Here is a 144,179-nt window from a genome sequence, read left to right on the forward strand (position 1 = left end):
TTCTGGCCCAGAAAGAGAATCAGCACTTCTGAAAGGTCAGCAGTGTTTGATGGAATGTGCTCGATTCCGGCCACGTTTTCCTCCCAGTGGTCGGGTCAGGAGATTTCCAGTCTTGCTGCTGTCGGGAAGGAAATGAACCTCTCGCACCCCTCTAGGCGCTTTAGAGTAAGGTGAATCCGTAACTACACTTGCAATGTGCCAGGGGGGAGGGGCTGTGCTAAGAGACTGTGCACGGATACAATATTAGGTGAAATGTAGATGCTTAGACTTAGTGCGCACATATAAGTAGGCACCATTTTTGTAGCTGTGGTATAAACATGAGGCCCTGCATAGCTGCGAAGTAAACACAGACCCAACAGAGCAACCCAGGCCCATGCACTGATGATAGAGACCCGCGCTGCCAGCTGCCATAGAAACCCTCCTCTGGCGCTGCCAGCTGCCATAGAAACCCTCCTCTGGCATTGCCAGCTGCCATAGAAACCCTCCTCTGGTGCTGCCAGCTGCCATAGAAACCCTCCTCTGGCATTGCCAGCTGCCATAGAAACCCTCCTCTGGCGCTGCCAGCTGCCATAGAAACTCTCCTCTGGCGCTGCCATAGAAACTCTCCTCTGGCGCTGCCAGCTGCCATAGAAACTCTCCTCTGGCACTGCCAGCTGCCATAGAAACTCTCCTCTGTTCTACAAGTGTTGCCAATACGTGTTATCCCGAGAAGGAATGTGCCATGCAAGGCTACGAGAAAGTGCCAGGCGCCTCACAGTGCACATTTATCTCAGCCAGGCCAAAAGCAGACCTCTAACCGCCACCCAGCCCACCATGAGTTATGGCACCCACAACTGCCCCAGTCCAAAACCCCTGAATTCCAGGATAGTAAGTGGCCCCAGACCACCAACCATAAACCCAGTGGCGATAAAAGATCTATGAGAACACCACCATCCCACCTTATTTTATAAATAGCAAGATTTGTAATAATAGAGTAGCATTGTCCCACACAGTAACTAATTGCAAACTCGACCTTGGTTCGCTGGAGATGCTTGTTAGGGAGAATTCTCATCTATGACTAATTTCCCACATCTAGTGAGTCCCCCAGCAGCTTTGCTGGACTTCTGGAGTTTATTTATTTTCCACTTGGTAAGAGTGTGAGCTTTTCCCCACTCTTACCTGTCTTACCTGTGTTTTGCCATGTGTATTTTTCTGTTTTTGTGATTGTGGACTCTGAAGTACACACTTCAGTAGCCCCTTTCTTTTGTGTGTCACACAGCACCTTCCGTGCAGTAACACAGGGTTGTCTTTGATACTTCCCCCGACTCCATTTCTGAGGCTGACTACAGTCCCCCACAGAAGGGTAAGGTTGCCATTAACTTTACTTAGTCAATCTACCACAGATCCAGTACACCCCATCTTCCATGGAGTATGCAAAGGGTTAATTCGTATCCCTTTTTATCTGTACCTCCTAGAGCACTGTTTCGCTCTTTTAACATTTAGACTTGGCTGGTGGCAGTGGTATCTACCCTAACTTTTCTACCGCGATTATATTAGATAAACGTGGTACTGTTCTTGGCTATTATATTAGCCTCGAACATAAACCCGCTTGACCAAATTGTCTTTCTTTTGACTCCGGTTGGGTTTATTCGCCATTTCTTTTTGTTAAAGTCCTTCTTGTGTTTTACTTTGCGCGGCAAACCAGGTTTGCCTTCTTTGTTCACCGTCTTTTGGCGGGCTTCTGCTCAGAAGCCCTCCACCAGTTGCTTGGGTGTCTAGGTGGGCTGAATGTGAGGGAGGGGTGTAGTCACCCCCTGCACAGGGTATCCTAGGAAACCCAAGTCGCACTTTGCCATGATTGGCTAAGGTGGTTGCCCAGGCTGAACAACCCCCCTGCTGGGTGATTGACAGCCAGGCTGTGAATGGAGGTTTTGCGCATAAAAGGCAGGTCTCTTGGGCTAGAAGTCGCCACTGGAACTACAAGGAACCGAAGAGAAGCGGAGAGAACGACGACTGCTGCAACTACCCCGTCCCGGCGAAGCCCTGCTGCAGTCCTGAGCTATCTACCCTTCAACGACTTAGAGAAGATCCAGTTCGGAGTCTTCTTCCCTTGAGCTTGGTGGGGATAACCAGCTCATCTTCTACAGCCAGAGGATCCTCTTCCTTGGTAGAAATTGCTGCACACTGCTGTAGTGGTCCGGATAGCCATTTGAAGAGCCTCTCCTGTTTTTAAGGAGCGCACCTTTTATTCATTGTCGCTGCTGCCGGCTTCATCCCTGTGTGGTGCAGACCCCTCCAGATGTCCTCCTTCACAACGAAGCTCCAGGAATCGTGGGTCTGCAGGAAACCAACAGGAACAACTGCCAGGGCACCAGCTGCACCATTGGAATAAGGTGCTGTGTTCTACTTGAGGAAACGGGGTGAACCCCTTTTCTTCATTTTCCAAATCTTGCCCTTGTCTTCCCTCCTTCTTATAACTTTTGCTTCCGAACATTGACAATATTGAAGTACTCTTGGCTACATGGAATCGTGAACTGTCTAACGGTGTGATCTTCGGCAACAGGCCCCCGGTGTCACTTGACCCTGGCTCCGGCCCTTTGACTTTTGAACTCCTGTCTCTGGGTGTTTCTTGATTCTGCCTGCCTAATCAAAATATTGCCTGTGATTTTTGCCTCCAACTCCCTCTGGGTATCTCAGGTGCTAAGTGTGTTTTGCCCCGATAGCTTTTCATGTCACGGATACGCGTTTAATTAGTAGACCGAACTGCCAAAAAGTGATCGCAATCGTATTCGCGGTAACGTGTTCTGTTCGTAACACCGGTTCATCCAAACACAGGGTACTTACCTTGAGACTTACTGTACAAAGTGAATTGGTTAGTTGTAGTATATTTGACGTGTGGTTTGTGTTTAAGTTTAATAGAAGTGTTGTGTTTATAAAAAATGGTTTAAAAATAAATGTACTTATAATTTTCTACCTGAAACCTTGAGTCAGTGTTTGCTTGAATCACAGTAATTGTGGTCCCTTTGTGTAATCTCTGCTACTGCTCATATACTCTTGAGATAAGCCTGGCTGCTCCGCCACTGCTACCACTCTGACATAGTAGTACAAAATTTGTATTGCCACCTGTAGTCTTAATTGTGTGTAGTGGTCCCTAAGGGCACTGCACAGGATTCTGCCTAACAATGATGAGCCCAGCAGACGCCACGTGATGGAAGATGGACGGACAGGGCTGGCACCAACAGCAGCCTGGTATCCCTTCTGCCGTCACTGCCCACAGAGTGTCCTCAGCGGAGGGTACTTGGGCCGCTCTCTGACCCTGTGGACTTGTGGCTTGCGTTATGCACCCAGAAGGGCTGTCAGACATCCACCCCAGGCCCCCCATCACATGACCCATGCTGGGGGCCGAGAGCGCTGCGTGGGACCCGGTCTGTGCCCAGAGCAGGCACTTTCAGCGTGAAGTTCTCTATAAACTTGTGGAGACCTCTTTCAGCATCACTGTTTCTGCCATTGATACCTCTTGCCCTCCCTCAACGACTTTTTCATGACTTCCCACCCTCCTAAGTGCCAATCAAGTAGATCACACGGTGCCATCTTTCCAGTGCCTGAAGCTGGCGCGTTCCATTGACCCCCTACTTTCCCGGCCAAGTCCAGAGTTTGTCTTGTAGACTGTGGCAACTGTAGACCTGCATTTAATCCCGGCTTCAGACATGACCACACTGTGTGCCCTTTGGAAAAGCATTACATTTCCCATTACATCAGTCCCCAGAGCTGCCAAAACTGACCCCCTAACTCCCCACGCCCAAAGAACAGTCCTGGGGGAAAGACGAAGCCCCCGTAAACCAACCAACACCCCCCCACCCCAAACCCCACCCGGGCCCGTTCTCTCCACCCCTGTACGTCTAACAGTTACACACCAGCCAAGACTGCTTCAATGTAAACACTAAGTCTTGGACCCATAACTAGGAGGACAATTCTCTTCACTATCATCACAAAATGATTGGGAGCAGCATACATTCAATGCAATGTGCTAAACCTCCCACCGCAGGATAGTGACCTACTGGTTAGGGGCACTCCCCACAAAATAACCCAGCATTCCAACCCCTCCCCCAAGAACCCCACTGCATGCGTCCCCAAATAAGGTCACTCGAGCCCTGAGACAGGTCCTTTCCCCAGCTGGTCCAAATACTGCATGTGGCGGACCTGCCATCCTCCTTATGTTGTAACCTTCCCCATCATTATGTGGAAGACAGGGCTAGGGTGGGGTGGGGGGGTGTAAGGGAAGTGATGGTTGAAGGCAGGAAGCCTCAGTTTGATAATAAAGGAAGTTGAGACCGCTTGCATCTGTGTGGGCCTACCCTGTTTGCTGCGTGCGGGCGTGCGCAATGACCTGGTCACACCCCGAATCTTGAATGGGACTTAGACTGTTATCTGTAAACTCTTCTGATATATAATAGAATCAAATTGCACCACTTGTTGTACATGTGATGAATACAGACACACAGATGATCACCAGTGTAAAGATGGACATGTTGTTTAAAAAAAAAAAAGAATCATTGTACAAGTGATTGATCCACGAATGTATGAACAATTAAATACTGACCGAATTGTTATATAAGTGATTAATGCAGCAAATGTCCAAAAGGATACTATGTATGGACTGACAATGTGCATTGCGTGAAATTTAGAAGATGTTGATGTAACTGAGATGTTTTATTAGAATCACAGCCAACCCCTGATAGAGGATAAGTTTAGAATCACAGCCAAACCCTGATAGAGGATACGTTTAGAATCACAGCCAAACCCTGATAGAGGATAAGTTTAGAATCACAGCCAAACCCTGATGGAGGATAAGTTTAGAATCACAGCCAAACTCTGATGGAGGATACGTTTAGAATCACAGCCAAACCCTGTTTAGAATCACAGCCAAACCCTGTTTAGAATCACAGCCAAACCCTGATGGAGGATAAGTTTAGAATCACAGCCAAACCCTGATGGAGGATAAGTTTAGAATCACAGCCAAACCCTGATGGAGGATAAGTTTAGAATCACAGCCAAACCCTGATGGAGGATAAGTTTAGAATCACAGCCAAACTCTGATAGAGGATAAGTTTAGAATCACAGCCAAACTCTGATGGAGGATACGTTTAGAATCACAGCCAAACCCTGATGGAGGATACGTTTAGAATCACAGCCAAACCCTGATGGAGGATAAGTTTAGAATCACAGCCAAACTCTGATGGAGGATACGTTTAGAATCACAGCCAAACCCTGTTTAGAATCACAGCCAAACCCTGTTTAGAATCACAGCCAACCCCTGATGGAGGATAAGTTTAGAATCACAGCCAAACCCTGATGGAGGATAAGTTTAGAATCACAGCCAAACCCTGATGGAGGATAAGTTTAGAATCACAGCCAAACCCTGATGGAGGATAAGTTTAGAATCACAGCCAAACCCTGATGGAGGATACGTTTAGAATCACAGCCAAACCCTGATGGAGGATAAGTTTAGAATCACAGCCAAACCCTGATGGAGGATAAGTTTAGAATCACAGCCAAACCCTGATGGAGGATAAGTTTAGAATCACAGCCAAACTCTGATAGAGGATAAGTTTAGAATCACAGCCAAACTCTGATGGAGGATACGTTTAGAATCACAGCCAAACCCTGATGGAGGATACGTTTAGAATCACAGCCAAACCCTGATGGAGGATAAGTTTAGAATCACAGCCAAACTCTGATGGAGGATACGTTTAGAATCACAGCCAAACCCTGTTTAGAATCACAGCCAAACCCTGTTTAGAATCACAGCCAAACCCTGATGGAGGATAAGTTTAGAATCACAGCCAAACCCTGATGGAGGATAAGTTTAGAATCACAGCCAAACCCTGATGGAGGATAAGTTTAGAATCACAGCCAAACCCTGATGGAGGATAAGTTTAGAATCACAGCCAAACCCTGATGGAGGATACGTTTAGAATCACAGCCAAACCCTGATGGAGGATACGTTTAGAATCACAGCCAAACCCTGATGGAGGATAAGTTTAGAATCACAGCCAAACCCTGATGGAGGATAAGTTTAGAATCACAGCCAAACCCTGATAGAGGATAAGCTTAGAATCACAGACAAACTCTGATAGAGGATACGTTTAGAATCACAGCCAAACTCTGATGGAGGATACGTTTAGAATCACAGCCAAACCCTGATGGAGGATAAGTTTAGAATCACAGCCAAACCCTGATGGAGGATAAGTTTAGAATCACAGCCAAACCCTGATGGAGGATAAGTTTAGAATCACAGCCAAACCCTGATGGAGGATAAGTTTAGAATCACAGCCAAACCCTGATGGAGGATACGTTTAGAATCACAGCCAAACCCTGATGGAGGATAAGTTTAGAATCACAGCCAAACCCTGATAGAGGATAAGTTTAGAATCACAGCCAAACTCTGATGGAGGATAAGTTTAGAATCACAGCCAAACCCTGATGGAGGATAAGTTTAGAATCACAGCCAAACCCTGATGGAGGATAAGTTTAGAATCACAGCCAAACCCTGATAGAGGATACGTTTAGAATCACAGCCAAACCCTGATGGAGGATAAGTTTAGAATCACAGCCAAACCCTGATGGAGGATACGTTTAGTAGGACCCACAAATTGCTTGCATTTTTCACGCAAAATGTCATCAAGTAACCAGGACAGAAGCCTCCTAATAGAGATTTACAGCCAAGATGTTTCGTTTAATGATTAGGACTCATCCGAGTTAGTGATAATTATATCCTTAATTTTAGTTAAAATACTAGGCACATTTTACACGATCAAGTGTCTTGTGAATGTACACTCTGTATAGCTATTAACACATCTCTCACGAGTAAAGGACTGGCGCTTTCCCCAATTTGGTTCGCCCAAGATGGCGCCCGAGTTAGCATATATTAGATTCCTACTAGCCTTAGAAGTCATGACACCGACTGGCTGCTAAGCGGCGCGTTCGTCTGCACCGCGGCAGTCGGCATCAGATAGAGCAGCAGAGCCCACCAAAAGAAACGCAGCCTGCGTACCTCTTAAGGTAAGCTCCTTTTAGGTTTAATCGCGATTTCCCCACTTAAACAGCGCTGGTGATGTGACACAGCGCAACATAATATCCATCTCATATCTCTTAGGATCACGAAGGTTCCGACTTGGAAAATAACAGTGACAGCCAGTATGCTACTCCACATGACTGCCAGAAGTGTCCTTACAGAAACCAGTTCAGACTCGTGAAAGACACCGAAAATTTAAACCAGGTAGGGCCACAGTGACATCCATTGCGTGAACCATATGACAAAATAGGAAAACTACGTCGCTCAGCATCTAAAATTATCGTAAAATTTATTTTAAAGGTGTATATCTACTGGTGAGTTTACAGCCTTTCTTGTTCTGTATTCAGTGACAATCACTCAAATTAGATAATTCAGGCGGTGCGCAGTGGGACCCAGCACTTATAACAGGGCCTTTTCCCTCTACCCACCACCGATCTTCCTCAAAAAGGGAACATTCAAGTGACATTTGATTCTATTATTACCCCACAGCAACCAAACCAAGTCTTACCTATATGGACTGAAAGCTTTCACCAGGAGACCCGTTTTAAGGTTAGTTCATTTGAATTGAGACATACTAGGAATACTTTTCACCAATTCTTACATTGAGATTAGTAATTGAGATACACAATTTATGTTTTACAGATAATGAGAACACACATCCAATTTTCTCAAACCTGAAGAAGGGCGAGTCACGCCCGAATCGCGTAGTTTTATGATAGGAGGTCATACTCTCTGCCCATCTCAAGAGAGTAGCAACTAATAACTATCAAGGTTATTGGATTACCACAACTGTGTAATGTATACAGTTTGGAACATATGAATGGATAATGTGAACAAGATCTGTATTGTGAAATTAACACATTTTTACCTTTGAAAAGTGAAATGAAAAATGAACATCTCTGCACTGTGACATTTGTCTTTGACCCTTTTTTGATGTTGAAGTGCTTTATGATATATGCACTTGAAAGACATAAAAAGACACAGATTGAAGATTTTGAAGTTTATTATTATTATTTTTTGCAAATCTAACAAATAATTGAGCAGATACTCTTGAATGTAGTGAACTAATTAGCAATATTATTTTGCCTATTGCTGTGCCCTAGTCTGTTCAACGTGATTTGACGTTTCACCACTTACCTACTCATTTATCTAGTAGAGGTAGCACTCTACTAAATGGGAGAACCTTGAATTGAGACCTTACCTTCATACATTGTCTCATATTGAACCTACAAACGTGTGTGAGAGTGCGCCCCACATACCCAGTGTCTACACCCTGGTGACCGCCAGCAAGTTAGCTGGCAAACCAAAATTGGTGACGAAGGTAGTCAGAACAAGCACGGCCCGCATTGACAGCAGTGCCCAAACCAGGCTGCAGGGATGAGCCGATCTGGGCAGCGGTGGTGATCCAGCCCCACAACGTGACACACGTGTATGCCATCTAGCCTGGGCAGCGGCAGTGATGCGCATGCAAGTTTCCACGCTCGTGGTTCTCTGGAGGCCCCTGAGCCCATGCCAGGCATGGCAGCTTCAGAACTGCCGAGCACAGCGACTCACAGCACACGACCGGGCAGCAATTGCAAGCAGCTGTGCCACACTGCAAAGAGAGGTGAGGAGGGGTACACACGGGATGGAGTGCCCACTAAGTCAGAAGGGAGACATTTTAGAGCCAACATGTCTGATGAAGATATCCCAGCCACACTGCCTGCCCGTCCCTCAGATGGTTTTCACAATGTGCAAGGTGACATCTCACCATGGCAATTACCCCCATCATTTGATCTCACCGACACTGGTAATCTTGAACCCGATGGATTCGATGGGCGAAGAATTTTAAAGTATATGTAGGGGCAATGGGCTTGATGGATGAGGAATGCAAAATGAATATCCTGACCCTGACCCTGGCAGTGGGGGCAGCAGTACGGGACATACTATATGAACTTGTTGATGAAAAAAAGCAACTTTTCAAGAGATCCAGGAGACCCTTACCACATATTTTGCCCCACACACCAATGTGGACTATGAGAGATACATTTTTCATACCACCAGGCAGGAGAGGGGCGAGACTCGCAATCAGTTTCTGTTTTTGCTGTTTCTGTGAAAAACTCCCTTTTTTCCTTCCTGTAACTAGATATTCCTTTCTAGTGAGCAGCTGTGCCGTTCTTGCAGGCGGCTAAAATGTATTGCTCCATGGCCCATTTGAGGCTAGCTTGATGTGTAAAGCCTGTCTTGCAATGACTGTATCACATGTACTCTTCATGCTGCATTTCACTGCTGTATTCTAGTGGGATCTAATGCATTTTCTGCCATATGTGTTGATTTCCCTGTAAATGTATGCTGCATCTATTCCTGCATGGATTTTAATCTGCTCCTAGCAGTGTAATGAGTGCCTTTCTTTTGTATGCTGGAACCTGGCTCCTCCCTATCCTGGTGTCAACACTATGATCTACTTTAATCTAGTTTTAGTTCCTACGCTAATGTCATTTAAGCGTACTATTTCTTTATGGCAGTTCACATGTGCTATTTATTTAAGTGTAAGTCATGGATTCTGCTTTAGGACATGTGTTCTCTTCACTTTTATATTTCTGGAATGGAATAAGGCTGTCTCAGCTTGCATAGTTTTTCACCTGCTTGGTACTGGTGAGTACTGGGGAAGATGATGCTACTTGCGTGCTTATCTCCTCTTGTTTCAGAACATATTTCTACTGCTTTTCTTTAAATATACTTATGGCTCATTACATGTTCCCAGGATTATATGGTAAGAAACTAACACAAACCGTCTTTGATACTTTTGAGGTCAGGAAGCAGACCTAATGGATGCCAGGGAAATGCAGTAAATGCACAAACATTTTATAATTTGGCATATTAGTTTGATAAAACTGGTCTAGTGACGGTTTCAAAGTGCCCCAAGGCGGTATCAAATTGCCCCTTAGCATATATCGGCTTGGGAAATAGTTTGATGAGTAAAAAAGATAACATTAAAACGGTAACTGTCAATGGTTCAAGGCTCTTGTAGTGTCATGATCGGTTGTAATCCCATGAGGAACGGATGGAGATGATGAGCGGCAGATGAATAAAGATCTGCTGGTTATCCCAAATGTCTCAATGTTTTGGCACTGTGATGTGGGAATTGTGGGTTGCACTGTGATGTTACAGTGGTGTGGTAAGGTTTGCAGGACCTAATCATTTCAAGATAATGTATGTCCTTATATAGGGGAATTTGCACGACTTTGCCAATCAGCTTCGCATGTTGAAATATGTTTTGATGCTAATTAGTTTGCATGAGTATAACAGCTTTTGTTGTCGGGGCGTATCTTCGACAGCGCTTTCATGCAGTCTTGCTCATATTCTGTGTGAATTTTTGTTTTACCAGATGTGCCTGAGCCCAGAATAAATTGCATTAGATGTTCACAAAGGTCTGCCTGTACAAAACGCTCCCTGTGCTCGGAAGGGGGTACTGGCCTTTAAAGGAAGGCTACGGGGTCGAGAGGACTTGAAGAATCTCTGAAGAAGGATATGTGAGTGTATCCGTGCAGGTATGCGCAAGGGAGAAGGGTTATTTTTATGGTGTTTAGGAGTTACCATGAAGAGGTGGAGGGCGATTGGCCATAGTAGTCATAGATTTTAGGACCACTCACTCGATAGGGAGTGAGTGGGCGGTGGCACATCTGCATTAGAGCAGAGGGTTGAGAAGTAAGGGGTGGACCTTGTTAGAAAAGGTTGCGCGTAGTGCAAGCAATTGGTATAGTTGTGCATTTTGCATTTACGGTTTAAGAAGCATTGAAGAGAAAGAGAAGGAGAAGAGGCATATGCATTGGTGTTATGTTGAAACAGTGATCGTTTGTTGCAGTGAAGTGAAGTTATTGTTTTTCTGTGCCAGAGCTGAACTAATATGTAAATATTGGAGGAGCTACGTAGCACACGTAGGGGGCACGGTTGAACACAGGGAGGAGCATCAGAGCTGGGGGAGGTGCGGTCAGAGGTTTGAGTGGGCCCAGGTAGGAGGAGAGGAGGGAGTGGTCTGATCAGGAGAGCAGGGTGGCGAGTGGGGAAGAGAGCGAAAGATCTGTGTGGCTAAAGGCATCAAGAGTGTGTCCAGCTGTATGGGTAGGACCAGAGGGGAGAATGGAGCGAGAGAGCAAGATTCAGACGTTATGGAATAGAGTTAGAGTGGAGGCCGTGCTTGAGGAGTCAAGGTGGTGGTTGAAGTCACCCAGTAGAAGGAGTTTCGAGGAAGATGTCAGGAGAGAGGAGGAGAAATAGGCCCATTCAGAGAGGAACAGGGTGATTGAGCCAGGTGGCCCATAGATAGTACCAATGGTCAGGGAAGAGGTAGGAGAGATGAACAGCGTGCAGACCAGGCTCTTCGAAGGAGGAGTATGGCTGGGTGGGTACGAGGGAAGAAGGAACCTGTTAAGTTTTAAGTCTAATGCTTAAGGTGGTTTGTATGTCAATTCCCAATGTGATTGTATGCTCATGTTATTGTGAGAATGTTTGGATGGAATGTTATCAGCTGAGCGTACTGCAAGGTTCTAAAGCATTCAGTTGGGACCTGGGGCTAAAGGAACAGGGGACCGGTGGATGCCTTTCCTACCTATTCACTTAACCTCTTATGTAACTTAACTTACCGTTTTGTGTCAGCATATTAAAGACCCTTTGAACTTCACCCACGACTCGGTGCACCTGTTTTACCCAAAACGTAAAACCTAACACTGGTGACGAGGATTTGTCTAAGGACTGGGTCAACGTTGACACTATTGTGCTGCACCAACGAGGAAACCTCAGTGAAGAGAAAATCTCAAGTACGAGGTGAGCGGTATTGTTAATGGGAAGAGGGCGCCTTTACAAGTAATAGAGCACGACGCTCGGCGATGCTATAGAGTCAGTGCCTTGCCAGGCAGCTGAGGGAGGCATCCACCGGGCCCCCAAAGGCCCACATTGGAACACATAAGCTGCGTTTCTTATAGATTAAGCAAGAAAACCGTTGCGCTTTACAGCTGCCTATGTCTGAAATCGAAACGTACGTGTGTCGCAATGAAGAGAAGAGTGAACAGAAGAGGTTCACGTTATGGGGCGTTATTGAGCAAACTTGGGTTCCGGCCCCTGAAGCCATTAGTGTTTGTGGAGATCTCCACACACAGGACAGGGGGCGGTGCCAGGAGGGAGGAGCTACGAAGTTCACTGGTCGGCCATAAACAAGCTAATGCTGACGTCAGAGGCAGGAGAGGACGGCGGTTGGCTGACGAGGGAAAGGTCGTACACGCGGAGTGTTGTGCGCATGTCAGATGACCTCAAGTTGTTCAGGAGGGAGAATTAAATAAATAATGCCGGTTGTTTCAATGGATGTGTCGAAGGTTTCCAAACAAACCTACGCAGCTGTACGCAGTCTTCATGCAATTACAGCAGCGGCACTAATGAAATGGATGGGGCTGGCTGCTTCAAGGAAACAGTTAGTTCTGAAGGTTCCCCAGCAAAAGTAAACGAGCGCGTGCAGTCGAATTTAAATGACAGCAACGGCAGTGAGGAAAGGAATGACAATGTTGCTGACACTGGTGCTGACACTGGTGAACTTACATCTTATAAAACATTAACATTTACTGCAGCCAAGGTAATAGAGTCAAGGTGCTCAATTGATGAGAATGAGATTGGAGATTACTCCAGCAACGCTGAAAATGATGTGCTATCAATTTGCAGTTCAGATAATAATCCGACACATTTTAAATGTCTGGGAAGATCCAGGCAACCCCGCCGCTTCAACAGTTAGGGTGAGGCATAGAGATGATCTTGTAGCCATCAGGGAGAAGAAAGTCAAAACCACGTCTCAGTTAGAGTGAGGATATCGAGGTCAATGCCTTCAATGATGAGGCAGATATCAGCAGGGTGTTTGATGGCAGAGCGAGCATTAAACGTGGCTAGATGTAGTAGGTTACTGCCATTGAAGGTTTTCCGAGGAGTGGTACGGGGGCGTGGTACAGCAGTCGGTAGAGGGGGAAGAGGGAGAGAGGAGGAAGGAGTGGCAGTCACAGGAAGGAAGTTGATGTGGAATGGCAGGTGCCGGTCAAAGAGGAGAAGGTTGGGTTGAGGACCCTGAGCCATGACAGTGCCATTGCGATAGACGTTAATGAAATACCTGAATGATGAGAAGCCCACCAAGAGTACTTCCCATTTAGTGCCACCATTAATCAGTGAGGATAGGAAAGTCGAGAGAGTAGAGATAAGATGAGAGGTCCAGAGATCTGGGGAGGAGACAGAAAAGAGGATATCAGTGACAATCTGTCTGGAAGTAGCGCTGAGATATTTGTCTGCAATGGGTAGACCAGGGTTAGTGGTCAGGAATTATTTTTTAAACGTTTTCCTTCCAGACCCCGTGAGGGTAGGAGGATAGGTGATAGTAAAGCAGTTAGAATAGATAGTCGAGATAGTGAGTGCCATGGGAGTGGCGGAGAGAGGAGGGAGGATTGAAGCAGAGACTGCATGGCACAATTAAAAAATCACTAGACGGCAGTAGAAATACTTGGTTACAAAACTGGGGGGGTGCAGTTGTTAAAACACACCTGGATTCGAAATTGGCCAAACAATACACAGCTGCAATAAAATAATGGGGGAGGACGGCAGCTGTTAAAACATACCTGGATTTGAATTGCCCAAACAGTACACAAATGCAATACAGAACGGTGGAGGGAGGTGTGCAGTTGTTAAAACACTAGGTTGGCAAAAGGGGGAAAAGACGAGGTTCAGCGCAAGAGCCTGTTAAATTTGGGTGTGGTGAAAGATGCTGCAGGTGGATGCAGGGGGCGGGATTTGCCAAATCTACCGCCAGGTAAGTCGAAAAAATTTTGAGTTTTGCAAGCACACTGCGCAACGACACTAATTAAGACCAAAATGGTATAATGATTTTTAATGAAAGCTGAAGTAGCCTGACACGTGTTTCGGGCACTTGCCCTTCCACTGAGGCTGAAGTCAGGTTGGATTCAATTGAGAAACAGATTATGGTAAGTGATTAGTTAACGATTTCTCACGGGCTCCGCTGTCACTTGCAGTTGCAACAAAATATAAAGTAGCGTTTCCGCATTACAGCAGCGTCTCTGCTGCAGTTCGAACTGGAGACGCTGCTGTAACGCAGAAACGGCTCCAGAGAGTCACAGTTCATGGGGATGCCAGATGCATTTTGGGGGATTGTTCCATGGGGTGGTGGAGCGTGAGGTGCTGCGGGGCTAGAGGGTCCTCAGAGCCTTCACAGGCCCGGACAGGAGCCTTTGTGTAGGTCCTTGGTCCTGGGGACCAGCTTTTATGCCTGGCAGCTCCTGGTAGGCCAAATGCAGCAAGTTTGACCAATCGTGTTCACTGCGACATGGTTGCCACAGCAACCCTTGGAGGCACTCAGAGGCCGAGGAAGAGGGCAGCCATGCTAGAAAACTAATGTAGTCTTTTGTTGGTGCTGCACATGCTTGCTGTGGAAGGTATGATGGCTAGAAAGCAGCCCGTATGGCAGCAAGTTTGAGTTAGTGCTGCAGCAATCATGAGGAAATCATACACACAGATCCACAAAAAATACACTGAAATGTGTTCTCGCCCTGATGGACATAGCTGAATGATGGGCCTCCCCTGCTGGTGATCGTATAATGCTTCTTGATGGGGTGTCAGGGGAGAGGGGATGCAAGCGACCAGCATGCTTGGGGAAGCAGAAGAGAAGGCTGGGCTCATACGGATCCACAAAAAGTACACCACAATGTACATTCTTGCCCTGATGGACTTACCTTAATGATATGTGTAAAATGTTGCCCCAATATCGTGATAAAATATTAAAATATCACTTTCAATGGGTGAATGACAGAGTGGGGAAGTGGGGAAGTGTTATCAGGAATAGCCCGTAGAGAGAACTTTTCAAAAGGATATAATTGACAGTATTTACTCATATCTGTCATCAACATATAAAGGTGCAAAGCTCAAAAAGAGACAGGAAATTTTAGGTGTCTGCAAACTTTACAAAGGAACTAAAGTAGAGAATAACAAAGAAGAAGGGAAGAGGAGAAGGCTAGTGCTCCACTCCCTCCATATGCATTGTACCCATTGTTAACACCTGCTGCAGGATATACAAATCCTAGACGGGCATCTCCAGACAGGGAAAAGACAAAAAAGAATAAAGCAGAGCCAGAATCTGGTGCAGAGGATAAGACAGAGAAAGAGAATAAGAAATATTTAGCAGACATTAAGAGAAGCACACGACAGCAACTGGACTCAATGCTTAGAGAAGCAGAAAAGGTAATGGAGAGGGGGATAGAGAAGAAAGGGAAGGAACAGGAGACAGGACAGGATCAAGAGGGATAGAAGGCAGGACGTATGCAATTTTAAATTGATAACTGGGGACAGGACATGGAAGAAGATGAACAAGACACGACAGAAGAAAATAGTACTGTATCAGACTGGGAGGATAGTAGTGACAATGACAGTAGGGATAATGACTTTGACCCCTGTGATATTACAAATGTGGGCACAAGGAGGATGTGAAAAGAAGGGGAAGAAGAGGGAAGAGAGGAAGTAAGCGGGCAATGGTGATATCGGCTTTGAAGCAGGAAGCCAAGGATGGAAGTAGCAAAACGACTGCATTGAGGGGCTAAGCCCAGAGCACAAACTCAGTTGCCCCTTCTACAGAAGGCAAAAGGTGAAGTACATTATGTACCCTGGCAGGCGATGGATAGGGATCATTTGGTTTACAGTTTACCTTCATTAATGGCATGGGCTAGCAAATGGATATATGTGTTCGAGAAGGAGACAGCAGAGATCTCAGCAGAGATCTCACAGGTCATAGGAGACATCAAGTGTTTACTGGCAGTTTTGGTGGGGGAACAAAGTGGCAGAATATGGCAGCAAGCAGGATATGCAGGGGTAAAATTAAGCAGTAAAATGCATGACGGAGCACCCTTTAACAATTATCGAGCACAGGTGCAGAAAGCTCTGAGGGAGCTGTATCCAAATACGTGAGATATGGGGTCAATATTGGCGCGTAAAATGAAGCCAGATGAGAATACATACGATCAATACAAGAGATGTGGACACAAGAGAATAAACAATCATGGGATGATGAAATACCTTTATTCTATCTCATTCTAGTGAGGGGGCTTCCAACGGATGTGCAGGCTTCCCTAGAAAAAGTAGTAGGGATGGAAGCAAAAGGATGGCCCAAGATATAGGCAACTATCTTACACTATTGTAAAATAAAACAGGAAAAAGACAAGGAGGCGGTAAAAGTGGAAAATAAACTTGTGCAGAAGAAATTGGCCAAAATAAGCATGGAAGGGGCAGTGCTCAGAGGACCAGTTAGCGTTCCGCCTGCCCAACAGAGGGGCTTCCAGTAACAGCAGTAGTACAGCACAGGGAATATACACAAGCACCATATAACCCACAATGGGGAGCACAACAGATGCAGCAGCAGCCTTGACTTATAAATGTGCAGCATCCTGAATTTACACATGCAGGGGGAATAAACCCACACATGGGACAGTAGTTTATTTATTTATTTATCGTACATTTGTAAGGCGCTTAGTACATTGGCCCTCATTACGACCCTGGCGGAAAGTGACTGACCGGAGCGCCACAGCGTAAATAGCGTTTCCGCCATTGCACGAAGGAGCAAAGTGCGGCCCATTCCGACCCATCGGGCACGAGCACCACGCCACGGCGGAAGTGCAAAGTCCGCGATGGCGGAAATGACCCCAAAACGGCCCACACCGCCGCCGTACGGCGCCCTAGGTGCTATACCGCCACCCCTCTTAGCGGTCACCGCAGTGTGCGCCTACCGGAAAGTACGGTGACCGGAAATATACGGAAACGGAAGTAAAAACATGGGCCCGGAACGGGAAACATCCCGCCGTACACCTATAAAACCACTAAAACCACACAACCACTGAAATCACTACCCTGAAACACACCCCAACCCGTCACCCACCCTAGCGAAACCAAGAAAAATGGGAAAAGTAGCGAAGAAAGCGTGCGACCGCAAGCGGCAGGTCCACTTCTCCCGTGAGGAACTCACCGTGCTAACAGAGACCCTCCAGGAGAATGCTGCCGTCGTCTTCTCCACGCAAATGACCAGAACGGCACTTGCAAACAAGAAGACCATATGGGCTCTGGTGGCACAGCGGGTAAGTGCGGTGGGGACCGCACCCCGCACCCCACAGCAATGCCGCAAGCGATGGGACGACCTGCGGATACGCGTCCGCAGCATACTCTCTGCCAACCGCAACATTGCCACAGCCACCGGGGGAGGTCCTGAATCACCCATCAAGTTGACCCCCTGGGAAGAAATCTGTGCCTCCACCATCGGAATGGAGAGCATAGAGGGAGTCGGAGGGATGGAGAAAGGAGTGCAGACATCCGAAGATTCAGGTAGGTGGGCCCGATAAAACAATGCCAAATCCACACAGTCCATCCATGTGAAGTACCATGCGTCCACATAGTGCAACAGAAACACATGTCCAGGAGAACGTCCACACACATCGGCCTGATAGCGCACGTTAAAACCCACAATAAATACATAAATAATTAAAAACCCCTAATACACGCACTACACGTGCAGCAGGCACACCCTAACTGCAGGCTGCCAAACAACTGCACCCTCACTCCACACACAAATTAAAGCACCTCCAAGGCCCCGACCCAAATCACCCTCAGGTACCACCCCAAAGCATGTGATACAATGCCATACCAATTCCCACAGACCCATCAATAACCCTCGCCCTCCTTTACTCCACCACAGGGTCCGATCCAAACGACGAGCTACAGGACACCCCTACCAGCACACCTGCAAAGAGGGCCAAGACCAACGGCCAGAGACCCTCCACCTCAGCTGCACGCATCAAGACACGGCAGCAGCACAAATCAGGTGGCAGCACAGAGGAGGGAACATCAACAGGCACCCCAGCAGCCAGCATGCCCACAACACCACCACCACAGGTCCCCCCAATGGATGCCACAGAAGGCACTGCCTCTGGTGGCAGCAGCACCATAGGTGACACCCCATTGATGGCAGCATGCTCCGACACAGAAGACGGGGATGTCGAAGTCAGATCCATCCATGACCTGTCCCAATCCCCCTGTCTGTCCCATCCCGTACAACATGAGGATACCACGCAGGGGCACCCACAAGACGACGACTGGCCATCCCCCACAAGCCCTGTGGCAAGGCAACATGAGGACAACCGCCCCTCTGTGGCACCCCCGCAAATAGCCATGGCCCAGCAGAGGCAACAGTCCCTCGACCAGTTAATCGTACAACAGCAGCAACTGGCCACACTCCTCAAGGACCATGCCGATGAATGTGGGGGCACTAAGGCAGACATAGAAACATCAACTGAGACACTTAGGGCAGAAATGGAGAGAGGTACAGAGACGCTAAGGGCACAAATTGAGAGTAGCACCGAGAGCCTGAGAGTCCAAATGGAGAGTAGCACCGAGAGCCTGAGAGTCCAAATGGAGAGTAGCACCGAGAGCCTGAGAGTCCAAATGGAGAGAAGCACCGAGAGCCTGAGGGGGGAACTGCATGCGACGTCCAAAGACGTATGTGCCGAACTTGCCGCAGTGCGCCGTGTGCTCACTGAGCTCTCGCAAACCCTTAGGGACATGCATGGACGTGAGCAGGCAGACACATCATCCGTTGCAAGTTCCGTCAAGGGCAGCCCCCAACGTAGATCTGGAAGGAACCTGCGCTCCACAGGCAGGGGTGCCCCTGATACCCGCAGAGGGGGCTTGCAATAGCGACAGCCCACTGACAATGAGCATCTTTGGACACTGGTGTTCGGGGGGGAGGTAGGAGGGTGGAGGGGGTGTGTTGGGCTCACTTGGGTGGCGGGTCGATAGGGTGTTCAACATGACATCACATATGCCATAAAAAGTGCACGATCAACCAATGAGATGTGTGGACATTGATCTTTGTGTACTAGGCCATCATAGGCGTACAGTCCATATTGTGCATGTCCCAGACACACGCAGTGCCACGAGTCCCGTGTCCATGTATCAGCCACCAGGCGTGAGTGCTAGAAGCATACATCAATGAGATGCCGACGAATGTCACGGGCCTCCGGTGCCTCGCAGACTCCATGAGGTGCTGCCACATCCCCACCCACATCATGACCATCATCAGGTGCTTGCAGTTCTGCGTCAGGGGGCATGGGCACATTTCTACGTACGCACATGTTGTGGAGCATGACACATGCCATGACCATCTTTGCAACCTTCTCATGGCGGTACAGGAGTGCCCCGCCAGACCTGCTGAGGCAGCGGAAACGAGTCTTCAGTAGGCCGAATGCCTGTTCAATGACTACACGGGTACGTGAGTGGGCATGGTTGTAGTCCTCCTCATGCTGGTCCCGTGGGTTCCGGACTGGTGTGAGGAGCCATCTCTTCAGTGGATATCCAGCATCACCTGTATGTGGACGAGAAACGTATGATGTGGAATGCCATTGATACGTACGCACACCCCCCCCCCTTCCTGCCAGGTCATTGCCAATCCACATACCCCACATAATCATGCATGTAATGAGACTCACCGAGTAGCCAGGATCTGTTCCCTGCGTGTCGCTCCATGTAGCGTGGTATTGTAGAGTTCCTCAAGACCATAGAATCATGGGTTGATCCAGGGAATCGGGCACAACAATGTGTAATGATCCTGTTGGAGTCACACACCATTTGTACGTTCAGGGAATTAAATTGTTTTCGGTTGCGGTACTGGGCCTCCATGGCATGTGGGACGACCAATTCCACATGGGTGCAGTCGATGGCACCAATGCAACCCGGTATGCCGGCAAGTACATGGAATCCCACTTTTGTGTTGGTAATTTCCTGCTCCGAGTGTGGTAGAGAGATGTAGTCGTCTGCGTGCTGCAGGAGGGCATCGAGCACTTGAAATAGTGTCCGTGAGAACAGTGGCTGAGAAATGCCATGCAACTGTCCGACTGTGTGCTGGTAGGTGCCTGTGGCCAGGAAGTGGAGTACAGACACCACCTTCAGTAGGGGTGGGATGGCGGTTGGGCTATCTATCATGCTGACAAGGTCAGCCTGTGTCATGTCCACAATGGCGGCTATGGTGTCCCGGTCCAGACGGTAGAGGGTGTGGATCTGCTCATCAGTGAGGTTGAACGGATGTGCTCGGAGGCGTGGGATTGCGGGCTGCCTGCGTGGTGGTAGTGGCTGTGCTGGTGGGCCTTGCTGGCCCTGCCTTGCCCTCCTCCTCCTCCTGCGTCTCCTCCGTGCGGCTGGTTGTAGTTGGTGTTCGTCTTCTTCTTGGAGTTGGAGCACTTGCAGTGCTATCAGGTCCCCCAGGGCCAACATCGCGAGTCCTGCCGGTAGCATTTCGGTGTGGTTGTGGGAGGAGACTGGCTGTGCAATTTATGTGTTTTCAGGCTGTATGGCCTCCACCTGTGGTGATTGATTCCACCTGTGCAAACTGCTCCCCCCTTTGGCCGAGCACGTCCCGCGCACAACGCTGCAATTCGGGGAATGGCATCTTGCTATTGCAATCATGTATTTGTACCCGATGGCCGTGTAAGATTGGTTGATATGTTCATTCTGCTGTGGTCCCATTGTTTCACATACTATCTGTGCAGTCGCGAACAGACTTGTGAAGGGTCAGTGGAACGTAGTACTCGAGTAACGGTGGGCCCTCATGCATCACTGTACCGAGTTGCAACGACGGGCGGGGCGTCCCATTTGTGGGTGAAGGCAGTTGCCATTTTCACACACAGCCGCACTCGATGGAATAATTAGTGATTTCAAACGGCCACAGATGCCTTTTCGACGTGATGTTGCAAATGAGGAATTCGAAGGGCGGCGCTTTCGGTTTCCAGCTAGCGGCGAGGAGATGGCCACAGGTCTGACTGCAAATATAACGTTCTATTGTTTAATGTCCTTGAGACAGGGCCCATGGCGAGGAAGCAATGATTGATATGAATAGTTTGGGATGCGCAATAGCTACGTGGGCGATGAGGCCGGCCGTTCCCAAATACATGTTACTTCACAACACTGGAATTACGGGCTGGGGCACTGTGGATTTTGCAGGCTGCATAACGCACAGACTCAATGGATGTTTCTAATGTTATGTGAGTAATTATTCAGGCGTTTTGAACCCGGGATGAGGGAATGATGAATGGATGCATGGGCAGGTGATTTGATACAGAGTTTGCCATGTACAGGGCTTCTTGGGATCTATCCGCCTCCCCTACGCTATGTGATGCAGGGCTGCCATTGTGGGACCATCGTCTATCTCGCCTTGTTGAGCCCTCCCTGTCTCGACGCGCCCTCAGACACTTGTGTCCATGCACGTTAACATTCCCATCTGATGGATTCTGTTTTGACAGACGCATGCACAGGTACACTCGTTTGTGATGGTGTTTGCACCTCGATATAGATGGTTATGAGTCGCAAGTGGTTTTGGGGTGGTGATGATCCTTTGGAGTGGGCTAGCATGCATATGGCTGTGGATTTCGTGTGATCATTGAAGTGAGTTGTTGGAATGTAGTTCTGATGGCCATTCTGTTCTTTTTCTTTTCTTTTGGTTGACAGGTATCTCCTCCCCTTTTGCCACTGCCATCTGTATGCCACTCCTGCAGATGGGTTTTACTCCCGACACCTGCTGCTTCGTGTTAATCAGTGGAGCAGCATTACGATCTTATGGGACGATCGCCAATGGCCCACATGCCCTTACGCAGTACTGGTGGCTCGGAGCAACATTTCGGCCTTTCAGCTGGACTAGTGCCTCCCCATTGGGACGGCCCTGCGGTTCTGTGCGCTTCCATGTTGCCTTTTCGTACGTGAATGTGGCTCTGTGTACCATGGGGGAACAGGGCGACACACAAGTAGTGGCTGGTCATTTCTTGCGGATGCAGCCCACAATGGTGATTAGTGTTTTGGAGTTCATGGCCTGATGGCTGTATGGGCTTGGTGACTTTGATGTGCATAAAATTTCTATTCTGATTTGGCCCGTGTAGCGTTTTTCTTTGCAAGTGATGTGGCATATGCCTATTTGGGGGGCGATGTATTGTGAGGAGATCTGCATTGGGTTCCAGCTTCGGAGTTTAGTTGCGTGGTACTGTACTGGGCGCGTTTGCCTACTAAGCCCGTGAGGTCAGGGATGGGGGCTGCCAATATGACAGTTTGAATGTTGTCATGCTCAGGGGCGGGGGATTGGGTTTTGTGTAACAGATGCCGGTCAGCCAGGTGGACTGGTGGAATGATGTGATTCTCGGAATATTGCTGGTCACAGGTGCCTGTGTTTGCGTGCGTTTCTTGGTAGGGGACTGTGGTCATGTCCATTGGGATGGCTTCTGTATTCGTGCCATCTGTGCCCTGCAGCTCCCATTGGCCCCTCTTGTGTTTCTTTTGTTCGTTGCCATGCATGGGTGACTTGTACATTTCAATGGTTGCATTGTGACTTCATTGCACCTACGGGGAGTTGTACTTTGTGGGCAGGGAGCGGTGTACAGGCACTCAGTGGGGCCGTTTACGGTTGATTCGCGATGCCGTACTTCTCACCATGGCGGAATGGTACATTACGCCATGCCTGATGGCGTTAGGTACATGTCCGCTAGGGTCGGAATTGGCGTACCCTTGCGCCATGGTGGTGTTTGCGGTTTCGCATGGCGCGCGCGCGCGTGCTTGGTGCAGTTAGCGTTGGCGTTCACTACGGTGTCGCTAATGGCTTCGTACTTTGCGGTGACGGGTCATAGTCGCACCGAGCGCTATTCGATGGCGGTATTGCATTTCCGCCATCGTTTTCCGATTTCCGCAAGGGTCGTAATGAGGGCCATTGTGTTTCAAAGCGCCCACAGGGCAACAGGGAGGAAACATGGGAATGAAAATCAATTTAAACAATGAAAGATAGAGGCGGACCTACTAGACCTTGTGAGCATTCAGAATGTGCAAGTGCAGAGAAAGGAGAGGGAGTGCTAGGGGTACCAGGAGGGAAGTGCTAGGTAGTGATCAACTGTCAATAAATAAGTAAGGGCAGGCCTGCGGTGGCATAGGCCAGTGGGTTCCAAGGCAAGTGCTGGGAGCGCTGAAGGCGATTGGGTGTGGGAGGCCAGGGCCCCAAAGGACACATACAGAACCTGGCCATCAATCTCAGCAAATCTGGGATTATCAGAGGAGGGAGGAAGGGAAGGAGGAGGTGTGAAGGAAAGTCTTGGGGAGCTTCTGGAGTTTGAGGAGATCCGGCTCCAGATGAAGGGGAAGGGGGAGTCTGTTCCATAGGAGGGAGCCAGCTGAGGAAAGAAATTGGCCCCCAGCTCTTTGCTTAGTGAAGCGCTTGACACACAGAGAGTTGCTGCCGGAGGTACGTAAAGATCTGGAGGGAGAGTATTTAGTGGGAGCAAGTTGTAGATAGTGATGTCCCTGGCTCCAGACAGCCTTATGGATGATGCAGAGGATTTGAATTATATCTTTGCTGCAACTGGGAGCCATTGGAGAGTTTTTAGGGCTGGAGAGATGCAACTCCTGGGCTTGAGGCCAAGGATAAGTCTTGCAGCCCTACCCTGGATTAGTTGGAAGGGTCGTAGAGAAGAAGAGGGTATATTAAGGAAGAGGTTATTGTAGTAGTCTAGCCTAGAGAGAACCAGAGCTCTAGAAACATTGAGCTACTGGGGGAAAGTGAGGAAAGGGGGAATTCCTTTGAGGAGGTAGAGTTGAAAGTTGGCCTTCTTGGAAAGGTCCTCAACATGAGGGATGAAGGAGAGAGAGGAGGCGTAGATGACTCCAAGGTTTCTGACTTCAGATGAAGAAGAAGGGGGAGAGCTGATAGAGGATGGCCAGAGTGAGGCGAAGAAAGAGGGAGCAGGAGTATCAATAGGAAGGATCTCAGTCTTGCTGGCGTTGAGGCAGAGATCAGTGAAAGTGTACCAGGGCTGGATGGCAGATAGGCAGCCAGAATGATGGAAGAAGTAAGGAGAGGGTCAGAGGGAAGTTTGAAGAAGAGTTGTGTGTCATCTGCGTAACACTGGAAGTATCCAACAGGGAGGGGATATTATCCAAGCGTCAGGGAATTTGGATATAGGGGTCTGGGGCCCTGGTTTGGAGGACAGTGTTTTGTTTGTGGAAGTTATGGCCACTATGGCCGAACATGCCCACTCATTCAACACACAGGACAGCTAAGATTGCAGCCACAGCAGCAATATACATAAACTCCACACAGCCTCAACAGATGCAAATAATACCTCAGCAACAGATGCAATTGCAATCTATACAGACACAGGTCGCATCAGCAGAGGGGGAATGATAGCTGGATCGCAGACTACTGTTAGTGTAGGGCAGGCATCAGCACAGACACACCTACAAGAGAAGTTGACAATATTGGGACCCCAGTACACCAGGGTCACAGTGGTGGGTGAGAATCTATTTGCATCCTTGATAAATACGTTCTCTTAATAGGGGTGCCCATGGGAAGTACAAGTGTGTCTAGTCCTAGCAGTAACTCAAGACCCCAAAGAGGAACCTGAGGTAGCAGTTCAAATAGGACAAAGGAACTTTTCCTTTCCAATAGATACTGGAGCAACTAGGTCCCGAATAAAAGAATGGGGTTCCCATTATCCAACAAGTAATTGGACATGCAAGGCATTACGGGGACCATTCAAGCTGTTCCTCTAACAAAAGATTTACCACTGGCAATAGGGAATCAATACATTGTAGCACCATTATTGTGTTCAAAAGACACACATATCAACATATTAGGAAGATATTAGTTGAGCAAATTGAACGCCACAATTTCATTTTCAGAGAGAGGAAAGGTGTGCACCACACCTGGGATGTACCGAGCCAGGGTAGCAGCGTTGATTCAAAATTACTATGCACATTGCACAGAGAGAGGGATACCCACGCACACAAAGGTGTTCCTATATGGAGTGTAGATACTAGTAGGATGGGTGTCAGGGATACAAGGAAAGGTCTTTTGGTTGTCTAATGAATTTGTATTCAGACCACGGTACCCCTCAACAATCACACCAGGCACGCACACAGTGCTATACATAAAGGAAGTAGTAGTGATCATACTGGTTGCTACAGATGAGTATAACCTGGAGCGGTGGTCAATACCTTGTATGGATCCCACCCTAACACTGACAGGAGAATAAGACACAGAGCTGTTCACTACAAATATGTAGAAGAGGGGGAGGTAGTGTTAGAGTTGAGCATACCCTGTCCGGTACAAATAAAAGAAAGAGCGGTGCCCCAGATGACACAATTGGTGAAAAGAGAGACAAAATACATGCAGGAGTATTTGGAAAATGTTCCAGAGAATCTATGGATCAAAGTATCACATGATGTGGGAATATTGAAGGGGGCAGGAGCAGTGCAGATTAAGATAAAAGAAGGAGCATTGATGCCGTGAGTGAAGCAGTACCCCCTTTCACGAGAAGCGGATGAGGTCCTTATGGCAGCAGGGAATCATGCAGTAATCTACATCACCATGCAACACAGCGATCTATTCAATCAAAAAATCAAAGAGTGGGGTATTGCGATTCAAACAGAACCTCTGCCCTCTTAACCACATCATCAAAGCAGAGTTTCCTCTGGTTCCAAATCCAGCTATCATTCTCTGCAGCATCCCAGCAGAGGCTTGCTACGTCACAGTAGTGGATTTGAAGAAGGCTTTCTTCTCTATTACCCTGCACCCAGACTCCAGGTATCTCACTGAGTTTACGTATCGCGGGACCAGATGTGAACACACGACAATGCCTCAAGCGTACTGTGAGGGATCAAGCATATTTAACAGAGTAATACAAATGGATCTGAGCAATTTGCAAGTATATACGTGGATGACCTTTTAGTGTGCAGCACAACGGAAGAAGAGTGCAGCGAGGACTCTGTGACACTACTAACGTTATTAGCTGACAAGGGGTACAAAGTGGACAGAGAAAAGTTGCGATATTGTCAAACATAAGTGGTTTACTTGGGGCAGAATGCATCAGCAGATGGGAGCAAAATAACACCAGAAAGGGTTGAAGCAATACATGAAACCCAAACTATGAAAGGGAGCGAAATGCAGCAGTTCCTGAGTCTATGCAATTATTGCAGAGCATGGGTCTTTGATTACTCCACGTACACCAGGACACTTAAAGAAACTCAGAAAAATAAGCACAACATAAAATGGACAGCTGAAATGAATTAACATTTTGAGCTAGCACATGCACCAGTCTTGGCCACACCCCATTATAAAGAGAAGTTTCATTTGTTTTCTCACTCAGACTGCAAAGTAATGACAGCAGTACTGACACAGAAGAAGAGACAGCAACATAAGTCACTGACATTTTACAGTGTGTCACTAGACCCAGTGATGCAGGTACACTTTACTTGTGAGCAGGTACTTGCTGCAGCTGCATTCACAGTTGAAAAAGTATCAACCATAATGATGGGATGTCCAGTAATTCTGTACATGAAACATGCATTGTTCGCAGTACTTGAAAGGTCCAAATCAACGTTGACAACTCAGGAAGCATCAGGTAATGAAATGATATGAACAAATCCTGCAATAGAAATTGTAAGATGCAGGACAATGAAAGAGCAGTCCGAGCAGCAAAGGAAGCAGCATATTTACCAGAAGGGAAACATGTGCTGTTCCCTAGCAAGAAGGAGAGAATACCACTTATGGTGTTAATGAAAACAACTAAAGAACAAAAAGCTTTGTCAGAGGGCTTTAATGCAACACTGATAGTACAGATAATAGAACTACAAGGAGATGAGGAGAAGCACCAAATGAAGAAAAAGAGCCGTGGAAGAAAAGGGGGGTGCTCTCTGTCTCTGACGGATTTGATTTGGTGACAAGGCAGCACCAGCAAGGTGGTAATGCCAAGAATATTGTTGAATGTGGCCCTGGAACAGCTTCACTATCCTGCAAAATTATCGAAAGAACATGTGGCGTCAGGGATAAGTGGAGATTGGTTTGTGCCAAATTTACATGAATGTGTGTCTGAATTTGTGAACAATTGTACGATTTGTCAGACATGTCTATCTCTTTACACTTTGCGGGTGTTTCAGGGAACATTACAGCGACCGGAAGGGCCCTTCCGGCATTTGCATATAGACTATGTTGATATGCAAGACAGATGTACAGCTTACTGTTGTGTGTCCATTTTCATGTTGGCTTGATGCTGGTGCCTGTGCCTGTAATGACACCCGCTCAGCTGCAAAATTATTGCTGAGGGAAGTATTTCCAAGATGGGGGATACCAGATGAAATTTAATCTGACAATGGTCAACATTTTGCAAATGATTTGATTAGGGAAATAACTGCCCTTCTGGGATTACAGCACAAGCTATGTATCATTTATCTCCTGCAAGCAAACAGTGTGGCTGAGAGAATGAATGGTCTACTAAAGGAGCTCCTGGCTAAGCTAAATTCGACACTGGGAAAAACAAGGTTGTATTGCTTGCCTCTTGTTCTCTTTGCTTTGCGATATTCACCTGGAGGAGACCATCATCTTACTCCTCACGAAATTGTGACTGGTCAGAGAATGTATGCGCCTATTTCTCTGGCAAGTATAATTTCAGATGCTAATTCTTCATAAAACATCTTGGGGGAGGAATTTCATATGTACCCCACAGAACGTACATAATCGCTTGTCTATGTATCCCAACAGACAAATCCAAGGATATGGACAGGGTCAACAAATGACATAAACAGTGGCAAGCAGGCAAGGGACTTTCCGCAAGCAGCACTTCACTACCCAGGCGATCAAGTACTGATAAGAAACCACATCAGGAAGTGGAAAGAAGAGACGTTTACTGGTCCCCATACTGTGATATATGCGACACCAACTGCTGCTAGATTCGAAGGCCGCAGAGGATGGGTTCACATCACTGACATGCGCAGGGACAAGAGCACCAGCTCCCCCGACGAAGAGGAGCAGAGCGCAACATGATGGGGAGTATAAATCAGCTTGCATTAACTTTTTTTCTCAGCAATAAGATTTTATAGAAGACTAACAAGAGAAGAAGAAGGGGGGGTTTTCAGCACAATGCCATTATAAATAGATAGCAAGAAAATGTCTATTCTATGGAGTGTGATGATATTAACATGCGTTAGTGTAGGATTAGTATTGTTATTATATTTACTGTTTAAAGAAAAGAGTGTTACACATTCAAATATTAGTGTTAAGAGGACAAAAAGAAGTATATTAGACGAAGAAGAGTTCCATCATGACACTGTACAAGGGCAGATTATATCATCTGGAAACCTTTGGTATGATGAAATGTTACATTTGAGAAGAGAATGAGTGAACAGCACATGCTACGTCTGCTCACTCATCCCACACGTAATAGGGGCACCGAAGCTTTTCCCACAGCAGGCTGTATTCTATGAGGAAGCAGAATGCTTAATGCACCTAACCCTCTGCAAATCTAGGGGTCTATTCCAAGGGAAGAGTTTTTCTGCCCAGTGGGTGGATGAAGGGGAGGAGGTATACGCAGATAATTATGTGCAACTTGACAGGATGGTCAAAATGTGAAAAAAAGAAGAATGGCAGTATAATATATAACAGAAGGCTCTAAAAGTTACAGTATGTAAACAAAGAGGGACGTAGCATTTCATGGTTTCATGCAAGACCACTAATGAAAGTAAAAGGAGCAGTGTGGTATGGTGGCCGATGGGGGGAGGGAATAATGCAATGTTGTGCTGAAGAATTGGTGGGATTTGGACAAATTGTGGTGTTCAAAGGAAACAATAACTGCAAGACAGTTTGGGGGAAAAATGTACATACATTGACTTGGCTTGATAAAACTCATCATCCAGTTGATATAAAGTGCTTTACACGATTCCCTCTATGTTTCAGGTCTAGTGGGTCCATCCATTTGGAAACTAACACCGGCTGTGCCAAGGTGATGAAGAGTGCGGCACTGATGCAGGCAACAATAGTGATTATTGATCTGTGGTGGGCATGTGTATTGAAGGGCTAAGCACAGCTTCCTCCTGATTGGAGTGGATGTGTGTGATTGTTAAATTGCACAGCCCTGCCCTGGTGGTGCCCCAAAGCAACAACACCCTGGGGCTTTCGCTAAAGGAACAGTTCTTCGTACTGTAAAGCAAGGAGCAAACAATGTGAGGAGTACTAAACAGAAAAAGAACAGCAAACAATTACTAGTCCGAGAAAAGTGCAGAAAATTTGGCAGCAATCCCTGATGAGTCTTGACTGTTTTCCAAGGCAACCACTTTTTTTGTTTCTTTACCACTGCCAGGAATGCAAACTGCGGCCAATGCTAAGTGGCTGCAGCTGAAAAGATACGAGTTACTGCAACTGGCCAATTCAACAGAAAAAGGCCTAAATGCAGTAAAGGAGGAGCTGGGGGCACTACATTTGTGCTCGTTCTTCCCACTGCCATAGAGGGAGGAGTGTGCACTACGATCAGGAGTAGCTGCTGCACCATAGAGCCTGATGGAGAAGCACCTAATGGAACATTAAGAGCAGCTATCAATGAAATACAGACACTCCATGAGAATATGGTAAATTAAGCTAATGGAGTGCAGTCGAAAAATAACTGGTTGGATACTCTTTTCGCCTGGGTGCCCGCTTGGCTCTCAGGAGTATTTAAAGGGACTGTCCCACGTTGGTCCTCATGCTCGTCACCTTCTGCTTTGGCAATACTATTTTGAGACTCTATATTAACAAAAGGAGAGAAAAGTTTATGTTGCCCCTGAATCGTGATAGGGAAAGTGATCAAAATAAGCCCATTAACAAACTCACAAAAAGGAAAAGGTTGATTGGGTCACAATACAACCCGAAGATATAGAGAACTATGAAGTCTATTGGATTTCATGTGATAAGGATGGACCAGGGTTGTGTTGGTAGATGGACCATTGGAAAATTTGGAAGACGATGGAGGTGACATGAGTAGACTAAAAAGAGTATGGATAACAAAAAAAGAGGAGCAGGTTTGGACTAGGGTGGAAAATTATTAGTTATTGATGGATCAATAAAAGGGAGGGAATAATGTGGTAGAAATGCAAGTTCAGTGTGGCAACAAGGTGATGCTAATGAAACTGGTCTGCCAACGGTTTCAAAGTGCCTCGTGGTGGTTTCAAATTGCCCCTTCGCACATCTCAGCTTGGGAAGTGGTTCAAAGAGTTCCTAAGATGCAAAATTAAAATGGTAACTTGTCAATGGTTCAAGGCTCTTGTAGTGTCATGATTGGTGGTATTCACATGAGAAATGGATGGAGATGATGAGCGGCAGATGAAAGAAGATCTGCTGGTCATCTCAAATGTCTCAATGTTTTGGCGCTGTGATGTGGGCCCTGTGGGCTGGACTGTGATCTCAGAGAGGGGACCAAGGGGGCTGTGGTAAGGTTTGCAGGATCCAATCATTTCAAGATAATGTATGTCCTTCTATAGGGGAATTTGCACGACTTTGCCAATCAGCTTCACATGTTGCAATATGTTTTGATGCTAATTAGTTTGTATGAGTATAAAAGCTTTTGCTGTTGGGGCGTGTCTTCGACAGCGCCTTCATGCAGTCTTGCTCTGCATTCTGTGTGTGTTTTGCTTTCCCAGCTGTGCGTGGGGCCAGAATAAATTGCATTACTTCTTGCTTTGTGGACATTCCTTTTTTGGATGACTTTTGTAATTTCCATTGGTGAGTTTTGTTTGTTAACGGAGGTTGAGCAAGAAAATACACTGTGCGGCATGGTGCAACGGCAGCGACGGAAGAGTCTAACTGCAAGATAGGATTTCCGATATGAAACCCAGGTTCTGAAAGCTGATGACAAAGTGAGCATCTTTTTCTGTTCATATTTACTAGTGCTCATATTTAGAAGTTCTAAAAGATTAGCAGTGTGATGGGCTTCAACAGCCCTTAATCCTTTCCACTGGCCCATTGCGTTGTTTATGCTGAAAGAGGAATTGGAAAAGATGGGCAACAAGACGAACACCACCAGAGGTGCACCTGTGAATCAGGTAAAGGGACACAATAGAAATGTGGGACTGCACATTGGATAAAACCAACTTCTCAGGAAGTAATACCTGACACAGAGTGTCCAAAACTCACTGATCATAATTAACCAATGAATTATAAATTCTGAAAATACAGCCCAGATATTGAGATCTGCCATTGCTGCTTCGAATGCAGCTGTTAGGGAGACCTCTCCAGAATGGCTAACTTCCCTTACCTACTGAGTCCCTCAGCAGCTTTGCTGGGTTTCTAGGGTTTATTTCTTTCACCTGGTAAGAGTGTGAGCCTTTTTACCACTCTTGTCTGTGTTTTGCTGTGTGTTTTTAACATTTTTTTGTGTTCATAGACTGTGGAGCCTCACCTACTCCACAGGCATCATCTTTTTACTGTGTGTTACACAGCACCTTCAGTGCAGTGACACAGGGTTGTCTTTTAGACTTCCGAACTCAGGCTCCATTTTCTGGGATTGACTACCGTCTCTCAGAACACATAAGGTTGCCATTAACTTTATTAGCCTCTGTAAAACCACAGACCCAGTACACCCTATCTTACATAGAGTACTGGAAAGGGTTAATACTTATCCCTTGTTGTCTGTTTCTCTTGGAGCATTGTTTCGCTCCTTTTTCATCAAGACTTGGCTGGTGGCAGTGGTACCTACCCTATTTTTCCTACCGCGGTTATCTTAAATAAGCTTGGTATTGTTTTAGGCTATCTTGGTAGCCTCGAACTTAAAACAGCTAGACCATATATGCTTTATTACAGTTTCGGCTGGGTTTAGTGACCATTTCTTTTTGTAAAAGTCTTTCTCGTGTTTTTCTCTGTGCACCAAACCAGGTTTGATTCCTTTGTTTACAGTCATTTTTCAGGCTTCTACGCAGAAGCCCTCCTTAGGCGCCTGTATGTTGGGGGGACAGGATGTGAGGGAGGGGTTTAGGACTCCCTGCACAGGGTCTCCTTGGAGACCCATGTCGCACTCTGAAATGATTGGCGGTGGTGACTGTCCTGGTGGGACAGCCACCCTGCTGCTTGATTGACAGCCAGGCTGTGTGAATGGGGGAAAACTGCATAAAAAGCAGGTCTCTGGGTCTGGAAAGGCAGAGTCGCCACTGGAACGAAAGAACTTACGAGGAGCTGACAGATGAGGACCCTTACAACGACTGAACCCCCGGTGAAGCTGGTGGGACCAACCAGTTCATCCAAACTGCAAGCCAGGACTCCCTCCTCTGGTCGAACTCACTGTAAGAGCTACAGTGGGCTGGATAGCCAGGAAGGTTGGACCCTGCTTGAGTTTTGAGGATCACACCTTTTATTTGTTGCTTTGCTCTGCTGCTGGTTTCTTCCCTGGGTAGGGCAGGACCCTCCAGTCTTCCTACTTCGTGTCAGTCCGACAGTCACTTCAGGAACCGTGAGCCTGCAGGAACTACCAGGAACGTCCGCCTCAGCTACAGCTTTTTCTCCATTTAAAGGTACTGTGCAAATCCGGTTGCGCGTTTCGTTCAGCCGCGGTGAAGGTGTGTGAAACCTTTCACCAATCCGAGGGCTTGTCCGTCTCTTCTCTTTAAACTAACTTTTCTACCGACCAACTTCGTCTGGAACTCTTGGCAAAGACTTAACTGCAAACTACCCTGAACTGTGTGATCTTGAGCAAAATACTTTTGTCATATTGACTTTGGCCCTAAGCCTTTTTGATTTGATTCCATCACTGTAGTTCCTCTTTCTAGATTGCCCTGCTTACTAACTTGTTGGTGCTGCTCAATTTTAGTCTAATTTTGTTTTTCCATCCCTTTTTAAATTGCTGGAGTGCCATTTTGCTCACACTTCATTTTGAGCCTAACTTGTCCAGAATCTATTTGATGTGGTGTAGTGTATGAGTAATATGATTTTTCAACTGCTTTACTTTAGTGAAATGTTATACAACTGATGTGTAAATAAATGTATATTCTTTTACTCATAAACATTGGGTCAGTGTTTGTTTGATCCATAGTAATTGCTGTCCTTTGTGTAACTATTTGATACTGCTCACTTACCCTTGAGATAAGTCGGCTGCTCAGCCATCGTTACCATTTTACTATGTAGTACAGGCTTGTACCAAAGGTGAATTTGTACTGTCACTTGTAGTCTTAATTGTGTGTGGTGTTCGCCAAAGGGTACTGTATATAATTCTGCCTAACAAGGACCTCTGCGTTGCAGCACAAGACCCGGATCCATCAGAGAGGGCGATTTCAAAAGTATGATCTAGCGATAAAAGGGAAAGATTCACCAATGTCTCAAAGAGTTCAGATGTCATCATTCAGTAATGGGGCTCGAAAAACAAAAAAAGGAACAAAGAAAATGAAGAAAAACTCTAGAATGGTTTTGAGAGATCTACCCCTTAATGAAGATCACTCATTAGGCTGGGGAATTAATTTAGAATCCGATAGAGATGGAAGTAAAGCCGCCAAATGTAGGTAGTGAAATCAATGTCAGCCGGCACGGTAAGCAAGATGCAAGTACTCAAACGAGGATCACTGTGACTAATGCCCAGGAGAAGGTAACTTGTACAAATGGGCGGGATCATTTGTCTGATCAACAACCTCCTGAGACTAAAGTAAATAGTCCTTCGTTCTCTCTGAAGAAAAGAACTAATAATGTAAGAATGAAAGATTGTGCTCAACAAACAGACACCATTGAGGTTGTAACAGCCCGCCCTCCCCTGGTCAACTGTAATGGGGCGATTGACGAATGACATCTGTTCAAATGCTGGTATTACTCGAACAGATGTCTCAAGGCAAGGTGGCCTGGTATCCCTCAACCAGTCATGATGGATCCTCAAAGAAGATGGGAACCAATCTTCTACTGTGGGAATTACGCTCAAAAAGTCTCCACAGGAGGAAAAACAACAAACACTATGGCCCTCATTACAACCTTGGCGGAGGACCATGGTGCTATTAGCACCATGGTCCATGCCGCTAAGGTTACGATTCCACCATGGTGAGTGGGGCGGTAATTCCCCATTCACCATTTGCCCTTCCCCATTCCCATTTTTGCCCCCATAGGGCATAATGGGAATGGGAAAGGTGCTAATTACGGCACCGTAAATTACGGTGCTGTAATTAGCTCCAAAGTCCCTTTGCGGGTTGGATTTTTAACGCCTGCTAAAAGCAGGCGTTAAACACCAACCCGCAAAGGGACACTTGTAATCAGGCGTTAAGGGTTAACGGCGCCGACGGCGCCGTTAAACCCTTAACGCCTGAGTTGTAATGAGGGCCAATGTCTACCCAAATGTAGACTGATACTCCTAATGAGGCTAAAATTCAGAGTTCTGAGCTGGAGAACAAGTCGCTATACAATCCGGCTTCTCTGACACCTGTGATTGATCAGATCCCAGTAATAAAATCTTCAGGAGGGGGCCTTCCAAGGAACGCAGTAGAGAAAAAAATAAGAAGTTATTTGCTGCCCCAAGAGTGCTGATTGAGCAATTATCAACACTAGAAGATCGTAGGATACAAAACAGAAATACAATTCCCAAAATCACTAAAGAGATTCCGTATTTGTCATCATTTTCAACATATGACATAGACTATATTCACTTTCCATTTGATGAATCTACAGACATCGTAGAAGTTGGCCTAAAGTCCAGAGTGGGAGTCAGTGCATTCTTAGATGCTAGTCATCAATTCCGTGACCTGGGCTACGTAATTCTGACTATCAGACCCAATTTCTAACAAATGGTCATGATGGACAGAGAGAAAGAAGTATGGAATACTAATGCTAATTCTACGTCGAATAACTCAAGTGAAAAGATTCCCATGGAAAGTAAAAACAGGGCGGCGGGCCAATCTAACCTGAATTCTGTTTTGCAGGAACCTAAGGCCAAATTGTGGACTCTGCTGCTGGAAAGTCTCTCCCGGGTCTTCCAGAAATTGGGCGACAGTAATATCTCTCTGTCCGATCAGTACATCAATGTACTAAGCTGGAACACGAGGGGGTAAAGGAGCTTTACAAATAATATCACGAAAGCAGACCTGGTTGCAAACTACAACTTAACTTAATTTTACTGCAGGAGACTTGGTTAACGTCAGGCCTTAAAATTGATGATTTTTCTATATTGGAACAGATTGCAACAAATTGCATTGGGGGGTCATCCAACAGGAGGTCTAATTATTGCCTCCAGGAATTAAATAACAAAGAAGCTGGAATTAATTTCGAAAAGCCATCAAGGCACCCAAGTAACTAAACCTCATTATGAAGTTGATGGGGTTGCAATGAGTTGGACAGTAATACACTTCTATTGGAATCCCTTGTGTTCCAGCTTGGAGTCTTTCCTGGAAGGTCTATCTGATGTCCTATTACAGATATCTCTGGGCGTGGGTCTCAAAGACTGATGATGGCAGGAGAACTAAGTTCGTATTGTTTTCCACATAGTACAGTGTTGTCTTACAGTAGTTCAAAGCCCCAGGAGAATGGAAAACAGTGGGTGGCGTAGACGCAGGTGTGGGATCTGCTCATGGCCCATGGCTGTACAGAAGGTTGACGTTCCCCCAGCACCAACGTGGAATAATGGACCATCTTGCTCGACCATAGACTATCTATTTTTCTCCAGGGAAATCTTTGATTGTTGTAAACCTATGGTAATAAGGAGTAATATTAATAGCGACCATTTATGATAACTGCAAAACTCTCTACACCAAGAGCATGAGCCAGTATTGGCCAAATTCAAGGGTTGTCAATCAATCAAGGGGGGCATAGATTATCCAGGTTTCGAGCAGGAAACTTGATGATTGGGTAAATGTGAAGACAGGAGAGCATCTACACCGAGCTTGTGCACCCTCAAATTTCCAAGACTCCATATGGAATTTGGAAAGACCTATACATATGGGTCTTAAGAATAATAAAGTTCATTAACATGCTTTTCACCAGGAAACATGGGTTCGTAAATGGGACCTAAGGAAAAATATTTGTGCCCAAAATATGGCCATCTTTGCATAATTTTAATTCAACAGAAACAAAAGAGGCTTGCCTCAAATGATAAAAATTGCGTAAGGGCCGACCGTTTAAAAAAAAACAAAGATGGGGTGAATTAATGGTGGGCACGTTAATATCTAAAAACGCCTGTATTTTCTGGGCCCCGGTAAATCAAGATGAAGGTCAAAACACAAACTATTTCAGTGGGCCTCTTAACGACCCTGGCGGAAAACCATGGTGCTATTAGCACCATGGTCCATGCCGGTAACTTACCGACTCCGCCATGGAGAAAGGGGGAATTAACACCCCATTACAAAGTTGGCGGGGCGGTAATTCCCCCTTCCTCCATGGCCCTTCCCCATTCCCATTTTTGCCTCCTAGGGGAAGGCGCTAAGTACGGTGCGCAAATTGCGGTACGATACTTAGCACCTAGGTCCCTTAGCGGGTCCCTACTTTAACGGCTGGTGTAGACCAGCCGTTAAGGTCGGGTCCCACAAAGGGACCTCGTAATTAGGCGCTAATAGGTTAACGGCGCTGCAGCCTTTTACAGCGCCGTTAACCCATTAGGCCAGGGTCGTAATGAGGCCCAGTGTCTGAGGTTGTTTGGACCACCCTTTTCGAGGAGCTTTACAGAAACCCGGCAGAGGAGACGGACCCATTGTTTGATCTCACTCCATGGAGGTTAGAACTTTCGAGGGAAAATGTAATCACATTGATAAAGAATGGTCTACATCAAGAGGCGGCAGGACCTAATGGTCAAACAAATGTAATGTTTACATCTAATATAGACCGTTTGAGCGACGTCCTCCTGGCCTTGTACAATGTTGGGGTGTGCACCCATCGATGTCCACCAAGTTGGAGCACAGCTATAAAAATCACTATCTTCAAGAAGAGCGTTGGGGCAGTTCCTGACAACTATCGCCCAATTGAACTCCTTGACAAGGGTAGTAAATTGTTCACTGGAGCGGTCCTGAAAGAATTGGAAAATTGGGCATAGGAAAATGCCATCTTGAATAAAGCCCAAATTGTATTTCGCAAAGGGATGTCACCCACCTTGAATGGCCTGGCTATTAACATCTTGAGAGGAAAGGCCTGGACAAAGGACACGCCCGCGCTCTATGGGTCCCTAATGGATCTATCGAAATCATGTGATACTGTAAATAGAGGGTGTCTATGAACCAAGCTTAGAAATTGGGGGTTGCCCACACATAGGTGTCCACCTACATAATGATTCAATAATTGAAGTCAGGTTGGACGGGCAGGGATGTATGACTGCTCCGATAAGTACCAGTAGAGGTGTGAAGCAGGGGTGCATTTTAGCCCCCTGCCTCTTTAACCCCTACTAGGCACTGAAAGATCAGTCTCTTGCGAGCCCCAAGCTTGGGAAATCAAAGGTAAGCTGGATCTCCTATGGTTATGACATCAAGCTCTTAGACTATACTCCGCGGGACATCCAACGCTGGCGTACGGCATTGGGGACATTTGCTGTAATAAATCATCTCCTCATTAACCCGCCAAAGTCACATACCATTTAGTAACCCCATAAAAAAGCTACTCGTTACAACTGGACTATTCTTGGCCAGGATATTATATGGTGTAACGAGGTCATTTATTTGGGTTTACGGTAACGTCTCATCCCAGGGCTATATTTGTGGAGAGAGGACTTGAGGGGAAAATGGATCCGCTGAGTTGTCAGATGATGACACTGCTGAAGTACTGGGGGTTCACTATTCTCCCTTTGATCAGTTTCTATAAAGGTAAAGTGACCCCGACATTACTTTACAGGACTGATGTGGAGTCTCAAGCCTGGGACATGAATTGAGCAAGGCTAGAAGCTAGACTGCGGAGGAAAGTATTGTTTCACCCAAAGTCTTTCCCGTTAGCCAGCCTGCGATACGAACTGTGGTTGATTTCCTTAAATTCCAATCTCGATTGGAAACTGGTCTCTGTTGTGGGGCCAGTGGAGGTCACGCGGTCGGCCCCATTGGTGCTGGGAGTCCCAGCAGCATGCTGGGATGCCGGGGTCACCCGGACTTAATTCTTGTTGCAGGGCATGGCCCTGGTAGGCTCTGGGGCACAGCCTTGGTGCCGCCCAATCACTGTGGAGGCCTGGAGCATTCAGGATGGTGGGTGCCTGGGCTGGACGCAGGGCACCAAGCTGGTCTGGGGTGCCCAGACCAGCAAGGACCTACAGGGCCGTGGTCACACGGCGTGGGGCCTACAGGCCAGGGCCGCAGGAACATGGACACACGGTGTAGGCCTGTGGGCCCACAATGAGAGACGGACACAGGAGTTCCATAGTTGGAGGTATGCAGTCGTTCTGCTGCACGTGTCTGCAGGGGCTCCTTTTATTAGCTTGGGCCACGACACAGTTGTCGCTGTATGATGACGCTAGATCGACACTTCAGGAGGGCAATAGTCAATTCCTGGGGAAGTTAGAGGGTAGGAGAAAAGTATCCGACTTGATGACCATTCGATCAGTGTCAAAAGGGCCATAATGCGCAGCGATTGGATAACTACAATAGATTGAATGCGCAGTTTTAAGCTACATAACTGTGTTTCCATTCTATACAAACCAAGGGGCGTTTACCAACCTACCCGAGGCACTTCCCGACGCCTAAATGCAGAGCTGAATATTTGAGCTGTCGCTTGAATTTAATGCCCACGGGAGGAATCATGGCAGCACGGCATGGGTGCACGGTGACTGTTTATTATGTGTAGGAAATGTAAGGCAGACGTTGCAGCACGTTCTGATTTGCTGTCCAGCTGTACAAAAAGGAAGGGTGCATCATTTAAAATGCTTTGAGTCTCAGGAGGATAGCTCAGCAGCAACGTGCGCGCGCGTTAGAAGCAAAACGACACGCAGCACCACAGGTTCGATCCTCGGGTCCGCGTGTTATAAATAAGCCATTTTATCAATTGTTGACCAAATTAACTGGTTGTGTTCTGGCAATTTCATCCTCTGGTCATGAAGTATTGTTAACAATTGAAGTCTTGGAACTGCTGAATAGCTCGGGTTTTATCACATTGCACAGGTCTAGAAATGTTATCATGGCCGGGGGATTGGTAAGGAACACGATGTCTATTTCCTTCCTTCCTCCCCTAGCACAAAATGTTGATTTCTTTTTTTTCTTTTTCAATTGTAGATATGTGACCAGTGTGATGTGTGTGAAAAGTCACCATTTTTGACTGCATCACAGTAATAATGAATACATACTAATAATGCTTGCTGCCCTGTACCCTTCAGGAGGAGATCGGGAAGAGGGCTGCCAGCCGAGTGCAGGATGGAAAGCTTATGCCCTCGGCATGGATCCAGCCACTCAAGAGAACCTGACAGCACACGCGTGCACAGAGTCCCTCGTCAACAGTCCTATGTGTAGTAGGGAAGGGCCCCCTTGCCATATCACTCTCTCTTGCATTCATTTGTGTGGAAAGGTTTACTCAAGACCATAGGAAACTGGCGTACCACTCTATGCCAGGACCGGTGTGTGCATGTCACAGTATTGGTGCTTTATAAATCATAACTGTAGAAGGTGTGGGGTGTGTTGTGAGCTGCAGCCATACTGTGCCTTAGGATGTGTTCATGACGCATTCTAGCATAAGCACAGCCCAGTAGACCCGGCTTATGGCCATCCTCACTGGACACTATGCAGACATGCATGGCCTTCAGCCAGGCCCCGGGTACCTCCGAGGCACAGTCGACACTCTGTGTGGGACATGGCCTTCAGCCATGCCCCGGGTACCTCCGAGGCACAGTCGACACTCTGTGTGGGGCATGGCCTTCAGCCGTAGCCAGGCCCCTCCAGGATCCTCAGCTTACCCATCGGGCACAGCCTACACCCATGCCCAGTGGGCAGTTTGCCCTGTGCTTTACCTTCAGCCATTCATGGTGTCCACTGGTCACAGGGCACTGCTTTGAGCAATGCCTTGGGCTCCGGCCAGGTCCCCTATATGGGCACAGTGCCTGGAGCATGGTCTTTGGCTTCGCCCTGGGCACGGCCAAGCCACCCACCTCGCCCATTACTATTAGACACGTTCCCTGCAGAATGTTTGCGTACGTCTTTGTATGATTTTGTTTGTCTTCCCTGTTGTCCAAGTGTTGTGCTGCGGTCCTAAAACGTTTTGTACATTTCCAGAAGAATGTGTGTATTCCTTGTGGCCATTTGGTCTTGTGTGTGTTTCTGTGTGTATGTTTGTGCTTGTATGCCTGTGAAGAATTGGGTAAAATGGCCCACTTTGCGCTCTCACTTCTACAAACCAAAACACAACACAATCATAAAGGTAAAACAGGGACAGTTTACGAGATGTACCTCCAACGCCGTGTGCGGTAATGTGGCCAAGGGAAGGCTGTGCTCTTAAGGGGGGTGTGAAGGTGAACCAGTAGTGACCCCAACAACACAGGACCACAGTCTAAAAAAAGGGAATGTCCAATCATGTTTCTATAACAATATATATACTTTAATCAAACCCACCATCTGCAAGTAGAACGAAAAGAGATCACTGTACAGAAACGCACCTCAGAAGATGCGACAGACTGGAGAAGGTAGCACGCTCAGTGTAGTTCCAGGGTGGCAGGTAAAGTACCAGTCACGCAAAAGATAGATCTTGGATGAAAACAGGAACAATCGTGACCTAAACAGTCTCCAGGCTCCAAGTGGACTATGGGGGCAGTTCAGTGTCGACAGTGCCTGGATTCAGTTCTTGGTGGTATGACGCATCAGGGCCGGTGTCGAACATTGATGCAAGATGGTCTGGCTCAGTTTGGGTACGTAGGAACGTGGAGGCCCAAGCAGCAAGTGGGCATCAAGTAGGGGTGAAGACGGGTGCTCTCTGTGGTAGAAGAATGGCTCTCAAAGATGTGGGTTAGGGCGGCCCAGGAATGCTTCGCAGTTGGCCAGGCCAAGTTGAGCTTTACCCGCCGGGAGGAGTCGATGAATGACACTCCAGCGGTTTGAGTCCGAGCGACAGTCGTCAAAGTGGTGATCTTGGGTGCATCAATGTGTGTTCAAAGAGCCAACAGTTCAGGAGCTAGCTGGGTCAAGCAGTGGTTGTAACCCCTGGTTAGTCAGTGTGTGACTCTGCCATTATTCCGTTCAGGTCAGGGCATTGAGCCATCGCTCCAGGCCTAGCAGGTGATGAGCTTTAGATACAACATGATGCAGTGTTGAGCTGTTCGAAAGTGCAAACAATGTTTGATGTGGTGGACCAGCGCAGTGCCAGCAACTTCCCTCTTGTTCCAGGTGCGGTAGAACAGGGAGCTCCAGCTGGTCTGGTCCTCCAGTTGCTGTGTGGCCCACTCAGGAGGACTCGAGGATAGGATGGTTCTGTTCAGGGTCTGCTGTCCGAGCTCAGGGGATTCTGGTGCAGAGTTGTAGGGCCTGATGCACAGCAGAGGTAGCTTCCGATGTTGCCCTGGGAGTGAGTAGGGAACAGGTCTTCATTCTGTCTTGGATGATTCCTTCTTCACCTCAGGCTCAGGGCTTTTGAAAGTGCAATTTCCCCAAAGGAAGTCCAATGAGATCTTCAGAATGAATCTGCAGCCTTGGAGGATCTCAGAGGAACTGAGCAAATCTACCGAAGGGGGGGAGACCCCTTTTTTTAAAGGCCAAAGTCCTCTGTGGATTGGATTAAGGCTAGCTTGCTTCAGGGTGCAATCCCAGCTCTTGTGTGGAGTGGACACCCAAAGTGCTTTGTTCCAGAGGAAATGGAGGGACAGGAAAGAGAGAGTGAGGGACAGTGAGAATGAAGATGGTGGGAGTCTTCTTCCATCAACCAGAGCCCCCCTGCCTATCATAATCCGGCCCTTCCCCTTGTCACTGAGAACAAAGCCCCATTGGGATGCCGCACCTAGTGTGAGGATACTCCTTTTTAATGGGTGTGCACCCTTCCCTCACAAATAGATCAAAGAGGTGGCCCTGCCCTCCAGGTGCCTCTCCTGCCATTTGGCTAGCTCTACCCGGCTGGCCAGGATACACATGATCTTACACAGCGGAGTTGAGTCACAGGAGCTGACACATGTGCAATATCAATTGGAATCTGGCGGCCATGATCATTAGAAATAACTGTCATGAATCACCAGCGTGGATGGTCTGTTTGGCGCAGATGGCGCTGCATCTACTCTCTACAGTACAGTACCCTTAAGATGGCGCCACAAACCAGGAAACATTCTAGGCATCAGAAGAGGACCCGCGGCTCAGACTCCGCCCGGCTTCTGATTGTGTATATCTGGGGCCATGTCCGGAGCAACAGTGCGTTGCTACTCCGCTTCCTCCCGTGGCTACGCTTTGTAAGTTCGTGCCCATTCTTACTAGTATTCCAAGAGTCTATATTCCAAATTACTTTCCTTACCTTTATTTCTTTCACTCACACAGCGTACCCTTCTCTACCATCACAAGGCTCTCACTCGCAGCTCCAGTTCACGGCAAACTGTTTTCGGCCAAGAGACCACGCCTCCCTCGGTACGTCTCTTTTTCCTTTCGTGTCGGCATTAGCTCTCGAAAAGCATCCAGTGCTAACAGCTCTTTTCCTCATTACCACAGACACACAGTCCGTTGCCTCCGCAGCACCTCAGAGCAAACCTAGTAGATTTCAGAGCTCGCTGTCCCTACTGTTTTCTTCCACGGCAGCCACCCTCCTCTTAGATCAGAACTGTCTCATGCACAGTAGGCTTGCATTATTTACACAGATTTCCCTAACAGTTTCTTACACTCTCAGCAGTCTTCTCTAATCACTTCCTCTAACTGCCTTTACCCAGGTTAACTAGCATTTCCCTCTGGATATTACTGTAAGCTGTTTTCATCACTAGGGCACTTACTTCGTTTACAGGGTAATTCTCAGCTGAGCATTGGTTGACAGTCTGTCCCCCCCCCCAGCTCATTATCTCTGACCTTGTCTTTCCAGTGCCTTCAGAAGGACTCCCAAGACCACTCACCTCTGAGGTTCTTCTCAGCTTCCTGCTCGCTTCTACCAGATCAACAAGAACAGGGTTTTCTTCCCCCTGAGGGTTTCCCTGGAAACCCTATCCAGCCCTGACTATACAGTCTTGGAGCTGGTTAGGGCGACTAGGTAGATTCTCTAATCTTCAAGTCTGCTGTTCCTACTCCAGGTTGGTGCCTTTTTCTTTTTTAAACCTACCAGTTGGTAATAGGGTAGTAAGATACAATACCATGCACTATGCCTAAATTCAGGGATAGCTTTATTTTAGAGATTATCCTGCTCCCATCATGGGGTACTAATGATCATAGTCGTTTGGGGGACCGGGGTGCATGTCTTAAATGCTGCCCCTGCAGAGGGTGTTCTGTCACAGCCGCTGTCACATGGGCACCTGTGACCTCTGGACCTGCCACGGGTAGAGCAGGTGCTGCGTAGCAGGATACTGATGCAGCAGGACACAGGTATACACTGTGCTTTTGGTAGGGAGTTGCTGAAAGGGGAATCTGATCAGCATATCACCCTTTCTGAGATGGAACTACCCGCATCATTTTATTATTCAATACAAATTGAACAAACCAGGACTTTGCACAATTTCCAGATGGCAGTTCCTCACAGTGCCTGTGTCTGACTTTGTGTGTGTGTCTGTGTTTCTGTGTGCGTGTCTTATTTGTGTGTGTGTGTGTGCGTGTGTGCGTGCTACTTGGTATCTGCGTGTCTGTATGTGTATATTGGTGTGTTTGGCTTCTGTTTGCCTGTGTATTTGTTTTCTGTGTGTTAAGTGCATGTCTGAAAATGTTACATATGTTTTCCTATGGCTTTTCCTGTTTTCCACATTGTCTACGCAGTCGGAACATAAGCAATAGCCATGTTTTCAGACCTGTTTTTCTGTTCCCTGTATTTCTGTGTGTGTCTATATTGGTGTCTGTGTGTAGTCCTCTTCTGGGTTTTGTCAGAAGAAATCCCATTGCTGATTCTAGGCCTGGCATCCATCTTTATGCTGGTGTGCGAGTCGGTGTGTTCGTGTGTGTGTGAATGTGTGTGTGCGAGTGGGTGTGTGCAAGTGGATACATGTGTGAATGTATGTATGCGAGTGTGCTATGCTGTAAAGACCCCCTGCATATGGAAACTAAGGCACAATAACCATATACTAGTGACTCGACAGACACGAGGTTTGATTTTCCAAGAAATCTGGTTTATTTCAAAGTATGCTTAGTCAGCCGACTGGGGTCTAATGTCTCACAACGTGTGTCACCCAGACCTCGTGATACGCAAGAGAGCGAGCATCGCTCAAGCAACAACATATATACAAACATGCAATCTTTGAAGGCAAATCAAACCGCCCATAATGTATCTTTTAGGCTAGGGTTCAGTGATTGACAATCATGACAATTATGACACATTATGACAAGTTTCTATTCAGTCTAAATATACTTATTCTAGCAACAGTTGCAGAGACAGTTCTTTGTTATGGAGAACAGAAAGCTCTTGTTAAGCAAGGATATCATGTTCGTAAGAGAGACACATTCCTTAGCATGTTATCTACCCGTTTCTATTAGTGAACCAGGGGTCAGACAGTTCCGAGGCAGATCCGCGAAGGAGGACCACTAAAAGAATATAATTCATGCTTTAACTGCCTATTGCTGCAGCTTTGGTAAAACAGGCCGGCACCTGGGATTAAATGCAGTTTCTGCTCGCCTCCAAGGACTTTGTGAGGGAGGAAAACAATGTATTTCTGTATCATTTGGCATTCCTGTCTGGGTAGATCTTTCAACATGCAGGCTGTGACCTCGCACCGTGTTTGAGCTTGAATCATAGAACACATTTGCAAAGCGGTTTAGACAGAAAAGAATAAAAGCAAATGGCGAACACTTTCACAAAATGGACGCCCTCTGGTTACATTGACGGTTCTGTGTTTGCGATGTTTGTCACACATTTGTCACATGATGCGAATGGTTTCCGGCCAATATAATATACATGCTATACAATCTATAGGGTCGTTAGTGGACTAACAAACCCTCCTTTTGGCCGTAAGCCAAGAGCATCATCCATACATCGCATCTTCATCTGACCACGTGTCTAATTCTGAGCTATGCATACTACTATAATCATCATCAGAAACATTAATGGCCATGAATTCTTTGATTGTTTCACTTTCATGGTGTATACCTTCATTTAATGTTTGAGGGTGTTTCATTTTAATGGCATGTGCACATTCATTTGTAATCTGGGAGCAAAGAATTGGCAGGCATTGTATGCAAAAACAACAGAACATGAGGATTCCTAATATCGTGACCAAAATTCCAATTAGTTTCCATCCCCATGATCGTAATAGTTCCCAAAACCATGAACTTATATTCAGATTCCAACCACCTGTGGGGACACGAATATCAGAATTTAGGACATGCAATTTTTTTATTGCTTCAAATATCGTGGTGGAGGAGTCACTTACGAATCCACGCTGACCCCACGATCTTGCATACCCCCCACGATCAGCCAAAATTATATCAAGGACCATTCTATTTCGAAGTGTCATTAACCTAACTGCTTTCTCTTCTAGCGTCATATTATAGAGTATATCTGTAGTTCTATTTATCATTTTTTCTAACACCCTGGACAATCTCCTTATATTCCATGAATGTATTGCTTGTCCCCAAAATGGTATAAATGACTTTGCTATTTCTCCTGCAATCAGTCCTGCAGTATCATCTCGCCGTGGCCTAGATCTGGATAGTTTTGATATTTCCGAAGTTTTGGAGAGAAATACACCAGGAAAAAGTATTCCTAAATAACAGGTCCCTGTCATGATCTCTGCTTCCAAAAGGTCAGGGTTTTCCCAACTCCCTTGGAAGCAGATCCATAACCCAGGTTCCGAGTGCCAACCAGTCCCAATTGGGACCTTTTGGACCCAGTCCTGGCGCCAGTGGCACCAGGCTCATAAATATGCCCAGTCCCAGCGCTGGAAGCGCCGGGCTCATAATGCTTGGGTGGACTTACCTGCAGCAGACCATGCTGCTTACTTGCCTGCCAGTTGAGCCTCTGATCCTCTTCTGTTTGGAACTACTTTTCCTGTTGGGTGGGGCAGGAGCCACTCCCTAGATTCAGAACACTGGAACTCTTCTGGAAAGCAGGAACTCTTTTCTTACCTAGGCGTGGCTGTGGAAGGAGACACCTAAGCACTACAGGAGGCTATTTAAACCACACCCGATGGATGAATCTTGCTTTGCGTTATTCTGCATCCTCTGCAGCAGAACGCTCATCGTGTCTTCTGCATCTGATCCTGGGCCTAAGGAAAAAGGCTTACCATCCTGAATCCAGTCTTCAGCAACACCTATAAAGACAAGAAAGAACAGGTTAGCATTACGGTCTTCAGTGACAGCTCTTCACTTACCTGGTCCATCGGCTGTCACCAACGCCTCGCGCTGCATTCCGGCATCTGAAAGACAAAGGCTTACCTACTCTTCGTGCGCTCCGGAGGTCTTCACACTGCATTCCGGCATCTGAAAGACAAAAGCTTACCAACTCTTTGCACGCTCCGGAGGCCTTCGGCGCTGCATCCCGCATCTGAAAGACAAAACAAGGTGCGTTTAAAGACATTGGGGAACTTTAATACTCACGTGCCATTACTCCTTTCCACATCTAACCCAGTGGGTATTCCGGCACCCTGCAGCCGCTCCGAACTTGTACCTGCAAAATAAAAAGACAGTTAGAGCGCATCGTGAAGCAGGCAACAAGCGCTTACTTACGTGCTTCCAGGCGCTTCTATTCATCACACGGGCTCCATCTTCAACTCACTTCAGCCCGTCATCCGCCATCGCCGGAACCCTGCAAAACAAGAGACATCATTACTAAAGACTTTAAAGACATTAGAATTACTCGAAACTTACCGTTCGTGCAGTAAACGACGGACAGCAGTCCTCTGAAGTCAAGAGGCCTGCTCCCCTTATCCAGTGAAGAAACTGGTTACAGCACCCTGCCCCGAGGCAGATGGAGAGCACAGCGTTCACTTACCTAAGGTGAGAGCGTTAACCTTTGGGGTTCTACAGGAGAAGAGAAAGGGAAGAAGAGAGAGGCATTCAATAACCCAGTTCCTTAATCCCATATTTTCTATCTGCAGACATCAGACATACAGTGCACAGAGGTCCAGCCCAAAGAGCCAGCCGTGTGTTACACATCACCTTTGAAGATACGGTATACGCCCAGTCAAGACCGGCGCCTCTACGGGAATCAGGTGAGCGTTACAGTCCCTTCCCAATTCCTAGGTAACCATGGATAGGCCTGATCTCCACATACAAAATAAATAGTACCTCCTATATATAATGGCTTTTCTTCTTTCCCAAGTATGGCTGTATTCATACATCTAGTAAATGTTCCGACTGGATAGGAGATAGGAGCCCTTTTTACGTAAGCAAAATGGGACAGACCATGGACTGTGATTAATAGTATAGGAGGGAGGCACAGTGTCTTTGTTTCCTACTGGGGCCATGTTGAAAGTGATTAGGGATTCAAAGGGCATAGAGAGCCTGTCTACTGGATGCGTTGGTACCTTGTTTATTTTACTTACACTTGCTCTTTCAAATATGGAACAACCTACCGGCCTCAATACTACCCTTTCAAATTCATCTATATTTGTTTCATCAAACTGACCAGTATCACTGTCGTTCCACTTTCCATAAAATAACGCTTTTAATGATGCATAACATGCGGTATTCAGTGGCAGAGGCTGTACATACCAACCCATTCCTTTTCCACCATGCTGGGGTAAATGTGAGCAGACCCAACAGTTGGACCTATTCAAAATAGCATGCGTCATATTCATAATCTGAAGCAATGTGTTATTATCAAAACCTTTTCTATGTTTCACTTCTTGTGAGGGGAGAGTATAAGAGAGCACATGTACTGGGCTGCTTGTAGTAGGAATATTGGTAGCGGGCAAAAGAACATTCAACAGATGCATAGTTTCCAGATACCACAATATAGGGACCAGTGTGATCAGAATGCAAAGCGGTATTATCATTATTAGCATATTCTTTCTAGACCAAGTTTTTCTAGAATGATGTTTAGTCTCTATCTCTACAATATCAACAGCGTTGGTGCAGGAGGAGGAGGGGGAAGGAGGGGCGAGTGTAGGCATTGTCTGTAATGCTAATCTCAGGAAAGGTTTTCAATGTTTCGGCGTGGAACGGTTCTCCACAGCAACATCCAGAAAACAGCAAAGCGTCCAAGTAGCAGCAAAGCATTCAGGCCAGTTCAGGATAGCCTGTTTAATAAATGATAGCAAGCTGATGTGATTTTGCACAGAGCTCCAAAAAGGCAGCAGCAAGTATCAATTGTGTCGGTACCATATGCCTTCCCGCTTGTCCGTACGGGCTCGCACTGGTCTTTCACTTTTCAAAGGTAGCACAGGGAAACCGTGTTTCAGAGATTTCAATTTGATGCAGATTGATACAGCTCATACACTCCGTTTCCTTAGGCCTCCATTTCCCACTTCATCCATATGGGGAACAGAGGCAAAACAAACACGCAGAACACTTCCGATTTTGAGAACCTAGATTGTACCTTATGGCTCCAGGTACAGTATGATCGATGAACAATGCACTCTCATTTCCAGATGCAGAATCAGTGCCAGCCTGCGATGCAATGAGTGATGATGCGACAGCAGCCGGACAATGTTGAGGCACCTTTGGCCTTTCGATCTTTGTTGCAATCTCCCCAGGCCCTTTCTCGGGCTTAGCAAGCACCTCTGGCAGAGAACTGGCTATGGTATTGTTGTGATCAAGTGCAGCTGTATTCCTTTCGGCGTCCAGATCAGGCAGCTCTTTCAAAGGAAACAGAATTTTTTTTGTGTGTGTTGCGTGGATCCATGACTTACGATCATCCACTCGGACTGCAGTCTGTGTGGCCAGGAGCACCTGAGAGGGCCCCTTCCATTGCAGTGCAAGCGAAGACTTTCTCTCAAAGTTCTTAACAAGGGTCCAGTCGCCAGGCTGCAGACAATGCCCTGGGCCAGTATATCTGATAGGAAAAGCCTCCTGCACCTGCTGATGAATCAAACGCAAGTTTTGAGTTAACTGTTTACAGTAAGTAATAAGCAAAGGGTGTTCAATGTCTTTTAAACGTTTTGGCTGTGGAGCATTCCAAACATTTGCTGGTCTCCCCATTATTATTTCAGAGGGGGAGAGTCCGCTCTTTGCCTCTACAGAGGTTCACATGCACAACAAAGCTAGCGGCAATGTGTCGGGCCATCTCAACTTACTCCCTTCACATATCTTACTAATCTTGTTTTTCAAAATACCGTTCTGGCGTTCCACTAAACCGGCACTCATCGGGTGCCTGGCCGAATGGAATCGTTTATCAATCTGGAGGCCTGCACAAATTTGTATTATCACGGCTGCAATAAAGTGCGGACCGTTGTCTGTCCATATGACACGTGGCAAGCCAAAATGTGAAAAATACTCTTTTAGCATCACTTTAGCTGTGGACATAGCTGTACAATCTTTTAGGGGATAAGCCTCCACCCATTTGCTAAATGCACAGACCACCACAAGGACATATTTATAGTTTTGGCACCTTTCAATTTCTATAAAATCAAAATGGATTACTTCAAATTGCATAGAGGGGGGAGCAAAACTACCTACTGGAGTCACTGTTCCTTTTCCAATGTTATGTTGCAGACAAGTCATGCAATTTTGAACCAGCCTGTCAGCAGTCTATCTAATGTGCGGATTCTGCCATACTGTGTCTAGATGTTGGACCATTTTCTTAGCACATATGTGTGTTGGACTATGGCCCATAATGACCATTGCCGTTACATAGGCATTTGGCAACATCCATCTTTTATTCTTTTTGTCCACCCAACAACCTTCAATGTCTAATTCTGCTGGACCCTCAGACCATGCTTTTATTTAATCTGCAGTGGCTTCTGTTTGCATTTCTTTAACTGTGGCAATTCCATTATCTACCATGCAAGGTACCTCTTTCAGTTGTCAATGTACATTTTTGTGTGTAAATCAGTGGCAGTTTGTTTTGCAATTCTGTCTGCAAATGCGTTTTCCTTTCCAACGTCACATGTTACTTTTTTTTGCACTTCGAATTTCATTATTGCTAATTGTTTGGGAAGCGCAAGTGCAGACAGCAGTCTCACTATCAAAGGGCCATTATGGATCTTAGTTCCGTGTGATGTCAGAAAACCCCTCTCAGCCCATAGTCGCCAAAATTGTGTACCACCCCAGATGCGTACTGACTGTCAGTATATATGTTTACATTCAGGTTTTCAGAAATTTCAAATGCTCTGGTTAACGCTATTATCTCTGCAGCTTGTGCTGAGTTGTATGGGATTCACTTGCTTTCTACAATACTCTTCAGTGTCGTGATAGCACATGCAGCAGTTGATGTACCATCAGGTAATTTAAAACAAGAACTGTCACAATACAGTTCTCCATCTGGCTCTTTCTGTGGGGTAGTCAATACAATAGGAGTTACGTTGGTGTCTGGGTTCTGTCTCCCCCCAATATATTTTAACACAACATGAGCAGAATCAATTTTATTAAAAATGGTTAAATCTATATCTTGTGTCCTTAGCTCTAACTTAATGTCCCTAAACAGAAAAGGAATCTGTTCCTGGTTTTACCCAGGCAACAGCCAAGGGGGCACTCGCCCTATCCTGGCTCACTACTTTCCTGCAAAAAACTAAAAAGAGGTGCACGCCCTTGGGAGTCAACCAATTTATTTAATTATGTTGATAACCCTCGGTGTGACTTATACATAAAAAACACAGCAATCCTTGGACCACAAAATTATACTTAGTCCAATTCTGGCTATGTGTTAAAAACACACAATGGATAATCTTCCCAAGCTCATATATTGCTTCTGTATGAGTCAAGTGGATCAGGATATCACCCCGGGCCTAAAATCGTCAAACGGTTTCAGCGGGGACAGTTGGTTTGCCGCTTTCTTCAGGACTATAGAGATAATTGTCATGCTCTATACATTCACAAATGGACAGTAATAACTATTTTCTGTCTTGGGATTTCTTTTTCTGGATCCGACGTGTTCCACTTTTAGATAGGACATCTCATCTGAGTAACAGCTCCCTGCAAGGGAAAGATACACATCAGGGGCCTTGAAGTCGATGACTATTATGTTTACTGAACTGTTCTAAAATGTGTTGTTTCTTACTAATATCTGTCGTCTAAATTCACAAAAACATAATACCAATCCCAGGACGCCCAATTGTGTCAGGGATCGGCTCCATACTTGAACCCCTGTCTCAATTTGCAGATTTTTTTCTAAAAGACGAGGTGATGCATATGAAGTCCTATACAAAAGACACCACTGCTGTCCTTAACTATCTAGAAAACCTGGTATACCCAACAACGATATTTACATCGTAACGATGGATATAGAATCTTTATACTCGAAGATACCACAGGGCGAGACATTGAAAGTCATAGAAAAGGTGCTACATGCTAAGAGACCAGAAATACAGATACCAATTGTATTTATCATGCAACTGGCAGAGATGGCTTTGACAAAGAACTATTTCTTGCTGGATAACAGATTCGTTGAACAAATTTCCGGGACAGCCATGGGGGCAACATTTGCTCCAGCCATAGCAAATTTATATGTAGCTGAATTTGAGGAGAAAGTCATTTACCATCAAACTAACCCCTTTCTAAAAACATCTTGAGCTGGAGACGTTATATTGACGACGTCCTGATGCTCTTTGAAGGTAATGAAGCTACTCTGAAAGAGTTTACAGAATGGCTGAATATTCAGAATCCATACTTAAACTTCACGTCCGAATCCAGAAAAGAGACAGCAACCTTTTTAGATTTGAAACTGGTGAGAAGAGGAACAAGAATTGAAACAACAGTATACCAGAAACCTACGGATCGCAATTAGTTATTGGAATTCAGCAGCTTCCATCAGAGATCCTTAAAAGAAAATTTACCCTTTGGACAGTTTTTACGCTTTCGGCACAACTGCTCCACAAGAACGGAGTATGACACCCAAGCAGAAATTTCGGCTAGAAAGTTGCAAGAAAGAAATTATCCCAGCAAGATAAAAAGACATGCCAAGAAAAGGGCATTTAACATCCCAAGAACAACAACATTGGAACAGCATCCGAAGAAAAAAAGAGATGATAACCTGATTACGGCTGTCTTCAGTCATTCCCCCATCATTAATCGAGTAAAGAAAGAAGCAAAGAAACTCTGGCCCATTTTGAACGTGGGAGAAAATACTTTGAACCCTCCAATCTTTGCCATCAAGAGGAGGCGTAATATCAGAGACATCCTGGTACATACATATAAGGAAGAAAATGAAAACCAACAAACGATATGGAATACAACGAAACCGACAGGACACACATCATGTGGAACCTGTGCAGCTTGCCCCTTTACAGACCGATTGACAACAGTGGATATCGGCTGGAACACACCTTGGCAACAAAGGACGCTGACGAATTGCAACACCGCCAATGTAGTGTATCTCATTAAATGCCCCTGTAATAAGATCTACATCGGAATGACAACCCGAAAAATTAAAACAAGAATAGGGGAACATTGATCCAACATAAGGACAAGAAAAACCAATCCACCATTAGTGGAACACTATCTATTGCACAAGCATTCCGAGAATGACATATACTGGACTATCCTTGAAAAAGTTAAAACCCCACGGAGGGGTGGTGATCTAGCAGGCATGCTGCTAAAACGAGAGCAACTCTGGATCTTCAGATTAAAAAGTCATACCACCGGTCTTAATGAAGGTATATGCTGGCAAACACTAGCTGTACAGAAATGAGCCCTTTAAGAAACTGGTCCAAAAGAATGAGTTAATGGAATTCATGTGGCCTCTACCTAATGGTAATCCGGGAATCTGTGACAAGTTCAACAGGCTATAATACTCTAACAAATATGGTATACAACAACTCCACACTGTGATTGAATAGTGAAATGACTGGTAATGAGAAGAGGTACTTAATATACCTGGTACTGTCATATACCTGGTACTGTAACAGGTATATGCAGTTAAGGCAAACACTGGGAACCAGAATCATGACAACTAAGGAAGTTCACTACCAATCACTAATTAATAAAGATAGGACCAGCAATTATAACTAGTGACCAATGTCACATCCAATATGGAATTATATATGTTACTCACCTGACTAAAATAGTGTGACCAATTTGCATTTATAGAGTCCCGTATATGGATGTAAATAACTGGTAATAGTAAACAGAAATATTTATTGCAAATAGTCTAAGACTGTGATCAAACATCTACTTGCAATAAAAATAGGCACCCGATTAGGTACCGTTATGTCAGTTGAACCACATATCAGAGAACACAATATCAAAAAAGGCGCTTCGCTCAAAAACAAATGAAAAAGTGAATTAACATCAAAATAAAGAAAGGACTAGCAGCTATGATCAAGGGTATAAGTATCCCTTCATAAGATGGCGGCCGTGTTGAGAATCAGTGAATGGAACCGGCCCAGAGAGAAACGTGTAGCGCGAGGTAAGAGAACAATCGCCTTTACTAAAGAGAAGCTGGATGTACCGTTTAGCTTATTGTTTGTATATATGGTATATAAACAAGGATGATAACAGTATGCTATCACGTAATACACGCGGCGTGTTTTGCAATCTAGGGAAATGCCGCGTGCAGTACAGATGTAAACAATGGGTGGCTCAGAGAAACACTGCAAATATATATTGCCTGCAACTTAGTCTAAGCAAAGGAGTGAGATGGGACTTTGCGGGACACATATTGCCAACAACCCGGCTCACTCTCTGCTATTCTTCACATTAAGAATAACTATGACTGTCAACAATGGGGCAGGCATACGTTAGTTCACATGTTTTGGAATATGTTACATCATTATGGGCAGTGTATTATATGTAGATCCGAATTATGAGATTGACAGGGAGCAATACTTTGACCATGCCTAGCTGTGTATTATTTTCCAAGGGACACTACACTACACATCGATAATGACACATTATACAGATCCCGTTCCCATTAGAATTGGCAGTATAAAATCTTGAGGGGTATAGTATCTATCCCTCAATTCCAGTTGATCTAACACTAGACAAGCGGGACATTCATAACATCATTCACTTATATCCCGCAGGAATGACAGCTCCGCCACACATAAGAAGAGCGAAGGAACCCGATTTGATGTGAATACCGTGCACTGAAAAAACCAAGTGACGGTAAGTGAGACAATGATTAAAAGATTCACCAGTTTAAGAACCAGATATAGATACAATTGACCACAGGTTTCTCACTTACTCAGTAGTTAAATGCACTTGCATTTAATTTAGCTGCATGTACATTTGTGTAGACCGCTAAGCATTTCGTTTCCTAACGTTGCTGTAGGAAAGCGAGCAGTTTCTAGCAACGCTGCCCTCTGCACGCGTTTTCTTTTGACTAGAACTACAATCAACGCGCCGGCGCGCACGGGCAGGCACAGTCTGCTTCAGTCTGTGCAAGGAGGTGCTGGGAGGTCTTCAGAGGTAAGCGTGTTGGTTACATGTTTCCCCTGCTATTTCCCGCACACCTTAGCATTTCTTGAAGTACCCCTGAATCCTCTTAAAGCAAGCACTGTACCCATTGGGTAGGCCCAAGTAAGACACTCGGGGTGATACTTTCCCTTCACGCCGAGTAGCATGCCAGACAGCACCACTTGTCAGCAACCCTCCCAAACACTATCCCAACCAAACGCTACAGAAAGTATAAAGCATCCTGCAAAACAGCTGGCAAAAAAAACGAAGCAGAGTATGAACCGCTCACCAGTCAACACCAGACTGAAAATAGGTCTGTTAAACACGCGCTCCCTAAACAAACACGCCCAAAACGTCCATGACCTCATTAAACAGAGGGACCTGGACTTCATCTGTCTAACAGAAACCTGGCTGAAGGAGCCTATTGGGCCTGTGGTCTCTACTGCAGTCCCAGAGGGATACATCATATACAACAAAAATAGAGATAAGGGTCAGGGAGGGAGAGTGGCTGTCATAGCAAAAGAAGCATTACACCTATTTAAAGCCAGTTTTGAATGTACGGGCTGTGAGTCCATTCAATTAAAACTGACCTATACACCCAACAATTGTCTGAATATTGTTGTGGTTTATAGGCCCCCAGCGCTAACCTCAGACTTTCAAAATGAGGTAGTCAGTCAAATCAATAAATTAACCTCGGCAAACTCCGCCACCATACTAGTAGGCGACATGAATAGGTGGAGGGGGGACCCGGTGGACAAAGAGGCATTGGCACTAGAAAAAGCCCTGAATAACACAGGTTTCTATGTTGTTAACAATGACCCGACTACACCACAAGGGAACCAGCTGGACTGGGTGTGTACCAATAATGTACAATCAGAACATGTCTCTACTGAGCCATGCATCTGGTCCGATCACAGTCTAGTTACCCTGGAACTAAAATTAGACCCCCCACCCCAAAGACAAGAAAACCCACATATAGGAATTCAGAGTAGAAATTTCAAGAATCTAGGGCCAGAAGTTCTGGCACCGTGCCTACAGCAAGTCCTGAAATCTTTTTCAGAAAATGATAGCTGTGAGACCATGCTAGAGAAATACACCTCCGGCTTGCAAAAATTAGTGGACAAGCACGCCCCACCAACAAATAAGCTAGTCAGGAAAAATAACAATCACGGCAAATGGTACAATGATGAAATAAATAAATTGAAACAAGAGAAACGGGCCAAAGAAAGAACATGGCTGCAGAACCAATCACTAGAGAATAGAATTGACTGGAAACGCAAGGACCTAGAGTACAGAAAGGCAGTCAAAAATGCCAAACTCAATTATTACAACAGAGAAATAGAGTCAGCCGTTAACTCAACGAGTAAACTTTTCGATATCCTTAAGTCATTTGAAAAGCCAAAAGCACTCTCAGTACCACATAATCCATCTAAAGAAGATTGTGAGAAAGTACAAGAAGCCTTTGCAGCTAAAATTCTAAAAGCCAGAACTAATATAATTCAAGCAAGGGAATCCGCTAGTATTGAAATTTGCTCCACAGCAGAGCCTAAACCAGGTAATAGGGACAGTTTCCAGTTCAAAGCCATAACAGAGGAAGATTTCTGCCAGGTACTAGCTAAAATGAAACCTACATCATGTGCTGAGAACATCCTGCCCACAAAAATTATTCTGTATAATAAAGAAATATTTGCACCAACTCTCACTAAAATAATTAACACCTCGTTTTCCGAAGGGAAAATTCCCAACAGCATTAAAAAAGTTACAATAACCCCTCTGGTCAAAAAACCGGGCTTAGATCCGAAAGATCCTAGCAATTTACGGCCAATAACAAACTCCAATTTTGTTTCGAAGATTCTGGACAAAATCGCCACTAATCAGCTACAACAACACGTGGAAGCACAGGTGATGTTACACACACAGCAATCGGGCTTTAGAACAGCCCACAGTACAGAGTCAGCTATGCTTGACCTACAAACCCACATGTTAGAGCTGATAGAACGGGGCAAGTCTGGGATGCTCATGCTACTAGATCTTAGCGCAGCGTTCGACTTAGTGGACCATCAACTACTACAAAAGGCCCTAGATAAAACCATAGGCTGCTCTCCAACAGCACTGGCCTGGATAGTTTCCTTCTTAAGTGACAGGAGGGCACGCATTCATTGGGGAGACACTTTCTCAGAAGCAGCTCTCATCCTATGTGGAGTACCGCAGGGAGCCAGTCTGTTCCCTCTGCTTTTCAACGTCTACATGCGTAGTTTGTGTGAATTATTGGAAAACATTGGTGTGTTTTTCACCAACTATGCCGATGATACGCAGCTGGTCATTGAAATGACGGGAGACTACACACTAGTGCGAAAGTAGAAGAGGTATATAAAACCATCGATATCTGGATGCAGAAGCATTGGATGTGCCTCAACAACAGCAAGACTGAGCTCATGATCTTTGGAGCTCAGCATGCCAGAACCAAATTAGGCGATCAATACAAGGTTTTCAGTATAAAAGATGCCAAAATTTCAGTCCTACCCCAAGTTAAAACACTTGGGATGTTGGTAGAAGCCTCAGTAGGGGCCGAAGCGCAAGTAAACCATTTACACAAAAACAACATTTACTACTTGCGCTTGCTGAGAGCCATAAGACCCTACATAAGTGAAGCAAACGCGGCTAACATCGCAAGAGCGATCATACTATCCCGTCTCGATTATGGCAATGCACTATTGGTGGGGGCCACCAAGAAAGAGCTGCATCGCTGCCAGGTCATGCAAAATGAGGCAGTCCGTATTGTTAAGGAAATTAAATTTGGAAACCACATATCGGCTGCAAGGAAAGATCTTCACTGGCTCAGAATCGAAGAAAGAGTCCATTTTAAGGCCATGACGATCGTGCACAGATGCCTATATGGCATGGTGCCAGGATACCTCAAAGAGAAATTCGCACTTTATACACCTAGAAGAAACCTGAGATCAGCCGACTCAGGCCTCCTGGTTATCCCCAGGGTGAAACGAGCAGCAGGGGGGGGCCGTGCCTTCCCATTCATAGCAGCCAAATTTTGGAACAACCTCCCAGGGATTCTTAGATTAGAAGGTAATTATGGTAACTTCAGGAAACTTCTGAAAACATACCTCTTCCAATAACCTCCAGATATGTCAGGACCTCCCACTAGTATCTAGACGACCACCTGTTCTTTCCCCGAACTGTTTTTTTTCTTATGGCGATCTACAAGACTCTTCTCTCAGATGTTCTCCGCGCCCTGATGCCCGCGGGCTGTCGGCGCGTTACAAACACATAGACATAGACATAGACATAGAGAACAAAGAAACCCCAGAGAGGAACAGAACAATTTGAATCGATGGGCCACTATCCCAGACGACAGATATTGGTAAGAAACAACACGTTTTAGAACAGTTCTGTAAGCATAATAGTCATAGACTTCAAGGCCCCTGATGTGTATATTTCCCTTGCAGGGAGCTGTTACTCAGATGAGATGTCCCATCTAAAAGTGGAACACGCCGGATCCAGAAAAAGAAATCCCAAGACAGAGAATAGTTCTTACTCTCCATTTGTGAATGTATAGAGCATGACAATTATCTCTATAGTCCTGAAGAAAGCAGCAAACCAACTGTCCCCACTGAAACCGGTAGACGATTTTAGGCTTGGGGTGATATCCTGATCCACTTGACTCATACCGAAGCAATATATGAGCTTGGGAAGATTATCCATTGTGTGTTTTTAACACATAGCCAGAATTGGACCATGTATAATTTTTTGGTCCAAGGATTGCTGTGTTTTTTATGTATAAGTCACACCGAGGGTTAGCAACATAATTAAAGAAATTGGTTGACTCCCAAGGGCGTGCACCTCTTTCTGTGGGGTATCTGTCAGATCAATTCTTCCTTTCGTCTCTTGTTCAGTAACCATTAGACAATCATGGGGGAATTCTTTTCCACGCCCTTTTTCATTGGGAGAAGGCATTAACTCGGCCGGATTTAAAGCGCAACACCTCATAATTTGAATATGCGGTGCAAATAGGACTATTTCATACCGTGTTAATCTGGCTGATGTAAGGTGTTGCATCTGCATTCTATTTAAAAGAACGTCCACTGCGTGGGGCACCATGACGGTTAAAGCATGACCTAAAACCATACCCTCGATTTGTTTTACTGATGCGGCAGCTGTAGCAACAGCTTGAAAACAGCACAGCAAAGCACATGCAACAGGATCCAACATGGAAGAAAAGTAACTGCATGGTCTATTTCTCACTCCTTGTTCCTGAGTCAAAACAGCCAAAGCACAACCATTGTTTTCATGCACAAATAACTTAAAGCTCTTGTCATAATTTGGTGTGCCCAAAACTGGATCTGAATACAATGCAGCTTTGAGCAGGTCAAATGCTTCTTGACATTCCATGCTCCATGGCAAAGGCAGGGCAACAACCTTCCTTGTCAATGCCACTATTGGTTTCACAATCATGGAGAAGTTTGCGATCCACTGCCTACAATATGAAGCCATGCCAATTAAAGACCTGACTTCTTTCTGCGTATTTGGAATAGGCATATCAGAGATGCTTTCTACCCTTTCTGGTGTCAATCTTCTTCCCTCCTTCGAAAGGAGGTAGCCCAAGTAGTTTACTTCCTTTCGATAATACTGGAATTTCTTCAACATGCTTTGTGTCCATGCGCTGATAAATGTGTCAATAGTGCAACTGTACTTTCTTTACAAATTTCTTCTGTGTCTGCTGCTATCAGTAAATCGTCTATGTATTGTAACAAAACACAACCTGCTGGTAAATCTAGCATATCTAGTTGTTCCTTAAATGTTCTACTGTAAATACTCGGACTTTCAGTGTAACCCTGCGGAATTCATGTGAATGTAAATGAACATCATCCTAGAGTAAAAGCAAACAAATATCTGCTGTCTGGATGTACTGGAATGCTGAAAAACGCATTCTTCAGATCTACAACACTAAAATGCAATGCAGAAGCTGGAATCATAGTCGAAATTGTAGTCACATCTGGGACTAATGGAAATTGTCGATCAACAACTTTATTCAATCCGCGCAGATCAATTATGAAACGGTATGGTATGTCATTACCTCCTTTCTTGTAAACTGGAAGAATCAGACTATTGCAGGTGCTACCGGAAATTTCTTCAATTACGTTTCTTTTAATCAAATTTGACACAATGCATTTCAATGCCTTTTCCCCATCGGCCAAAATTTTATATTGTGGAATACGCAGCAATGTAATTCCTTCTTTCAAAACAATTTTCATTGGCTCTACTTTTAAACAACCAACATCGTTATCATTCACTGCCCATATACAAGTCGGTACTTTACTCAAATCAGTCGGAAATGGTTTAGATCAAAATTGTGAGACAGGAGTCTTTTGTGGTGATATTGTCAAATACACTACATCATTCAATTTCTTCAGTAAATTTAAACCCAACAAATTTTCCCCGCAATTTTTTGTCAAAAGGAATGGGCAAGACTCGGTGAATGGACCTAGTGTTATAGGTACTGATTGTGACACTGGACTGATTACTGGTGTACCTGAGAACCCTACTGAGACATTATTCTGCCCTGACAGTGGTATTTCTGGAACCAGGTGATGGTCAATTGAACATTTCTGTGCACCTGTGTCCACTAGAAAAATGTGTTCCCTATTCCCAACCTTCATTTCTACGTAGGGCCCTTTCTGGTCCACGGGAATAGATACTGGTTCCAACCCTCGTCTTGGGCTGTCTTAGTAAAACAGTACATCATCAGATGTAAAGTCGCCAGAGTAATATGCATTGGACTGATTATCCAAAACATTTCCATCTCCTGTGCTATTTTGCTGTTGTTGGTTCTGATTCTGATTCCCCTGGTTATTCTGAAATTGTGGTGCTCTTTCGTTCCTATTCTGTCCTTGTGTTCCCGAGCGACCTCTATTCTGTCTTCTCGGGAAAGTCCCATTGCGATTCTGTATCTGCGGGCACTGTGCTCGCCAATGGCCTTCTTGTTTACAATAGGCACATTGATTAATCCCTATTGGACCACATTGCATGTTGGAGAATTGGGTTCTGGATTGTGCATTCCCGTCACCTCTATTATTATTTGCTACTTGCTGTATTAATACTCTTGTTTTCAAATTCGCTTTGTCCCTTATTTCTTTCTCCTTCTCTGCATTTAGTCTGTTCTCATAATATTGGGCCATGTGTAATACTTCACTTTGTGTTTTTGCTTGCCATGCACTTTCAGATGTCATTATTAAATTTTGAATTTTCGGTAACAACCCTAGCACAAACTTATCAACAAACAATCTCTTCCCGTGTTCAGTACTCAAGTCTTGACCACTGAAATCTGCAAATACTTCTTCAAATTGATTACAATAATCAGTCGCTCCTTCATCTTTGCCCTGTAAACAAGCAGTTAATTTATCCCAAACTATTCTCTTCTCGGGTATCAAAGTTTTCAATTTCTGTACTATTCGCGCTGGTAAGGCCAACATGACCGGCAGCGTTTTTTCTCCATCCTTTCTCTCCCCATCAATTCTAGTCAAATTCTCCCATGTATCACCCAATATATCCACATCATTTATATTTCTAACCTGTCTCCATATGTTTACAGGAACAATCACAGGAAACAATAAATCAATATCACTCAATGTAAAAACAGAGGAATTCAAAACAGATTCAATTTCTTTATAGAATTCTGACGGATTTTTCCTAAGATCAGGGATTGTCTGCCCAATGTTAATTACCTCTTGTCTAGAAAAAGGGACATGCACAAACTGCGCTGTATAATGGGCTTCTATCGTGCGCGCTGGATTTCCATCAGTGGCAGCAATTTCTACTTTCGGACAAACGTAGGAGGCACTTCTCTCAATTGCAAACTAGGTGATTCTATATCTGCTTGTTTGCTAAGCAAAAAAGCTAAACCAAGAGAAAAAGCAGTCATTCCAGTTTCAGGCGAAAATGCTCTTTTTTAAATCATCATTAAATCAGTGGGACAACATGTGTTATTCTTCAAATATTCATCTTGCAAATACTCAACCATGACCTGCAATGCTTTTCTCTGCATCTCTAGTGTATACTGACTAAACGCATCATGCACTTGCATTGGGGAAATGGCAGCATCCGTAATCCATCTAAGCGCCTCTCGCGTACAAATTCTCATCTCTTCACTAACAGGTTTTAACGGCGGCAAGAATCATTGCTGAACATATGACACATGGCGTTTATCTTTTTGCATTATTTCTCTATGCAATTGATCAAGCTCGTTCTTAAATACAAATAGTCGGCCTACATGTTCTCGTACTTTCGACGCATTATCCCGCAAACGAGAAAGAACAATTAGATCACGCAGCTCTTGCGGTGCCAATGTGTCAGTGAAATCACTCCACTTTTCCACAAGATAATCCTCCATGAATTCTAACAATACCTGCTGTTCGCCAAGCCCTCTATAGTCAGACATGGAACTCTGCACGGCTCCCTCATCGCCACCTTCAATATATGTTTCTGCCCAAGCTCTCAGCTCCTCTTTCCTGTCTTTGCTAACCGTACTACGAGTTACTCTACTGCTTCCTTGCGCAGGCCCCATCTCTGTAGAGCTGCCTGCCAAAGCGGTTGCTAATTCACGCAACAACGGCAGTGGAGGAAATGATGTCATGGGCACATGGGGAGATGGTGCAGATGGAATAGCGGGAATGGGAGGAGGTAGATAAGGTGGAGGAGCAATTGGGTCATTACTACTTTGAGGACATTCATTTCTTCGCTTGTTCAAGATTTTGTTTATTAGCTCATCTGATGTATGCAAATCTTGTTGTGGATATATTGTCTGTACACCTAATTGGAAAGCCCTGTCCATTCGCCTAAGGTCCTCTGTCTGTTGATGCTCATCACGTTCTAGCGCTTTTTCTGTATTTGATTTATGTATGCGCACGTGTTTCTCTCTACTCAGACAGAGATTAGCTTCCTTCCTCCAGTCTCTCATGACGTCGAACGCCGCTGGTCTGGCTTTCTTGCATAGCAAGACTGATTCTAAGTGTTATATGTGTGTTAATTCCAAGCTCCCATCATTAGGCCACTGCAAGTCTGATACATGTCTGGTCTGCTTATGCCAAATCGCGTTAAACATTATTGCCCTGCTCCATATTTTACATACATTTCAAATGCCGGCGACCCTGCGGCTGGTGCGACCTGGCCAGTTTCCAAAGATTGTCTACCGCAGTGGAAAAATCCCACTAGGCAGAAAGACAATTTCCCAGGCATAATTAATCCTTACCCTTCTCTTACCCTGGGCATTTGATCTTGCAAGAGCAATTCTCAAACAATATCAGGACGTTTAAGAATCGGGGCACAACTCACCTGATCAATCAATTCGTCACTCATAACGCAATTAGTACGTATACAGACGCAACCAAGAATCGTTGTGACTGCGTGTCTGGCTCAATCTGCCTCGTTTCAGGACCCTCGCCTCAATGCTCTCTGGGCGCTGCTTGTCGATCAGGGGCCGCATGTGTACAAATCTGCAAAGGAGTCTCTCATCACTTCTACAGGGGTGCCCTGAATACCTTCTGATCCCGGCTCGACGGATTCGTCCTTGACTCGTTTTTGCCTTCTTCAAACTTAACATATACGATGGAGCAAAAGGGCGAGAGTCCCTATTCGGGCACCATCTTTGCTAGGCTGTAAAGACCCCCCGCAAATGGAAACTAAGGCACAATAACCATATACTAGTGACACGACAGACACAAGATTCAATTTTCCAAGAAATCTGGTTTATTTCAAAGTATGCTCAGTCGTCCGACTGGGGTCTAACATCTCACAACGTGTGTCACCCAGACCTCGTGAGACGCAAGAGAGCGAGCATCGCTCAAGCAACAACATATATACAAACATGCAATCTTTGAAGGCAAATCAAACCGCCCATAATGTATCTTTTAGGCTAGGGTTTGGTGATTGACAATCATGACAATTATGACACATTATGACAAGTTTCTATTCAGTCTAAATATACTTATTCTAGCAACAGTTGCAGAGACAGTTCTTTGTTATGGAGAACATAAAGCTCTTGTTCAGCAAGGATATAATGTTCGTAAGAGAGACACATTCCTTAGCATGTTATCTACATGTTTCTATTCATGAACCAAGGGTCAGACATTTCTGAGGCAGATCCGCGAAGGAGGACCGCTAAAAGAATATAATTCATGCTTTAACTGCCTATTGCTACAGCTTTGGTGCCGGCACCTGGGCCGCTGATTAAAGGCAGTCTCTGCTTGCCTCCAAGGACTTTGTGAGGGAGAAAATCAATGTATTTCTGTATTGGTTGGCATTCCTGTCTGGATTGATCTTTCAACATGCAGGCTGTGGACTCGCACCGTGTATGAGCTTGAATCATAGAATACAATTGCAAAGCGGTTTTGACAGAAAAGAAAAAAGCAAATGACGAATACTTTCACAAAATGGATGCCCTCCGGTTACATTGACGGTTCTGTGTTTGCGATTTTTGTCACACATTTGTCACATGATGCGATTGGTTTCTGGCCAATATAATATACATGCTATACAATATATAGGGTCGTTTCTGGACTAACAAGTGGGTGTGGGTGAGGGGGTGTGAGGGTGGTGCGAGTGGATGTGTGAATGTGTGTGTGAAAGTGGGTGTGTAAAGTGGGTCTGTGTGTGAATGTGGGTGTGTGTGAACGGGTGAGTGGTGCGAGTGGATGTGTGTGTCTGAGTGTATGTGTGTGGGTGCAAGTGGGTGTGTGTGTGTGTGAGTGGTGTGAGGAAGATATGGTATCAAAGTAAGACAGACACAAGTGACCACAGTTCAAGGGTGTTATTGAACTTTATCAAGGGTGAGATAAACGCCTATCTAATCCCAAATCTACAGATGGGAGCAAGCTACGACCATCAAATAATAATAATGCAGTCCTAGTGGAGTTTTGTCCAAAAATAGGGGCATATACTAAAACACCTATTACCAATCCTTACCGCTAATTTACAAATAGTGTGGGATAATGTTCATGAAAAATAAAGAAGGGTTCACAAAATGATAAGTCAGGATTTTCAGGCCGTTGGTCTCTCTTCTCCACGTTTTTAGCATGGGACCAGGCGGTTCACTCGAGCATAGCACACTCTTGGGCTTCTTCGGCACAAGGACACGGTTCCATTACCAAAATCAGGGCCTTCTGTGTCCAAGTCTCTTAAATTATCAAAGTTTCTTGATTCAGTGGGCCTGATGTACCAAAACAAATGAATAGTTCCTTTACAAATACTCAAGTCAGCTGAATCACTCTTCACCCCGTATTCCCCTCAGTCAGGCTCACATCCTTTTTGCTTCAGAATCTTTAGTTTGGCTCCCCCTCTTCCAGGCTCAGAGTCCCTTCTCCAATGCTTATAGAATATCTCTTCTCGGGTGACGCATGGTTCACCCCGGATGCCCCTAAACCGGCACAAATCCCTTTTACACAATAAGTCTCCTTCAGCCGGACTTGGAACAATTGCAGTTCGTATTTAGCTATCGAAGACTTTCGAATGTGCACAGGGTTTAGCTTCAACCGTGCAGGAGCACTTCAATTTCACAGTACACAAATTTACAATCTCAATTGGATACCTAACAGAGACCTCTGAATGAGCACCCACATGGTGCCGGCCCACTCTGTATATGATATCTATCTTGGTTTCAAATGTTCAGTCACTCCTTGGATATTCAATTACATTCATGTCGCTCATCACATACTCCTCACATTCTGTTATTTGCAGATTTCTTCATACAATGTTGCCCCTTGCAACCTTGGTTCTAACACAGACCGGTCTGCTATCATTCTCCCCGACTCACCGGCTGTGCTGACTTTACTGGTGCTGCTTTGTTGTAGGAGCCAAGGACAGTACCACAGCGGCAATCGCTCCTCCCTGCCACGTCTATCAATGCAGGAGAGCCCCGGGTACCTTCGACACAAAATGCACTTTTCTTTAGCTTTAATTCCCGGTTTTATGTTTCTTATCCTCCAGGGATTTTGAAAGTAGCAGTTCTCCTCTGAAAAGGTCAAGGGCGGTTCCTTCCTTGCAACCCTTTCTGGTCTTGCCGTCTTTCTTCTCATATTAAACTGACATCTCGGAACTGCTGCTTGCTCATGTGTTTTGCCTTGCCCAGAGTGTGCTTTCGTGCTCTGCCTTTTATCTATTTGGGGAAGTGTGATGGAAGTCAAGTGTGTGAAATTATCAGTAATTGCATGACTCTGCCTGACCCTTGTATTGGGATATCTCAGGTAAACGGCTCAGGTGTTAGGCTGTTTTCTTTCACAGTGAGCTGTCTGTAAGAAAGTGTTCATGTCGGGAAAGGGGGTGAGGGGGTTGCTAAGTATGCTACCTAGTTTATCGTAGTGTGGAATGATGGTACGTATGTTGTCATTCTATATTAGGTATGTCTTGCTTGGCTGAATAACACTCTCTGCTTGCCATACATGTATGTGCGTTTACATGTGTGTTTTCTATTTCCATGCACGTTGGAGCATTTTTCAGCCCTAATGTGCATCACAAAAATAATTATAAATTATGAGATTTGAATAAAGAAATAACTGACGATCGAAGTTGGCAATGTTTTGATGTCTGTTCTGGAAATTGTTTAGGGGGTCTTTGGGAAATAATAAAACTGAAATGTAGGAGTGATTAACTTTGCTTTCATGGTTCATTGGTGGGGCCCAGGCAGAGACATGTAATCACCAAAACGGGGGTGGGGTATGGCAAGTGATGCCATGTTGTCTTTGACATCGATGACTTCATAGGAGAGGGTATATAACTAAATAATGTACAGTAAGTTGTGAAAAGCACTGTATGAAAGATGCATACACATATATGTGCTGGTCTACCTTTATTCTACTGGCAGCATTTCATACTGTATAAACGGGAAAGAATCCTGGCATCCTGACTTAACCAAACTGTCTTTTCCTGGGCAGATTCATCATTGCATCTTATTTGCCTTAGTGCCCAAATTAATAAAGAGTGGGAGTGTAGTCTATTCAACCAAGTGTGAGTCTTTTCGTTAACTGCAAATCACTTCTTTTTTTTTTTTTTTTTTTATTGTTTTAACCCATTGGTTTTAACAAAAGAAGCTTCACTTATGCTTTATGTTTTATACTTGGGACACCACTTCTGGTGGATCATGCAAGTCCATACCGGGCTTTGCCCCGGCTATAGTTCTCTTGTGCTACATTCCATGGTCGCTGCCGTCTGGAGGGTTGATTTTCTTTAACACTGCCTCCAAAAATTTAGCTGTTGCCCTAGCCCATCTTGGCGAATCTCCTGCGATCAGCCGAAACCATAAGGTCTCTTCATCGATTGTTGTTACGTCTGGTGTGAGTGGTGCCAAGTATACTTGTCTTTCTCCTGCTAAGGCTGAACATGACATGAGAAGATGTCGAATTGTTTCTATTTGTGCAGGATCGGTGCAGAGCCGGCAATGCGCATTGGTTCCTTGACTTCTAATAGCCATAATTTCGTTTGTGCTCAATAAATTCAGCCTGGCTCTCATGAAAATTTTTCTCAGGTTCTTCTCTGGAAATTTCTCACAATATTTCAAAGGGACTTTTAGGCGGTTTGTAGTGGGTGGCAGATGTTTTAGTGATTTGTACCGAAGAATTTTCTCGGTGGTATGTATCCAATCTTGATTTTCCAGTTTTTTCTTTACTTTTCCGGGATTGCTCAAAAGCATTTCTGTTGAACAGGCCACTTCTTCTAATCTTTCGAGAATCTTTCTTTCCCAATCAGATAAGAGTTTACAAGACTTTTTGGCGATTTCAGCTTCCATAATGCGAAATATCAGCAGCGAGCTAGGTAGCAGGATTTTTCTATACAGTTGGACGGCACCTTGCAATATCGCTAAGGCTAGAGAAGGCAAACCCAAGTCTCTCCGTATGGCAGATATGGGGGCAGAATTTGGTAAGGACAACACTGATCTCCATAAGTGTCCTTCCAGCTTCGGCCAAATTTCGGATGGTAGGTTTAGGTTTGACGCCATACCATAAGTTAGAGCTGGAACTACTTTTGATTTGTAATACTGCACTGCCGGTAGCCAGGAGAATTTACCGAATTTATTGTCTACAGCACGGGTTTGGGCTGTGAGTCTTCGAGTTTTTTCCCATAATGTGTGCTGCAAGGCAATGGGCCTCATTACGACCCAGGCGGATTTCGCGGTGCTAAATGCACCGCGAAGCATGGCGGAAAGCCGCCGATAGCGCCATGGGGGTTGGCGGATTTACCGCCCCATTCCGACCTCGGCGGAGCGGTAAATCCCCAATCCCCATTCTGCCCTTCCCCATTCCCATTTTTGCCCCATAGGGTATAATGGGAGTGGGGAAGGAGTTAATTACGCCACCGTAAAATACGGTGGCGTAATTAACAACGAGGTCCCGTAGCGCCATGGTTTTCTCCGGCTGGTAAAACCAGGCGGAGAAAACCTCCATGGCGCTACGGGAACTCGTAGTATGGCGGAGAGGTACGCCATGCACTACGCTGGCGTAATACCCTCTCCGCCAGGGTCCTAATGAGGCCCAATGTCTTTAGTTGAGTTGTCAATCTGCACGCCCAGATATTTAAATTCTTTTACTGCCTCAATTTTTGACTTCTCCAGAAACCAGGAGTGAGATTGTTGAACTCCTCTTGTATGTTTGCAAAATGAAATAATTTTGGTTTTTGTTGTATTTATCTTTAGATTATTGCTCTCCATGTACACTGACAGATTGACTAACTGTCTTTGCAGGCCTATGGCAGTTTGGTCCAACAGGATCAAGTCGTCCACGTACCATAATCTTGAGATTTTAACTTCTCCCAGCTTAGGCGGGAAGGCTCGCACATGCTCCTCGGTGGTTTGGAAATCGCCAATAAAGGCTATGAATAGGGCTGGAGCCAACGGGCAGCCTTGTTTCACTCCTCTCTTGGTTTCTATCTTGTCTGAGAGTGTTCCTTGTTGGCATAATCGAATTCTTAGAGATGTCTTCGTGTGGAGGGACATGATAGGATCCAAGATCTCTTTTGGACATTCCCAGTTTGTTAATTTCGACCAAAGTTTTTGACGATCCACCATGTCAAAAGCCTGAGATAGGTCAATCATGGCCATATGAACATTAGGGGCACCTTCCTTCACCTTTGCTTTGATTGTATTAAGGACCAGAAGATTGATTCCTGTTCCCGCTCCTTTTTGGAAGCCTGTCTGAAGAATGTCAGTGGCCGGCGAGTTCTTAGCCCAGTTCTTAAAAAGGGTGAGTATCAGTGATGCGAAGATTTTTCCAATGATGTCTAATAGAACTATGGGCCTGTAATTAGATGGTATGTTTCTTGGTCCCTTTTTATAAATGGGAACAAGTACAGCCTCTGTCCAGTTTGTCGGTATCTGTTTTTGATGTACACACTGTTCGAACAATTCTTTAATCACCCTCGCCCATGCTTCAGGATGTTGTTTCAGATCTATGTTAGATAAACCATCTGGTCCGGGGGCCCTGGATTGTTTCAAGCTTCTGATTGTCTTTTGAATCTCTTCTAGACTGGTGAGGTTCGCCCAGCACGTGTTTTCCTCCTTTGAAGGTTGGTATTGCGTAGTGAGGAGGGTGCCAGAGGTCGGGAGTGCGTATAATTTCGCAAAATGTGTGATCCACTGTTGTTCTGTAACGTCACACAGAATCTGATTTGGCTTCTGTCCATTAGCGGTTTTAAGTAGAGACCAGAAGTCACGATTGTTCTTAGATACACAGACTTTCAGCATTGCTTCTGCATCGTTCTGATAGAGATTTTGCCGCTCTTGCTTAAGCCATGCTTTATACTTTGCTTTGCCTTCTTGATGTTTAGCCCAGGCTTCTTTGGTGTTGCTTTTTTTTGCTGCTCTTTTCAATTTTGTAAGATCTTTGCGTTTTGCGACCAATGTTGCATTAAACGTATGTTTGTGTATAGGTTGAGTTCTATTCTTTCCCCCAAAACTTACTTTGTGGGGCATCAGTAATGAGACATATTCAGGTTGAGACGCTTCCCTAGCGTTGTTTGTCTCCATGTGTTTTTTGCGAAGCTTGTCCTCCAATATGTTTATATTACCGGAGGTCAACCGAATTCGGTTTTGTTGCGTGTTAACACCAATTTCAAAGGGATAAAATGATCGCTCTTTGGTTTCACCCCTCCACGACAGGAATAAGAGGTTGTGGTCACTTTCTCTGGTTCTTTCCACTTTAAATTCCACAAAGTATGGAATCAGACCTTCAGTAACAAAGATGTAGTCGAGATTTGCTGCGGCCGGCGCTCTCTCCCAGGTTGGCGTCTGCACTTCAAATTCTTGGAGAGAAGCGACGTTGTGAAATTGTCTCGATTTCATCAAGTTCATCCATGCTTGACCTCTTTTATCCCTTTTCCTCGATGCTACTGCCATCGTGTTGACTGTCGATTGTGTTCCACATTTTGCGTTGAGATCCCCACAAATAATTATATTAGGGTTGTCCAAGTTTACTCTGATTTCATCTATTGTTGTTGCAACTTGGTCACAAAATGTTTTCGTAGCTGTTTTTTCGGGATTCCAATAAAGGTTTATTATGACCAGATCAGAGCTCATCTGGACGTTTTTCCCTTGAACCTGGGGATTCCAATTCGTTAGGGTTGCCAACATACCATATCTTTCGCAGATTTTGTTCTTTGGTGAAATTCCTGAGCCTAGTCGGATTGCCGTTAACAAACCTCCAGAGGGTCTTCCTGACACGGGTCTCTGAGCTGGCGAAACTTTTTTGCTGAATCCCTCAAGAGTAGGTTTCTCTGTTAGCCATGTTTCTTGCAGGCAAATTAGGTCAAAGCGGTTCAACTTTACATCACTAGGCTTAGTTAGGTGGATGAATCCTCTAGTATTCCAAGACGCCATCTGAAGTGAGGTCTTTTCCTTAAATTGGTCTGGAACCGTTACCTGGATCTTGTTATTGACGGCGTCATGGATTGACTGCTAGGCCTTCTTCTTACGGCCGAACGTATCTGAAATCCATTTCCATGGTTTAGTTGACGTGGTGGGGGATTGAGCTGGTTTAAGGTCGGTCGCCTGATCCCTCTTTATGTAGGCGTTTCGAGAACTTTCCCTTCGTCGCCTTGGCATGGTAAGTGATACGTGATGGTTTCTGTCCCGTTTCAGGGGGTAGTCTTCCCCTTTACCTCTTTCTATTCTGTCTCGACTGTCGTCCATCTCCTCCTTTCTACTTCTTTTTTTTTTTGTCACGTATTCTGATCTTGTGTCGTTAATAAATTTCGATGGGACGTATCTTTGCGAACCCGCCGTATCTTCGTTTTCCTTTAGTTTTTCTAATTTTAAGCCCAGACAATGTAGCTCTTTTGCCATTTCACGGGGCCATTCTTGCAGGGCTTTCGACCTTATGTGTAGGTATGCTTTGGCTTTATGGTCTTTGTGGTAGGGTTCAACCAAAACCAGGTCCCTTGTTGATAGATGCCGAAGTTTGTCAATTTTTGCTGTGATTTTTAAGACTGTCCTTCTATTAAGGACCATGTATCTATCTTTAGATGAAATTTGTTCTAATTTGAATAAAGATGTCCCTTCGAGTTTTAGGAGTTTTTTTTCTGCCGGTTTTGATCGACCATAGTCTTTTTTATAGGAATTAATCCTATACTTTCTTTGCTCGTGCTCGGGGATCCGGTCTTCACATCGATCTGCCTCTTTTTTAAGGACTAGCTTCTCTTCCACTTTCTTTAGGGTTTGGATGGCCTCTAAACCAGTAGTGGGGCTACTCGAACGGGATCTTCCCTGGTCACTTGGAGCTTCCCCAAGCGTGATACTCCTTACTCCAGACCGCGCCCCAGCCCGTGCCTGCGGAGTAGCTATTCTTGGTTGCTGCGGGCTTAGAATTTCCTCTTCAACGCAGACAAAGTCGTCAGAAGAGTTAGATGAATCGAGGGCGTGGATCAGCGTGGGAGACCTTTGCGTGGTTTCAGGGCGATCCTGTTGAGAGTGATTTCCCAATATGTTCGCCTGGCGCTGTTCTTTGCTGAAAATGGCTCTGACGGATCTGTCGACGAGGGGGTCCACAGAGGAGATGAGAGATGTTTTCACTCGGGTGTCTAGGAGACTCTTAGAAGGGACACACAAGAGGGGGCTCTCCATTGCGTGTTTCGTCACGGTTTTTGTCTTCATGGCTCGTCTATGGTCTGTCACACCTCCTGGTGATTTAGCACGGGCTTTCGTGAAAATCGAAGCCACTTCTGTGACTCTAGCCATCTCTTCCGTTTGAGTACTTTGAGAGGTCGTTACACGTGTCTGCCCGGTTTGTCGATCCATCTTGGGCAAATTATTTTCGAGATTCGTTAATTTAGTTTCAAGACTCATTTGTATGGTATTTGAGTTCCTTTCCACTGCTGTTAAGTACCCTTCTATAAAGGTCAATTTATCCTTTAGTGAGGTAATCATGGACGTGTTGTCCTTTAAGGCCTCATGAATCGCCTCATACAGTTTGCTGAAGGGGTTTAGCGCTATTGAAAAGGCTGACATGATTGATAGAAGGTCAGCCTTTTTTTTCTTTTCTGAGGATGTTTCTCTGTCAAGACCTCCCGGGATATCACTTTGTCTTCTATTTCTGGTTGGCGTGTGAATTTCTTTTTCATTATGGATCAGGTTGAATTTTTCAGAAAATCTTTTATCCCCTCCTGCAATCACGCCTTGTAAACTGGCTGAGGTTTCAGCCCATGATATATTGCTGTTTGCCTGGGTATAAGATCTAGTCCAAGCCGCTTGCTCTTCGACGTAGGCCTGTCTTTCGCTAGGTTTGAGTCTTGTCTGGGTCTCTGAATTAGCCACGGCTACTAATACCTGACCTTCAGGTTGGGCTAAAGTGTCTTTTTCGCTCATTAAACTGTGTGGGCCTTCACTGGCCACATTTAGTGTATCCAACATTTCATGGTCTCTTGACGTTGTTTTTTTTTTGTTGTCTTTTTGTTTTGGATCTCCTAAGTGTGGAGTCTCCCCACTTGGCTCACTGGTGAATTTGTCACTTGTCTTTAGGGTGTTTAATTGTTCTGTATTTTCCTCTGATGTCATAGAATCCTTAGCGATAATTTCTACCGGAGACTTTCCTCTCCCAACTTCAATATCGTGAGTTCTGTTTGGTGAAATACGGGCGTGCCATTTGACTCTTGGTAATGGTTTTTCCTGTGTCTGGTCAATGTTCTGGAATTTACACGGTGAGAGAGGATCTCGGATGGCCGCCAGAATTTCAGCATCTGACATTTCTTGGTCTGTGACCTGTTTTTGCTTTGTTTGTTTTATAAAGTAATCCCTCAAGGAAGCTGAGAGTACCGCTGTTTCTTGTCTTTTCGGAACTTCACCCGTTTTAGTGCCTACTTTCCGGCTTTTCTTTTTAGGTAGGATATCTGTCCTTGCCCTGGCTTTGACTCCGGCCTTCATGGTTTTTTTGAAGATTTTTTTCCTTGTAGTGGTGTCTCTAGGTTGTTTAAGTTCTTCGTCCTGTGATGTAGACTGATCAGGTGATAAGATCATCTCGCAATTAACAATTTGTTCGCTGTGCCCTTTGTTCTCTGTAGTTCTGGCCCTTGACTCTTGTAAGAGATCTTCTTTTTCTTGTTGTACTTTTTCTAATTGATTTCTTTGGGCTTTTATTTCTTCTGCTGATGTGTCTTGGCTGGATATGTTCCCTCCCTCCGACACTGTCTCTATGAAAACGGAGTCATCTGCGTAATCCCCAGGCACTGGCTCCACTCTTTCTTCGTTTTCGTGTGTCTTAAGGAAGGGAAGCCTTTCCAACGACGGTGTGGCCTGCTTTTTTCTATCTTTGTCCAGCACATTTCTGTCTTTGGCCACCACATTTGGGGCCCTTTTTCTGTCGCTGTTATGTACAATGGCCATTACAAGGCCTCTCCCCTCTCGGCTCTGGACTAGGCCGTCCTTTTCACCCGTGCCTACCACGCTCATCCTGATGTCTTCACGCGACGTTGGCGTGGGATGCCGTTGGTGCATGGGTTGACCCATGTCTCCTTCCACCTGGAGAGGCCCGCGCCAGGCAGACCCCAGCCGAGGCCGTCCTCCGACAGCTTCAGGCATGTTGTCACTCGCCAAGGCGGTACGCTGGCGGGGCGTTTGTGTGGAATCAGTGGAAGGGGAAGGGGGAGGGCCTTTTGATCTTCCCATGTTTGAGTTGACTTTCTGTTTATTTACGGTCGCTTCTCGATGGGAGGTCTCGAGTGGCACGTTTAAGTCTATTTGGTCTATTTGGCTCCAGTTTTCAGCCCCATTACAGTAAGTGCTGGATTAACTAGGGCCGCGTTGCTCATATTTTTCCCTCCTGAGGTCACTGGAAAGGTATCTGGAGACTGCCCCTCTTGCGAGGCATTTGACATGCTGCTGTTATGTTCTGGCGTAGCGCTGTTGGACTGTTTGCTGGCCACCCTGGAGCCATGTTCTAACTGTGTTTTGTCACTGCGCATCCACCGCCCAGCCTCCACTTCTGTCGGTGAGGGCGGCGCCATTCCCTTGTTTTTATTTTAAATAGCCGTTCGCTTAAGAATGAAACAACGAACGGGAATTGTGGACGCTCAAGTAAGGCAAAAGTCTTCGAGCAAGGCTGGCGTAGGCTCGAGGTATTTTACAGTATCTTAGATGACTTAATGTCTTGTTCACGGATGCCTTTTTTTTTTTTTTTTTTTTTCCCCCAGTCGGAGCGGGAAGCACGGCGGGAGAGACAGCAAAGGGAGGGTATAAAAGGGACTAGAGGTGGAAGAGGGAAAAGGGAAGCGGAGAAGGGATAAGGGGATAAGGGAATAAGAGAGAGGAAAAAAAGGGGAAAGGAAGAGGGGGGGGAACAGGGGAAAAGGGGAAAAAAGGGGGGGGGAGGAGGGAGAGATTCACTGCTCACCGCTCCTGACTTTCTAGATCCAGTTTTCTCTCTCCGTTCTCCGGTCTTCGGCCACTGGACACTAGACACACTGTGCCACACACCGCGCCGCGCTCCGCGCGTGCGCAGTCGTTTTTGAAGAGAAAGTCTTGTGGTAATAGTAAACGGACTATCGCAAGAAGTCCACAGAAGTCCACAGGAATCACGGAGCGAACTGCACAGAGGTCTGTCCTCAGTCCTCACTAGACACACTGTGCCACTCACTTCTGACAGATCCTAATTAGGGAAATAATGAAAATAGCGCCCAATGATGAATGTGCCCAGGATAACACAGTTCGGTGAGTCCGGAGGCCAGGATTGTTTCCCGGTTCTGCAGTTTGAAATGCAGCCGGTAGAATAAAGCGATGCCATTTTATCTTCAGTCATTGCTTTCTACTCAGTTGTCTTCAAAAGCTAAACTAGTTCTGTGTGTAAAAAAGCCGACTTGCAAAGCGCCAAACCCTGGGGTAAATCAGCCTTTCAAAAATAAAATCTTTATAAAAACATGTTAGGCATAAAAGGGCAAAAGAACACACCGGGAATGCCTGTCTGTACGGTGATTACAAGGCAATCCCAAAAGGTAGTTGGAATAAAAATCCATCTTGGTCGATTTCCGGAAACATATTCTCCAAAACATGTCTTAAAATCCATGAAGTCGCCTGATTTCCGTAACAATCTGAATGTTGACCTTCTAGATTAGTGTGACTTTAGATACAGTAGTTTATCCTATAACATGGAGGACAATGGGCCTCATTATAAGTTTGGCGGTAGCCATACCAGTAAATACTGGCACGGGCGCCATCCGAGTCCATTTTTTACCAGCAATTCCCCTTTGCCGGGTGACGGTAAAAATGACTCCCCATTCCCATTTGATGCAATGAAAGTTGGCAGGGTAAGTCAAACATCTCCGCTTGCACAGTGAATTTAGAATGAGCACCAGGCAGCGTGTGTCCTGTGAGGTGTGGGTACACTGCCAATGCACTACCACGGAGCAATTACAGGAAACAGAGTCTTCACAGACACACTGCGCCAAGAAAGTGCAAAGTGCAAGTATTAACTGCGGTCTGAAATGTATTCAAAGAGGTCGGGACAGCCTGACACGTGTTTCGAGCTCAAACATAGCTCTTTATCTGAGGCTGATATGTTACAAATATATCCGACACAATATTACAACATTGCAATCATACATGTGCCAAATATAGAAAAGAATAACATTAGATCCAAACAGCACACCACAATTAGGTGGCAGTGAGGGGCAACAGTAAAAAATATTAGAACAAATATCAAAGGAAAATATGCATTCAGCACGTAATGTGTAACGATTTAATGCTCATTCAACATGGTCAGTCAATTGGCAAATTAAAACAACATTGGTTAGGTGGAGAAGAAATTAGTGAGAGAGAAAATAGACAAAATAAATAGATAAAATAACCATTAGTCATGAAAATAATATTGCAGCGAGGTCGGAGACAATTCTTGTCAAATAACAAAAAAGGTCGAAAAGGTACCTTGTAGTTGAATTCGGTAATTCAGAACCCTTTAAGGCATAAGATGCCTAAGTTGGTGACAACTAACGTAGGGAGAAAAATTAAAAACCAATAATTCGAGAGCCTAAGCAAAGGAAGTCCAATGGTGCAAATTTGGAGCAAAAAATAGATAAGCTTTACCTGTAATGCTTCGCGGATGCGGTCGTTATCTAGATGTAAAGACATGTACATTCAGAGAAATTAGGACTTAGTGAAACTGATTTGTTAAGAAGTACCCAAAAATATCTCAATAAGAATAATGCAGTTGAGCCTGCAGAGTGCAGGGCTTGATAGATCTAGCTTATCAAATTATAATTGCATAGTTAGTGAAAGGCGTACATTACAATAATATAAGGACCCATCTCAACTAATAGCCCTCAGCTTCACCTGGGGCAATAACTTGGGAGTGGGTAATTGTTCCATGCAGATGCCCCGTCCATCGTTCTGGAAGGCGTAACTTATGACCACTAAAGGCAATGAAGATTTGGAGCTTTTCTATGATGACAACACATCCTGGCAGTGCCCAACTGCAAACGGGTACTTTTCACATCTTCCCGTTGCAATCACCTGTCCTCAGGGTGAAACAGGGGCAAATATCACCTTAGATAGGGTGCAAAATGTGCACTTCCTCAGAGCCATTGGCTAGTGACATTTGACTCCCAGCGTGTATGTATAGAATTGAGGTGGCAAGTGACTTGCGTATGGCTGGCTAGTAGCTTGCACTGGCATGTTTGACTCTTGCCTTAGAGATATAATGATGAGGATGTTTCCCATCAAGCAAAGTGGGGCCGATGTACACCTTGGATTGTTTAGCGACACAATCCTAGTTTGATTGCAAAAGTACATTTTGATGGCCAATATAATGAGAAAAGATGACTAGAATGGCAGGGGATATCTGTATTTCTGCCCCCTATACAGTTGGGGTAGAGGCACAGAGGTACCCCAGCCAAGTTTCTCAAAGGGTAGCAATGGATGAGCAAGCAAGGTTGAGGCTCAAGGGAGGTGATGCAGGCTGGTTCTAAGGCACAGTGAATCCCCAAGCCCCCACAATGGACTGTCCACACACAATGTTATGAGCAAACCTGCTCACCTGTGAAGCTAAGAACCACAGCGTCATCTTCAACTCCACACTCTCCTTTTCTCCTCACATCTCTGACATCTCTAAGAAGTCAAACTACCAACTGCACCTCCTCAGATGTATTCTTCCTTTCCTCTCCTTCCCCCAGAAGCTTACTGTCTCTCGAGCTCTGGTTCTCTCTAGGCTTGACTATTGCAACAGCCTCTTCTAAATCTGCCTGCTTTTACTCTCCGCCCTCTGCAACTCATCCAGAACAGGACTGCGAGACTTGCCCTTGGCCTCAAGCCCTGGGATCATATCTCTCAAGCCCTGAAATCTCTTCATTGGCTCCCAGTGGCTGCAAGGATTAAATTCAAGACCCTTTGCATTGTCCACAAGGCTTTTTGGGGACTGGGTCCAAAATACCTTCAACTATCCCTCCGTAAGTACCTCCCCTCTCGAGCTCTTCGCTCCTTCACCTCCAACTCCCTCAGGGTCAGTCACTTCTCCAAGCAACGAGTTGGGGGTAGATCTCTTTCCTCGACTGGGGCCTCCCTTTGGAACAGCCTCTCTGCCGCTGTAAAACTTGAGGAGAACCACCTGCGGTGCCGTAAGCACCTCAAGACCTTCCTCTTTGCTTCTGCCTTCGCTCTTCCTCTCCCTGCTGATCTATCTTCCTCGGTACCCTGCACACGGCAACCCTCTGACCTCGGGCCCAGGTCCCGGCCGACCCATCCACTTACCCGCACTGCCTCCTGGCAAGCCTTAGTCTGTATCTGTAACTCTACAGCCCCCTTACCTGCACATATCAGACACCCTTTGTCTCTGTGTTAACCTTGCACTTGCCACCCTGCTGGCTGCACTACCAGTTGTTGTTGTATCCCTTGCTTAACACTTTCCACTTCTCCTCTCCCCCCTGCACTTTCCCACTTCCCTCTTCCCTGCACTTGGGCGTTCTCAATGTCACTGGGCCTAGTAAGATCGTTGTTTTGTCCTCCCTTGTTTCCCTCCCTTGCCTCGTCACGCTCTGAAACACTTGTGTATGAACGTGATACAAATAAAATATCAATATCAAAAACGCAGTTCCTTTATTAAATAAAGAGAGGTCTAGGAGGATCTATAGATATAAAGAACTAATTTTGCATTCTGGATTCTCTATTCTACTAATACACTCAAAATATACAATGCTTTGTGGTACCACAGTTATACTTGGCTGAGTGATAATCCACCAACTGATAGATGCTATAAAGTGCATTACAATTACTAAACCCTGTTGAACCTCAAAACCACAGATATAGAAAATCAGGCATTTAGGTTAGAACCTTGGCAGAATACTTTTTAGTGTAAAAATGCAATTCTGTTTGGAGATCCCCCCACTTGGACAACCTGCAATAAAAAGTGTGTTTCATATTGTTTTTATATTAAGGCCCAGTCCATAAATGTTCATAGATTGTCTGTTCTTATTTCTATAGATCCCACCACCCCGAAGGTACCTGGGAAGCAGCAGGAGAGTTGAGTTCAAGACGAATATGGGGCCCTTTTGTAATCCCTGCAGGAGGAAGGCCATCTTCCTCGGCACAGTACCTTGGGTTCCGTGGAAGGAGAAGTGTTGGAATCTCTCAGCTTTACTTGACGGTGTCCCTCAAGGATGAACCCCCCCCAGAAGAAAGAGCCACTGGGATGTCGGTGTCGAGCAGGACACGGGAACCAAGCAGTGTCAGAAAGGCAGCAGGGAAGTTCTGTTGCGGTAGCCTCCTTTGACAGATGGTTACACTCGTTGTGGATGTCCCACAGAGATGAAACTTGCTGTGGTCTTCAACAAGGCTTGTGAGGCAAAGATAAGTTCTTTGGTGTCCATGGATGACCTTCGGGGGTAGCGGTTGCAGCGGCAGAAGTAGGTGACGGGTTTCTTCAGTTTGCCTTTTGTCGCCCTTCAGTACTTCGGTGCAGCAGGTGCAACACGGATGACAGATTTGTTTCTGGTGAATTGGACCCATGCACTAGACTGCTCTGCAGACCTCCACCAAGTCCGGACTCTCAGGACTTGATCTTCATTTCGGAATGGTAGGAAACCCGCCGGCGGGCACTTCTCTGCAGGCAGCAACACTGGAATTCTCCAGCCATGTAAAAGTGGACAGATGCTGTGGTTTCAGTGTCCTTTGAAGATTTCTTTGGTTGGTTGGAACTTCGCAAGCTCCAGGCATCGGGCAGAACTATTCCAGTGTACCCCATCTTCAGGGCTATACACAACAGTCTGGCTTTCTTCTGGTCCCAGACAGCCACTGGGCACATGACAACACTGGTGGACTTCTTAGACTCGAGATGTCCAGATACTCTTCTTCTGGAACCACGAAGATATCTCTGCAGTATGGCTGGCACTCAGGACTGGCTTCCAGGACACTTTGGGTGAGGAGCAGCAGTTGCACGATGTCCCGTTGTAGCTACGGGAAGAGGTTGCCTCACCAGGTCCTCTCTTGATCAGTTCTTGAATCAGCACGGCAGCCTTCGGATGTCTTGAAGAGTTGCAGCAGCAGAACTTCTTCCACCAGCTGGATTCAGGATGTAGATTTCCAGGAACACTCAAAGCTTTAGACTTCAGGTTTCAGCTTCTGACTCTGACCCAGCGTTAAGTAACTGGTCTCATGATATATACAACTCTCCATTCACGCAGGCTGAGCTAGGCACAGGCAAGGTGGATCTGTCTCTTCATCTCTGAGACCTTTCAACCCTGTTACATTTAATCAGAGACAGAGAGGGGCTGGCTTCAATTTATTGGGACAGGCATTTGTTGCCAACTTGCTTCATTAGAAGACGGAATTGTGCAGGTTGCTATAGCACCTACGTACGATTCATTTGATCTGCGGGACTTTGGGCCTATTAAGACGAGGTAGCAATACTCACAGATGGATGGGGATGCAGAACTTACTCGTATATCAATAATCAAACCGACTCAGGAAGTTGGCAAAACTCAGTACTGTTTTATTTGTAATTATCTAAAACAGGGAGTTACAACAGACATCAAAGGATGTCGCACAGTATGATCTCAATGCATTTAATAAAAAACAACATTCTTATACTAAAAATGTGTCACTACTGATGTCACACTACATGTCAAACTACAAAAACCTACTTGGGGATGTGATAGGTTTACAGGGAACATCTAGGTATACGTTCCATAGTGATGGGGGTTGTGATTGGATCTCTACTATCAGGTGGACAACTAAGCCCTCCTCTAGTGCAAGCCATCTTCATTGCCCCAAAATACACAACGATTCATTGGTTATACAAACTATAGGGCTCTCTGTTACGTGGCCCTCTACAATTGGTTGGCACACATGTCCCCTTCTGGAATATTCCACTTGCTAGCAGCACGCAAGCTGGTTACCTCAGGTGCTGGGAGGGTCGGCCTGGTCATCCCTCCCCACCCAATTAGCCCAACATCTATAATCACTCCTGCGGTCTGTCATTCAATTAGGCTTTGAACTTGGCCTTGTAGACGCTCACTGTGCCTGAGAATAAAAGGGAGTGTGGCATGGTCTTATCTTATGGTTTAGATGTAGCTCGACCCAAAGTCTGTTTTGAACTGATCATGTGACTGAAGACCTTGTTTTTGAGCTCTTTTTTGCATAAAATAGTATTAAATGGTGAACTCTTGACTCCTTCAGTGTTTTTTCATCCCACCTCAAACAGAAGTTTGTTTCTTTCTCACGTTCATGTAGCTACTTGACAGACAACCAGGCTCACGGTGGCCTCAGCTCTTGGTGCTGGGGCAACCAAGCCTTTCCTGAATTCTCCTTCGCCATCAGCTATTTTCCAACTGTGCCACACTCAAGCTCTTTCCATTCACGGGGTTCACGTTTGCTAAAGTACATTGTGGAACATCCAGATTCTATATATTCCTATGTATGTGCATTGGTGCATCGCCGCAATCTATTCACTACGTAGCCAGCCTCCGGATACCTTTGTCTACTTGTTACAGCATCTTTACAGTTGTAAAATGACTTTGCATTTTCTTCAGTGTTTGTTCGCATGAGCATCTTCATTTCGATCCCGAAATGTTGCTTAACTTTGACACCTCCCCCTCAGATCTTAAAGAATGCTTAGGTTCCTCTTTCATTTTGGGCCTCATTACGAGTCAGCCAGTCTGGAAAGAACGGTGGTGGTAAATCCGCCACCACCTTTCTTTCGGAACGGCTGATTCCGAGTCCTGCAGGTGGGAGGTGCCACTCCCGCCAGGTCTGACCTGGCGAGTTTAACACCATCCGCCTTCAGGCGGACGTGGAAACACCGGCACCATTACGGCATGGTGCCAGTGTTTCCACTTCCCCATTGGAATGGGGATTTACCGAATTCCGCCTCTGGATATACCGGGTCACCAGGGTTGTAATGCCCCGGTGATTCCGGAAATCACTGAGGTGGAATGGTAATACGAGTCTGGCGGTAACCTGCCGGACTCGTAATGAGGCCCTTTGACTTTTTCTAGGCACGTCAGTTCTGCTTTTCATGACGTCACCACTCCTCTTTCTCATCCATTTTCATACTTCTTCCGGGACTCTGTCCAGAAGACCATCATTTCTTAGATAATGCATATAAGGTTTTCTCAGTCGATACCTTGTTTCAAGAATTCTCTGCGATACAGGCATCCTCACTGGTACTGCACATGTCGCATTTTCCGGATCCCAACATATAGGCAACAAGGGGGCGGAGCTTCTGGTAGGGGGATTTGGCTCTTCCTCTACACTTTGATGTGTGTGGGGTGCCAAGTAACACAAGAGCTCAGAATAGAATGACTTTACCCACGATCTGAAAGCTCGGTTGCCATGCCATGCAGAGCCTTCCTGGCTGGGATCACTCGCCACTCTGGGGCACAACATGCCCTGGCAAGGCGGGGAGTCATGTCAATGATGTGTAAACACTCAAAGTCACGAGGACCCTAAAGTGAAGAGAAACATGTCTTTTGCTCTTTACACTTTTAAATCTTCAGGCCTCACCTTTGATATCCAGAGCCCAAGAGAAAGGGGGGCATTTGCATAGTTTGTCGTGAGTTTAACTTGTAGGGCTTGCCAGTGTGTAGGGGGATGGGTAGGGCCTCAGAGCCACTTCTGGGAATTCAGGGACTGTGCCGGTTTGGAAGCTTGCCTTCCTCCAATCCCGAAAAGGTGCACGACAACTTCCCACACTGCTTCAGTGCCTGCTGAGTGAGTGAGTGGCTTTCCGCTCCTGGCGCTTCTGACCAGGTGAAAGGAAGTGCAGGGCAACATCCCAAGACATTCCCGTGACAGGAAGCTCAAGCAGAAGGGCTGACTTTTTTCCATGTGTTTTTATTCAATCGAAAATAAACTGTGCAGTGCATGGGGCATAGCGCACGTCTTATCACGCAACTGCATGAACCCATGTACACTCCATGCTGTTAGTATGACATTGACACACAAGGGAAGGAGACAGGAGCAACATGCAGTTGGACACTATTCTATATCCTCTCGCGTAGACGAGGAGTAGTCCTAGTCTTCCCGAAAGACAGACACAGGTTTCTTCTTCGCGTGGCACAGACTCAATGGTCCACCAGTGATTTGCTTGTGGGTTTCCAAAGCTTTAATAATTCACCTTTTGCTTCTCTAAGTGCTTCATGTCACCCAGAGAGGGGCTGGATGCCCTCACATGTAGAAATAGTGAAGTCAAGAGAGAACAACTAGCAAACGACACAAGATACACTAATTCCCCTCCATCCCATCCGCTGGTGCAGGAGCCCCAAGACATGAGGATAGAGGTACCCACAACTCTTGCACAGTTGAAGAACAGTCCTGGATAACTAGGATAAGACTGATGACCCACAGGGCCTGTAGACTGTCCTTTGTTGTGTGCTGGCCAATTTTACAGGTCGATTCTCTGATGCAAATTCTAACCTATTGCACCCCCCACACCCCACTATATACGCCCAAATATGAAGGGATACCATGTCACCCATAGCTTTCCAGAATAATCTCCAGCTGTGCTAGTGATTAAGAACTGGATTCTATATATCATGTATTATATACTTTCCATCATTATTTTTTTTAAATGAGCATTGACCTGTTTTGCTGCATGTGTTTGCATCTGTCTCTTTCTCGAAGACTTTGACCTGGACGTCCTTGCTCTTACAGAGACATGGTTCAATGCCAGCTCAGGCACTTCTCTTGACACTCTCCTTCCTGAGGGCTACAAAATCCGCTCCAAGACCAGACCCAACAGATCTGGAGGTGGAGTGGCCTTGATCTCCCCTGAGTGGGTCATTGCTTCCATCATTCCTACTCAATCTTACTCCTCTTTTGAATGCCTCGTCTGTAGGCTTGGGGTCTTGCCTAATCTCTCTCACCCTCGCCACTATCTACAGACCCCCTGGCCCTATCACTCTCTTCCTCTCTGAATGGGCCAACCTTGCCTCATCTCTTTCAACCTCTTCTTCCATACTCCTCCTTGGTGACTTGAACATTCACTTCGACTCTCCTGAATCATCCACCTCTCAGTTCCTGGTCCTCTGGGACTCCCTCTCTCTCACTTTTCTTCCTTCTGGCCCGACTCACACTGTCGGCCACACTCTTGATGCCCTCATCTCTGGCGACATCCCTATCTCTAATCCGGTCACCACCACCCTCTCCTGGTCTGACCACTCTTTCTTTTCCTCCCACTTGGGTCCCTTGGCCCTCTATCTGAGCCACCTCCTGCACTGCCAGCCTCCTTCACCGTCATTCGACGGATGAAGCCTGTGTCTGTTGCTGCTTATGCCTCCACTTTCATCCCCCTCCCACCCGCACTCCTGACTCTCGCTCTGACTCGTGTGCTTGCTAACCTGCACCTTGCCATCTCAAAGACCCTGTCATGGGGATCCACCTTAAACCTCCCTCCAAGAACAACAGCTGCTCTGACTCTGATCTAGCATCTCTGAAATGCAAGTGCAGAGCTGCTGAACCGAAGAGGCAGAGCTTAGGTTTACCCTCTGACAAACTGGCCTGCCACCTGCTCCAAAGGCAATATCACTTCTCTATCCGCTCCAAGAAGTGGGCCCACATCCAAGTCTGCATCTCCGGAGCCACTAACAACATGACCAAACTTTACAAAATCTGCAAGGTTCTCGCCAATCCACTTGCAGTCTCCACCTCTCCCCTTCCTTCCCAGGCTCTCTGCACTGCCTTAGCCTCCCACTTCACATCCAACACTCAGGACATCCTGTCCTCACTCTCCTCCACCCCCATCTCCTCTCCCATGCCTGCTCCACTGCCTCCCTTGGCCCCCTTCCTCCCACCCCCCACACTCTCCTCCCTCCTGCCCATAGAACCAGACAAGGTCTTTAAATTGGTCCGCTCTATGAAGGCCTCCTCTAAACAGGTGCTCCCCTACTCCCCCAGAACCATCAAGGACACCATTGTCACTCTTGCCCCAGCTCTTGCTGACTTCTGTAACCACTCCCTTGCGCACACTCTCTTAAAAAAGCTGTCTGCTGACCCCTCCTGCCAGGCTAGTGGCTATCTATTGCCCTATCTCTTCCACCCACTTCCTGGGGAAACTCTAGGAGAGGTTGGTCCTCCCCTAACTGAACCCCACACTGATTTTGTTGGCTGCCTTCATAACCACCAATCTGGATTCCAGGCATCCAGAGGCACGGAAGATGCTCTCCTGAACACCTGTGAAACCATGCTCACAGATCTCAACTCCAACTCTCCTGCTGTTCTCATTCTCCTCGATCTCTCCTCTGTCTTTGACATTGTCAACCATTCCATCCTCATAAAACGACTCTGTGACACCCTCGGCATCACTGACCGGACACTGGATTGGGTCACCTCTTTCCTCGCTAACCGCCCTTGCAAGCTGCAGCGGGCCGTTTCTCCTCCTCCACCACCCTCTCCACCTGTGGTGTCCCTCAGGGCTCTATCCTATCACCTGTGTCTAATGATAGATGCCAGTATTCTGCCAATTGTTCTAACCAACTGCTTTCCTCCTAAGTCTATTGTTGGTTCCCTTTATTAATTGATTTGTGTGACATTTTAACCAGAGTACAGTTGATGCACTTTAATGAAATCTGATCATAATTGTGGTACCACTTAGAACTGTATATATTTGCCATTGTAGATTTACTGAGCACAAAGTGACTTATTGTGATTGTGTATGTAACCTTGAACCTTAATTAGATAAAGACTGTGTTTTAACTAATACAGTGTGTTAAGATTCCTTTGTGGGGGCTTGGGGACTACACTGTACTTAAAAACCTGCCTGCATCACCTCCTGAGAAACTAGTCCCGGATTGCTCGTTCATTGCTACCAACAATAGAGAATCTTGGCTGGGGTCCACTGTGCCGCTCCTCTACCATATAGAGAGCGGATGTACAGACCCCCCTCCAGTCTTTACAATCAGCGTACAAGTTTATCCTCTCCAGCCCACATATCCACATTGTGATATGTAAAACAGTGAACCCTGCCATGTTCTTAACAGAACTGTGCACAGACGAAGACTTACAGCACCATGACTGTGCCACTTATGAGGGAAGGAGGATGATATCCCCAAAGCCAAAGACAGTCCTTTGGAGGAGGGCTAGGTACTTTTCATTGATGGATCAGCGACAATCGACCAGGACACAGGGCAGAGACATGTTGGGGCTGCAATGATGCGCTTAGAAGCAGAGGAATATAAGACACTAGTAATGAAAAGGTTACCCATGCATTACTCAGCACAAGAAACAGAACTCATAGCACTCATTGAGGCACTTTGGGCATCAAAGGGATGTTATGCCACAATTTATGCAGACTCTGCATATGTCACCACTACGGTGCATGCAGGTCTCTCACGCTGGAAAAGGAGGGGCTTTAGACGGGCAGACGGATCACCAGTGCAACATGCAGAGTTACTCAATACTCAATAGGTCTGCCTCTGCTGAACCAGCACATGTCCCATGTGGAGTCCCACAAGGTTCTTGTGTCTCTCCCACATTGTACAATGTGTTTACAAAGCCACTCTTTGACGCACTTGACTATCTGGGTGTCTCCTACACCAATTATGCTGATGATACCCAGATACTCATCCCCATCACAGGTGACTATGCTTCTGATTCTAAAGCACTCAATGAAATCTACACAGTCATCCAGGCTTGAATGGTACCATCACAGCCTTTGCCCTAATGATGAAAAAACAGAGTTGCTTGTCCTCGGCTCGCACTTCAAACTGACCAAGCTAGACCCTGCCTACAATTCATGTACCATTGATGGAAACATCATTAAAGTGTCCAACAACACAAAAACACTGGGGATTTAACTAGACTTGACACTATCTCTCACCAGACAAACGAATGCGGTGGTATCTGCATCGGCCTACACCTGCAAACTTATCACAGCCTGCAGACCTTTCCTGATGACCGATAATTGCATTATTCTCGCTAGAACTCTAATCATGGCAAAACTGTACTACTGTAACGCCCTATATTTAGGGACTGGCCAAAGAAACATTGACAAGTTACCCATAATAATGCCATCAGGATCAGGGTTGCCCTTAACCTCCCGAGGAGATCACACATCTCTGATACAAGACGCAACTTACATTGGCTCCCCGTTGTGCACCGAATATCGCTCAAAACTCTTACCTTAACTTACAGGGCCCAGAACAATCTGGCACCCGCTTATCTGGCCAACCGCTTCATGCGGCACACAGCCAACAGACCCCTGAGGTCAGCCCATGTCCACACACTGACTATACCTAGCTTCAAAGTCCAGACAGCCAGGCGAGTAAGCTTCCCAGTCCTTGCGACCAAACTCTGGAACACAATACCTACCACATTCAGACCGGAACCGACCTTCCATTCCTTTAAGAACAAAATCAAGCTTTGGCTCTTTGAGCTTGACACATCCACCGCATCCTCCTAACATACATAATCAGCTAGGGCCCTATGCTTTATCTGAGACCTGCCTTTCCCTGCACGTGTTCCGTCTATTTATCCTTGCTTTCTAGTTTACACTGCTGTATGCCCTTGTAATACTTTCAGAAATGGCTAGAGTAAACAATGTAATGATTTACGTGTCTGTTACATGTATTCTGCCTTAAGTTATTTTCTTTGTTAAGATTTGTTCTCCCCCTTGGGAAATTTGCTTTCAAGTATGTAACCATTACCTTGCAAACTATGCACCCAGATGCCCCAGGGCAAGGTGCGCAATACAAATAAATAAATACAAATACAATACCCTCATTTCCACCGTGGCAGAGCCATCTGTGGTGGTCATCGTCAAATGCACAGCCAACAAAAATAACACACAAAAAATGTCGCTGGAAAACGCAGCCGCCGACGTGGCAGCAAAGGCAACAGCATAACTCCCGGTGTCCACTCCTGCTGATTATGTCATCACAGCTGTCACCACGATGCCAGACACAGACCCATACACAGCCTTGCCGATAGAACAGATAATAGAGCTTCAGTGTAGGGCACTATAGGAAGAATGAGACAATGGCTCATATGTGGGTGTGTGCAGTCTCCAACAGACCTCCTATGGAGGCAACAGTGCACTGGGAAGGTAGTGATGCCCCTGTAACTATAGCATGTGGCTTTTGGGCAGTTGCACTACTCCTCTCACAGCTGCAAACAACACATTGCAGCAGACATACAGGAAGATTAGTTTATACCAAATCTCCAAGAACACCTCTTAATGATGGTCGTGCAATGCACCACCTGCCAAGAGTTTAGCACAGGAATGACCCTCTGCACATTGCGAGACACCCAGCCCCGCCCCATCGGGCCATTCGCAAGCTCCATATTGATCATGCAGACATGGGTGAGAGATTTAATGTAGTTCGATACCTCATTGTGGTGGTGTGTGCTTCCTCGCGATGGGTTGAGGCAGGCCCTTGTGCCACCCCAGACGCCAAGTGTGCAGCAGAATTCCTCATATGTGAGGTTTTCCCTCGATGGTGTGTGTGTGATGTGTTAAGATCAGGCAACGGCACTCACTTTTTTAATGAACTCTTAAAGGAAATCACCAAGCTGTTGGGCATTAAGCACAGCATGTGTTCCATTTATGTTATGTCATGTTTATTATGTTTATATAGCGCTTTACACCAAAGCGCTTTAAATTATAACACAACTACATTCAGTGGATAATGAACAATGACCAATAACTTACCTTGCCTTTGTAAATTATGTAAATATGCATACTTGTAAACTGTTTATCACAGCATTTATCGCAACAGCCTTAACCCTGTACACTCTGTAAATTACTGTACAGCACTGTAACCAAGCTGAGAATAACCTTGCTGCTCCTACGCCCTCATACCCTCAGGTCTGGTGCGCAATATAAATGAATAAACATAAACATAAACAACAAGAATGCATTGAAAATAAATGGTGTTGTGGAGTGAATAAACCGTATTCTCAAGAGTAGGCTTTCAAAATTGTGTAACACCCTAAAGCTCAACTGTGTACACTGCCTGCCTCTGACCCTGTTCAATTTGTGAACACAGCCCAGTAAGGACCATCACCTCTCAGCGCATGAGATAGTGACTGGCAGGCGCATGCAGATGCCCATCTCCCCTGTGAAGCGGGCATCAGATGCCCATAGAACTGCGATGATCCCGGGAGAAGAATTCAAGGAATATTTGACAAACCTAACACATGCAATCAAATGCGTCTCACGACAAATCATACCACCTCACCCATATAACGCCCAAAATTACACGGTTCCATCAAATGACACAGCTCCTGCCCAAGCACTGTTGCCGGGGGAGCTGGTGTAAGTCAGAAGTTTTGTGCGAAAATTGAACAATCCCTTGTTCCATGGGTCCTCCAAAGTCATGTTTTCCACCCCTCTCGCAGTGAAGGAGAAAGTGCTTTGATATTGGATACACCTCTCAGACATTCGCAGAGCCCCCCCGAATTCAACACTAGCACCTTAAAACTGACACAACCAGTCTACCTCACCTCACTTAGCTTAATGCTGCCAATATAAATGCAGGTACAAAAGAGAGTCACACATGCATTGCTGCTAGAAGCATAAGCTCTGTAAACGAAACAAAAATCTCTCTCTCTCTCTCTCTCTCTCTCTCTCTCTCTCTCTCTCTCCCTCTCTCTCTCTCTCTCCCTCCAACCCTCTTCTCCTTCTCCTTCTCCCTCCCCTTGCCCAACCCGTTCTTGTTCCCTTTACAGGTAAAAGGAAGATGAAGAATTCAACGTCAAATTGTTCATTGCATAATGATAGAAATGTTATTATTTCTACTAGGATGTATTCGTACCAATGCTGCCTGCATTTCAGGGTACAACGTCATTTCATCGCCGGATATTTTTTCACAGGGTTTTTGACCGCAGATTTCTTTTCTAAAAAAATTATCTAATTTTTTGGGGGGTTAAAATAATTATATAAATTGGGTGTGGGTGTACGGGGATATAAATACAATTAAAGGGGATAGGGGTTTTGCAGGGTAACTCCTCCAAAATAAAAAAAATTAAAATTCAATACGTTTTTTTAAAAAAAAATCCACAGTAAAAAACCCTTTGAAAAAACATCCTGCGATGAAATGACATGGAACCCATTTCACAGCCATTTTGTTAACCTTCCTTATGTTTCTGTTGGTAATATTTTGGGGGGTCATCTTTTATCTGGGCGAGCCATCTAAAAGAGGGGGAGAGAGGAACCTGAACCTGAACCTAAACCAGAGCCTTGATGAAAGCACACCCTTTAATTTAACTGAACCAGTCAACGCACTGTATATATGTATTATGGCTCCAAGACACCCTAGACTCACTTCTTACTTCTCCTAAACCCACAGATATTAACTCTACTCTTTCCGCCAGTGACTTTGCTGAATACTTTGCTTTCAAAATCTCAAAAATCTGGGAATCTCTCCTCACCCTCCTCATACTCTCTCCTGCTACTTTCTTCACTCACCAACTCTCCCATCTTTCACGGCTTCTATCTCACACTTCACTCATACCATCACTGAGGAAGTACTTGCTCAGCCGATGAAGGCTTACTTCTCCTGAGTCCCATCAGATCCGCTTGCGCCTCGGCTTGTCAAACTTATTGCCCCTCTAGTGGCATTTCACTTTGCTAATATTTTCAACCTGTCCTTTGACTCTGCCTGCTTTCTTTCCCTTTGCTTTCAAAACGGCCATGGTTATTGCTCTCCTGAAAAAGCAAGGTGCTGATCCAAACCGGACGACCAACTTTCGACCTGTGCCACTTGTTCCTCATTACTCTAAGGTGTTGGAAAGAGTTGTATTCAACCTCGTTACAGGCTGTATTGACAAGCACAACCTTTGTGACCCCCTCCAAGCTGGTTCCCGCTCCTGCAACTCCACTGAAACTGCACTCATGAATGTGTTCAACTTCATCGCCTCTGCGAAACATTCCAACCTATCCACTATCCTAAACATCCTCAACATTTCTACTGCCTTTGAATCCTTTGATCACTCTGATCTCCTCAATACTCTCTTTCTTCTTTTGATTTATGATCAATCACTTGCCTGGATCGAATCCTACCTGGCACCTCGTCAATTCTCTGTTTTCTGGAACAACAACACATCTCAACCCACTCCTCTTACTGATGGTATTCTGGACATCTCCTTCTCGTGTCCCCACCTGTTCACACGGTACACCTCTGCTCTCTGGGAACTTAACTCCTCCTTTCTGTTCTCATACCAACTCCTCACAGATGACAGCCACATCTTTTTCTACTTTTCTGAACTTTCCAATGATCTGTCTACCAAAATCTCTGGCTGCCTCTCTGTTATTCAAGACTGGATGGACTTACACTCTCTTATGTTGAATTCCTGCCAAACCCTCTCTCTCTTCTCCCCTGCCTTTCCAGTTTCCACCTAACACTCTTCCCCACTCCGCTTCAGCTAGAACCGTTGGTGTCGTCTATGACCCGTCACACACAATCTCTAGCTTCAGCTCTAAAACTGCAACGCTGGCTCGCCTCAACCTCATAAATATCAGAAAAATCTGGCACCACCTTTCCTTCAAAACTACCAAACATCTCCTAACCACTCTTGGCTTCTCTAAACTGGACTACTGTACCAGTAGCCTTTTTATTCTTCCAAAGTAACATTCTGTCCCCTTGACAAGATTATTAACTTTGCTACCAGGACTTCCTTTGAACTCCCTCGCTACACCCCTATTTCCTCCTATCACCAGTAGGCTGGCTGGCTAGCTATGAAAAACAAGGCTGCATTCCAGTTTCTCTTACGAGTGCATCCATCCATCCACAGTAAAGCACCACTGTGTCTAGCCCTTTATATCAGACCCTCTTGCAGCCTTTACTCTGCCCTCTCCACCACCCAGGTGGCACCTCCCTCACCCACCCTGTGCTTCCTCTCTTCTTGCTCCACCTACTTGGAATGTCCTCCCCTCTGCAATTCAAAACATGGTCCACTTCCCCACTTCTCAGACATCCTCTTGACTCACCTCTCCAGCCTTACTACTTACACCTACTCTCACTGCTAACCTGACCATTCCATCTCTTTTCCTGAACACTCTAGCACACTAGCACTTAATAGTTTGAGGTCACAGCTCATGCTTAGCCGGACTGACTGCCTACCTGCTGACACATTCTTGTCCTAAGTTCGTCCATTGTATTGTTCCCGGTATCTGTCCAATATACCTCTTGTCCAACCCGGCCATCATGCCACTCGGACTCTCCCATTATAAGAGGCTCACTGCCCCCCGTTTATCGGCTATATTACCTTTTGTACACTCCTTTCTGACCAAAAGAGCTTGTGTCCATGTATATATGTGTGCATGAAAATAAATACATTGTGCCTCAACTCTGAGCTGCATATGCATGCACCTCAACTCTCAAAGGCGGCAATGCACCTCAACTCTCAAAGGCAGCAATGCACCTCAACTCTCAAAGGCAGAAATACACCTCACCTCTCAAAGGCAGCAATGCACCTCATCTCTCAAAGGCAGCAATGCACCTCACCACTCAAAGGCAGCAATGCACCTCAACTCTCAAAGGCAGCAATGCACCTCACCTCTCAAAGGCAGCAGTGCACCTCAACTCTCAAAGGCAGAAAAACACCTCACCTCTCAAAGGCACCAATGCACCTCACCTCTCAAAGGCAGCAATGCACCTCACCACTCAAAGGCAGCAATGCACCTCAACTCTCAAAGGCAGCAATGCACCTCACCTCTCAAAGGCAGCAGTGCACCTCAACTCTCAAAGGCAGCAATGCACCTCACCTCTCAAAGGCAGCAATGCACCTCAAATCTCAAAGGCAGAAAAACACCTCACCTCTCAAAGGCACCAATGCACCTCACCTCTCAAAGGCAGCAATGCACCTCACCACTCAAAGGCAGCAATGCACCTCAACTCTCAAAGGCAGCAATGCACCTCACCTCTCAAAGGCAGCAGTGCACCTCAACTCTCAAAGGCAGCAATGCACCTCACCTCTCAAAGGCAGCAATGCACCTCAACTCTCAAAGGCAGCAATGCACCTCACCTTGGAGATTCACATAAATGTGCCTCAACTCTGAGGTGCATTAGTGTACCTCAGCTCTGAGCTTAATGCCAATATGCCTCAACTCCGAGATGAATCAGTGTACCTCAGCTCTGAGCTTAATGCCAATGTGCCTCAACTCTGAGATGCATTAGTACACCTCAGCTCTGAGCTTAATGCCAATGTGCCTCAGCTCCAAGATGCGTCAGTGTACCTCAGCTCTGAGTTTAGTGCCAATGTGCCTCAACTCCGAGATGCATCAGTGTACCTCAGCTCTGAGCTTAATTCCAATGTGCCTCAATTCCGAGATGCGTAAGTGTACCTCAGCTTTGAGCTTAATTCCAACGTGCGTCAACTCCGAGATGCGTAAGTATACCTCAGCTATGAGCTTAATGCCAATATGCCTCAACTCCAAGATGCATTAGTACACCTCAGCTCTGAGCCTAATGCCAATGTGCCTCAACTCCGAGATGCTACAGTGTACCTCAGCTCTGAGCTTAATGCCAATGTGCCTCAACTCTGAGATGGTTAGTACACCTCAGCTCTGAGCTTAATGCCAATGTGCCTCAATTCTGAGATGTGTCAGTGTACTTCAGCTCTGAGCTTAATGCCAATATGCCTCAACTCCGAGAGGCATTAGTACACCTCAGCTCTGAGCTTAATGCCAATGTGCCTTAACGCTGAGATGCATTAGTATACCTCAGCTCTGAGCTTAATGCCAATGTGCCTCAACTCCAAGATGCATCAGTGTACCTCAGCTCTGAGCTTAATTCCAATGTGCCTCAACTCCGAGATGCGTAAGTGTACCTCAGCTCTGAGCTTAATTCCAATATGCCTCAACTCTGAGATGCGTAAGTGTACCTCAGCTCTGAGCTTAATGCCAATGTGCCTCAACTCCGAGATTCATTAGTACACCTCAGCTCTGAGCTTAATGCCAATGTGCCTCAACTCCGAGATGCTTCAGTGTACCTCAGCTCTGAGCTTAATGCCAATGTGCCTCAACTCCGAGATGCATTAGTACACCTCAGTTCTGAGCTTAATGCCAATGTGCCTCAATTCTGAGATGCGTCAGTGTACCTCAGCTCTGAGCTTAATGCCAATATGCCTTAACTCTGAGATGCATTAGTGTACCTCAGCTCAGAGCTTAATGCCAATATGCCTCAACTCCAAGATGCATTAGTACACCTCAGCTCTGAGGTTAATGACAATATGCCTCAACTCCGAGATGCTTCAGTGTACCTCAGCTCTGAGCTTAATGCCAATGTGCCTCAACTCCGAGAGGCATTAGTACACCTCAGCTCTGAGCTTAATGCCAATGTGCCTCAACTCCGAGATGCTTCAGTGTACCTCAGCTCTGAGCTTAATGCCAATGTGCCTCAACTCCGAGATGCATTAGTACACCTCAGCTCTGAGCTTAATGCCAATGTGCCTCAATTCTGAGATACGTCAGTGTACCTCAGCTCTGACCTTAATGCCAATATGCCTTAACTCTGAGATGCATTAGTGTACCTCAGCTCTGAGCTTAATGCCAATATGCCTTAACTCCGAGATGCGTAAGTGTACCTCAGCTCTGAGCTTAATGCCAATATGCCTCAACTCCAAGATGCTTCAGTGTACCTCAGCTCTGAGTGTAATGCCAATGTGCCTTAACTCCGAGATGCGTTAGTACACCACAGCTCTGAGCTTAATGCCAATGTGCCTCAGCTCCGAGATGCGTCAGTGTACTTCAGCTCTGAGCTTAATGCCAATATGCCTCAACTCCGAGAGGCATTAGTACACCTCAGCTCTGAGCTTAATGCCAATGTGCCTCAACTCCGAGATGCTTCAGTGTACCTCAGCTCTGAGCTTAATGCCAATGTGCCTCAACTCCGGAATGCGTTAGTACACCTCAGCTCTGAGCTTAATGCCAATGTGCCTCAATTCTGAGATGCGTCAGTGTACCTCAGCTCTGAGATTAATGCCAATATGCCTCAACTCCGAGATGCATTAGTACACCTCATCTCTGAGCTTAATGCCAATGTGCCTCAGCTCCAAGATGCGTCAGTGTACCTCAGCTCTGAGCTTAATGCCAATATGCCTCAACTCCAAGATGCGTTAGTACACATCAGCTCTGAGGTTAATGCCAATGTGCCTCAACTCTGAGATGCTTCAGTGTGCCTCAGCTCTGAGCTTAATGCCAATATGACTCAACTCCGAGAGGCATTAGTACACCTCAGCTCTGAGCTTAATGCCAATGTGCCTCAACTCCGAGATGCATTAGTACACCTCAGCTCTGAGCTTAATGCCAATGTGCCTCAACTCTGAGATGCTTCAGTGTACCTCAGCTCTGAGCTTAATGCCAATGTGCCTCAACTCCGAGATGCATTAGTACACCTCAGCTCTGAGCTTAATGCCAATGTGCCTCAATTCTGAGATGCGTCAGTGTACCTCAGCTCTGAGCTTAATGCCAATATGCCTTAACTCTGAGATGCATTAGTGTACCTCAGCTCAGAGCTTAATGCCAATATGCCTCAACTCCAAGATGCATTAGTACACCTCAGCTCTGAGGTTAATGCCAATGTGCCTCAACTCCGAGATGCTTCAGTGTACCTCAGCTCTGAGCTTAATGCCAATGTGCCTTAACTCCGAGATGCGTTAGTACACCTCAGCTCTGAGCTTAATGCCAATGTGCCTCAGCTCCGAGATGCGTCAGTGTACCTCAGCTCTGAGCTTAATGCCAATATGCCTCAACTCCGAGATGTGTTAGTACACCTCAGCTCTGAGCTTAATGCCAATGTGCCTCAACTCCGAGATGCTTCAGTGTACCTCAGCTCTGAGCTTAATGCCAATGTGCCTCAACTCCGGAATGCGTTAGTACACCTCAGCTCTGAGCTTAATGCCAATGTGCCTCAATTCTGAGATGCGTCAGTGTACCTCAGCTCTGAGATTAATGCCAATATGCCTCAACTCCGAGATGCATTAGTGTACCTCAGCTCCGAGCTTAATGACAATGTGCCTCAGCTCCAAGATGCGTCAGTGTACCTCAGCTCTGAGCTTAATGCCAATATGCCTCAACTCCGAGATGCGTTAGTACACCTCAGCTCTGAGCTTAATGCCAATGTGCCTCAACTCCGAGATGCTTCAGTGTACCTCAGCTCTGAGCTTAATGCCAATGTGCCTCAACTCCGAGATGCGTTAGTACACCTCAGCTCTGAGCTTAATGCCAATGTGCCTCAATTCTGAGATGCTTCAGTGTACCTCAGCTCTGAGATGAATGCCAATATGCCTTAACTCCGAGATGCATTAGTACACCTCATCTCTGAGCTTAATGCCAATGTGCCTCAGCTCCAAGATGCGTCAGTGTACCTCAGCTCTGAGCTTAATGCCAATATGCCTCAACTCCAAGATGCATTAGTACACATCAGCTCTGAGCTTAATGCCAATGTGCCTCAACTCCGAGATGCCTCAGTGTACCTCAGCTCTGAGCTTAATGCCAATGTGCCTCAACTCCGAGATGCGTTAGTACACCTCAGCTCTGAGCTTAATGCCAATGTGCCTCAATTCTGAGATGCTTCAGTGTACCTCAGCTCTGAGATGAATGCCAATATGCCTTAACTCCGAGATGCATTAGTACACCTCATCTCTGAGCTTAATGCCAATGTGCCTCAGCTCCAAGATGCGTCAGTGTACCTCAGCTCTGAGCTTAATGCCAATATGCCTCAACTCCAAGATGCATTAGTACACATCAGCTCTGAGCTTAATGCCAATGTGCCTCAACTCCGAGATGCTTCAGTGTACCTCAGCTCTGAGATTAATGCCAATGTGTCTCAACTCTGAGATGCATTAGTACACCTCAGCTCTGAGCTTAATGCCAATGTGCCTCAGCTCCAAGATGCGTCAGTGTACCTCAGCTCTGAGCTTAATGCCAATATGCCTCAACTCCAAGATGCATTAGTACACATCAGCTTTGAGCTTAATGCCAATGTGCCTCAACTCCGAGATGCATCAGTGTACCTCAGCTCTGAGCTTAATGCCAATATGCCTCAACTCTGAGATGTGTTAGTACACCTCAGCTCTGAGCTTAATGCCAATGTGCCTCAACTCCGAGATGCTTCAGTGTACCTCAGCTCTGAGCTTAATGCCAATGTGCCTCAAATCCAAGATGCGTTAGTACACCTCAGCTCTGAGCTTAATGCCAATGTGCCTCAATTCTGAGATGCGTCAGTGTACCTCAGCTCTGAGCTTAATGCCAATATACCTTAACTCTGAGATGCATTAGTACACCTCAGCTCTGAGCTTAATGCCAATGTGCCTCAATTCTGAGATGCTTCAGTGTACCTCAGCTCTGAGATTAATGCCAATATGCCTCAACTCCGAGATGCATTAGTACACCTCATCTCTGAGCTTAATGCCAATGTGCCTCAGCTCCAAGATGCGTCAGTGTACCTCAGCTCTGAGCTTAATGCCAATATGCCTCAACTCCAAGATGCATTAGTACACATCAGCTCTGAGCTTAATGCCAATGTGCCTCAACTCCAAGATGCGTTAGTACACCTCAGCTCTGAGCTTAATGCCAATATGCCTCAACTCCGAGATGCATTAGGACACCTCAGCTCTGAGCTTAATGCCAATGTGCCTCAACTCCGAGATGCATTAGTGTACCTCAGCTCTGAGCTTAATGCCAATGTGCCTCAGCTCCGAGATGCGTCAGTGTACCTCAGCTCTGAGCTTAATGCCAATATGCCTCAACTCCGAGATGTGTTAGTACACCTCAGCTATGAGCTTAATGCCAATGTGCCTCAACTCCGAGATGCATTAGTACACCTCAGCTCTGAGCTTAATGCCAATGTGCCTCAATTCTGAGATGCTTCAGTGTACCTCAGCTCTGAGATTAATGCCAATATGCCTCAACTCCGAGATGCATTAGTACACCTCATCTCTGAGCTGAATGCCAATGTGCCTCAGCTCCAAGATGCATCAGTGTACCTCAGCTCTGAGCTTAATGCCAATATGCCTCAACTCCAAGATGCATTAGTACACATCAGCTCTGAGCTTAATGCCAATGTGCCTCAACGCCGAGATGCTTCAGTGTACCTCAGCTCTGAGCTTAATGCCAATATGCCTCAACTCCGAGATGCATTAGTACACCTCAGCTCTGAGCTTAATGCCAATGTGCCTCAACTCTGAGATGCGTTAGTACACCTCATCTCTGAGCTTAATGCCAATGTGCCTCAACTCCGAGATGCTTCAGTGTACCTCAGCTCTGAGCTTAATGCCAATATGCCTCAACTCCAAGATGCATTAGTACACATCAGCTCTGAGCTTAATGCCAATGTGCCTCAACTCCGAGATGCGTCAGTGTACCTCAGCTCTGAGCTTAATGCCAATATGCCTCAACTCCGAGATGCATTAGTACACTTCAGCTCTGAGTTTAATGCCAATGTGCCTCAACTCCGAGATGCATTAGTGTACCTCAGCTCTGAGCTTAATGCCAATGTGCCTCAGCTCCGAGATGCGTCAGTGTACCTCAGCTCTGAGCTTAATGCCAATATGCCTCAACTCCGAGATGTGTTAGTACACCTCAGCTCTGAGCTTAATGCCAATGTGCCTCAACTCCGAGATGCATTAGTACACCTCAGCTCTGAGCTTAATGCCAATGTCCCTCAATTCCGAGATGCGTCAGTGTACCTCAGCTCTGAGCTTAATGCTAATATGCCTCAACTCCGAGATTCATTAGTGTACCTCAGCTCTGAGCTTAATGCCATTGTGCCTCAGCTCCGAGATGCGTCAGTGTACCTCAGCTCTGAGCTTAATGCCAATATGCCTCAACTCTGAGATGCGTTAGTACACCTCAGCTCTGAGCTTAATGCCAATGTGCCTCAACTCCGAGATGCTTCAGTGTACCTCAGCTCTGAGCTTAATGCCAATGTGCCTCAAATCCAAGATGCGTTAGTACACCTCAGCTCTGAGCTTAATGCCAATGTGCCTCAATTCTGAGATGCGTCAGTGTACCTCAGCTCTGAGCTTAATGCCAATATACCTTAACTCTGAGATGCATTAGTACACCTCAGCTCTGAGCTTAATGCCAATGTGCCTCAATTCTGAGATGCTTCAGTGTACCTCAGCTCTGAGATTAATGCCAATATGCCTCAACTCCGAGATGCATTAGTACACCTCATCTCTGAGCTTAATGCCAATGTGCCTCAGCTCCAAGATGCGTCAGTGTACCTCAGCTCTGAGCTTAATGCCAATATGCCTCAACTCCAAGATGCATTAGTACACATCAGCTCTGAGCTTAATGCCAATGTGCCTCAACTCCAAGATGCGTTAGTACACCTCAGCTCTGAGCTTAATGCCAATATGCCTCAACTCCGAGATGCATTAGTACACCTCAGCTCTGAGCTTAATGCCAATGTGCCTCAACTCCGAGATGCATTAGTGTACCTCAGCTCTGAGCTTAATGCCAATGTGCCTCAGCTCCGAGATGCGTCAGTGTACCTCAGCTCTGAGCTTAATGCCAATATGCCTCAACTCCGAGATGTGTTAGTACACCTCAGCTATGAGCTTAATGCCAATGTGCCTCAACTCCGAGATGCATTAGTACACCTCAGCTCTGAGCTTAATGCCAATGTGCCTCAATTCTGAGATGCTTCAGTGTACCTCAGCTCTGAGATTAATGCCAATATGCCTCAACTCCGAGATGCATTAGTACACCTCATCTCTGAGCTGAATGCCAATGTGCCTCAGCTCCAAGATGCATCAGTGTACCTCAGCTCTGAGCTTAATGCCAATATGCCTCAACTCCAAGATGCATTAGTACACATCAGCTCTGAGCTTAATGCCAATGTGCCTCAACGCCGAGATGCTTCAGTGTACCTCAGCTCTGAGCTTAATGCCAATATGCCTCAACTCCGAGATGCATTAGTACACCTCAGCTCTGAGCTTAATGCCAATGTGCCTCAACTCTGAGATGCGTTAGTACACCTCATCTCTGAGCTTAATGCCAATGTGCCTCAACTCCGAGATGCTTCAGTGTACCTCAGCTCTGAGCTTAATGCCAATATGCCTCAACTCCAAGATGCATTAGTACACATCAGCTCTGAGCTTAATGCCAATGTGCCTCAACTCCGAGATGCATCAGTGTACCTCAGCTCTGAGCTTAATGCCAATATGCCTCAACTCCGAGATGCATTAGTACACTTCAGCTCTGAGTTTAATGCCAATGTGCCTCAACTCCGAGATGCATTAGTGTACCTCAGCTCTGGGCTTAATGCCAATGTGCCTCAGCTCCGAGATGCGTCAGTGTACCTCAGCTCTGAGCTTAATGCCAATATGCCTCAACTCCGAGATGTGTTAGTACACCTCAGCTCTGAGCTTAATGCCAATGTGCCTCAACTCCGAGATGCATTAGTACACCTCAGCTCTGAGCTTAATGCCAATGTCCCTCAATTCCGAGATGCGTCAGTGTACCTCAGCTCTGAGCTTAATGCCAATATGCCTCAACTCCGAGATTCATTAGTGTACCTCAGCTCTGAGCTTAATGCCATTGTGCCTCAGCTCCGAGATGCGTCAGTGTACCTCAGCTCTGAGCTTAATGCCAATATGCCTCAACTCTGAGATGCGTTAGTACACCTCAGCTCTGAGCTTAATGCCAATGTGCCTCAACTCCGAGATGCTTCAGTGTACCTCAGCTCTGAGCTTAATGCCAATGTGCCTCAACTCCAAGATGCGTTAGTACACCTCAGCTCTGAGCTTAATGCCAATGTGCCTCAATTCTGAGATGCGTCAGTGTACCTCAGCTCTGAGCTTAATGCCAATATACCTTAACTCTGAGATGCATTAGTACACCTCAGCTCTGAGCTTAATGCCAATGTGCCTCAATTCTGAGATGCTTCAGTGTACCTCAGCTCTGAGATTAATGCCAATATGCCTCAACTCCGAGATGCATTAGTACACCTCATCTCTGAGCTTAATGCCAATGTGCCTCAGCTCCAAGATGCGTCAGTGTACCTCAGCTCTGAGCTTAATGCCAATATGCCTCAACTCCAAGATGCATTAGTACACATCAGCTCTGAGCTTAATGCCAATGTGCCTCAACTCCGAGATGCGTCAGTATACCTCAGCTCTGAGCTTAATGCCAATGTGTCTCAACTCTGAGATGCATTAGTACACCTCAGCTCTGAGCTTAATGCCAATGTGCCTCAGCTCCAAGATGCGTCAGTGTACCTCAGCTCTGAGCTTAATACCAATGTGCCTCAACTCTGAGATGCGTCAGTGTACCTCAGCTCTGAGCTCAATGCCAGTATGCCTCAACTCTGAGATGCATTAGTGTACCTCAGCTCTGAGCTTAATGCCAATGTGCCTCAACTCCGAGATGCGTCAGTGTACCTTAGCTAAGAGCTTAATGCCAATATGCCTCAACTCCGAGGTGAATTAGTGTACCTCAGCTCTGAGCTTAATGCCAATGTGCCTCAACTCCGAGATGCATCAGTGTACCTCAGCTCTGAGCTTAATGCCAATGTGCCTCAACTCCAAGATGCGTCAGTTTACCTAAGCTCTGAGCTTAATGCCAATATGCCTCAACTCTGAGGTGCATTAGTGTACCTCAGCTCTGAGCTTAATGCCAATGTGCCTCGACTCCAAGATGCATTAGTACACCTCAGCTCTGAGCTTAATGCCAATGTGCCTCAATTCTGAGATGCTTCAGTGTACCTCAGCTCTGAGATTAATGCCAATATGCCTGAACTCCGAGATGCATTAGTACACCTCATCTCTGAGCTTAATGCCAATGTGCCTCAGCTCCAAGATGCATTAGTACACATCAGCTCTGAGCTTAATACCAATGTGCCTCAACTCCGAGATGCGTCAGTGTACCTCAGCTCTGAGCTTAATGCCAATATGCCTCAACTCCGAGATGCATTAGTACACCTCAGCTCTGAGTTTAATGCCAATGTGCCTCAACTCTGAGATGCTTCAGTGTACCTCAGCTCTGAGCTTAATGCCAATGTGCCTCAACTCTGAGATGCTTTAGTGTACCTCAGCTCTGAGATTAATGCCAATATGCCTCAACTCCGAGATGCATTAGTACACCTCAGCTCTGAGCTTAATACCAATGTGCCTCAATTCTGAGATCTGTCAGTGTACCTCAGCTCTGAGCTTAATACCAATGTGCATCAACTCTGAGATGCGTCAGTGTACCTCAGCTCTGAGCTTAATGCCAATATGCCTCAACTCCGAGATGCATTAGTGTATACATCAGATCTGAGCTTAATGCCAATGTGCCTCAACTCCGAGATGCGTCAGTGTACCTGAGCTCTGAGCTTAATGCCAATATGCCTCAACTCTGAGGTGCATTAGTGTACCTCAGCTCTGAGCTTAATGCCAATATGCCTCAACTCCGAGGTGCATTAGTGTACACATCAGCTCTGAGCTTAATGCCAATGTGCCTCAACTCCGAGATGTGTCAGTGTACCTCAGCTCTGAGCTTAATACCAATGTGCCTCAACTCTGAGATGCGTCAGTGTACCTTAGCTAAGAGCTTAATGCCAATATGCCTCAACTCCGTGGTGAATTAGTGTACCTCAGCTCTGAGCTTAATGCCAATGTGCCTCAACTCCGAGATGCGTCAGTGTACCTCAGCTCTGAGCTTAATGCCAATGTTCCTCAACTCCAAGATGCGTCAGTTTACCTCAGCTCTGAGCTTAATGCCAATATGCCTCAACTCTGAGGTGCATTAGTGTACCTCAGCTCTGAGCTTAATGCCAATGTGCCTCGACTCCAAGATGCATTAGTACACCTCAGCTCTGAGCTTAATGCCAATGTGCCTCAATTCTGAGATCTGTCAGTGTACCTCAGCCCTGAGCTTAATGCCAATATGCCTTAACTCCGAGATGAATTAGTGTACCTCAGCTCTGAGTTTAATGCCAATGTGCCTCAGCTCCGAGATGCGTCAGTGTACCTCAGCTCTGAGCGTAATGCCAATGTGCCTCAACTCCGAGATGCATTAGTACACATCAGCTCTGAGCTTAATGCCAATGTGCCTCAACTCCGAAATGCATTAGTACACATCAGCTCTGAGCTTAATGCCAATGTGCCTCAACTCCGAGATGCAGAAGTGTACCTCAGCTCTGAGCTTAATTCCAATATGCCTCAACTCTGAGATGCGTAAGTGTACCTCAGCTCTGAGCTTAATGCCAATGTGCCTCAACTCCGAGATGCATTAGTACACCTCAGCTCTGAGCTTAATGCCAATGTGCCTCAACTCCGAGATGCATTAGTACACCTCAGCTCTGAGCTTAAAGCCAATGTGCCTCAACTCCGAGATGCGTCAGAGTACCTCAGCTCTGAGCTAAATGCCAATATGCCTTAACTCTGAGATGCATTAGTGTACCTCAGCTCAGCGCTTAATGCCAATATGCCTCAACTCTGAGAGGCATTAGTACACCTCAGCTCTGAGCTTAATGCCAATGTGCCTCAATTCTGAGGTGTGTCAGTGTACCTCAGCTCTGAGCTTAATACCAAAATGACTTAACTCTGAGATGCATTAGTGTACCTCAGCTCTGAGCTTAATGCCAATGTGCCTCAATTCTGAGAAGCGTCAGTGTACCTCAGCTCTGAGCTTAATGCCAATATGTCTTAACTCTGAGATGCATTAGTACACCTCAGCTCTGAGCTTAATGCCAATGTGCCTCAATTCTGAGAAGCGTCAGTGTACCTCAGCTCTGAGCTTAATGCCAATATGTCTTAACTCTGAGATGAATTAGTGTACCTCAGCTCTGAGCTTAATGCCAATGTGCCTCAACTCCGAGATGCGTCAGTGTACCTCAGCTCTGAGCTTAATGCCAATGTTCCTCAACTCCAAGATGCGTCAGTTTACCTCAGCTCTGAGCTTAATGCCAATATGCCTCAACTCTGAGGTGCATTAGTGTACCTCAGCTCTGAGCTTAATGCCAATGTGCCTCGACTCCAAGATGCATTAGTACACCTCAGCTCTGAGCTTAATGCCAATGTGCCTCAATTCTGAGATCTGTCAGTGTACCTCAGCCCTGAGCTTAATGCCAATATGCCTTAACTCCGAGATGAATTAGTGTACCTCAGCTCTGAGTTTAATGCCAATGTGCCTCAGCTCCGAGATGCGTCAGTGTACCTCAGCTCTGAGCGTAATGCCAATGTGCCTCAACTCTGAGATGCATTAGTACACATCAGCTCTGAGCTTAATGCCAATGTGCCTCAACTCCGAAATGCATTAGTACACATCAGCTCTGAGCTTAATGCCAATGTGCCTCAACTCCGAGATGCAGAAGTGTACCTCAGCTCTGAGCTTAATTCCAATATGCCTCAACTCTGAGATGCGTAAGTGTACCTCAGCTCTGAGCTTAATGCCAATGTGCCTCAACTCCGAGATGCATTAGTACACCTCAGCTCTGAGCTTAATGCCAATGTGCCTCAACTCCGAGATGCATTAGTACACCTCAGCTCTGAGCTTAATGCCAATGTGCCTCAACTCCGAGATGCGTCAGAGTACCTCAGCTCTGAGCTAAATGCCAATATGCCTTAACTCTGAGATGCATTAGTGTACCTCAGCTCAGCGCTTAATGCCAATATGCCTCAACTCCAAGATGCATTAGTACACCTCAGCTCTGAGCTTAATGCCAATGTGACTCAACTCCGAGATGCTTCAGTGTACCTCAGCTCTGAGCTTAATGCCAATGTGCCTCAACTCCGAGATGCTTTAGTACACCTCAGCTCTGAGCTTAATGCCAATGTGCCTCAATTCTGAGATGCGTCAGTGTACTTCAGCTCTGAGCTTAATGCCAATATGCCTCAACTCTGAGAGGCATTAGTACACCTCAGCTCTGAGCTTAATGCCAATGTGCCTCAATTCTGAGGTGTGTCAGTGTACCTCAGCTCTGAGCTTAATACCAAAATGACTTAACTCTGAGATGCATTAGTGTACCTCAGCTCTGAGCTTAATGCCAATGTGCCTCAATTCTGAGAAGCGTCAGTGTACCTCAGCTCTGAGCTTAATGCCAATATGTCTTAACTCTGAGATGCATTAGTACACCTCAGCTCTGAGCTTAATGCCAATGTGCCTCAATTCTGAGAAGCGTCAGTGTACCTCAGCTCTGAGCTTAATGCCAATATGTCTTAACTCTGAGATGCATTAGTGTACCTCAGCTCTGAGCTTAATGCCAATGTGCGTCAACTCCGAGATGCATCAGTGTACCTCAGCTCTGAGCTTAATTCCAATGTGCCTCAACTCCGAGATGCGTAAGTGTACCTCAGCTCTGAGCTTAATTCCAATATGCCTCAACTCCAAGATGCGTAAGTGTACCTCAGCTCTGAGCTTAATGCCAATGTGCCTCAACTCCGAGATGCATTAGTACACCTCAGCTCTGAGCTTAATGCCAATATGCCTCAACTCCGAGATGCTTCAGTGTACCTCAGCTCTGAGCTTAATGCCAATGTGCCTCAACTCCGAGATGCATAAGTACACCTCAGCTCTGAGCTTAATGCCAATGTGCCTCAATTCTGAGATGCTTCAGTGTACCTCAGCTCTGAGCTTAATGCCAATATGCCTCAACTCCGAGATGCATTAGTGTACCTCAGCTCAGAGCTTAATGCCAATATGCCTCAACTCCAAGATGTATTAGTACACCTCAGATCTGAGCTTAATGCCAATGTGCCTCAACTCCGAGATGCTTCAGTGTACCTCAGCTCTGAGCTTAATGCCAATGTGCCTCAACTCCGAGATGCGTTAGTTTACCTCAGCTCTGAGCTTAATGCCAATGTGCCTCAATTCTGAGATGCGTCAGTGTACTTCAGCTCTGAGCTTAATGCCAATATGCCTCAACTCCGAGAGGCATTAGTACACCTCAGATCTGAGCTTAATGCCAATTTGCCTCAATTCTGAGATGCGTCAGTGTACCTCAGCTCTGAGCTTAATGCCAAAATGCCTTAACTCTGAGATGCATTAGTGTACCTCAGCTCTGAGCTTAATGCCAATGTGCCTCAGCTCCGAGATGCGTCAGTGTACCTCAGCTCTGAGCTTAATGCCAATATGCCTCATATTGCCTCGTATGTTAGTACACCTCAGCTCTGAGCTTAATGCCAATGTGCCTCAACTCCGAGATGCATCAGTGCATAACTCCGAGATGCATTAGTGTACCTCAGCTCTGAGCTTAATGCCAATGTGCCTCAACTCCGAGATGCATTAGTACACCTCATCTCTGAGCTTAATGCCAATGTGCCTCAGCTCCAAGATGCGTCAGTGTACCTCAGCTCTGAGTTTAATGCCAATATGCCTCAACTCCAAGATGCATTAGTACACATCAGCTCTGAGCTTAATACCAATGTGCCTCAACTCCGAGATGCGTCAGTGTACCTCAGCTCTGAGCTTAATGCCAATATGCCTCAACTCCGAGATGCATTAGTACACCTCAGCTCTGAGTTTAATGCCAATGTGCCTCAACTCTGAGATGCTTCAGTGTACCTCAGCTCTGAGCTTAATGCCAATATGCCTTAACTCCGCGGTGCATTAGTGTACCTCAGCTCTGAGCTTAATGCCAATGTGCCTCAATTCTGAGATGCTTCAGTGTACCTCAGCTCTGAGATTAATGCCAATGTGTCTCAACTCTGAGATGCGTTAGTACACCTCAGCTCTGAGTTTAATGCCAATGTGCCTCAACTCCAAGATGCGTCAGTTTACCTCAGCTCTGAGCTTAATGCCAATATGCCTCAACTCTGAGGTGCATTAGTGTACCCCAGCTCTGAGCTTAATGCCAATGTGCCTCAGCTCCGAGATGCATCAGTGTACCTCAGCTCTGAGCTTAATGCCAATATGCCTCAACTCCGAGATGTGTTAGTACACCTCAGCTCTGAGCTTAATGCCAATGTGCCTCAACTCCGAGATGCTTCAGTGTACCTCAGCTCTGAGCTCAATGCCAATGTGCCTCAAATCCAAGATGCGCTAGTACACCTCAGCTCTGAGCTTAATGCCAATGTGCCTCAATTCTGAGATGCGTCAGTGTACCTCAGCTCTGAGCTTAATGCCAATATACCTTAACTCTGAGATGCATTAGTACACCTCAGCTCTGAGCTTAATGCCAATGTGCCTCAATTCTGAGATGCTTCAGTGTACCTCAGCTCTGAGATTAATGCCAATATGCCTCAACTCCAAGATGCATTAGTACACCTCATCTCTGAGCTTAATACCAATGTGCCTCAGCTCCAAGATGCGTCAGTGTACCTCAGCTCTGAGCTTAATGCCAATATGCCTCAACTCCAAGATGCATTAGTACACATCAGCTCTGAGCTTAATGCCAATGTGCCTCAACTCCAAGATGCGTTAGTACACCTCAGCTCTGAGCTTAATGCCAATATGCCTCAACTCCGAGATGCATTAGTACACCTCAGCTCTGAGCTTAATGCCAATGTGCCTCAACTCCGAGATGCATTAGTGTACCTCAGCTCTGAGCTTAATGCCAATGTGCCTCAGCTCCGAGATGCGTCAGTGTACCTCAGCTCTGAGCTTAATGCCAATATGCCTCAACTCCGAGATGTGTTAGTACACCTCAGCTATGAGCTTAATGCCAATGTGCCTCAACTCCGAGATGCATTAGTACACCTCAGCTCTGAGCTTAATGCCAATGTGCCTCAATTCTGAGATGCTTCAGTGTACCTCAGCTCTGAGATTAATGCCAATATGCCTCAACTCCGAGATGCATTAGTACACCTCATCTCTGAGCTTAATGCCAATGTGCCTCAGCTCCAAGATGCATCAGTGTACCTCAGCTCTGAGCTTAATGCCAATATGCCTCAACTCCAAGATGCATTAGTACACATCAGCTCTGAGCTTAATGCCAATGTGCCTCAACGCCGAGATGCTTCAGTGTACCTCAGCTCTGAGCTTAATGCCAATATGCCTCAACTCCGAGATGCATTAGTACACCTCAGCTCTGAGCTTAATGCCAATGTGCCTCAACTCTGAGATGCGTTAGTACACCTCATCTCTGAGCTTAATGCCAATGTGCCTCAACTCCGAGATGCTTCAGTGTACCTCAGCTCTGAGCTTAATGCCAATATGCCTCAACTCCAAGATGCATTAGTACACATCAGCTCTGAGCTTAATGCCAATGTGCCTCAACTCCGAGATGCGTCAGTGTACCTCAGCTCTGAGCTTAATGCCAATATGCCTCAACTCCGAGATGCATTAGTACACTTCAGCTCTGAGCTTAATGCCAATGTGCCTCAACTCCGAGATGCATTAGTGTACCTCAGCTCTGAGCTTAATGCCAATGTGCCTCAGCTCCGAGATGCATCAGTGTACCTCAGCTCTGAGCTTAATGCCAATATGCCTCAACTCCGAGATGTGTTAGTACACCTCAGCTCTTAGCTTAATGCCAATGTGCCTCAAATCCGAGATGCATTAGTACACCTCAGCTCTGAGCTTAATGCCAATGTGCCTCAATTCCGAGATGCGTCAGTGTACCTCAGCTCTGAGCTTAATGCCAATATGCCTCAACTCCGAGATGCATTAGTGTACCTCAGCTCTGAGCTTAATGCCATTGTGCCTCAGCTCCGAGATGCGTCAGTGTACCTCAGCTCTGAGCTTAATGCCAATATGCCTCAACTCCGAGATGCGTTAGTACACCTCAGCTCTGAGCTTAATGCCAATGTGCCTCAACTCCGAGATGCTTCAGTGTACCTCAGCTCTGAGCTTGTTGCCAATGTGCCTCAACTCCGAGATGCGTTAGTACACCTCAGCTCTGAGCTTAATGCCAATGTGCCTCAATTCTGAGATGCGTCAGTGTACCTCAGCTCTGAGCTTAATGCCAATATGCCTCAACTCCAAGATGCATTAGTACACATCAGCTCTGAGCTTAATGCCAATGTGCCTCAACGCCGAGATGCTTCAGTGTACCTCAGCTCTGAGCTTAATGCCAATATGCCTCAACTCCGAGATGCATTAGTACACCTCAGCTCTGAGCTTAATGCCAATGTGCCTCAACTCTGAGATGCGTTAGTACACCTCATCTCTGAGCTTAATGCCAATGTGCCTCAACTCCGAGATGCTTCAGTGTACCTCAGCTCTGAGCTTAATGCCAATATGCCTCAACTCCAAGATGCATTAGTACACATCAGCTCTGAGCTTAATGCCAATGTGCCTCAACTCCGAGATGCGTCAGTGTACCTCAGCTCTGAGCTTAATGCCAATATGCCTCAACTCCGAGATGCATTAGTACACTTCAGCTCTGAGCTTAATGCCAATGTGCCTCAACTCCGAGATGCATTAGTGTACCTCAGCTCTGAGCTTAATGCCAATGTGCCTCAGCTCCGAGATGCGTCAGTGTACCTCAGCTCTGAGCTTAATGCCAATATGCCTCAACTCCGAGATGTGTTAGTACACCTCAGCTCTGAGCTTAATGCCAATGTGCCTCAAATCCGAGATGCATTAGTACACCTCAGCTCTGAGCTTAATGCCAATGTGCCTCAATTCCGAGATGCGTCAGTGTACCTCAGCTCTGAGCTTAATGCCAATATGCCTCAACTCCGAGATGCATTAGTGTACCTCAGCTCTGAGCTTAATGCCATTGTGCCTCAACTCCGAGATGCTTCAGTGTACCTCAGCTCTGAGCTTAATGCCAATGTGCCTCAACTCCGAGATGCGTTAGTACACCTCAGCTCTGAGCTTAATGCCAATGTGCCTCAATTCTGAGATGCGTCAGTGTACCTCAGCTCTGAGCTTAATGCCAATATACCTTAACTCCGAGATGCATTAGTACACCTCAGCTCTGAGCTTAATGCCAATGTGCCTCAATTCTGAGATGCTTCAGTGTACCTCAGCTCTGAGATTAATGCCAATATGCCTCAACTCAGAGATGCATTAGTACACCTCATCTCTGAGCTTAATGCCAATGTGCCTCAGCTCCAAGATGCGTCAGTGTACCTCAGCTCTGAGCTTAATGCCAATATGCCTCAACTCCAAGATGCATTAGTACACATCAGCTCTGAGCTTAATGCCAATGTGCCTCAACTCCGAGATGCGTCAGTATACCTCAGCTCTGAGCTTAATGCCAATATGCCTCAACTCCGAGATGCATTAGTACACCTCAGCTATGAGCTTAATGCCAATGTGCCTCAACTCCGAGATGCTTCAGTGTACCTCAGCTCTGAGATTAATGCCAATGTGTCTCAACTCTGAGATGCATTAGTACACCTCAGCTCTGAGCTTAATGCCAATGTGCCTCAGCTCCAAGATGCGTCAGTGTACCTCAGCTCTGAGCTCAATGCCAATATGCCTCAACTCCAAGATGCGTTAGTACACATCAGCTCTGAGCTTAATGCCAATGTGCCTCAACTCCGAGATGCGTCAGTGTACCTCAGCTCTGAGCTTAATACCAATGTGCCTCAACTCTGAGATGCGTCAGTGTACCTCAGCTCTGAGCTCAATGCCAGTATGCCTCAACTCTGAGATGCATTAGTGTACCTCAGCTCTGAGCTCAATGCCAATGTGCCTCAACTCCGAGATGCGTCAGTGTACCTTAGCTAAGAGCTTAATGCCAATATGCCTCAACTCCGAGGTGAATTAGTGTACCTCAGCTCTGAGCTTAATGCCAATGTGCCTCAACTCCGAGATGCGTCAGTGTGCCTCAGCTCTGAGCTTAATGCCAATGAGCTTCAACTCCAAGATGCGTCAGTTTACCTAAGCTCTGAGCTTAATGCCAATATGCCTCAACTCTGAGGTGCATTAGTGTACCTCAGCTCTGAGCTTAATGCCAATGTGCCTCGACTCCAAGATGCATTAGTACACCTCAGCTCTGAGCTTAATGCCAATGTGCCTCAATTCTGAGATGCTTCAGTGTACCTCAGCTCTGAGATTAATGCCAATATGCCTGAACTCCGAGATGCATTAGTACACCTCATCTCTGAGCTTAATGCCAATGTGCCTCAGCTCCAAGATGCATTAGTACACATCAGCTCTGAGCTTAATACCAATGTGCCTCAACTCCGAGATGCGTCAGTGTACCTCAGCTCTGAGCTTAATGCCAATATGCCTCAACTCCGAGATGCATTAGTACACCTCAGCTCTGAGTTTAATGCCAATGTGCCTCAACTCTGAGATGCTTCAGTGTACCTCAGCTCTGAGCTTAATGCCAATGTGCCTCAACTCTGAGATGCTTCAGTGTACCTCAGCTCTGAGATTAATGCCAATATGCCTCAACTCCGAGATGCATTAGTACACCTCAGCTCTGAGCTTAATACCAATGTGCCTCAATTCTGTGATCTGTCAGTGTACCTCAGCTCTGAGCTTAATACCAATGTGCATCAACTCTGAGATGCGTCAGTGTACCTCAGCTCTGAGCTTAATGCCAATATGCCTCAACTCCGAGATGCATTAGTGTATACATCAGATCTGAGCTTAATGCCAATGTGCCTCAACTCCGAGATGCGTCAGTGTACCTGAGCTCTGAGCTTAATGCCAATATGCCTCAACTCTGAGGTGCATTAGTGTACCTCAGCTCTGAGCTTAATGCCAATATGCCTCAACTCCGAGGTGCATTAGTGTACACATCAGCTCTGAGCTTAATGCCAATGTGCCTCAACTCCGAGAGGCGTCGGTGTACCTCAGCTCTGAGCTTAATGCCAATGTGCCTCAACTCCGAGATGTGTCAGTGTACCTCAGCTCTGAGCTTAATACCAATGTGCCTCAACTCTGAGATGCGTCAGTGTACCTCAGCTCTGAGCTTAATGCCAATATGCCTTAACTCCGAGATGAATTAGTGTACCTCAGCTCTGAGTTTAATGCCAATGTGCCTCAGCTCCGAGATGCGTCAGTGTACCTCAGCTCTGAGCGTAATGCCAATGTGCCTCAACTCCGAGATGCATTAGTACACATCAGCTCTGAGCTTAATGCCAATGTGCCTCAACTCCGAAATGCATTAGTACACATCAGCTCTGAGCTTAATGCCAATGTGCCTCAACTCAGAGATGCAGAAGTGTACCTCAGCTCTGAGCTTAATTCCAATATGCCTCAACTCTGAGATGCGTAAGTGTACCTCAGCTCTGAGCTTAATGCCAATGTGCCTCAACTCCGAGATGCATTAGTACACCTCAGCTCTGAGCTTAATGCCAATGTGCCTCAACTCCGAGATGCATTAGTACACCTCAGCTCTGAGCTTAATGCCAATGTGCCTCAACTCCGAGATGCGTCAGAGTACCTCAGCTCTGAGCTAAATGCCAATATGCCTTAACTCTGAGATGCATTAGTGTACCTCAGCTCAGAGCTTAATGCCAATATGCCTCAACTCCAAGATGCATTAGTACACCTCAGCTCTGAGCTTAATGCCAATGTGCCTCAACTCCGAGATGCTTCAGTGTACCTCAGCTCTGAGCTTAATGCCAATGTGCCTCAACTCCGAGATGCTTTAGTACACATCAGCTCTGAGCTTAATGCCAATGCGCCTCAACTCCGAGATGCGTCAGTGTACCTCAGCTCTGAGCTTAATGCCAATATGCCTCAACTCCGAGATGTGTTAGTACACCTCAGCTCTGAGCTTAATGCCAATGTGCCTCAAATCCGTGATGCATTAGTACACCTCAGCTCTGAGCTTAATGCCAATGTGCCTCAATTCCGAGATGCGTCAGTGTACCTCAGCTCTGAGCTTAATGCCAATATGCCTCAACTCCGAGATGCATAAGTGTACCTCAGCTCTGAGCTTAATGCCATTGTGCCTCAGCTCTGAGATGCGTCAGTGTACCTCAGCTCTGAGCTTAATGCCAATATGCCTCAACTCCGAGATGCGTTAGTACACCTCAGCTCTGAGCTTAATGCCAATGTGCCTCAACTCCGAGATGCTTCAGTGTACCTCAGCTCTGTGCTTAATGTCAATGTGCCTCAACTCCGAGATGCGTTAGTACACCTCAGCTCTGAGCTTAATGCCAATGTGCCTCAATTCTGAGATGCGTCAGTGTACGTCAGCTCTGAGCTTAATGCCAATATACCTTCACTCCGAGATGCATTAGTACACCTCAGCTCTGAGCTTAATGCCAATGTGCCTCAATTCTGAGATGCTTCAGTGTACCTCAGCTCTGAGATTAATGCCAATATGCCTCAACTCCGAGATGCATTAGTACACCTCATCTCTGAGCTTAATGCCAATGTGCCTCAGCTCCAAGATGCGTCAGTGTACCTCAGCTCTGAGCTTAATGCCAATATGCCTCAACTCCAAGATGCATTAGTACACATCAGCTCTGAGCTTAATGCCAATGTGCCTCAACTCCGAGATGCGTCAGTATACCTCAGCTCTGAGCTTAATGCCAATATGCCTCAACTCCGAGATGCATTAGTACAACTCAGCTCTGAGCTTAATGCCAATGTGCCTCAACTCCGAGATGCTTCAGTGTACCTCAGCTCTGAGATTAATGCCAATGTGTCTCAACTCTGAGATGCATTAGTACACCTCAGCTCTGAGCTTAATGCCAATGTGCCTCAGCTCCAAGATGCGTCAGTGTACCTCAGCTCTGAGCTCAATGCCAATATGCCTCAATTCCAAGATGCATTAGTACACATCAGCTCTGAGCTTAATGCCAATGTGCCTCAACTCTGAGATGCGTCAGTGTACCTCAGCTCTGAGCTCAATGCCAGTATGCCTCAACTCTGAGATGCATTAGTGTACCTCAGCTCTGAGCTTAATGCCAATGTGCCTCAACTCCGAGATGCGTCAGTGTACCTTAGCTAAGAGCTTAATGCCAATATGCCTCAACTCCGAGGTGAATTAGTGTACCTCAGCTCTGAGCTTAATGCCAATGTGCCTCAACTCCGAGATGCGTCAGTGTACCTCAGCTCTGAGCTTAATGCCAATGTGCCTCAACTCCAAGATGCGTCAGTTTACCTAAGCTCTGAGCTTAATGCCAATATTCCTCAACTCTGAGGTGCATTAGTGTACCTCAGCTCTGAGCTTAATGCCAATGTGCCTCGACTCCAAGATGCATTAGTACACCTCAGCTCTGAGCTTAATGCCAATGTGCCTCAATTCTGAGATGCTTCAGTGTACCTCAGCTCTGAGATTAATGCCAATATGCCTGAACTCCGAGATGCATTAGTACACCTCATCTCTGAGCTTAATGCCAATGTGCCTCAGCTCCAAGATGCATTAGTACACATCAGCTCTGAGCTTAATACCAATGTGCCTCAACTCCGAGATGCGTCAGTGTACCTCAGCTCTGAGCTTAATGCCAATATGCCTCAACTCCGAGATGCATTAGTACACCTCAGCTCTGAGTTTAATGCCAATGTGCCTCAACTCTGAGATGCTTCAGTGTACCTCAGCTCTGAGCTTAATGCCAATGTGCCTCAACTCTGAGATGCTTCAGTGTACCTCAGCTCTGAGATTAATGCCAATATGCCTCAACTCCGAGATGCATTAGTACACCTCAGCTCTGAGCTTAATACCAATGTGCCTCAATTCTGAGATCTGTCAGTGTACCTCAGCTCTGAGCTTAATACCAATGTGCATCAACTCTGAGATGCGTCAGTGTACCTCAGCTCTGAGCTTAATGCCAATATGCCTCAACTCCGAGATGCATTAGTGTATACATCAGATCTGAGCTTAATGCCAATGTGCCTCAACTCCGAGATGCGTCAGTGTACCTGAGCTCTGAGCTTAATGCCAATATGCCTCAACTCTGAGGTGCATTAGTGTACCTCAGCTCTGAGCTTAATGCCAATATGCCTCAACTCCGAGGTGCATAAGTGTACCTCAGCTCTGAGCTTAATGCCATTGTGCCTCAGCTCCGAGATGCGTCAGTGTACCTCAGCTCTGAGCTTAATGCCAATATGCCTCAACTCCGAGATGCGTTAGTACACCTCAGCTCTGAGCTTAATGCCAATGTGCCTCAACTCCGAGATGCTTCAGTGTACCTCAGCTCTGAGCTTAATGTCAATGTGCCTCAACTCCGAGATGCGTTAGTACACCTCAGCTCTGAGCTTAATGCCAATGTGCCTCAATTCTGAGATGCGTCAGTGTACGTCAGCTCTGAGCTTAATGCCAATATACCTTAACTCCGAGATGCATTAGTACACCTCAGCTCTGAGCTTAATGCCAATGTGCCTCAATTCTGAGATGCTTCAGTGTACCTCAGCTCTGAGATTAATGCCAATATGCCTCAACTCCGAGATGCATTAGTACACCTCATCTCTGAGCTTAATGCCAATGTGCCTCAGCTCCAAGATGCGTCAGTGTACCTCAGCTCTGAGCTTAATGCCAATATGCCTCAACTCCAAGATGCATTAGTACACATCAGCTCTGAGCTTAATGCCAATGTGCCTCAACTCCGAGATGCGTCAGTATACCTCAGCTCTGAGCTTAATGCCAATATGCCTCAACTCCGAGATGCATTAGTACAACTCAGCTCTGAGCTTAATGCCAATGTGCCTCAACTCCGAGATGCTTCAGTGTACCTCAGCTCTGAGATTAATGCCAATGTGTCTCAACTCTGAGATGCATTAGTACACCTCAGCTCTGAGCTTAATGCCAATGTGCCTCAGCTCCAAGATGCGTCAGTGTACCTCAGCTCTGAGCTCAATGCCAATATGCCTCAACTCCAAGATGCATTAGTACACATCAGCTCTGAGCTTAATGCCAATGTGCCTCAACTCCGAGATGCGTCAGTGTACCTCAGCTCTGAGCTTAATACCAATGTGCCTCAACTCTGAGATGCGTCAGTGTACCTCAGCTCTGAGCTCAATGCCAGTATGCCTCAACTCTGAGATGCATTAGTGTACCTCAGCTCTGAGCTTAATGCCAATGTGCCTCAACTCCGAGATGCGTCAGTGTACCTTAGCTAAGAGCTTAATGCCAATATGCCTCAACTCCGAGGTGAATTAGTGTACCTCAGCTCTGAGCTTAATGCCAATGTGCCTCAACTCCGAGATGCGTCAGTGTACCTCAGCTCTGAGCTTAATGCCAATGTGCCTCAACTCCAAGATGCGTCAGTTTACCTAAGCTCTGAGCTTAATGCCAATATGCCTCAACTCTGAGGTGCATTAGTGTACCTCAGCTCTGAGCTTAATGCCAATGTGCCTCGACTCCAAGATGCATTAGTACACCTCAGCTCTGAGCTTAATGCCAATGTGCCTCAATTCTGAGATGCTTCAGTGTACCTCAGCTCTGAGATTAATGCCAATATGCCTGAACTCCGAGATGCATTAGTACACCTCATCTCTGAGCTTAATGCCAATGTGCCTCAGCTCCAAGATGCATTAGTACACATCAGCTCTGAGCTTAATACCAATGTGCCTCAACTCCGAGATGCGTCAGTGTACCTCAGCTCTGAGCTTAATGCCAATATGCCTCAACTCCGAGATGCATTAGTACACCTCAGCTCTGAGTTTAATGCCAATGTGCCTCAACTCTGAGATGCTTCAGTGTACCTCAGCTCTGAGCTTAATGCCAATGTGCCTCAACTCTGAGATGCTTCAGTGTACCTCAGCTCTGAGATTAATGCCAATATGCCTCAACTCCGAGATGCATTAGTACACCTCAGCTCTGAGCTTAATACCAATGTGCCTCAATTCTGAGATCTGTCAGTGTACCTCAGCTCTGAGCTTAATACCAATGTGCATCAACTCTGAGATGCGTCAGTGTACCTCAGCTCTGAGCTTAATGCCAATATGCCTCAACTCCGAGATGCATTAGTGTATACATCAGATCTGAGCTTAATGCCAATGTGCCTCAACTCCGAGATGCGTCAGTGTACCTGAGCTCTGAGCTTAATGCCAATATGCCTCAACTCTGAGGTGCATTAGTGTACCTCAGCTCTGAGCTTAATGCCAATATGCCTCAACTCCGAGGTGCATTAGTGTACACATCAGCTCTGAGCTTAATGCCAATGTGCCTCAACTCCGAGAGGCGTCGGTGTACCTCAGCTCTGAGCTTAATGCCAATGTGCCTCAACTCCGAGATGTGTCAGTGTACCTCAGCTCTGAGTTTAATACCAATGTGCCTCAACTCTGAGATGCGTCAGTGTACCTCAGCTCTGAGCTCAATGCAAGTATGCCTCAACTCTGTGATGCATTAGTGTACCTCAGCTCTGAGCTTAATGCCAATGTGCCTCAACTCTGAGATGCGTCAGTGTACCTTAGCTAAGAGGTTAATGCCAATATGCCTCAACTCCGTGGTGAATTAGTGTACTTCAGCTCTGAGCTTAATGCCAATGTGCCTCAACTCCGAGATGCGTCAGTGTACCTCAGCTCTGAGCTTAATGCCAATGTTCCTCAACTCCAAGATGCGTCAGTTTACCTCAGCTCTGAGCTTAATGCCAATATGCCTCAACTCTGAGGTGCATTAGTGTACCTCAGCTCTGAGCTTAATGCCAATGTGCCTCGACTCCAAGATGCATTAGTACACCTCAGCTCTGAGCTTAATGCTAATGTGCCTCAATTCTGAGATCTGTCAGTGTACCTCAGCTCTGAGCTTAATGCCAATATGCCTTACCTCCGAGATGAATTAGTGTACCTCAGCTCTGAGTTTAATGCCAATGTGCCTCAGCTCCGAGATGCGTCAGTGTACCTCAGCTCTGAGCGTAATGCCAATGTGCCTCAACTCCGAGATGCATTAGTACACATCAGCTCTGAGCTTAATGCCAATGTGCCTCAACTCCGAAATGCATTAGTACACATCAGCTCTGAGCTTAATGCCAATGTGCCTCAACTCCGAGATGCAGAAGTGTACCTCAGCTCTGAGCTTAATTCCAATATGCCTCAACTCTGAGATGCGTAAGTGTACCTCAGCTCTGAGCTTAATGCCAATGTGCCTCAACTCCGAGATGCATTAGTACACCTCAGCTCTGAGCTTAATGCCAATGTGCCTCAACTCCGAGATGCATTAGTACACCTCAGCTCTGAGCTTAATGCCAATGTGCCTCAACTCCGAGATGCTTCAGTGTACCTCAGCTCTGAGCTTAATGCCAATGTGCCTCAACTCCGAGATGCTTTAGTACACCTCAGCTCTGAGCTTAATGCCAATGTGCCTCAATTCTGAGATGCGTCAGTGTACTTCAGCTCTGAGCTTAATGCCAATATGCCTCAACTCTGAGAGGCATTAGTACACCTCAGCTCTGAGCTTCATGCCAATGTGCCTCAATTCTGAGGTGTGTCAGTGTACCTCAGCTCTGAGCTTAATGCCAAAATGACTTAACTCTGAGATGCATTAGTGTACCTCAGCTCTGAGCTTAATGCCAATGTGCCTCAATTCTGAGAAGCGTCAGTGTACCTCAGCTCTGAGCTTAATGCCAATATGTCTTAACTCTGAGATGCATTAGTACACCTCAGCTCTGAGCTTAATGCCAAAGTGCCTCAATTCTGAGAAGCGTCAGTGTACCTCAGCTCTGAGCTTAATGCCAATATGTCTTAACTCTGAGATGCATTAGTGTACCTCAGCTCTGAGCTTAATGCCAATGTGCGTCAACTCCGAGATGCATCAGTGTACCTCAGCTCTGAGCTTAATTCCAATGTGCCTCAACTCCGAGATGCGTAAGTGTACCTCAGCTCTGAGCTTAATTCCAATATGCCTCAACTCCAAGATGCGTAAGTGTACCTCAGCTCTGAGCTTAATGCCAATGTGCCTCAACTCCGAGATGCATTAGTACACCTCAGCTCTGAGCTTAATGCCAATATGCCTCAACTCCGAGATGCTTCAGTGTACCTCAGCTCTGAGCTTAATGCTAATGTGCCTCAACTCCGAGATGCATAAGTACACCTCAGCTCTGAGCTTAATGCCAATGTGCCTCCATTCTGAGATGCGTCAGTGTACCTCAGCTCTGAGCTTAATGCCAATATGCCTCAACTCCGAGATGCATTAGTGTACCTCAGCTCAGAGCTTAATGCCAATATGCCTCAACTCCAAGATGTATTAGTACACCTCAGATCTGAGATTAATGCCAATGTGCCTCAACTCCGATATGCTTCAGTGTACCTCAGCTCTGAGCTTAATGCCAATGTGCCTCAACTCCGAGATGCGTTAGTTTACCTCAGCTCTGAGCTTAATGCCAATGTGCCTCAATTCTGAGATGCGTCAGTGTACTTCAGCTCTGAGCTTAATGCCAATATGCCTCAACTCCGAGAGGCATTAGTACACCTCAGATCTGAGCTTAATGCCAATTTGCCTCAATTCTGAGATGCGTCAGTGTACCTCAGCTCTGAGCTTAATGCCAAAATGCCTTAACTCCGAGATGCATTAGTGTACCTCAGCTCTGAGCTTAATGCCAATGTGCTTCAGCTCCGAGATACGTCAGTGTACCTCAGCTCTGAGCTTAATGCCAATATGCCTCATATTGCCTCGTATATTAGTACACCTCAGCTCTGAGCTTAATGCCAATGTGCCTCAACTCCGAGATGCATCAGTGCATAACTCCGAGATGCATTAGTGTACCTCAGCTCTGAGCTTAATGCCAATGTGCCTCAACTCTGAGATGCATTAGTACACCTCATCTCTGAGCTTAATGCCAATGTGCCTCAGCTCCAAGATGCGTCAGTGTACCTCAGCTCTGAGTTTAATGCCAATATGCCTCAACTCCAAGATGCATTAGTACACATCAGCTCTGAGCTTAATACCAATGTGCCTCAACTCCGAGATGCGTCAGTGTACCTCAGCTCTGAGCTTAATGCCAATATGCCTCAACTCCGAGATGCATTAGTACACCTCAGCTCTGAGTTTAATGCCAATGTGCCTCAACTCTGAGATGCTTCAGTGTACCTCAGCTCTGAGCTTAATGCCAATATGCCTTAACTCCGAGATGCATTAGTGTACCTCAGCTCTGAGCTTAATGCCAATGTGCCTCAATTCTGAGATGCTTCAGTGTACCTCAGCTCTGAGATTAATGCCAATGTGTCTCAACTCTGAGATGCGTTAGTACACCTCAGCTCTGAGTTTAATGCCAATGTGCCTCAACTCCAAGATGCGTCAGTTTACCTCAGCTCTGAGCTTAATGCCAATATGCCTCAACTCTGAGGTGCATTAGTGTACCCCAGCTCTGAGCTTAATGCCAATGTGCCTCAGCTCCGAGATGCGTCAGTGTACCTCAGCTCTGAGCTTAATGCCAATATGCCTCAACCCTAAGGTGCATTAGTACACCTCAGCTCTGAGCTTAATGCCAATATGCCTCAACTCCGAGATGCATTAGTACACCTCAGCTCTGAGCTTAATGCCAATGTGCCTCAACTCCGAGATACTTCAGTGTACCTCAGCTCTGAGCTTAAAGCCAATATGCCTTAACTCCGAGATGCGTAAGTGTACCTCAGCTCTGAGCTTAATTCCAATATGCCTCAACTCCGAGATGCGTCAGTGTACCTCAGCTCTGAGCTTAATGCCAATGTGCCTCAACTCCGAGATGCATTAGTACACCTCAGCTCTGAGCTTAATGCCAATGTGCCTCAACTCCGAGATGCTTCAGTGTACCTCAGCTCTGAGCTTAATGCCAATGTGCCTCAACTCCGAGATGCATTAGTACACCTCAGCTCTGAGCTTAATGCCAATGTGCCTCAATTTTGAGATGCATCAGTGTACCTCAGCTCTGAGCTTAATGCCAATATGCCTCAACTCCGAGATGCATTAGTGTACCTCAGCTCAGAGCTTAATGCCAATATGCCTCAACTCCAAGATGTATTAGTACACCTCAGATCTGAGCTTAATGCCAATGTGCCTCAACTCCGAGATGCTTCAGTGTACCTCAGCTCTAAGCTTAATGCCAATGTGCCTCAACTCCGAGATGCGTTAGTACACCTCAGTTCTGAGCTTAATGCCAATATGCCTCAACTCCGAGAGGCATTAGTACACCTCAGCTCTGAGCTTAATGCCAATGTGCCTCAATTCTGAGATGCGTCAGTGTACCTCAGCTCTGAGCTTAATGCCAAAATGCCTTAACTCCGAGATGCATTAGTGTACCTCAGCTCTGAGCTTAATGCCAATGTGCCTCAGCTCCGAGATGCCCCAGTCTACCTCAGCTCTGAGCTTAATGCCAATATGCCTCATATTGCCTCGTATGTTAGTACACCTCAGCTCTGAGCTTAATGCCAATGTGCCTCAACTCCGAGATGCATCAGTGCATAACTCTGAGATGCATTAGTGTACCTCAGCTCTGAGCTTAATGCCAATGTGCCTCAACTCTGAGATACATTAGTACACCTCATCTCTGAGCTTAATGCCAATATGCCTCAACTCCAAGATGCATTAGTACATATCAGCTCTGAGCTTAATACCAATGTGCCTCAACTCCGAGATGCGTCAGTGTACCTCAGCTCTGAGCTTAATGCCAATGTGCCTCAACTCTGAGATGCTTCAGTGTACCTCAGCTCTGAGCTTAATGCCAATATGCCTTAACTCCGAGATGCATTAGTGTACCTCAGCTCTGAGCTTAATGCCAATGTGCCTCAATTCTGAGATGCTTCAGTGTACCTCAGCTCTGAGATTAATGCCAATGTGTCTCAACTCTGAGATGCGTTAGTACACCTCAACTCTGAGTTTAATGCCAATGTGCCTCAACTCCAAGATGCATCAGTTTACCTCAGCTCTGTCTGAGCTTAATGCCAATATGCCTCAACTCTGAGGTGCATTAGTGTACCCCAGCTCTGAGCTTAATGCCAATGTGCCTCAGCTCCGAGATGCGTCAGTGTACCTCAGCTCTGAGCTTAATGCCAATATGCCTCAACTCCAAGGTGCATTAGTAAACCTCAGCTCTGAGCTTAATGCCAATGTGCCTCAACTCCGAGATACTTCAGTGTACCTCAGCTCTGAGCTTGATGCCAATGTGCCTCGACTCCGAGATGCATTAGTACACCTCAGCTCTGAGTTTAATGCCAATGTGCCTCAACTCTGAGATGCTTCAGTGTACCTCAGCTCTGAGCTTAATGCCAATATGCCTTAACTCCGAGATGCATTAGTGTACCTCAGCTCTGAGCTTAATGCCAATGTGCCTCAATTCTGAGATGCTTCAGTGTACCTCAGCTCTGAGATTAATGCCAATGTGTCTCAACTCTGAGATGCGTTAGTACACCTCAACTCTGAGTTTAATGCCAATGTGCCTCAACTCCAAGATGCATCAGTTTACCTCAGCTCTGTCTGAGCTTAATGCCAATATGCCTCAACTCTGAGGTGCATTAGTGTACCCCAGCTCTGAGCTTAATGCCAATGTGCCTCAGCTCCGAGATGCGTCAGTGTACCTCAGCTCTGAGCTTAATGCCAATATGCCTCAACTCCAAGGTGCATTAGTAAACCTCAGCTCTGAGCTTAATGCCAATGTGCCTCAACTCCGAGATACTTCAGTGTACCTCAGCTCTGAGCTTGATGCCAATGTGCCTCGACTCCGAGATGCATTAGTACACCTCAGCTCTGAGCTTAATGCCAATTTGCCTCAATTCTGAGATCTGTCAGTGTACCTCAGCTCTGAGCTTAAAGCCAATATGCCTTAACTCCGAGATGCATTAGTGCACCTCAGCTCTGGGCTTAATGCCAATGTGCCTCAGCTCCGAGATGCGTCAGTGTACCTCAGCTCTGAGCTTAATGCCAATGTGCCTCAACTCCGAGATGCATTAGTACACATCAGCTCTGAGCTTAATGCCAATGTGCCTCAACTCCGAGATGTGTCGGTGTACCTCAGCTCTGAGCTTAATGCCAATGTGCCTCAACTCCGAGATGCTTCAGTGTACCTCAGCTCTGAGATTAATGCCAATATGCCTCAACTCCGAGATGCATTAGTACACCTCATCTCTGAGCTTAATGCCAATGTGCCTCAGCTCCGAGATGCGTCAGTGTACCTCAGCTCTGAGCTTAATGCCAATATGCCTCAACTCCAAGATGCATTAGTACACATCAGCTCTGAGCTTAATGCCAATGTGCCTCAACTCCGAGATGCGTCAGTGTACCTCAGTTCTGAGATTAATGCCAATGTGTCTCAACTCTGAGATGCATTAGTAGACCTCAGCTCTGAGCTTAATGCCAATGTGCCTCAGCTCTGAGATGCGTCAGTGTACCTCAGCTCTGAGCTTAATGCCAATATGCCTCAACTCCAAGATGCATTAGTACACATCAGCTCTGAGCTTAATGCCAATGTGCCTCAACTCCAAGATGCGTCAGTGTACCTCAGCTCTGAGCTTAATGCCAATATGCCTCAACTCCGAGATGCATTAGTACACTTCAGCTCTGAGCTTAATGCCAATGTGCCTCAACTCTGAGATGCTTCAGTGTACCTCAGCTCTGAGATTAATGCCAATGTGTCTCAACTCTGAGATGCATTAGTACACCTCAGCTCTGAGCTTAATGCCAATGTGCCTCAATTCTGAGATGCGTCAGTGTACCTCAGCTCTGAGCTTAATGCCAATATGCCTTAACTCCGAGATGCATTAGTGTACCTCAGCTCAGAGCTTAATTCCAATATGCCTCAACTCTGAGAGGCATTAGTACACCTCAGCTCTGAGCTTAATGCCAATGTGCCTCAACTCCGAGATGCATTAGTACACCTCAGCTCTGAGCTTAATGCCAATGTGCCTCAATTCTGAGATGCGTCAGTGTACCTCAGCTCTCAGCTTAATGCCAAAATGACTTAACTCCGAGATGCATAAGTGTACCTCAGCTCTGAGCTTAATGCCAATGTGCCTCAATTCTGAGATGCGTCAGTGTACCTCAGCTCTGAGCTTAATGCCAATGTGCCTCAATTCTGAGATGCGTCAGTGTACCTCAGCTCTGAGCTTAATGCCAATGTGCCTCAACTCCGAGATGCATTAGTACACCTCAGCTCTGAGCTTAATGCCAATGTGCCTCAACTCCGAGATGCATTAGTACACCTCAGCTCTGAGCTTAATGCCAATGTGCCTCAACTCCGAGATGCATTAGTACACCTCAGCTCTGAGCTTAATGCCAATGTGCCTCAATTCTGAGATGCGTCAGTGTACCTCAGCTCTCAGCTTAATGCCAAAATGACTTAACTCCGAGATGCATAAGTGTACCTCAGCTCTGAGCTTAATGCCAATGTGCCTCAATTCTGAGATGCGTCAGTGTACCTCAGCTCTGAGCTTATTGCCAATGTGCCTCAATTCTGAGATGCGTCAGTGTACCTCAGCTCTGAGCTTAATGCCAATGTGCCTCAACTCCGAGATGCATTAGTACACCTCAGCTCTGAGCTTAATGCCAATGTGCCTCAACTCCGAGATGCTTCAGTGTACCTCAGCCCTGAGCTTAATGCCAATGTGCCTCAACTCCGAGATGCATTAGTACACCTCAGCTCTGAGCTTAATGCCAATGTGCCTCAATTCTGAGATGCGTCAGTGTACCTTAGCTAAGAGCTTAATGCCAATATGCCTCAACTCCGTGGTGAATTAGTGTACCTCTGCTCTGAGCTTAATGCCAATGTACCTCTACTCTGAGATGCATTAGTACACCTCAGCTCTGAGCTTAATGCCAATGTGCCTCAACTCCGAGATGCGTCAGTGTACCTCAGTTCTGAGATTAATGCCAATGTGTCTCAACTCTGAGATGCATTAGTAGACCTCAGCTCTGAGCTTAATGCCAATGTGCCTCAGCTCCGAGATGCGTCAGTGTACCTCAGCTCTGAGCTTAATGCCAATATGCCTCAACTCCAAGATGCATTAGTACACATCAGCTCTGAGCTTAATGCCAATGTGCCTCAACTCCAAGATGCGTCAGTGTACCTCAGCTCTGAGCTTAATGCCAATATGCCTCAACTCCGAGATGCATTAGTACACTTCAGCTCTGAGCTTAATGCCAATGTGCCTCAACTCTGAGATGCTTCAGTGTACCTCAGCTCTGAGATTAATGCCAATGTGTCTCAACTCTGAGATGCATTAGTACACCTCAGCTCTGAGCTTAATGCCAATGTGCCTCAATTCTGAGATGCGTCAGTGTACCTCAGCTCTGAGCTTAATGCCAATATGCCTTAACTCCGAGATGCATTAGTGTACCTCAGCTCAGAGCTTAATGCCAATATGCCTCAACTCGAATATGCATTAGTACACCTCAACTCTGAGCTTAATGCCAATGTGCCTCAACTCCGAGATACTTCAGTGTACCTCAGCTCTGAGCTTAATTCCAATATGCCTCAACTCTGAGAGGCATTAGTACACCTCAGCTCTGAGCTTAATGCCAATGTGCCTCAATTCTGAGATGCGTCAGTGTACCTCAGCTCTCAGCTTAATGCCAAAATGACTTAACTCCGAGATGCATAAGTGTACCTCAGCTCTGAGCTTAATGCCAATGTGCCTCAATTCTGAGATGCGTTAGTGTACCTCAGCTCTGAGCTTAATGCCAATGTGCCTCAATTCTGAGATGCGTCAGTGTACTTCAGCTCTGAGCTTAATTCCAATATGCCTCAACTCTGAGAGGCATTAGTACACCTCAGCTCTGAGCTTAATGCCAATGTGCCTCAATTCTGAGATGCGTCAGTGTACCTCAGCTCTCAGCTTAATGCCAAAATGACTTAACTCCGAGATGCATAAGTGTACCTCAGCTCTGAGCTTAATGCCAATGTGCCTCAATTCTGAGATGCGTCAGTGTACCTCAGCTCTGAGCTTAATGCCAATGTGCCTCAATTCTGAGATGCGTCAGTGTACCTCAGCTCTGAGCTTAATGCCAATGTGCCTCAACTCCGAGATGCATTAGTACACCTCAGCTCTGAGCTTAATGCCAATGTGCCTCAACTCCGAGATGCATTAGTACACCTCAGCTCTGAGCTTAATGCCAATGTGCCTCAACTCCGAGATGCATTAGTACACCTCAGCTCTGAGCTTAATGCCAATGTGCCTCAATTCTGAGATGCGTCAGTGTACCTCAGCTCTCAGCTTAATGCCAAAATGACTTAACTCCGAGATGCATAAGTGTACCTCAGCTCTGAGCTTAATGCCAATGTGCCTCAATTCTGAGATGCGTCAGTGTACCTCAGCTCTGAGCTTAATGCCAATGTGCCTCAATTCTGAGATGCGTCAGTGTACCTCAGCTCTGAGCTTAATGCCAATGTGCCTCAACTCCGAGATGCATTAGTACACCTCAGCTCTGAGCTTAATGCCAATGTGCCTCAACTCCGAGATGCTTCAGTGTACCTCAGCCCTGAGCTTAATGCCAATGTGCCTCAACTCCGAGATGCATTAGTACACCTCAGCTCTGAGCTTAATGCCAATGTGCCTCAATTCTGAGATGCGTCAGTGTACCTCAGCTCTGAGCTTAATGCCAATATGCCTCAACTCAGAGATGCATTAGTGTACCTCAGCTCAGAGCTTAATGCCAATGTACCTCAACTCTGAGATGCATTAGTACACCTCAGCTCTGAGCTTAATGCCAATGTGCCTCAACTCAGAGATGCTTCAGTGTACCTCAGCTCTGAGCTTAATGCCAATGTGCCTCAACTCCGAGATGCGTTAGTACACCTCAGCTCTGAGCTTAATGCCAATGTGCCTCAATTCTGAGATGCGTCAGTGTACTTCAGCTCTGAGCTTAATGCCAATATGCCTCAACTCCGAGAGGCATTAGTACACCTCACCTCTGAGCTTAATGCCAATGTGCCTCAATTCTGAGATGCGTCAGTGTACCTCAGCTCTGAGCTTAATTCCAATGTGCCTCAACTCTGAGATGCATAAGTGTACCTCAGCTCTGAGCTTAATGCCAATATACCTCAACTCCGAGATGCGTTAGTACACCTCAGCTCTGAGCTTAATGCCAATGTGCCTCAATTCTGAGATGCTTCAGTGTACCTCAGCTCTGAGATTAATGCCAATATGCCTCAACTCCGAGATGCATTAGTACACCTCATCTCTGAGCTTAATGCCAATGTGCCTCAGCTCCAAGATGCATTAGTACACATCAGCTCTGAGCTTAATACCAATGTGCCTCAACTCCGAGATGCGTCAGTGTACCTCAGCTCTGAGCTTAATGCCAATATGCCTCAACTCTGAGATGCTTCAGTGTACCTCAGCTCTGAGCTTAATGCCAATATGCCTCAACTCTGAGATGCTTCAGTGTACCTCAGCTCTGAGCTTAATGCCAATATGCCTCAACTCTGAGGTGCTTCAGTGTACCTCAGCTCTGACCTTAATGCCAATGTGCCTCAACTCCGAGGTGCATTAGTGTACCTCAGCTCTGACCTTAATACCAATGTGCCTCAACTCCGAGATGCGTCAGTGTACCTCAGCTCTGAGCTTAATGCCAATATGCCTCAACTCCGAGATGCTTCAGTGTACCTCAGCTCTGAGCTTAATGCCAATATGCCTCAACTCTGAGATGCTTCAGTGTACCTCAGCTCTGAGCTTAATGCCAATATGCCTCAACTCTGAGATGCTTCAGTGTACCTCAGCTCTGAGCTTAATGCCAATATGCCTCAACTCCGAGGTGCATTAGTGTACCTCAGCTCTGACCTTAATGCCAATGTGCCTCAACTCCAAGATGCGTCAGTGTACCTCAGCTCTGAGCTTAATACCAATGTGCCTCAACTCCCAGATGCGTCAGTGTACCTCAGCTCTGAGCTTAATGCCAATATGCCTCAACTCCAAGATGCGTCAGTGTACCTCAGCTCTGAGCTTAATGCCAATGTGCCTCAACTCCGATATGCGTCAGTGTACCTCAGCTCTGAGCTTAATGCCAATGTGCCTCAACTCCGAGATGCTTTAGTGTACCTCAGCTCTGAGCTTAATGCCAATGTACCTCAAGTCTGAGATGCATTAATTTGCCTCAACACGGGCTGCATCAATGTGTTTAACACGGAGTTGCATCAAAAAGTGTCAACTCCGAATTGCACGTTATTTTGACTCAACTCTGAGCAGAATCTGCTTAAAATCTGATCTGCATGACAATGAGCTTCAACTCCTACCTGCTTGACAATATTCCTTAACTCGGAGCTGTGTGACAATAGATTGCAACTGTGAGCTACATCAATGTACAGCCAGCTGCATGTTTATTTGCTTAGGCTCTGAGCTGCATAGCAATGTACAGCCAGCTGCGTGTTCATGTGCTTAGGCTCTGAGCTGCATAGCAATGTTACAGCCAGCTGCGTGTTTATTTGCTTAGGCTCTGAGCTGCATAGCAATGTACAGCTAGCTGCGTGTTTATTTGCTTAGGCTCTGAGCTGCATAGCAATATACAGCCAGCTGCGTGTTTATTTGCTTAGGCTCTGAGCTGCATAGCAATGTACAGCCAGCTGCGTGTTTATTTGCTTGGACTCTGAGCCTCATAGCAATGTACTGCATATCAATGTACAGCCAGCTGCGTGTTCATGTGCTTAGGCTCTGGGCTGCTTAGCAATGTGCAGCCAGCTGCGTATTTATTTGCTTATGCTCTGAGGTGCATAGCAATGTACAGCCAGCTGCGTGTTTATTTGCTTGGGCTCTGAGCTGCATAGCAATGTACTGCATAGCAATGTACAGCCAGCTGCGTTTTTATTTACTTAGGCTCTGAGCTGCATAGCAATGTACAGCCAGCTGCGTGTTCATGTGCTTAGGCTCTGAGCTGCATAGCAATGCACAGCCAGCTGTGTGTTTATTTGCTTGGGCTCTGAGCTGCATAGCAATGTACTGCATAGCAATGTACAGCCAGCTGCGTGTTCATGTGCTTAGGCTCTGAGCTGCATAGCAATGCACAGCCAGCTGTGTGTTTATTTGCTTGGGCTCTGAGGTGCATAGCAATGTACAGCCAGATGCGTGTTTATTTGCTTAGGCTCTGAGCTGCATAGCAATGTCCCTCATTTCTGGGGTGTTTGCAAAAGTGACTCATCTCTGAGCAGTATGCCAGTGTGTCTCATCTCTGAGCTGTATGTCAATGTGCCTCGTCTCTCGGCTGTATGCCTTTGTGTCTAATCTCTGGGCTGTATGCAATGTGCCTCGTCTCTCGGCTGTATGCCAGTGTGCCTCATCTCTGGGCTGTATGCCTTTGTGTCTCATCTCTGGGTTGTATGCAATGTGCCTCGTCTCTCGGCTGTATGCCAGTCTGCCTCATCTCTGGGCTGTATGCCTTTGTGTCTCATCTCTGGGCTGTATGCAATGTGCCTCGTCTCTCGGCTGTATGCCAGTCTGCCTCATCTCTGGGCTGTATGCGTTTGTGTCTCATCTCTGGGCTGTATGCAATGTGCCTCGTCTCTCGGCTGTATGTCAAAGTGTCTCATCTCCGAGTTGTATGCCAATGTGCTTCATCTCTGCCTCGTCTCTGGGCTGTATGCCAGTGTGTCTCATCTCTGGGCTGTATGCAATGTGCTTCATCTCTGAGCTGTATGCAATGTGCTGTATTGCTTGGCGGCATGCGAGTGTGTCTCATCTCTGAGCCGAATGCCAGTGACTCTAATCTCTAAGCTGTATGTCAATGTGCCTCGTCTCTGAGCTGTATGCCAGTGACTCTAACCTCTGAGCTGTATGTCAATGTGCCTCGTCTCTGAGCTGTATGCCAGTGACTCTAACCTCTGAGCTGTATGTCAATGTGCCTCGTCTCTGAGCTGTATGCCAGTGTGTCCCATCTCTGAGCTGTATGCCTGTGTGTCTCATCACTGAGCTGTATGCCAGTGTGTCTCATCTCTGAACTGTATGCCAGTGTGTCTCATCTCTGGGCTGTATGCAATGTGCCTCATCTCTGGGCTGTATGCCTTTGTGTCTCATCTCTGGGTTGTATGCAATGTGCCTCGTCTCTCGGCTGTATGCCTTTGTGTCTCATCTCTGGGCTGTATGTCAATGTGCCTCGTCTCTCGGCTGTATGCCAGTGTGCCTCATCTCTGGGCTGTATGCCTTTGTGTCTCATCTCTGGGTTGTATGCAATGTGCCTCGTCTCTCGGCTGTATGCCAGTCTGCCTCATCTCTGGGCTGTATGCCTTTGTGTCTCATCTCTGGGTTGTATGCAATGTGCCTCGTCTCTCGGCTGTATGCCTTTGTGTCTCATCTCTGGGCTGTATGCAATGTGCCTCGTCTCTCGGCTGTATGTCAAAGTGTCTCATCTCCGAGTTGTATGCCAATGTGCTTCATCTCTGCCTCGTCTCTGGGCTGTATGCCAGTGTGTCTCATCTCTGGGCTGTATGCAATGTGCTTCATCTCTGAGCTGTATGCAATGTGCTGTATTGCTTGGCGGCATGCCAGTGTGTCTCATCTCTGAGCCGAATGCCAGTGACTCTAATCTCTGAGCTGTATGTCAATGTGCCTCGTCTCTGATGTGTATGCCAGTGTGTCTCATGTCTGAGCTGTATGCCAATGTGTCTCATCTCTGAGCTGTATGCCAGTGTGTCTCATCTCTGAGCTGTATGCCAGTGACTCTAACCTCTGAGCTGTATGTCAATGTGTCCCATCTCTGAGCTGTATGCCTGTGTGTCTCATCACTGAGCTGTATGCCAGTGTGTCTCATCTCTGAACTGTATGCAGGTGTCTCATCTCTGAGCTGTATGCCAGTGTGTCTCACCACTGAGCTGTATGCCAGTGTCTCATCTCTGAGCTGCATGCCAGTGTGTCTCACCATTGAGCTATATGCCAGTGTGTCTCATCACTTAGCTGTATGCCAGTGTGTCTCATTACTGAGCTGTATGCCAGTGTGTCTCATCACTGAGCTGTATGCCAGTGTGTTTCACCATTGAGCTATATGCCAGTGTGTCTCATCACTTAGCTGTATGCCAGTGTGTCTCATCGCTGAGCTGTATGCCAGTGTGTCTCATCACTGAGCTGTATGCCAGTGTGTTTCAGCATTGAGCTGTGTGCCAGTGTGTCTCATCTCTGCTCTGAGCTGTATGCCAGTGTGTCTCATCACTGAGCTGTATGTCAGTGTGTCTCATCTCTGAGCTGTATGCCAGTGTGTCTCATCTCTGAACTGTATGCAAGTGTGTCTCATCTCTGAGCTGTATGCCAGTGAGTATCACCACTGAGCTGTATGCCAGTGTCTCATCTCTGAGCTGTATGCCAGTGTGTCTCACCATTGAGCTGTATGCCAGTGTGTCTCATCTCTGAGCTGTATGCCAGTGTGTCTCATCACTGAGCTGTATGCCAGTGTGTTTCACCATTGAGCTGTGTGCCAGTGTGTCTCATCTCTGAGCTGTATGCCAGTGTGTCTCATCACTGAGCTGTATGCCAGTGTGTTTCACCATTGAGCTGTGTGCCAGTGTGTCTCATCTCTGAGCTATATGCCAGTGTGTCTCATCACTGAGCTGTATGCCAGTGTGTCTCACCTCTGAGCTGTGTGCCAGTGTGTTTAATCTCTGAGCAGTATGCCAGTGTGTCTCATCTCTGAGCTGTATGCCAGTGTGTCTCATCACTGAGCTGTATGCCAGTGTGTTTCACCATTGAGCTGTGTGCCAGTGTGTCTCATCTCTGAGCTGTATGCCAGTGTGTCTCATCACTGAGCTGTATGCCAGTGTGTCTCACCTCTGAGCTGTGTGCCAGTGTGTCTCATCTCTGAGCTGTATACCAGTGTGTCTCACCATTGAGCTGTATGCCAGTGTGTCTCATCTCTGAGCTGTATGCCATTGTGTCTCATCACTGAGCTGTATGCCAGTGTGTTTCACCATTGAGCTGTGTGCCAGTGTGTCTCATCTCTGAGCTGTATGCCAGTGTGTCTCATCACTGAGCTGTATGCCAGTGTGTTTCACCATTGAGCTGTGTGCCAGTGTGTCTCATCTCTGAGCTGTATGCCAGTGTGTCTCATCACTGAGCTGTATGCCAGTGTGTCTCACCTCTGAGCTGTGTGTCAGTGTGTCTCATCTCTGAGCAGTATGCCAGTGTGTCTCATCTCTGAGCTGTATGCCAGTGTGTCTCATCACTGAGCTGTATGCCAGTGTGTTTCACCATTGAGCTGTGTGCCAGTGTGTCTCATCTCTGAGCTGTATGCCAGTGTGTCTCAACACTGAGCTGTATGCCAGTGTGTTTCACCATTGAGCTGTGTGCCAGTGTGTCTCATCTCTGAGCTGTATGCCAGTGTGTCTCATCACTGAGCTGTATGCCAGTGTGTCCCACCTCTAAGATGTGTGCCAGTGTGTTTCATCTCTGAGCTGTATGCCAGTGAGTCTCATCACTGAGCTGTATGTCAGTGTGTCTCATCTCTGAGCTGTATGCCAGTGTGTCTCATCTCTGAACTGTATGCAAGTGTGTCTCATCTCTGAGCTGTATGCCAGTGAGTCTCACCACTGAGCTGTATGCCAGAGTCTCATCTCTGAGCTGTATGCCAGTGTGTCTCACCATTGAGCTGTATGCCAGTGTGTCTCATCTCTGAGATGTATGCCAGTGTGTCTCATCACTGAGCTGTATGCCAGTGTATTTCACCATTGAGCTGTATGCCAGTGTGTCTCATCACTGAGCTGTATGCCAGTGTGTCTCACCTCTGAGCTGTGTGCCAGTGTGTCTCATCTCTGAGCTGTGTGCCAGTGTGTCTCATCACTGAGCTGTATGTCAGTGTGTCTCATCTCTGAGCTGTATGCCAGTGTGTCTAATCTCTGAACTGTATGCAAGTGTGTCTCATCTCTGAGCTGTATGCCCGTGAGTCTCACCACTGAGCTGTATGCCAGTGTCTCATCTCTGAGCTGTATGCCAGTGTGTCTCACCATTGAGCTGTTTGCCAGTGTGTCTCATCTCTGAGCTGTATGCCAGTGTGTCTCATCACTGAGCTGTATGCCAGTGTGTTTCACCATTGAGCTGTGTGCCAGTGTGTCTAATCTCTGAGCTGTATGCCAGTGTGTCTCATCACTGAGCTGTATGCCAGTGTGTTTCACCATTGAGCTGTGTGCCAGTGTGTCTCATCTCTGAGCTGTATGCCAGTGTGTCTCATCACTGAGCTGTATGCCAGTGTGTCTCACCTCTGAGCTGTGTGCCAGTGTGTTTCATCTCTGAGCAGTATGCCAGTGTGTCTCATCTCTGAGCTGTATGCCAGTGTGTCTCATCACTGAGCTGTATGCCAGTGTGTTTCACCATTGAGCTGTGTGCCAGTGTGTCTCATCTCTGAGCTGTATGCCAGTGTGTCTCATCACTGAGATGTATGCCAGTGTGTCTCACCTCTGAGCTGTGTGCCAGTGTGTCACATCTCTGAGCTGTATGCCAGTGTGTCTCACCATTGAGCTGTGTGCCAGTGTGTCTCACCTCTGAGCTGTATGCCAGTGTGTCTCATCACTGAGCTGTATGCTAGTGTGTTTCACCATTGAGCTGTGTGCCAGTGTGTCTCATCTCTGAGCTGTATGCCAGTGTGTCTCATCACTGAGCTTAATGCCAGTGTGTTTCACCATTGAGCTGTGTGCCAGTGTGTCTCATCTCTGAGCTGTATGCCAGTGTGTCTCATCACTGAGCTGTATGCCAGTGTGTTTCACCATTGAGCTGTGTGCCAGTGTGTCTCATCTCTGAGCTGTTTGCCAGTGTGTCTCATCACTGAGCTGTATGCCAGTGTGTCTCACCTCTGAGCTGTGTGCCAGTGTGTTTCATCTCTGAGCAGTATGCCAGTGTGTCTCATCACTGAGCTGTATGCCAGTGTGTTTCACCATTGAGCTGTGTGCCAGTGTGTCTCATCTCTGAGCTGTATGCCAGTGTGTCTCATCACTGAGCTGTATGCCAGTGTGTCTCACCTCTGAGCTGTGTGCCAGTGTGTCTCATCTCTGAGCTGTATGCCAGTGTGTCTCACCATTGAGCTGTGTGCCAGTGTGTCTCATCTCTGAGCTGTTTGCCAGTGTGTCTCATCTCTGAGCTGTTTGCCAGTGTGTCTCATCACTGAGCTGTATGCCAGTGTGTTTCACCATTGAGCTGTGTGCCAGTGTGTCTCATCTCTGAGCTGTATGCCAGTGTGTCTCATCACTGAGCTGCATGCCCGTGTGTCTCACCTCTGAGCTGTGTGCCAGTGTGTTTCATCTCTGAGCTGTATGCCAGTGTGTCTCATCACTGAGCTGTATGTCAGTGTGTCTCATCTCTGAGCTGTATGCCAGTGTGTCTCATCACTGAACTGTATGCAAGTGTGTCTCATCTCTGAGCTGTATGCCAGTGAGTCTCACCACTGAGCTGTATGCCAGTGTCTCATCTGTGAGCTGTATGCCTGTGTGTCTCACCATTGAGCTGTATGCCAGTGTGTCTCATCTCTGTGCTGTATGCCAAGTGTCTCATCACTGAGCTGTATGCCAGTGTGTTTCACCATTGAGCTGTTTGCCAGTGTGTCTCATCTCTGAGCTGTTTGCCAGTGTGTCTCATCACTGAGCTGTATGCCAGTGTGTCTCACCTCTGAGCTGTGTGCCAGTGTGTTTCATCTCTGAGCAGTATGCCAGTGTGTCTCATCTCTGAGCTGTATGCCAGTGTGTCTCATCACTGAGCTGTATGCCAGTGTGTTTCACCATTGAGCTGTGTGCCAGTGTGTCTCATCTCTGAGCTGTGTGCCAGTGTGTCTCATCTCTGAGCTGTATGCCAGTGTGTCTCACCATTGAGCTGTGTGCCAGTGTGTCTCATCTCTGAGCTGTTTGCCAGTGTGTCTCATCACTGAGCTGCATGCCAGTGTGTTTCACCATTGAGCTGTGTGCCAGTGTGTCTCATCTCTGAGCTGTATGCCAGTGTGTCTCATCACTGAGCTGCATGCCCGTGTGTCTCACCTCTGAGCTGTGTGCCAGTGTGTTTCATCTCTGAGCTGTATGCCAGTGTGTCTCATCACTGAGCTGTATGTCAGTGTGTCTCATCTCTGAGCTGTATGCCAGTGTGTCTCATCACTGAACTATATGCAAGTGTGTCTCATCTCTGAGCTGTATGCCAGTGAGTCTCACCACTGAGCTGTATGCCAGTGTCTCATCTGTGAGCTGTATGCCTGTGTGTCTCACCTCTGAGCTGTGTGCCAGTGTGTCTCATCTCTGAGCTGTGTGCCAGTGTGTCTCATCACTGAGCTGTATGTCAGTGTGTCTCATCTCTGAGCTGTATGCCAGTGTGTCTCATCTCTGAACTGTATGCAAGTGTGTCTCATCTCTGAGCTGTATGCCCGTGAGTCTCACCACTGAGCTGTATGCCAGTGTCTCATCTCTGAGCTGTATGCCAGTGTGTCTCACCATTGAGCTGTTTGCCAGTGTGTCTCATCTCTGAGCTGTATGCCAGTGTGTCTCATCACTGAGCTGTATGTCAGTGTGTTTCACCATTGAGCTGTGTGCCAGTGTGTCTAATCTCTGAGCTGTATGCCAGTGTGTCTCATCACTGAGCTGTATGCCAGTGTGTTTCACCATTGAGCTGTGTGCCAGTGTGTCTCATCTCTGAGCTGTATGCCAGTGTGTCTCATCACTGAGCTGTATGCCAGTGTGTCTCACCTCTGAGCTGTGTGCCAGTGTGTTTCATCTCTGAGCAGTATGCCAGTGTGTCTCATCTCTGAGCTGTATGCCAGTGTGTCTCATCACTGAGCTGTATGCCAGTGTGTTTCACCATTGAGCTGTGTGCCAGTGTGTCTCATCTCTGAGCTGTATGCCAGTGTGTCTCATCACTGAGATGTATGCCAGTGTGTCTCACCTCTGAGCTGTGTGCCAGTGTGTCACATCTCTGAGCTGTATGCCAGTGTGTCTCACCATTGAGCTGTGTGCCAGTGTGTCTCACCTCTGAGCTGTATGCCAGTGTGTCTCATCACTGAGCTGTATGCTAGTGTGTTTCACCATTGAGCTGTGTGCCAGTGTGTCTCATCTCTGAGCTGTATGCCAGTGTGTCTCATCACTGAGCTTAATGCCAGTGTGTTTCACCATTGAGCTGTGTGCCAGTGTGTCTCATCTCTGAGTTGTATGCCAGTGTGTCTCATCACTGAGCTGTATGCCAGTGTGTTTCACCATTGAGCTGAGTGCCAGTGTGTCTCATCTCTGAGCTGTTTGCCAGTGTGTCTCCTCACTGAGCTGTATGCCAGTGTGTCTCACCTCTGAGCTGTGTGCCAGTGTGTTTCATCTCTGAGCAGTATGCCAGTGTGTCTCATCACTGAGCTGTATGCCGGTGTGTTTCACCATTGAGCTGTGTGCCAGTGTGTCTCATCTCTGAGCTGTATGCCAGTGTGTCTCATCACTGAGCTGTATGCCAGTGTGTCTCACCTCTGAGTTGTGTGCCAGTGTGTCTCATCTCTGAGCTGTATGCCAGTGTGTCTCACCATTGAGCTGTGTGCCAGTGTGTCTCATCTCTGAGCTGTTTGCCAGTGTGTCTCATCTCTGAGCTGTTTGCCAGTGTGTCTCATCACTGAGCTGTATGCCAGTGTGTTTCACCATTGAGCTGTGTGCCAGTGTGTCTCATCTCTGAGCTGTATGCCAGTGAGTCTCACCACTGAGCTGTATGCCAGTGTCTCATCTGTGAGCTGTATGCCTGTGTGTCTCACCATTGAGCTGTATGCCAGTGTGTCTCATCTCTGTGCTGTATGCCAAGTGTCTCATCACTGAGCTGTATGCCAGTGTGTTTCATCACTGAACTGTATGCAAGTGTGTCTCATCTCTGAGCTGTATGCCAGTGAGTCTCACCACTGAGCTGTATGCCAGTGTCTCATCTGTGAGCTGTATGCCTGTGTGTCTCACCATTGAGCTGTATGCCAGTGTGTCTCATCTCTGTGCTGTATGCCAGAGTGTCTCATCACTGAGCTGTATGCCAGTGTGTTTCACCATTGAGCTGTTTGCCAGTGTGTCTCATCTCTGAGCTGTTTGCCAGTGTGTCTCATCACTGAGCTGTATGCCAGCGTGTCTCACCTCTGAGCTGTGTGCCAGTGTGTTTCATCTCTGAGCAGTATGCCAGTGTGTCTCATCTCTGAGCTGTATGCCAGTGTGTCTCATCACTGAGCTGTATGCCAGTGTGTTTCACCATTGAGCTGTGTGCCAGTGTGTCTCATCTCTGAGCTGTGTGCCAGTGTGTCTCATCTCTGAGCTGTATGCCAGTGTGTCTCACCATTGAGCTGTGTGCCAGTGTGTCTCATCTCTGAGCTGTTTGCCAGTGTGTCTCATCACTGAGCTGCATGCCAGTGTGTTTCACCATTGAGCTGTGTGCCAGTGTGTCTCATCTCTGAGCTGTATGCCAGTGTGTCTCATCACTGAGCTGCATGCCCGTGTGTCTCACCTCTGAGCTGTGTGCCAGTGTGTTTCATCTCTGAGCTGTATGCCAGTGTGTCTCATCACTGAGCTGTATGTCAGTGTGTCTCATCTCTGAGCTGTATGCCAGTGTGTCTCATCACTGAACTGTATGCAAGTGTGTCTCATCTCTGAGCTGTATGCCAGTGAGTCTCACCACTGAGCTGTATGCCAGTGTCTCATCTGTGAGCTGTATGCCTGTGTGTCTCACCATTGAGCTGTATGCCAGTGTGTCTCATCTCTGTGCTGTATGCCAGAGTGTCTCATCACTGAGCTGTATGCCAGTGTGTTTCACCATTGAGCTGATTGCCAGTGTGTCTCATCTCTGAGCTGTATGCCAGTGTGTCTCATCACTGAGCTGTATGCCAGTGTGTCTCACCTCTGAGCTGTGTGCCAGTGAGTCTCACCACTGAGCTGTATGCCAGTGTCTCATCTCTGAGCTGTATGCCAGTGTGTCTCATCTCTGAGCTGTATGCCAGTGTGTCTAATCACTGAGCTGTATGCCAGTGTGTCTCACCTCTGAGCTGCGTGCCAGTGTGTTTCATCTCTGAGCAGTATGCCAGTGTGTCTCATCACTGAGCTGTATGCCAGTGTGTCTCACCTCTGAGCTGTGTGCCAGTGTGTTTCATCTCTGAGCTGTATGCCAGTGTGTTTCACCATTGAGCTGTGTGCCAGTGTGTCTCACCTCTGAGCTGTATGCCAGTGTGTCTCATCACTGAGCTGTATGCCAGTGTGTCTCACCTCTGAGCTGAGTGCCAGTGTGTTTCATCTCTGAGCTGTATGCCAGTGTGTTTCACCGTTGAGCTATATGCCAGTGTGTCTCATCACTTAGCTGTATGCCAGTGTGTCTCACCTCTGAGCTGTATGCCAGTGTGTCTCATCACTGAGCTGTATGCCAGTGTGTTTCACCATTGAGCTGTGTGCCAGTGTGTCTCATCTCTGAACTTTATGCAGGTGTGTCTCATCTCTGAGCTGTATGCCAGTGTGTCTCACCTCTGAGCTATATGCCAGTGTGTCTCATCACTTAGCTGTATGCCAGTGTGTCTCACCTCTGAGCTGTATGCTAGTGTGTCTCATCACTGAGCTGTATGCCAGTGTGTTTCACCATTGAGCTGTGTGCCAGTGTGTCTCATCTCTGAACTGTATGCAGGTGTGTCTCATCTCTGAGCTGTATGCCAGTGTGTCTCATCACTGAGCTGTATGCCAGTGTGTTTCACCATTGAGCTGTATGCCCGTGTGTCTCACCTCTGAGCTGTGTGCCAGTCTGTTTCATCTCTGAGCTGTATGCCAGTGTGTCTCATCACTGAGCTGTATGTCCGTGTGTCTCATCTCTGAGCTGTATGCCAGTGTGTCTCATCACTGAACTGTATGCAAGTGTGTCTCATCTCTGAGCTGTATGCCAGTGAGTCTCACCACTGAGCTGTATGCCAGTGTCTCATCTGTGAGCTGTATGCCTGTGTGTCTCACCATTGAGCTGTATGCCAGTGTGTCTCATCTCTGTGCTGTATGCCAGAGTGTCTCATCACTGAGCTGTATGCCAGTGTGTTTCACCATTGAGCTGATTGCCAGTGTGTCTCATCTCTGAGCTGTATGCCAGTGTGTCTCATCACTGAGCTGTATGCCAGTGTGTCTCACCTCTGAGCTGTGTGCCAGTGAGTCTCACCACTGAGCTGTATGCCAGTGTCTCATCTCTGAGCTGTATGCCAGTGTGTCTCATCTCTGAGCTGTATGCCAGTGTGTCTAATCACTGAGCTGTATGCCAGTGTGTCTCACCTCTGAGCTGCGTGCCAGTGTGTTTCATCTCTGAGCAGTATGCCAGTGTGTCTCATCACTGAGCTGTATGCCAGTGTGTCTCACCTCTGAGCTGTGTGCCAGTGTGTTTCATCTCTGAGCTGTATGCCAGTGTGTTTCACCATTGAGTTGTGTGCCAGTGTGTCTCACCTCTGAGCTGTATGCCAGTGTGTCTCATCACTGAGCTGTATGCCAGTGTGTCTCACCTCTGAGCTGAGTGCCAGTGTGTTTCATCTCTGAGCTGTATGCCAGTGTGTTTCACCGTTGAGCTATATGCCAGTGTGTCTCATCACTTAGCTGTATGCCAGTGTGTCTCACCTCTGAGCTGTATGCCAGTGTGTCTCATCACTGAGCTGTATGCCAGTGTGTTTCACCATTGAGCTGTGTGCCAGTGTGTCTCATCTCTGAACTTTATGCAGGTGTGTCTCATCTCTGAGCTGTATGCCAGTGTGTCTCACCTCTGAGCTATATGCCAGTGTGTCTCATCACTTAGCTGTATGCCAGTGTGTCTCACCTCTGAACTGTATGCCACTGTGTCTCATCACTGAGCTGTATGCCAGTGTGTTTCACCATTGAGCTGTGTGCCAGTGTGTCTCATCTCTGAACTGTATGCAGGTGTGCCTCATCTCTGAGCTGTATGCCAGTGTGTCTCATCACTGAGCTGTATGCCAGTGTGTTTCACCATTGAGCTGTATGCCCGTGTGTCTCACCTCTGAGCTGTGTGCCAGTCTGTTTCATCTCTGAGCTGTATGCCAGTGTGTCTCATCACTGAGCTGTATGTCAGTGTGTTTCATCTCTGAGCTGTATGCCAGTGTGTCTCATCACTGAACTGTATGCAAGTGTGTCTCATCTCTGAGCTGTATGCCAGTGAGTCTCACCACTGAGCTGTATGCCAGTGTCTCATCTGTGAGCTGTATGCCTGTGTGTCTCACCATTGAGCTGTATGCCAGTGTGTCTCATCTCTGTGCTGTATGCCAGAGTGTCTCATCACTGAGCTGTATGCCAGTGTGTTTCACCATTGAGCTGTTTGCCAGTGTGTCTCATCTCTGAGCTGTATGCCAGTGTGTCTCATCACTGAGCTGTATGCCAGTGTGTCTCACCTCTGAGCTGTGTGCCAGTGAGTCTCACCACTTAGCTGTATGCCAGTGTCTCATCTCTGAGCTGTATGCCAGTGTGTCTCATCTCTGAGCTGTATGCCAGTGTGTCTAATCACTGAGCTGTATGCCAGTGTGTCTCACCTCTGAGCTGCGTGCCAGTGTGTTTCATCTCTGAGCAGTATGCCAGTGTGTCTCATCACTGAGCTGTATGCCAGTGTGTCTCACCTCTGAGCTGAGTGCCAGTGTGTTTCATCTCTGAGCTGTATGCCAGTGTGTTTCACCGTTGAGCTATATGCCAGTGTGTCTCATCACTTAGCTGTATGACAGTGTATCTCACCTCTGAGCTGTATGCCAGTGTGTCTCATCACTGAGCTGTATGCCAGTGTGTTTCACCATTGAGCTGTGTGCCAGTGTGTCTCATCTCTGAACTGTATGCAGGTGTGTCTCATCTCTGAGCTGTATGCCAGTGTGTCTCATCACTGAGCTGTATGCCAGTGTGTTTCACCATTGAGCTGTATGCCCGTGTGTCTCACCTCTGAGCTGTGTGCCAGTCTGTTTCATCTCTGAGCTGTATGCCAGTGTGTCTCATCACTGAGCTGTATGTCAGTGTGTCTCATCTCTGAGCTGTATGCCAGTGTGTCTCATCACTGAACTGTATGCAAGTGTGTCTCATCTCTGAGCTGTATGCCAGTGAGTCTCACCACTGAGCTTTATGCCAGTGTCTCATCTGTGAGCTGTATGCCTGTGTGTCTCACCATTGAGCTGTATGCCAGTGTGTCTCATCTCTGTGCTGTATGCCAGAGTGTCTCATCACTGAGCTGTATGCCAGTGTGTTTCACCATTGAGCTGTTTGCCACTGTGTCTCATCTCTGAGCTGTATGCCAGTGTGTCTCATCACTGAGCTGTATGCCAGTGTGTCTCACCTCTGAGCTGTGTGCCAGTGAGTCTCACCACTGAGCTGTATGCCAGTGTCTCATCTCTGAGCTGTATGCCAGTGTGTCTCATCTCTGAGCTGTATGCCAGTGTGTCTAATCACTGAGCTGTATGCCAGTGTGTCTCACCTCTGAGCTGCGTGCCAGTGTGTTTCATCTCTGAGCAGTATGCCAGTGTGTCTCATCACTGAGCTGTATGCCAGTGTGTCTCACCTCTGAGCTGTGTGCCAGTGTGTTTCATCTCTGAGCTGTATGCCAGTGTGTTTCACCATTGAGCTGTGTGCCAGTGTGTCTCACCTCTGAGCTGTATGCCAGTGTGTCTCATCACTGAGCTGTATGCCAGTGTGTCTCACCTCTGAGCTGAGTGCCAGTGTGTTTCATCTCTGAGCTGTATGCCAGTGTGTTTCACCGTTGAGCTATATGCCAGTGTGTCTCATCACTTAGCTGTATGCCAGTGTGTCTCACCTCTGAGCTGTATGCCAGTGTGTCTCATCACTGAGCTGTATGCCAGTGTGTTTCACCATTGAGCTGTGTGCCAGTGTGTCTCATCTCTGAACTTTATGCAGGTGTGTCTCATCTCTGAGCTGTATGCCAGTGTGTCTCACCTCTGAGCTATATTCCAGTGTGTCTCATCACTTAGCTGTATGCCAGTGTGTCTTACCTCTGAGCTGTATGCCAGTGTGTCTCATCACTGAGCTGTATGCCAGTGTGTTTCACCATTGAGCTGTGTGCCAGTGTGTCTCATCTCTGAACTGTATGCAGGTGTGTCTCATCTCTGAGCTGTATGCCAGTGTGTCTCATCACTGAGCTGTATGCCAGTGTGTTTCACCATTGAGCTGTATGCCCGTGTGTCTCACCTCTGAGCTGTGTGCCAGTCTGTTTCATCTCTGAGCTGTATGCCAGTGTGTCTCATCACTGAGCTGTATGTCAGTGTGTCTCATCTCTGAGCTGTATGCCAGTGTGTCTCATCACTGAACTGTATGCAAGTGTGTCTCATCTCTGAGCTGTATGCCAGTGAGTCTCACCACTGAGCTTTATGCCAGTGTCTCATCTGTGAGCTGTATGCCTGTGTGTCTCACCATTGAGCTGTATGCCAGTGTGTCTCATCTCTGTGCTGTATGCCAGAGTGTCTCATCACTGAGCTGTATGCCAGTGTGTTTCACCATTGAGCTGTTTGCCACTGTGTCTCATCTCTGAGCTGTATGCCAGTGTGTCTCATCACTGAGCTGTATGCCAGTGTGTCTCACCTCTGAGCTGTGTGCCAGTGAGTCTCACCACTGAGCTGTATGCCAGTGTCTCATCTCTGAGCTGTATGCCAGTGTGTCTCATCTCTGAGCTGTATGCCAGTGTGTCTAATCACTGAGCTGTATGCCAGTGTGTCTCACCTCTGAGCTGCGTGCCAGTGTGTTTCATCTCTGAGCAGTATGCCAGTGTGTCTCATCACTGAGCTGTATGCCAGTGTGTCTCACCTCTGAGCTGTGTGCCAGTGTGTTTCATCTCTGAGCTGTATGCCAGTGTGTTTCACCATTGAGCTGTGTGCCAGTGTGTCTCACCTCTGAGCTGTATGCCAGTGTGTCTCATCACTGAGCTGTATGCCAGTGTGTCTCACCTCTGAGCTGAGTGCCAGTGTGTTTCATCTCTGAGCTGTATGCCAGTGTGTTTCACCGTTGAGCTATATGCCAGTGTGTCTCATCACTTAGCTGTATGCCAGTGTGTCTCACCTCTGAGCTGTATGCCAGTGTGTCTCATCACTGAGCTGTATGCCAGTGTGTTTCACCATTGAGCTGTGTGCCAGTGTGTCTCATCTCTGAACTTTATGCAGGTGTGTCTCATCTCTGAGCTGTATGCCAGTGTGTCTCACCTCTGAGCTATATTCCAGTGTGTCTCATCACTTAGCTGTATGCCAGTGTGTCTTACCTCTGAGCTGTATGCCAGTGTGTCTCATCACTGAGCTGTGTGCCAGTGTGTTTCACCATTGAGCTGTGTGCCAGTGTGTCTCATCTCTGAACTGTATGCAGGTGTGTCTCATCTCTGAGCTGTATGCCAGTGTGTCTCACCTCTGAGCTGTATGCCAGTGTGTCTCACCTCTGAGCTGTGTGCCAGTGTGTCTCATCTCTGAACTGTATGCAGGTGTGTCTCATCTCTGAGCTGTATGCCAGTGTGTCTCACTTCTGAGCTGTATGCCAGTGTGTCTCACTTCTGAGCTATATGCCAGTGTCTCATCTCTGAGCTGTATGCCAGTGTGTCTCATCATTGAGCTGTATGCCAGTGTGTCTCATCGCTGAGCTGTATGCCAGTGTGTCTCATCACTGAGCTGTATGCCAGTGTGTTTCACCATTGAGCTATGTGCCAGTGTGTCTCATCACTTAGCTGTATGCCAGTGTGTCTCATCACTGAGCTGTGTGCCAGTGTGTTTAATCTCTGAGCTGTATGCCAGTGTGTCTCACCATTGAGCTGTATGCCAGTGTGTCTCATCTCTGAGCTGTGTGCCAGTGTGTCTCATCACTGAGCTGTATGCCAGTGTGTTTCACCATTGAGCTGTGTGCCAGTGTGTCTCATCACTGAGCTGTATGCCAGTGTGTCTCACCTCTGAGCTGTGTGCCAGTGTGTTTCATCTCTGAGCTGTATGCCAGTGTGTCTCATCACTGAGCTGTATGCCAGTGTGTTTCACCATTGAGCTGTGTGCCAGTGTGTCTCATCTCTGGGCTGTATGCCAGTGTATCGCATCACTGAGCTGTATGCCAGTGTGTTTCACCATTGAGCTGTGTGCCAGTGTGTCTCATCTCTGAGCTGTATGCCAGTGTGTCTCATCACTTAGCTGTATGCCAGTGTGTCTCATCACTTAGCTGTATGCCAGTGTGTTTCACCATTGAGCTGTGTGCCAGTGTGTCTCATCACTGAGCTCTATGCCAGTGTGTCTCATCACTGAGGTGTATGCCAGTGTGTCTCACTTCTGAGCTGTATGCCAGTGTGTTTCACCATTGAGCTGTGTGCCAGTGTGTCTCATCTCTGAACTTTATGCAGGTGTGTCTAATCTCTGAGCTGTATGCCAGTGTGTCTCACCTCTGAGCTGTATGCCAGTGTGTCTCATCACTGAGCTGTATGCCAGTGTGTCTCACCTCTGATCTGTATGCCAGTGTGTCTCACCTCGGAGCTGTGTGCCAGTGTGTCTCATCTCTGAACTGTATGCAGGTGTGTCCCATCTCTGAGCTGTATGCCAGTGTGTCTCACCTCTGAGCTGTGTGCCAGTGTGTCTCATCTCTGAACTGTATGCAGGTGTGTCCCATCTCTGAGCTGTATGCCAGTGTGTCTCACCTCTGGGCTGTGTGCCAGTGTGTCTCATCTCTGAGCTGTGTGCAAGTGTGTCTCATCTCTGAACTGTATGCAGGTGTGTCTCATCTCTGAGTTGTATGCCGGTGTGTCTCATCACTGAGCTGTATGCCAGTGTGTCTCACCTCTGAGCTGTATGCCAGTGTGTCTCATCACTGAGCTGTATGCCAGTGTGTCTCACCTCTGAGCTGTGTGCCAGTGTGTTTCATCTCTGAGCTGTATGCCAGTGTGTTTCACCATTGAGCTATATGCCAGTGTGTCTCATCACTTAGCTGTATGCCAGTGTGTCTCACCTCTGAGCTGTATGCAGGTGTGTCTCATCTCTGAGCTGTATGCCAGTGTGTCTTACCATTGAGCTGTATGCCAGTGTCTCATCTCTGAGCTGCATGCCAGTGTGTCTCACCGTTGAGCTATATGCCAGTGTGTCTCATCTCTGAGCTGTATGCCAGTGTGTCTCACCTCTGAGCTGTATGCCAGTGTGTCTCACCTCTGAGCTGTATGCCAGTGTGTCTCATCACTGAGCTGTATGCCAGTGTGTGTCACCTCTGAGCTGTATGCCAGTGTGTCTCATCACTTAGCTGTATGCCAGTGTGTTTCACCATTGAGCTGTGTGCCAGTGTGTCTCATCTCTGAGCTGTATGCCAGTGTGTCTCATCACTGAGCTATATGCCAGTGTGTTTCACCATTGAGCTGTATGCCAGTGTGTTTCACCATTGAGCTGTGTGCCAGTGTGTCTCATCTCTGAGCTG

The sequence above is a fragment of the Ambystoma mexicanum genome, chromosome 12, assembly GCF_040938575.1.
Source record: "Ambystoma mexicanum isolate Mex_15411 chromosome 12, UKY_AmexF1_1, whole genome shotgun sequence".
NCBI classification, from domain to species: domain Eukaryota; kingdom Metazoa; phylum Chordata; class Amphibia; order Caudata; family Ambystomatidae; genus Ambystoma; species Ambystoma mexicanum.